Source organism: Varroa jacobsoni, unplaced genomic scaffold (assembly GCF_002532875.2).
Source record: "Varroa jacobsoni isolate VJ856 unplaced genomic scaffold, vjacob_1.0 scaffold_30, whole genome shotgun sequence".
Taxonomy (NCBI): Eukaryota; Metazoa; Arthropoda; class Arachnida; order Mesostigmata; family Varroidae; genus Varroa; species Varroa jacobsoni.
Window position 1 is genome coordinate 205,803 of NW_019212932.1, and position 117,517 is coordinate 323,319.

General features: G+C 39.9%; 9 protein-coding genes and 3 long non-coding RNA genes across 32 annotated transcripts in view; 8 read left to right on the plus strand and 4 right to left on the minus strand.

Annotated features, from left to right (window-relative positions):
- Positions 1-829: 829 nt before the first annotated feature.
- LOC147754000 (uncharacterized) lies at positions 830-11,732 on the plus strand. The gene is made up of 3 exons (XM_086967733.1): positions 830-1,037; positions 3,680-4,558; positions 11,344-11,732. The coding sequence occupies exons 2-3, from the start codon at positions 4,165-4,167 to the stop codon at positions 11,409-11,411; spliced, it is 462 nt and encodes a 153-aa protein (XP_086823859.1). The 5' UTR covers positions 830-1,037; positions 3,680-4,164; the 3' UTR covers positions 11,412-11,732.
- Positions 11,733-14,028: 2,296 nt separating this feature from the next.
- Positions 14,029-19,424, minus strand: LOC147754001 (uncharacterized). The gene is made up of 2 exons (XR_015310448.1): positions 18,987-19,424; positions 14,029-14,254 (listed from the first exon to the last, which is right to left on the minus strand). It is a non-coding gene; the product is annotated as an uncharacterized LOC147754001 (long non-coding RNA).
- Positions 15,894-29,484, plus strand: lace (serine palmitoyltransferase long chain base subunit). 3 transcript variants are annotated; one of them, XM_022830774.2, is made up of 3 exons: positions 15,894-16,291; positions 24,114-25,373; positions 27,262-29,484. In XM_022830774.2, exons 2-3 carry the CDS (start codon positions 24,351-24,353, stop codon positions 28,039-28,041), a joined length of 1,803 nt encoding a protein of 600 aa, XP_022686509.1. In that variant the 5' UTR covers positions 15,894-16,291; positions 24,114-24,350; the 3' UTR covers positions 28,042-29,484. The 3 variants fall into 3 exon arrangements, with proteins under 3 accessions (XP_022686509.1, XP_022686517.1, XP_022686499.1); XM_022830782.2 differs by lacking the exon at positions 15,894-16,291 and adding an exon at positions 16,351-16,452; XM_022830764.2 differs by lacking the exon at positions 15,894-16,291 and adding an exon at positions 21,499-21,981.
- Positions 29,485-36,081: 6,597 nt separating this feature from the next.
- LOC111259090 (uncharacterized) lies at positions 36,082-37,756 on the minus strand. The gene is made up of 3 exons (XR_002679417.2): positions 37,131-37,756; positions 36,575-36,740; positions 36,082-36,263 (listed from the first exon to the last, which is right to left on the minus strand). It is a non-coding gene; the product is annotated as an uncharacterized LOC111259090 (long non-coding RNA).
- Positions 37,757-40,732: 2,976 nt separating this feature from the next.
- Positions 40,733-53,963, plus strand: LOC147754002 (sodium-dependent dopamine transporter-like). The gene is made up of 3 exons (XM_086967728.1): positions 40,733-41,006; positions 45,267-45,492; positions 53,805-53,963. Exons 1-3 carry the CDS (start codon positions 40,853-40,855, stop codon positions 53,956-53,958), a joined length of 534 nt encoding a protein of 177 aa, XP_086823854.1. The 5' UTR covers positions 40,733-40,852; the 3' UTR covers positions 53,959-53,963.
- A 486-nt stretch (positions 53,964-54,449) lies between these two features.
- Positions 54,450-57,312, plus strand: LOC111259064 (sodium-dependent dopamine transporter). Its single transcript, XM_086967705.1, has 5 exons — positions 54,450-54,476; positions 55,276-55,434; positions 55,787-55,956; positions 56,544-56,694; positions 57,151-57,312. Exons 1-5 carry the CDS (start codon positions 54,450-54,452, stop codon positions 57,310-57,312), a joined length of 669 nt encoding a protein of 222 aa, XP_086823831.1.
- A 7,617-nt stretch (positions 57,313-64,929) lies between these two features.
- On the plus strand, positions 64,930-68,108 carry LOC111259088 (uncharacterized). Its single transcript, XR_002679409.2, has 3 exons — positions 64,930-65,205; positions 66,758-66,958; positions 67,820-68,108. It is a non-coding gene; the product is annotated as an uncharacterized LOC111259088 (long non-coding RNA).
- A 2,884-nt stretch (positions 68,109-70,992) lies between these two features.
- LOC111259098 (neuferricin) lies at positions 70,993-86,456 on the plus strand. 5 transcript variants are annotated; one of them, XR_002679423.2, is made up of 9 exons: positions 70,997-71,111; positions 78,382-78,550; positions 83,283-83,401; positions 83,656-83,719; positions 84,269-84,425; positions 84,592-84,762; positions 84,974-85,065; positions 85,301-85,595; positions 85,882-86,456. XR_002679423.2 is itself a non-coding variant. In XM_022830851.2 (8 exons), exons 2-8 carry the CDS (start codon positions 78,505-78,507, stop codon positions 85,411-85,413), a joined length of 762 nt encoding a protein of 253 aa, XP_022686586.1. In that variant the 5' UTR covers positions 70,993-71,111; positions 78,487-78,504; the 3' UTR covers positions 85,414-86,456. The 5 variants fall into 5 exon arrangements, 4 of the variants coding, with proteins under 4 accessions (XP_022686586.1, XP_022686539.1, XP_086823868.1 ...); XM_022830851.2 differs by having other exon boundaries at positions 70,993-71,111; positions 78,487-78,550; positions 85,301-86,456; XM_022830804.2 differs by having other exon boundaries at positions 85,301-86,456.
- Positions 86,457-88,289: 1,833 nt separating this feature from the next.
- Positions 88,290-100,813, plus strand: Top3alpha (topoisomerase 3-alpha). Of its 3 annotated transcripts, XM_022830885.2 has the most exons (18): positions 88,290-88,417; positions 88,582-88,879; positions 89,609-89,776; positions 90,072-90,201; positions 90,426-90,631; positions 91,483-91,608; positions 93,462-93,579; positions 93,824-93,974; positions 94,313-94,469; positions 94,725-94,847; positions 95,393-95,484; positions 95,760-95,996; positions 96,448-96,597; positions 96,848-97,087; positions 98,161-98,304; positions 98,550-98,662; positions 99,048-99,197; positions 100,375-100,813. In XM_022830885.2, the coding sequence occupies exons 3-18, from the start codon at positions 89,689-89,691 to the stop codon at positions 100,505-100,507; spliced, it is 2,358 nt and encodes a 785-aa protein (XP_022686620.1). In that variant the 5' UTR covers positions 88,290-88,417; positions 88,582-88,879; positions 89,609-89,688; the 3' UTR covers positions 100,508-100,813. The 3 variants fall into 3 exon arrangements, with proteins under 3 accessions (XP_022686620.1, XP_022686623.1, XP_022686631.1); XM_022830888.2 differs by lacking the exon at positions 88,582-88,879; XM_022830896.2 differs by lacking the exons at positions 88,290-88,417; positions 88,582-88,879; positions 89,609-89,776 and having other exon boundaries at positions 90,112-90,201; positions 93,485-93,579.
- An 832-nt stretch (positions 100,814-101,645) lies between these two features.
- Positions 101,646-108,668, minus strand: Drep4 (DNA fragmentation factor-related protein 4). 2 transcript variants are annotated; one of them, XM_022830921.2, is made up of 9 exons: positions 108,130-108,591; positions 106,103-106,176; positions 105,668-105,731; positions 105,341-105,467; positions 104,656-104,849; positions 104,452-104,568; positions 104,129-104,251; positions 103,623-103,759; positions 101,646-103,329 (listed from the first exon to the last, which is right to left on the minus strand). In XM_022830921.2, the coding sequence occupies exons 2-9, from the start codon at positions 106,165-106,167 to the stop codon at positions 102,963-102,965; spliced, it is 1,194 nt and encodes a 397-aa protein (XP_022686656.1). In that variant the 5' UTR covers positions 106,168-106,176; positions 108,130-108,591; the 3' UTR covers positions 101,646-102,962. The 2 variants fall into 2 exon arrangements, with proteins under 2 accessions (XP_022686656.1, XP_022686665.1); XM_022830930.2 differs by lacking the exon at positions 104,452-104,568 and having other exon boundaries at positions 108,130-108,668.
- LOC111259173 (protein YIPF6) overlaps positions 107,164-117,517 on the plus strand; it is a 10,848-nt gene continuing 494 nt past the window's right edge. The window contains exons 1-6 of one of the 12 annotated variants that reach the window (XM_022830982.2): positions 107,164-107,431; positions 109,435-109,844; positions 109,981-110,115; positions 110,422-110,550; positions 110,765-110,976; positions 111,508-113,373. In XM_022830982.2, coding sequence (XP_022686717.1) covers positions 109,749-109,844; positions 109,981-110,115; positions 110,422-110,550; positions 110,765-110,976; positions 111,508-111,577 — 642 coding nt within the window. In that variant the 5' untranslated portion in view covers positions 107,164-107,431; positions 109,435-109,748 and the 3' untranslated portion in view covers positions 111,578-113,373. Of the gene's footprint in view, positions 107,432-108,836; positions 109,315-109,434; positions 109,845-109,980; positions 110,116-110,421; positions 110,551-110,764; positions 110,977-111,507; positions 113,374-117,517 lie in introns of those variants that run through there. The other 11 variants (XM_022830993.2, XM_022831004.2, XM_022830943.2 and 8 more) reach the window with 11 other exon arrangements.
- ND-75 (NADH dehydrogenase (ubiquinone) 75 kDa subunit) overlaps positions 114,429-117,517 on the minus strand; it is a 5,346-nt gene continuing 2,257 nt past the window's right edge. The window contains exons 3-6 of the mRNA XM_022830910.2: positions 117,345-117,460; positions 116,991-117,148; positions 115,704-116,735; positions 114,429-115,558 (exon numbers count right to left, since the gene is read on the minus strand). Of these exons, the coding sequence (XP_022686645.1) occupies positions 114,920-115,558; positions 115,704-116,735; positions 116,991-117,148; positions 117,345-117,460 (1,945 nt within the window). The 3' untranslated portion in view covers positions 114,429-114,919. The remainder of the gene's footprint in view (positions 115,559-115,703; positions 116,736-116,990; positions 117,149-117,344; positions 117,461-117,517) is intronic.

The following is a 117,517-nucleotide window of genomic DNA, read 5'->3' on the forward strand; positions in this document are numbered from 1 at the left end:
TATTTAGATACGCTTGCTGGCACCTGCTTTATACCTATAGCCATCAAGCACTGCTTCGGATGGCTGGCCCCTGTCAGTATAAAACGTCCGAACGTACAAATACAAAACATTTACGCCTAACACTCACAGATACGTTCTCTACTCCATCAGCATGACCATTTACGCTTCTCTAATTTTTAAAACAATAAAAAAGGCTAATTTTTTATTCATGTTTTTCATTAACCAATACAGACGATGGATTTCGTTATGCAACCGACTTGCCCTTTCTTAACTAGGCTTTTCCTCCATGACTTTATGACTTGCCAAGCATCTTCCGTATCGCTCAGCTACCCCAAAGAAAGCAAAACTATGGCTGCCCGTTTAACCTAGATATATGTTAGGCGCTAATATTATTCAGGTGCTCCTTTTAAAACACTGGTTCATTCAACTGCAACTGATGTTATATTTTGTTGATACATATCGAGGGAGGATCTAGGTACATCGAGCTTCGACAGGATAGAGACCGCTTCACAAGTATTCCGATCGGTTATCTATGTTGCTGCTGCCCGAGGACAAGACGTAGCTTGCCCATGCCTCACGCACTCCATGCGTGGAGTAATGACCGTCACACAGGATACTAGGACGGGATAATAGAATGGTAAGAACTCTTGAGTCTCGTTTGGTAAGTAGGAGAGCTGCTTGTTTGCGTAGCGGAAGGATATGCACCAGCGTCGACGCGTTCATTGACGTCATGCTCACGATGGTCCCGCTGCTGTTTTTGCCTTCTATCCGTAACGAGCAAAAACAAGGGAATTGTGCGATTTCTTTTACGTTGAGCGTTACCGGATCCCGGGTGCCGTCTGTTTAATACCAAAAACATAGCAGCATTCGTCGACGCACGATCGTTACCAGTATAGATTGGAGTTGCCATCCTCATCGCGACTAACGTAATTGTGTACCATATGTATAACTATGCTAAACAGCCATGTTGTTGGTTTCGTACGTGTTCAACGTGTGCTTTGCGAAGTTTGTTAGCGCGGTAAATCTGGTAGAGAGAGGTGAGCGTAGGTCTGTTAGTATCCTCTGTTTTTCTTCAAATGACTTGCAATTGTTCGCCGCCTTCGCAGGCAATGTAAAACATGATATAAATGGTTATAGTTAACAAATAACTATCCCATATGTTTGACGGTTTGCAACCAGTTGTTACGTACAGTGAGCTTCCAAGTGTCATTTGTACTGAGTTGGCCTATTTTAATAACTTACCTAGTCTAAACCTAACGATTTCGACGTTGCTGGCATTTTACGTTGTTCTCTGACACTCCATCTGGAAATGTGTGAGCAAGAGTTACCATCATCGTTTAATAGGGTCCTACATACTGTCAAAATGGAGCTTCAGTTTTTTAATTGAGCGCCGAATTAGTATTCAAGTAAAAATTCTATATAATCCAAATATTTCACAAAACTGTGTTTATTTTGTTTGCGAAGATCTTGCTAACTTTTGCCTGCTTCTTCCGTTAGATATATATTATAGGCACTTATTTATAGATATCTTAAATACGATTCCTTTAAATGTTAATGTAACTCTCGCAAGTCTATGCTGTTTTCTGTTAACTATTACTCTAAAAGCTATATTCCTTCATACTCTTATATTCCTGTATTAACACACTGTATACCTATCAACTGTGGTATCGCTGTTCTTTCAGTCGCCTTATTTGCTTCTTTTATCGCTATTTTAATTCTGGTCGTTTTCTCTGTCTTTGTCGTATTATACTCAAGTTGCTTCCATATTGGCAGTGATTGGCTCTAGGTCGAAACGTTTTTTTAGCCGTCCTGTGCGACTGCCGCGGCGCGCATCTGCTCGAGACTTCGTTCATTCTCCTGGGAGATGGATTTGTTGGTCCTTGTTGCTGCTGTTTACTGTTACTCCTTAAAGGACATTGAGTTTAGCCGAGTACACTAGGTACCAGCGAAGTCAGGTCCTTTTTTCGCTGCAACTTCCTGCTCTGCAGAGTTCGGTGACTCTGTCTAAGGCTGGCAAGGTTCTTCGTTCCCTGTTCTTAGTTCTTCATACTTCAGAGGAATCTCTCGGCCTCTTTCTTTCAAGCAAGACCAGTTCTTTCTCCTCTTGTACCGCTGCTAATGCTTCTGCTGAACATCGCCCTCGGCAAGAGCTGGTGGGAGCGAAGTCGAGTAGAAGCAACACTAATGGCATTGATGCTGGGCATCGAAGGACCAGCTTTAGATTAGGGCACCCGGACCTTGGGTCCAGGACCAAGCTTTCGGAAAAAGTATCTCAACGTGGTCTGCCTCTTAGCCAGATCAGTCACAGCAGCGAACCCACTCACTCTCTTCAGGAGGCCTTCCTGCCTGCCGACCAATAACTCGTTCTCGGTCACTGGCCACGCTGAAAGAAGTGCAACTTAACGAACGGTGAGACGACCTGAAGGTGAGCGGCCATTGGCGGGTTATGAGGTCCCGCGGGTCACGTGGTCGCTAGGACCTCCCCCGAACGCCCCTTGGCGTGCTTCCATCGCTCCAACGGTGGCTAGAAGCTTTGCTAGCAATTCCTAGCAGAGCTTACGAGTGGTAGCGGCAGCAGCAGGTTTTCTCCCGTCCCTCGCCTGTGTGGTACACACGTGCGCAAAGTCTGTCAGCCACCTACAGCTGCAGTAGCTCCTGCATTTCTACCTGTCGGCTTGCGTGTGCTCCGTTATGTTGGTAGTGTTACGCACCGCAATATAAGCTTGTTCTAAGGGCTCAGCCCGCCATTGTGCGTGAACCGACCACGACGGCGGCGCCGGCGGCAGCAGTATCTCTTCTCCAAGAAGAAGACTCGCCCAAAAGGTGGAAGCAGCAGCAGCCAACCTTACCGACCCAGTGAGCAACCGAGCGAGCGACCAAGTGTTGCCACCGCATGACAGCTTTGCCCAAGCTTCCCTTTCCCTTCAAGAGAAGACTTGTCTTGCAGCATTTCATAGCTGTATCAACGAGGCTCCGAGCGAACTCTTTCGGCTTTCGTCTTTGGGCGGGCTCCTCCTCATCCTCCCCCTTAAAACTGTTTGCGACGTCGACAACGTCCCCCCCACGAAGAAGAATCGAGCTCTTACTCTTCCCTCGAAGAACAGGGTCTTGAACTCTTTCAATGAAGTTGTGATCCGCCCACGAAGTTCGCGAACCGACCTATAACAGTTGTCAACCAACCAACAAGTGGTCCAGAGGTAGTGACCGCAAAGGTGAAAGTAGCTGACTGCCAACAGCCACAAAAATTCAAGGAAACAGGGTAAAAAATGAAAAAAAAATATCTTCGATGAAATCCATCTGGTGTGGGCTGAAAAAGCTGAGGTACAGTAGACATTATAAATCATTATTAAATGCCTCAGATGCTTCCAATCATGTCCTTCAATAGAATTTGAATGTTCGTCGTAAATGTCCAACTGTATAATCCACGACGTTTTCCTTGTTTATGACACATTCGTTGATATATATGAAACTACCGCTAAAAGTTTTTATGACTTATCCAGTAAACGTACGTATAATTACATGTCTGTAGCATGCGCGTATGTTCGTTTTGGCCTGTTTGATCGAATAATAATAGGGGAACTACATTTAAATGAAAATGGGGGACGGCCAACGTAGCAACGACATATGCCTTGTTAAATGTAGTCACTCCTAACGTCGCCATACGAACATTGCTGTGCAGGTCCCTTGTCGACTCTTTCAACTTAGTGAAGTATTCCCAGTGCTGTGAAGTGTAACTAAGCGACAATACTTCGTCTGGTGAATAGTACTCTGGCACGTTCGTATCTAGTCGAAAGAAGCTAATACGGTGCATAGTGCGCGAATGCCTGTCATCTGTGACAGGGCTATGAGTGGGTGATAAGTTAAGCCAGTAAAACTGTCGAATACATATGGCACTTTGCTACTCAACGAAAAGTGAACACTACGAATAGACCGCATATTTGAAATACGACTATATCATACTAACAACTTACCGAATTAGTAACTTTAAAAGCTGTTCGATAAGTAAATAAAGGTTACTGTTCTTCGGAAATTATTACAAAACGGCGTGCCAATCGAGTCCTCCACTAGTCCGTGGACAATTCTGTGACATCGAAGTGCGCCAACAGCGGAGAGCGCTTATTATCACGAAGCAGCCGGAACAAAACGAAGTTCAGTATTAGAATCATGTGTGACACGAGAACGACAACGGCATCCCGCCATGCCGGGATGCCGTTGCCGAATCCACCAGCGTCCGAGTGCGAACACCATAGGAAAGGTAATCAAACCTGCGACTGTCGTTCGGCTTCCACCCGACGATCTCCGCCATTTTTGTTGAAAGTATCGGCCACGTCGAAACCTTACGCCGCTACCTTTCTGTCTAAAGGATCGCAAACTACAGTCCTACAAGAAGTTAAAGCGTCCCTAACGAGTGATGACGGCGCTAACGGTGGTGTAAACGACGATGAGCCTCGTGAAACCTGGGGAAAAAAAGCCGATTTCTTGTTGTCCGTTATCGGTTTTGCCGTTGACCTCTCCAATGTGTGGCGTTTTCCATACTTATGTTACAAGTACGGCGGAGGTAAGTAGCACCTTACAATATCGTTTACACGGCTAGGGTAGTCACCAGTGCGTGATTATAGAAGCTTAGGTAGAAAATAGGCTAAGATGATTTAAAGAACAAGCGGTAAAACTAAGCAACATAAAGGACTGAAAATTGGTAGGGCCATACGATCCAGTGGTGATCATCATGGTGATGGTGAACGTTTTTGGAAACATGTCAGTGAATTACAAACTTCTATAAATACCTTTATTTATTGCGTATAATAAATCACTGTACCCTAAAAAGCAGGAAAATTAAAAAAAAAGTTGTAAAACTATTTAAATAAGTAACGTATTTGTACGCTTGCGCTCTTCGCGAAGCACTCAAGAATATATGACACAACAGTCGACGAAAGCGTTTGCACCCATAGAAGTGCAATGAAGTAACCCTTGTAACTTTATAGGAATGAATTTATCCTCGAATATGAAATATGGACGTGCTTTTGAATAAGTACACATTAAAAAAAAGCGTGCCTCAGATTTATTGCACAGCGAATCGCCTAGGAAATGAGCCAAGTTAACGTCGTTAGCCATATATTTCTCTGGATCCTGTAAAAATCAGTGAATCCTTTTGTTTTTCCAATGGCGGTGCTAGTATCGCTCATAACATTACACCCATCGGTTCATCGGTCGAGGAGAGCATGAATTATTACAGTTCGAAGTTTGAACGAGAGAATTTGGAGTAAAGTTCGTATTCCTTCTTAGCGTATCATTGGAACGGGAATTACGGTAGCCTTACAGGACAAGTAGAACCGGAAACGTTTGTATAAGCGAAAATTTGAAGCGAAGCTTTTCAATGTTGTTGTATAATACAGTCATAACGTTGTCTAAACAGGCAAAATCGCCTTCTAATTTTATGCCGTTTACGTGAAAAGCGGCTCAATGTTTCAGCTAAAACAACTATAACTGGAGGCGCATCTTTTCTAAATCTGTATATACATTGTTTCCAAGTGTTTCTATCCAGTAGAACCTGTCTAAATTTCGATCATCTTGTAGACTTAGACCTATAACCTGCGATCCTACGAAAAATGCTATATAACAACTGCTTTTGAAACCTACATTGCTGTGAGCGAAGCTGTGATAGTCCTACAAACTATTTGAGATTTAGCCTTTCGTCCATATCCCCTGTAAGTTCATGTATTGCTTTCCGTGAAAATGTCTTAACGGATATACGTTTCACACTTCTTATCGAGCGCAACGTTTTTGACCTTTTTCCTATTATACAGAAATAGTTAGATACGTTGCTACTTCTATCCCACAACGAAAAGCGCGCCATTAGCAAAGCGGTCTATCTCCAGTGAACGGATCAGTACAACTTCACTGAACATAGTGCAGTAGACCGTTGCAAAAAGGCCGGCTTAGCCACAAGCGAGGCCAAATTTTTAATAGTGAGAAGATGACTGACGGTAATTACCTTGACAAAGGCCACCCATAGTTATAATAGAAGTTGTCCTGACCAGTCGGCCACGAACCAGGGATAGGTATTCGAGTAGGCTTGTTTGTCGCGCTAGAACAACTGACTTATATAGTTCAACACCCAGCTTAGATGGTTCACACGAATGACTGAGGCTAGATATTAAGCCCTTCAAGTGGCATCAACATTTCTCGTCGACTGACGCTAAAGCTTCGACGTCCTAGCTTGCTTCAGATGAATGTGTCCCTAGAACCTCTATGTAAGCAATGATTTCCGGTTAATAAATGTCACACTTAATGTCAGATGGTCGGACACGATATCCTGATACGAATGCTTGCTCGTAGAGCAAATAGTACTCGTCTAAAAAAAGTTGTGGGTAAAGTAAACTTGGCACGTCAATCTCTGAGTAAAAAACGTTTGCAGATCATTGACTATTTGCAGTAAAAGTGACACGATTTGAACTTTAAACATTTACGAATGAGGACATAAAAATCGATCCTGTGTTGATGTAGAGCTGCGTGCTCTGTGTAAAATAATACTATTATTTCTATTAAAAAGAACAACAAACCGAAATGAAGATCATGTATTATAGGGACACAACGAGTGGCGAGGTATCGACTATATCAACATCAGATTGCAAATAGCTTATTAAGGACGGTCAAGCTTAGGACTATCGATCCATTGCCATTGACCTGAGAGAACGGAATGCATTAATAACAACCAACGCACGATTCTTCTTCTTCTTCTTCTGTTTTGTCGTTTACATTCGCAATGTACAACGTTCCCCGTAGATGTGGTAGGAATACTTCCTGTGATAGGCACCGCTCTATGAAGCCAGGACCAGCTGTCAGGGTATAAATATGCAAATTTAGCTCAGTTTAAGCAATTGACATCTCTAAAAATCAAGCATAAGTAGCCGGGTCATTAGTTCAAATACGAATAGTAGATAGTTCTATCGGCGAAGTTATTTTTTTCGATCTGAAAGTTGATGGATGAATAAATATAAAGCATGCGGTATCAACTCTATTTCCCCATGTTTAGTTAGTCGCAAAATCCCGAGTCAAACAATTATTAGCGATTGAACAAACAGTCTTCCTTATCGCTCAGCCCTCACGGAATTCAACGTGTTATAAAGTATTGTGTCCTCCACGTGATATATCAATCAGTTCTATTTAATTAATACGCTTATCGTGTACCAAATACGAAGAGATGTAAACACATCTCGATCAGGTAAGGTCTTTGATCAAGTAAAAGCAATCTCACGAGACTGAGTGAATTCTATCGTATAGTAGATTAAGTTGTCCCAAAAAAAGTCTGGTCACACAACAACGACGAGGCAGGCGCTTGGTAACCGGCCACGATGCAGTGTTATAAAGATACTATGCACGTGTAGGTACCGAAAAGGCCGCGCTACTTTAAACTGTGGGATGGAATTCGAATCGATCTAAAACTTAGCTACTTTGTTTTTGAAATCTGTTCCTTATTTCACAACTTCGCTATCTGCCATCACATGAGCTGAACTAAAATTAAAACCGTAATGATAACGGTTGAGTAAAAGTTGATATCTAACTTGAACATCACTGTCCTTCGTACCCATATAGGCTTTTGGCTTAGTTACTTTTGAGTAATGTCAGATTCTCAAGCTTTTGCATTCCGCTTGAACAGACGGTCTGCAAAGATTCAGCATTTTTAACTAATTAGCCGCCTCAAGCCGTTGCGGGAACGTTCTTAGAGCTAATAGAAATGATGCCTCATCTGCATCCAATGAACTGAGCTTTTTCTGCCTGTAATTTCAGTTTATCATGCGTTTTTCTTTTTTTTACCTACAGTTGACTTGGGTCTCCACTGTACACACAAGTGATATGTTTATTCATTCAAATTACGCGCCCTTTTCTTCACACTATGCGTAGCATAAGGTGTTCGGCGTCTCTACTGTAGCAGATCAGAGTCCGTTTACACAAATTAATAACCGCAAAACCTTCAACAAACTGCCTCACCGACCATTCAGGTGAATCTTCACGGGTTTTTTGCACTGCAGCCGATGATAACGTTCTCCAGTTATCTACTGATAGTATCTATGTACGAATTTTGTTTCAAATTTACTTGAACGAAGTAAACCATGTTGATTTCAGTTAACATATACTGGGTATCTTTTTTTGACACTTCAGGAAACCTGTATTTTTAAGTACGGCCACTGCATATTCATAACTGATTTGCATAGTCCAGATTATTCTCTTAGTTCGATACTTATTTATAGGTACATTTCGTTACTAATGTATTTGTTGTTTTTCCCGCATTAGAAAGGGTAATATCGATAGGCAGAAGGCCTTACTGCTTACAAAGTGGTCCTTGTTTTTAATTTTAAGAGAAAGTCCGATGCTTTCAAATATTCGATACGCAAATCTGCTGGATTCGCATATTAAACAGAGACATTACAGAACCCTACGTAGCTGCGAGTCTTCAGTGGACCGCGCAATACTTTTACCCAGCCATTTGGTGTTGTCTTTTGAAAAAAGCCCGAACGTTGTATTATATAAGTAAGCAAGCTACGAGCAGCAAGTACTACAAAGCTCCGTAACAATCCTGATAACAGAGTGTTTTTTTTACAAAATGTTAGACGTTGAGGTGCGATCATCTGACACTGAAAACTAACGATCGTATCGAGAGTAGCCGGTTAGCACGTGAACTTGGTGATGGCTCAGAGATGTTCTTTCAACCAGAACCCTTTTGAACATGACAAACGAAGGCTAGCTTATGCTTTTAGTCCTTCTACAAGCGAGAACAGATAAAAGTGCTATGAAAACCTCGTTTCCGGAATGTCCTCCGGGTAATTCGAATGTGCCATATGACGCAGTCGATCACCGCGATGTTCTGCTTGCAATCAACGTAACGCACACACTTTTTCCGTAAAGCGTAACTTTTCCGACACACATAATAAACAATCAATAAACTCTACAGTACGTCTAATGTCGCACTTTTATATGTAGCATCAAAAACGACGGAAAACATTGTAAATTCATTGGAAATATCGAGTGGAAACCTCGTCGAACGCCCCCTAGACCCTAGTGTATTCATCAGCATCTGAAATACGGTAAAGGATCAAAGCAACAATCTAGACACGCATGTTCAAGACGGCGTTTTTCGGTCTGAGTTCTCGATGAACGTAGTGTATCTTATTTAATAATCTATCTAGTAAACAAGCTAGAGCTATTAACAATAACAGATATGAGTTGACTTTTCTAAAGACATAAATTCACTGTGAAAACTACAAGAGTACGTCAATCAGCACTGGCTCTATAGTGCTTCATCAACGTGACGTCGTATTGTTCACTCGGTAACCACCGTGGCCCTATAATATCCTATTATAACAATTACGTATCATAGGGAAATGTTCCAATGTTTATTGGGCGCACCATGAGGGTCACCGAACACCCTCAGTAATCATTTGCTTCTGCTGATGGCATGCGATCTCGGGGGGATGGTAATGCTTGGGGTGAGATCCTGTCAACCGTAGCACAGTAACGCGTATTCGACTATCGGTTCGAACATATCAATGACGCAATGAGCTCTATTTTAAGACCGATTACAAAGCTGCTATAAACTCTTAGGCGATCAGCTAGTTGCTCGTTTACTCTTCCTATGAGAAGAAGGGACTATTGTAGATGTCAAGGCTAACAAAAGAAGTAAATATTTCAACTAAATTATATGGTTAATACGATAATAAAGTTGAACTTTCTATATGGGAAATAATAGAATTTAATGGGCCCTCCTTTATTATATATTCTATTCAAGCTTATAGGTGAGTCACTCAACTTTTTTGTGAGACCAAACGGCAAGTCGCTATTGTAAAGAAGTGGATTCTGTAATGTTTATGAGGCCTAATTGAATACAAACAATTCTAGTTGTATAAACAAACAACAATGTGACAAATAAGTAATGAACGGCCTAAGTTACCTGATTGATGAAAGAATAAAACTGAATATTTTTAATTTATCTAAAAACGACAAACTGAGACTACCGTCGCTTTTCGTATTGCCCAGCTATAATAAATGCCAACTGCTCTAGGGCAGTGCTAGTAATTGAAAAGAGAGCATAATTCAGGTTTCCGCGAAGCTGATTGGGTTGAAGGAGATTAAAGTTAAGTGTAAAAAAATCCTATGTACAAATTTGTGTCCTTTTTTAGATTCGTCGCACTGTCAAATTACTCTTCTAACAGCTGTAATTGTAGTTATTTATAATTTGTTACGGCTCACGATATTATAGTTGGTACCTGAACTATATTAGTGCATGCTGACATTAACTAACAACAGTCTATGTCTCTGCTACAGGATACATGTACCGAGTTTAGTAATTTTTGGCTAAGACATAAACTAAATGTAGCTAACAACTAGAAGATTACCGAAAAAAAAAATCAGTATAACTTTGAAACTATCCCTTTCATTCATAAAGCAATCGCCTTAATCTTGAAATTATTACTTCTACGTTGAATGAGAAAAGCTTGTTCACTACTGTGTTTTTTTTCATTGATTTCGAAACGGTCAATAAAAGATCTGTTTTCACAAAATGTTCATATTGGTCTTATTTTTAACGTTGCAAAATTTCCGTTTCAATCAACCGGTGAAACGGAACAGATTGAAAAATGCTTTCCCGAAAAATCAAACCACAATCAGACCCGCCGGTAAAACTTTGCCAGAATGCCCAAAAAATAATGCGATAGTTTTGGTCCTACTAATAAAATCATTCAACGGCTATATCGGCAATATTTATACCGGATGTGACTACTACAATACCGAAATAAACCCCATTACATTAGAATTACGTGAACTGTATTACATCAAGGAGAAAATAGTGCTTTTGATGTTTGTGCTCCATTGGGGTTTTAGTCAGGTAAGCTAAAATCGCGATGATATACAGGCGAGAAGTGTAAAAAGAAAATTAATTAACTCCGCCGTAGAAATAACTAGCATGATCTGCATAAGTGAATGAAGTAAATCCTCTGTCTTATATAATACTGGACTAAAAAAATTGCTCTCTAAAGCTAGAAGCGCGTTGTCATTATAGTGGCCGCGTCTTGCGGCCAGGGGACAATTTTTTCTAATGAGGATTTTTCTAATGCGAGTTATCGGACCAAAGTTTTGTCCATAGGGCCGTCACACTTGTAGATTACGTACACATATTTTTAGATGGTCTATGTATTAAAGTCAAAATACAAGACTCAAGACGAAATTTACTAAACCTAAAATGACACTATAATTTTAAGGCAACACCAACAGCAGCAGCGCAAATTTCCCATTGTGTCCTGCCACAGGCTGTTATAAGTTGGCACTCACTATCGCTCTCGTTTATTCCAGCGTTATACCAGTACAAAATTTTGGCCCACCAACAAAACCTATTATGTCCACGTATATGCACATATTAGGGCTTCAAGAGAGAAACACGTGAGGAAGCGAAGACAGGTAAAATCACCGGCAAGTAAAAGCTATCGTCTTCACCCAACGAGCTTCTCGGAAGCGAAGAAGAACCGAATCTTTCGCGCGGGGAACGAAGAGGAGGTAAAAGTTGCAGCCATTTCTCCGTCTGCGTCCTCTTCCATCCCTATGATAGGATCCTCCTTGTTCCGTTGGCATAAACAAATAAGCCAAAATGTCATCTTGTTCTCTTTGTGACATCAGTAGCTCTCAGTAAACAATACTAATAAATCTGTGTAGGCTATGCCACGCAAACATATGCGATTCTCGTCTGTGAATGATTAACTTTCTTTTTTTTTTCTCAAAAAAAGCCGTTACAACTATTTTAATTTAGTGGTAAACATTTTTTCACATTATTGTTCTTAAAATTATGTCCTGATAACAGAAACAGTGTTCAGAAACGTAAAAAATGTAATTCTAGGTAACAGTTGAAATAGAAGGCACTACGCGATACACGTCCGTTGCTATTAGCACCTGTTCCCTAAAGTTGTCATTTGCCTTATGTGTGGCGTATAATGCGTAAAAGGTAATCAGGTATTTTTACAAACCAAAAAAACAGTGGCACGTAAATAATTGATCGGTATTTTGAATGTATACTCTGTAAGCACGATTTCTTATATAACACACAGGGGATGGTTTACATAAATAACGCTCATACGTCGGCAATACAGTATTTATATATGTACTAAACCTCATCTTTTCATACCGCAGCACTCCGTAAAAATGGTGCAACTGTCCTCAGATATTGGATGTGCCTTGCGCTGAAAGGACGCGGGTCATAATTGAAAAAGAATTTAATTGGACACGATCATATTGCGACAATGTACGACAATCTTGTTCAAATACGAACAAGGTTCAACACCCTGGACCATGTTGCATCCTTAATATCCGTATATCAATTTGATGAATGCCAATAGAGTCCTGTAAGGTGACAGATGCGTTTCGAATACTGGATCTCTATTACTCTTACGCTATGTTATAGCGTAGGCAGTAGTCGAACTTTTTGTTACTACTGTATAATATTTTTGTGCAGAAATGTGGCAACTTTGCCATTGGTAACTATGATGGCCTTGGGGGATTAAACAGCTAAAAGTTCCCTTCGTAAGCGAAAGGCAACGGCCACTCACATATGACGTGGAGCAGCGAAGTGGGCAGCTAAATGGCTAAGCACCAACGACAGCGCACAGCTGGGCCTGGTCTATTGGGTCATTTTTCATGTGATAAAATAAGGCGAAAAAGCAAAAGTGGACGCAGCTTTTGTCATGCTTCAGAGGAATCCGGCCCTCTCATTTTAAATCGACCTTGGAAAATTTTTGGTGCGTTTGGTACGCTGCCATGTAATACTACTGCGTGAACATTTACAACGACTGCGCCATCCTAAGGCACAATTTTAACCTGTTTGTGCATGGCGAAGCATCAGTGCGGCTACCATCGCTTCGACCTTACAAAGCTAAACTCTGGATCCTAGATTCTTTTAATATAGTATAAATTTCTCAACTGTTTTAATTTTTTCATTAGATAGGTGAGCTGACGATCGCAATGCCCCGCATTAGTTCTGCGCACAAAATAAAAGTCGGCAATTGCATAATAATTGCAGAGTTTCGCGTCCAGTGACCGCTATCGGAAATGGTCAGCCTCTCAGGCCAATCGTCGATTTGTAAGCAATAAACTTCATATTTTGAGAGAAGTCAATATCTTAAGTATTGGAAAGGCATTCAACGAAACACCGGAAATAACGCTGTTTTCTCAAGAACTAAAATGCCTCAGCACCCTTATTTCGTTTAAACGCGTTGCTTGCGTCTGGAGTATGGAATTTCAGTTACGCTTCCCTGAACGGAGTTAATAATGGAATAAATTGTTTGTAAAGATGGCATGAAGCTCGTCGATTAATATTTTTTTGTATACGTTTTCGTGGATGTACGCGTATCTAATTTGAAAATGTACTTACGAATCGTATCTTTATCATTCTTTAGAATCACTCGAGGATGAGGGGTATATCGTTTTTTTTTTTGGATAAAGATTTGCGAACTATCAAGCAAGAAGCTCTAGGTTTGTTAAGGGAGAAATTTGTTAGATATTCGTTATATTATTGTGTATACGTTCCCGTGCGTACGTGCAGAAGATACAACATGGCGCTCTTTTGGGTTCGTCCGAGCCAATTCGACAGGTGGTAGACGTGGCTTTGGACGAGGATAAATAGTTATTCTCATCGTTACGTTATAATAGAGTTAATATATTATATAATAATAGTATAATAAGGTTTTTCATCACGTTCAACTTTGTTCTAGCTTTGCATATGGATACAACCAATCAATTGGCTGTATCCCAGCAGCGCATCCGTCATGCGCATAAGTTGTAACAACGATTGTTTATTCTAGCGTGCTGAATAGCTCAGAAGGAAACAGATGAACACTGAACTTTAACAATTAAGTTGAGGACAATATATCAAAGACTTGAAAGCATGCGCTTCTAAAGTGCATTTCTCGAAACGTTGGTAACTGTTTTAGAAACGATCCTCGGTGTTTCAGAATTCAATTGCCATTGCAATCATAGAAAAGAGAACTCAACTTTGGACTGCTTTACGTAGAACGTATTCCGCACAAAGTCGCAATAAACACCTTTTTATTTATTATTAAACAATTCTTTATTAGCAGTACTCTATTAGTAGACTCCAGGTGGATTACAGTTTATCTGCGCAGTTTTCCCAGTATACTGTAATCGTCGAGCAGAAGCAGAATCCTCCATTGGCATTACGAACCGCCCTGGCTCCCTCCTGGCAAGACAACTTCACTGCCTGTAAGAGATAGGATCTATATATCTGAGTTACGTCAAATAGAAAAAACTCACCAGTAGCCATAAAAAAGGGCGAACTTTATTTAGTTATTTATTGAAATACGAAGCAGCATGGTAAATTTCGCTATTTTAGATCTACTGCACCAAATGGGAACATGGTGGCTTAAGAGCGAAACGAAAGGCCGTTACATATTTTAGTGACAGTTTAGAGACAAATATAACAGGTTTTTCAAATAGCTAAAAAATGTGCGTAAGAAAATTGTAAAAAAAATGGCCAAAGAATATATTATCATCTAGCCATTTTATACAGCGTCCTTCTGGTGTACATCGAGTTCTTTCGATACCCGAGCGAGTAAATTTTCTGCAAGCAAATGATGCGTATATCTTTTATGACCACGAAACTGCGGTCTATTTGGTTTCAAAATACTTTACCCCCCAGCTCATAAAATACTAGTAGGCTTGGTTACAATCGCAGGGTGCTCACATTCGTTTGTGTTTTTTAATTGCATCGGCTTATTACATGTTAAGTTTTACGGGCCATTGTTACGCGATCACCAAGCGTAGAGTGATTCGCGCAACAACGGCCCAGTGTAGTTATTCTGAGATTACGCTCGTTTCGCATAGATGACTCCATGATGAAGTATCCAGAATGGATGTACATCGTAGAATTAAATCAAAGGAAAAAAGTCATGCGAGCTCAATTTCACATAGAACCTTGACCCTATGAAAAGTAACAGAAAGACATATTCCTGTTGTGTCGAAAACATCTTGTCCTAACATGCTCTGCACTAATTGTTCCTGCTGTGCTTCGATGGACGTCTATTCAATCGTGCCTTTGATAGGGCAACATTGATAGGGACACAACAGTCGTATGTAACTGTACGGTTAGCAGACAAAAAAGGATGTCTTCGTTTATTAGCAATATATTTTTATGGCGGGATTTACTAGCCCGTCTGTTTATATATAAATATCATCGGATGACCGTCTGTTGATTTTTGACGCAAGACCCGTCATGCACTTCACCTTAAAAACCCATATTTTTTTTCTAAATGATCACTACTTTGGTTTCAAATGCAGCTGTTTCCTATCATTTGTTGTCTATTTAGCTCGCTATTGACACGGCTTTGTAAGATTTTTTGGCGTCACTTACATGATCCGTGGTAAAGTATTTTGGAAATTTGCGTAAAAATGTTAGCTATTATGAGCGAAGACTAAATATATTGTTAACAATCATGAACCAGATAAGACGAAAGAAGAAGTTACGCTCATGTGTTTGCGGCATATTATAATAATACCGAAGAAGAACATAGAGGCGTTTTGATACATACTTAATTCAATCGCGTCATTACGATATCGTTTCCTGCTGCCGTTGCACTCCAGTCAGCAGAGACACATCATTACTTGAACAGAATAGTTAACGCTTCTTAGGTGTTCATATCTGTTGGGGGTAATTTAAAATGAACGTTTCGGCGTCATTTTATAGAAATCCTTTGGTTTAAGTGAACGTTTGTTGTTTGCTTTCAGCAAAGCCAGTTGGGCTAGATACCATTCAACGTTCTATTCGAGCCAGCTAACACGGGTCTGAATGGCACAGGATGGTAAATACTACCTGAAACAGTCATAGAGTGGCAGTGCAGCAATCTGCTTTACGACGTTTAGCTAAGGATACGTATCGCGCGGGTTCCCTCCTACAAGTTGCATTTCTAATGCCACTTTTCTCTATTGAAATTTGGGAAGGGTTGAAGTAGGCGTGGATCATCGTTAAAGACTGCCGACGGAGAAAAGTTACACCCTTCCACTGTAGAATAGCCACTAGAAACAAGATATCCAAATAGCTGCTAAATCCACTTCCAGGACTAAACAATAGTTTTCAGAAGAGTAGCAAGTATTTGGTGTACCCTGTACAAATGTATGAAGCTGTTACGTTTTTGTAAATACGTTGAAGAAATCTTATATGCAGAATGTTTGTATTAAGCCTTTTAAAGGTACAGGCAAACCTTCATGAAAGGTTTTTGTGACGAAAATCTTTATAAAAATTGTAAGTACCTTCTGTTTTTGGGGACATGTGTAAAATCTATTCTATTCGTTACTAAACTAGAATATCATAAATGTAATCGCGACATCTACAATAACGAAGCCAACCTGTCAGGTACAGGACAAATCTTTAGGTTCAGACAAGATTTTCATCTGCATTAATTGGTAAGCTGTACCTTGCTGACATGTATTATCTGACCCCCAATGCCCTTGAAGGTTACGTTGCGGTAAGGTAACAGGTTTAGCAGACTGCCTAATAATTAAAAATGAAAAATCATTCACAGTGGCTAGCTTCTATCGAGAAATATATACATGGTTTGAAGTAGCACTGGTATTACGTACCTTTTAACGAGCAAAACTCCACCTAACTTCGGTTACTTCACTTTTGTTAGCTAATCATAAAATCACTTATACTGGGAATCATTGAAAAATCAGTTGATATATTTTTTGTTTATATTTTTTTGTGTAGATTATAGTAGGTATTAGATTTACTACGTGAAATTTGTATATCTGGTAAACAGTTTACTTTTGAAAATATGCAGTTTTGGAACACTGAATATATCTAATCTTAGATACATTTTATGCTTGCTTATTCCTGAAAAAGTATCGTATGAATATCGTTATAGATGACAAATTGTTGACCACTTTATGAGTCGTAGCCGTAGTGTCCCATGAAAGTCTCCAAATGGAAATTTCACCGAAAGACATCCATGGCTTTCGGTAGAATTTCCATTTGGAAAAAAAAAGCGAAGAACATATACGAGCTCGTTGTGCCATTGTGAATTATGTTAAAATGTCCGAGGTGAACAGGATTTTATAAAAAAAAAAAAAAGAATTACAGTAGATGGGGTTTTATCATTCGGCTGGCATTTTCAATAGCTACGCCATTTGCCAAAAAGTACAATTACGAACAGGCGGTAGCGGAGTGTTGTTGATATAGGTCGCTTTCGAAATGAGGAAGGATCGGTTCATATGACTTGTTTTCCAAATGGGCATATGTACGGTCCTGCAGAAATCAGTACACCGCGAGCATGCGACCTATAAAATCTGTCCTACACCGACCTGCCAACCTTAAGCAACTAAAATATTAGACGAGCACGCATGTGATTCTAGCAATGACATTGAAGAGGTAACCAGGAGTTCTACCTGTACCCAGTTTCGCTGCCGTTTAATAACATTATTATGATATAAGATTATAATTATTTCAAATGACAATTACTAAAATTAACGATAGATTTAAATGATTTCGACCTAGTTAAAATAAGTTGTCAATTGTTCAAGCACAATACATTGCTATACGAGTTCGTAGGGCCAACTTTATTCAATTTGTATTGCGGACTTGCTATTTCCCGTCCACTTATTATTTTTGCCGTTCCCAAACGGGTCGGTGAAAATTCTCAGGCACTACTTCTCTGATTCATTTACAACATTAAATCTCAGAACTGTTTTTTATGGCGACACAATCGCTCGTGATGATGACTGTGAGCTGATGCTTCGATATATAATAACTAGTAATATTTTGATGAATATTGTTCCTTCTAGCAATAGCTATTGGAATCATTTTTTTTTAGCACGAAATCGTTCGTTACTTGGCCATTGCTTCTCCATTTTTCGGAAACGTGTTATTACCCCGCTTCATTTAGCTTTTAATGGAGTGATGTCGAAGAATAGAACAACAATAACTATCTTTATTCTGTATATGACAGCTGAACTCTTGGACTTAAAAACCATGCTGACTGTGTTTGAAGTCTGTGCCGGCCAAAGTAAACGCACAAAATTTAAGGTACAACCTCTAATTAACATACATGGCTGGAATATATTTACGAGGTATAATTAATAGCACTACCGCACTTAAGAGAGACTTCAACGAATCGCTTGATAAGCTTAGTTCTGTGTAAGAAGCTCGGCCGCATTTACTGTTCAGGGAAGCTTCCTGAATATTGCATTTAGATCGTGTACAACATAGGATTTATAACAAAGGTGTCCGAGATTCGTTATCGCTTGGCCGCTTGATGAAGCTTTCGCGTTTCTGATGAATGCAATTACATACCTTATGCCTAGCCACACGAAAAACGAGCGTGTGAATATAAACATATGCATTTCAGGCTTGTGTCGATCAGTTTCCTCAAATCAAATATTACAACACGTTTATGGAAACGACGGTAGTCGAATGAAGAAACAGCTGTTGGGGGGCGCATTCAATTGTAAAAATCTACATAAACATTTTCGAAAGCGAGCTCACTTCGATTCTGCATAGGTAAAATGTTTGTCAATAGTTGCTAGGCGACGCTAGGTGCTAGAAAAGGAAGCTTAAGGGAGTGCTACAGACAGCGCTATTTTTTTTTTTGTAGAAGCCGATGGTGAGCGAAGATGATACACGATCGTAAATCGTTTATGAAGATACACAACCATAGATTAGTTAAAACAATTACTTTCTATTAACGATGATATGCATGTAAACCTATCGATGAAGTTAATTGTCGTAGTGCGTAGTTAGCACGCTAAAGAGAGATGCTGCATGTTTATGCGACCCCTGTTGACAAATAAGAACAACTGAGACTGAGTAACCCTTTTCTGAATTGTAAGACTCGATACTTTAGTTTTAAATTGCTAATGTCAGGAAATTTGCCTTTACAAAAATTGATATATTTTTTCTTGGCGAGCTATTAAAGAAAATGCTTAAAGTACGAGGTACCTACTTAAAATAGAAATTGCGAGCACAGGCACAATGTGTCGTACGATTTCCAAGGAATGGTCAACACTGCTAAATAAATACGTTCTTTCCCACTATTTATCACGACTTTATCTGCCACCACGACCTTACGTGCCACTAGTACATTATAAAATTGTGCACTGGCCATTTCGTTGACACCCAGGTAGCATCTTTATACGACTGACCACGAAACGGCTCACCATACGTTGATTGTTTCTTATCACCGAACCATATCTACCAGAACCTGGAACTGCATGCATACACACCTTGACATTTATCCCTATTCACATCGAATAGCATATTACCTAAAAGTCCAGATAGGGCTATTATAATAATAACTTAAAAAGTGGAGCCTTTCATAAAAGATCAGAAGAGCGCCAGTCTGATACAATGGTACATGCACGTAAGCGTCACAATCTGAAGGCTCACACTTTTGATCTTTATGAAAATGTTAATCTCTATGATAAATTGAACCAAGAAATTTCTTGATATACAAATCAGTGTTTAAAGCAGCTATCTAAATCCAGTTTTTAGGATATAATAAGAAAATGCTCTACATCACCAAATCAAAACGTGTGTTTACTTATCCAGATGAAAGACAATCACAATGGTTATACATTAAAATGGATATATCACGTTAATTGACTTAGTTAATCTTACTTGAGTTTACAAAAAAGACTTTTAGCAAAAAGGATTTTTTTTCTAACAACAAACAATAATAAAAACATTTTTGCTACGAGAACTCAGCATGAGTCTAACTTAACGAACAGATCAGGTGCAACTAGCTTCCACCTAAGTGAAACGAGTTCATATATATTAACTGTCGTAGTTGTTGGACCATTAGAGCGTAAAGTCCTGTGGCATTAAGCTCGCTCGGTCTCGTTATGTCGACCTATGCCATCGAATCCTATACGGCCGTATGGCTGCCTTGTGAAGACCTAAGAAATGGAGAGAGTAGCTCAGTAAATGTGTGCTCCGTTGTGTGTGCTTATCTCGTTCTGTATGGTCGTCTGCCTCCGCGGCGGCCCCGGCCGTCGTTGTTGACCATCGGTACGGCGCGCGATTCAAACTTTCGGAACGCCCCAGCTGTTATAGCCACAACTGGATATAACATGGCCAAATGTGTGCTACTGTCGATTAGCGAAGCCGACCCAATTTCACCTGGTCAAGCAGCAGGTCAGGATAGAGTCATGGGAGAAGGCCTAATTTGCGCTAGAAAATGGATACGACGCTCTTGCAGTAGTCACTTTCGAACTACCACTAGACACACCGCGATAGTCCGGAGGTGAACTGTGGCTACCAACAATACAACATATATCTCCGATCGAGCTGCCAGATCCGCAGGCCCTTACTGGCTTCCGGCTGTCGGACGGACTTATTCCGCTCTCCCGTTGATGCTGTGACTTCGGCGAGTCGTTGTGGCGTTAGCTGCTAACGGTAACTGAACACGAAAGAAAACACAACGTCCGGTCAGTTAGACACTAAGCCAGGTTGAATTGCTACTATTATGGCAGCGATCGCGTGCGCTTATCGAGGCATGCAGAGTCGTGAGAAAACGCTGAGCAAGCTCTCCAGACTTTTGTGGCTCGTACGGTTGTCATAGTTACACTACGGCATCTAACGTTGTTCTCCGTTAGATTGAGCTGCCGTTAATGCTGTTACTATGGCTGCTTGTGCCGCCCACCGGTGCATAGAGCAAACCGTAGGGCGCTGGCTTGTAAACGCCGCCTACAGAGTAGTCAACGCACAGAACAAGCCAAAGCCGGCAGATCGACGTTGACCGCACCACGAGACCAACAAACAAGGCAGCGCTACGGCACTTGATCGCACCTGCAAGTGGAAGTGGGTATTTGTCAGTGGAGCTGTGGCAATGATAGAGTTCAGTGCCCCTCGTCTCGAACTGGATGAGCTTGGTCGGCTGAGGAGACCAGCATAGAAAGGCAACCGTGTCGCTCGCAATATCGCGCCGCTTTATTTGGCGCTACGTGTTGCACCCGCCCTGCGACTTCTCTGCAAGCGTATACTTCCATCCGTCGTTCGTTTGTTGTGTACGAATACGGCAGGACGACCGTGGAATAGAACCCTCCGTCATGAGTCGAGCTGATATTGTGATCGCCGCCGCAGGGAGACAGTCAACGTTCTTTGCCGGCCGATTCTCTGTTCGACGCGCACGGCGGTGTGGTCGTCGCGGTGGTAATGGCAGCGTGTGAGCACGGAGCTAGCGCTGATGATGAGCAGACCGCCGTAGAAGCAAACGGAACCAGTAGGAACCCTGATCTAAAGCATTCCCGCTACTCGAAGAGACAAAGAACAAAACAGCCGTCGCCGGCGACGACAGTGGAGGCCGGTACAACAAGACGTTGACTTGCTGCCGACGTGTCTTGTCGTTGCTAAGCTCTCCCCTTCGGGATAGCGGTCGTGGCGCCGCGCTTTCGGAAAGACCAAGCAGACTTCCAATATTCGAATCAACGAACGATCCAGGAGCATTCCGGCAACTCACGTTCCGGTGGCTGACGGTGCGGCACATTTTGCGGGCTGTAGAGTTCGAGCGCGTCTCAGCCCTTCTGTGGAAGGGTGACGGCAGCAGCGGCGTCAGTGACGTTAAACACAATTGACGAGCGCGACGTTTCAGGAACGTGGCCCGTCAAACTTAACGCCTGGCGGGAGAGAGAAAGAGAAGGAGAGGTTCCAATAGCACAACCGAACCCAACTGTTGGTGTTAAGTGGCTCTCTCGTACCGTGACAAAGGCACAGTTTATGCCGGTCTTTTTGGGGTCAAACAGTGCTATACAGCAAACCGCTAGGATAGATTGTCCCTATATATATGTATACATATATACATAACTAAAGTATATGTGTGTGTGTATATATATAGATGTATGCAAAGTTAAACATGCATCGTGTAACATTCGCGTAACGCGACGGCTCGACGAGAGGCGACGGCTAGCTGGGCTAGACTGGGCAGCATATTCGACATAATAGTAAGTACGGTGACCCGACGTGGTAAGCGATGCAGAGTACACATATAGTACATAATGGAGTGAAGTGTTATGTCGGTGCTACGACGGTGCTACCTAGTAAAGCAATCGTTAATGGAGTCAGGTGATCGTGATTTATTTGTAAGCGCCGAATAGTTTCAGCGAAGTCTGAATAGCACAGTTTGATGAGAAACGCTAATTTGTATTTTAGAATTAGCGAAATCTTCCAAATGAAGGGGTGCAATCAACCGTGAACTATTAAATAGCCCCTATATTACAATATCAACTGACGTTAGTTATGGTTATATATCCCTTATTATACGTTCTAGCGGCTAAATCGAGTGGTCACAAAAAATCATATCCGCCGGAGCGGCACGTGATGTCTGCCAACTAGGGTAACAGTACCGAAGGGGTTGGGGGGAAGCAAGTACATCGAATAGCATGCATGTTCATGAGTGACAGCCTGATCTTTATACATCTACCTACTAGTATATTAAATCTAATAGATCAGCACAGTTGCGATGACGTTTCAAAAGCATAAATACGCTCTTCGTAGATCTGTGGACTTTCCTAGCCAGTGTTTTGTTGTTCCAAAAATTTTCCTTATTTGTCCTCTGAACATGTTTACGACGCCACTCATACTGTCCGGCATGCACAGTTGTGCCCCTTCATTTTGGCACTTCCACTCCTTACAAACCAGATCAGCCGCGCGCGAAATGTCATCACGCGGCATTCGTACCATAAGCGTTCAGTACGGAGATTGCCTCGTTGCCTTCGACGATTTTGTCCCGCCTTCTCTTCCCCATTTTGCGCGGGCGCACGTTTGCTGTTCGGACGCCCTCTAACAGCGGCTGCTAACTGAGGAGGGCCTTCGGCTAACCAGCATCCCCGACGAACGGCTGGACTAACGGTAGCCAGTCAAGCAGTTAACTCATGAGAGCTGAAAGCAGCAGGTTAAGGCAAACAAAAGGCTATGGGAAAATCAGCTGCGTTTGATAAATAACGGCAATGGAGATAATAGTAACAGGATATTGCCGACAAGCACGAGCACAGCATCGGCCTTGAAAAAACGACACGTCGATTTCGGATTGAGCGTTTGCCCGGATTGCGATAGTTGAATATGGAACTGCGGGTGTGACTACTCTGTGACAGCGAGCGTATGGATGAATTTCATAACTGCGCTCTATGAATTCAAGTTACGAATAGCCCATGGGGCCGGTAAATAGGCGCTGTTTGTCGCCCGAACAACAGTTTTTGTTTAGCGGAACGGTCAATACCATTGCAATATTTCATCATGACCAGCTTAGAAGTAACGTGTTTATAGAGGATCATAAAGAGACCACAGAGCACGAGAGTGCAGTCGGAAACTGTTTAAATTGTTATTTAGATGCGACACGTAGTCGTGTGGCGTTTGTGATTTCTGAGTGGCGGGCAAATACAGAAGTGATTAGCGTGAGCAAATCATTGTGGTTTGCTAATAGGACGGCAGAACCTGAAAAGGGCTGACGGTCTTCAGTACGTGGGGCAGAAAGACTGTTTGTCATTGCTTTTGCAGCCCGATACTGTTCGGTATCTCACTGAACCTCCTGTTAGCACTGTTACATTTTGAAACCGATAAAAGGACACTATAATCTTAAATTAATTAGTATAATAAAATGATAGGGAGCCACTAGTGTGTCCGAAGAGTGTTATTTGTGATTTAGTAGATGGTAATCTATCAGGTCACGTCGCCGTTGGCATGTCAGTAGAAAGCTAAGCGATAGAACTGTCAAGAAGTGTCGTTAAAGCCATCATACGATCTCTAAGTTTGCTTTATCTTAGAACTAGCATTGGATTTGTACTGAATAGCGATTACTGCACACCGAATCACATCTAAAGATAAACTTTCAACGTATTTCAACATTAGATAGCATAGCCCCATTTCATGCGTAATTCTTTTTGTAATTGTTCCCAATGATCCGCCAATGCATTACCTAAAAGTTCCATTTGTTTAGAATTTGCTCAAATCCTATGTGCGCCAAGTGCCCTTCAGTGCCTACCACTGCGTGTATGTAGTTGTACATTTGGTGATGCTCTTCCTGACGATCTCTTATTTTTTACTTGTGTATGTTATATTATACATGAACAAACAAAAGTTCTACAGTGCCACGTGTGCTCAGATAGTGTTCAAGCTTCGTTCACAAGGCGGCGATTGTGGATTCGGCGATCATTTACTGGAAAGGAGCCAGCGATACAGAAGCAGACACGCAAAGGATCCTTCATTAAAACACCACGGTGTCACGGAACACTGCGTAATTGCAACGAATATTATTAACTCGTGATCGAGATTCTAGTAACCTTCTGGTTAGTTTCAACGAGTGGCCATATTCACCATGGGTCTTGACAACAATTTGGGCGAAGCATGTGCCACGCAGCCGACTGGAATATCTGACGATGTAAAGAAACAGGGGAAAATGTTCAACAACTCTCCACCGGATGAAGATTTGAAACCGGTAGGTCGACACGACAAACCCAGTCAACTACGTCGGCGTCCCGAACAACCTTCACGGTCGTCTCTGCAATGGCCATCAGCGCAAGAGAGTCAAACCGCGCCCGAGTTGCAGACACAGCAGCAAAAGCACGCCTCTTCTGAAGACAGCTTACCTTTGCCAACATATGATGAGACAGTTACCGAATTTCGCAAGTATCTACACGAAGGCCACCGACCGGAAGATGACTTCGAGCCTACCCCGTGGATTATGTATTACACAACGGTGTTTAGTTACTTTGTGCTGTACATATTTGGTGTGATGCGGGACTTCCTTCGGGGCATCGGCATCGAGAAAGTCAACTCACAAATCGAGAAAAATCGTATAGGCTACCCACCTCTCTACCGTTCGTTTGACGCTTTCTACACGCGTAACATCTATAGACCAATCCGTGACTGTTGGAACCTACCGTTACTATCGGTGCCTGGCGCCATGATTACGCTTCGCGACCGTACATCCGATAACTATAACTGGACGTTCAGGTACCTTGACACGGAAACAACGTACATCAATCTCGGCTCCTATAACTACCTCGGTTTTGCCGAGAACAGAGGCGACTGTGCGAACCAAGTTCAACAGTGTCTTATCGAGAACGGGTATTCGCTTTGCAGTACGCGACATGAACTGGGCACGCACGAATTGCATGTTGAGCTAGAAAATTTGCTGGCTGAATTTCTTGGTGTTGACGCAGCCATTGTGGTAGGGATGGGTTTTGCAACTAATTCCACAAACATTCCCATTCTTGTTGGTCCTGGCAGTCTTATTGTCTCCGATGAACTGAATCATGCTTCGCTTTGCCTCGGATGCAAATTATCTGGTGCGACGACACGGACGTTCAAGCACAACGACATGAACAATCTAGAAAAGGTAGGCTATAAGGTTTAGGGATAATCTTGTTAGGCGCTCAAGGTATAATTTGTGTTGTGTATATTTCGTTAATAGGATCTTTTGAGGCGCTTTCGCAATCCCTTCGTACCTTGATACGTTTGCTAGTTTGTAATAATTACAAATCCAATATTGTCATATTAGGTTTTAGTAGAATACGGTTAAATAGAGCCATCTTGAAACATTTCCCTTGTAGTTTGCATTACTGGTAGTGGTAATTAAGCTAGTTTGCAAGGCGCTGTTGATGTCCTTGAGTTTTCGGCCTTGACTCCGACACAACGTAGCCTCCGATGCGCTCGCTAGCCAGCGCACGTTTATGGCCGAATCTGAAACCATGGAAACCAAACTGTTTGTTCCGACACTTAGTTGATAAATTCGCATAAAGATTACTCGTCGAGCGTAAACGTAAACGCAAAATACGGACTACAAATTATAGGAAAGGCATGTCACTGAGCCTTCAATATGTGCAGGTGCAGGTTCAACTGCCAGTGCATTATTCCTTAAAATAGAGATAAAATTGGTCAATTTTGAACCAATGCGTAGATACATCTTGCCTAAACATATACAAATATGTTTAGGCAAGGTGCAGAGGCACTTCTTATTGCAGTATATCTCGCCGTACTAGCAACGTTTTTACCACTACCAAAGATGACATCGCTTGCGACCTATAACGAGCAGAATAACGATTTAAAGAAAATAATAGTAATAAAAAAGATAACACGTGTTACATGTTGTTGATATAGAATGTCAATAGGTTTCCACTTGACAATCTTCATGAGTCTCGATTGACGGTTAGTGTTCTTCGTAGATAGATCTCACGTTTCTGCTTGTAGTCAATCGACTTCCATCTAGCTCAATGGTGATACGAGATAATCATTTCACTTTCTATTTCTTCCATGGGACAATTTAGTCTTAGTCATGTTTCAATCGTGTCTACATATATCGTGCGGCTAGTATTTGTTTATCTTGTCAATCAGATCCACTCCTTCGCTAGATCATTGATAACCGCAAAACGATCACGTGACAACACAAACTACCTAGGACCAATTCATTTGCGAATAAACACGGGCGAGGCAGATAGATTCATGCTTGCTTACACACGTAAACAACACGATGAAATCGGCCGTCGTTTCACTAGGCCAATTGGAAAATCAGTAATGATGATGTAAAGATGAGTTACCAACAAACGATGGTTACAGGCACGCAGGTAACAGGAATAGAAGAATTAACACAAACAACACAGGTAATACGCTGAAGACGGAAGTGAAACTATGCCTGTATAAGCAACTCCTACTACGATCCAAACGAGTGACAAAAATAATTTTTAGTTCGTTCTAGAGAGGAGACATGCGAGGGTTCAAATCGCAGTAAGTGAATATGACGGTTTTAGTGGCATTGATTACTTCGACTTCTCTCATTTACTATTAAATCTATCAAGTATAATTGATAAAATGAGTACAAAACTAGTTTTCGAAGTAAAGGGGTACACGTGCCGTCTGCGAGCCAGCTTGGTAATAGAAATTTCTAACTTGCATGAGTCTACGGTGTCGTTAGCAGTAACGCGCTTCATCGAAGTTAACAATCGTTTTGCGAGAAGTTAACTACGAATAGGCTTGTCGTGATCGACATTTTTAACAACACAAACAACTAGGCAATGTCCTTAGCCCGGTCAATATGATCGTTGACTAGGTGACACTATATATAGGCCGTCGTCAGATATCCCATTAGAAACAAATGATGTGCTTTTTTTTTTTATTTTTTTTTTTATTATAGAACTTCGTTAGTGCGAGCTAGTAGCATACGGGCACAATTCAGGTATTCTAAACTTTATTGATCTTGCTTGTGCACGCTTGGCGTGTTTCCGCTACAGGTACTGCAGAACGCTGTCTACTATGGACAGCCAAAGACCGGCGAACCTTGGAAAAAAATCCTCATCATCGTAGAAGGCATCTACTCCATGGAAGGAACAATTATTGATCTACCGAAAGTTATCGAGCTCAAGAAACGTTACAAGGCGTACCTTTACCTGGACGAAGCGCACTCTATCGGCGCATTGGGTGAACGAGGCCGGGGTGTTGTTGACTACTACGGGGCTGAAGCTAAAGACGTGGACATACTCATGGGCACCTTTACTAAGAGCTTCGGCGCTGCCGGTGGTTACATAGGTGGGCGAAAAGAACTTATCGACTATATACGAGCAATGTCATACAGTTTCGCCTACGCAACCTCGATGGCCCCACCAGTAACAAAGCAGATCATTGCTTCTTGTCGACAAATTATGAGTACGGAGGCCGGCGCCAGTCGTCTAAAACAGCTTGCTAGAAACACAAGGTATTTCCGGCGTCGACTTAAGCAAATGGGCTTCATCATTTATGGTAACGATGATTCGCCCGTCGTCCCGTTAATGCTCTATTTACCCTCAAAAATAGCAGCGTTTGTCCGCGATCTTATGGAGGAGAAGGTGGCAACGGTTGGCGTCGGCTATCCAGCCACTGCTCTGACGGAGTCGCGCGTTAGATTCTGTCTGAGTGCTGCTCATACGAAGGAAATGCTGGACAGATCACTTGAATGCATTGACCGCGTCGGAGATCGACTCAATCTTAAATTAAGCAGACGCAATCGAAATACAAGTGAAGTGGTGGTATATTAGTACGCGATGTATCTAATACTACTACAACTATATACATTTACAAATCACTATTATATTATGACAATTCTAACCAAGGCTGTGAGACTTAAAAGTTTTTGTCGAACCATTCTCGATACCTACATTTGCACACGCCCGAATAGAGAGAGACCCTTCAGATGATATATATAATTTTCTTCTCTAGATATATTAATGAAAGTGAGGCTTATTTATCTTCTGGACACACGAACACACGTACACATAAAAGAGGTGCCGCTCTAGCAAGATGGAATTGTTATGAGTAAGCTTGTATGCAGCTCATACGAGATCGAGGTGTCTTCTCTTCTGACGACGCAGAAAAGTGACACGATGGAAGCGATACAACAGCTAAAACCTGTACAAGGTCACATGGGTCCTCACCGCAATCGCTCACACCAACAGAAGACGTTTACAAGTTTATGCTGCTGGGTTTAGCGCGCTGCGTTTGCTACATCATTTTTTTGTGAATCGAAAGGTTATAAAATTCCTATTGAAATGCATCGTAACACATTGTTATCTTCTAGCCCACTTTTCTCTTCGTCGTATTCAAAATAAAGTTACCCACTGTTTGCTGTTGCCGCGAAGCATGTGATAGAATAGTAGTCAATAGAACTGATAAGAGTAAACCTAAGTGACGAAGCAAAAGATTGGCTGCTGAAGGCAGAACATTGGGCATCTTTATTCTACTTTTTATCAGGCAATACACAAGGCTCTGAATGTCAGACGTGTTTTGCAACTGGCTATTAGCGCAACGTTTCAAATAAAATATATCAATGAACTATTCAAAAAAAAAAAAACAAAAAGCTTGTAGCTGCAACAACAGCAGGAAACGACGGCGATCTACAAAAGCAATTCTGTCGAATTAATCAAGATTTATAGGAAGCGATGCTGTCTTTGAGTAAAAAATAATAATTCCTCTTTCCCGGCTCGTTCCATACTTTGTAAGCATGTTCCGATGAATCGATCTCTACTGGTTCGGTGCGACGATCCTATTCTTAGTGGGTAAATCCTAGCGTTGGGTTGAACATGACAACAACTGCCAGAAGTGTTACTTACGTATGCCAGTCTAAATCTGTGAGCAAATGTTTATCATTGAATAAACCTGTTTTTCTGTGCTTATATGAAAAGGGCAGAGGTTTTTGACTAGGTGCCCCTTCCCCGCTTTAGCGCCTGAGAAAGACTAATAGACAAAAAGGTAAGAATGCAACGTCTGTACATTTTGTATGAATATATATAATAATTATAAAGATACTAAGTAATAACACGCAAGTCATTACAGGGTAAGACATCTTGCCCGTTGTTGCAAACGTAACGATCTTAGTGAACGTATAGTGTAATGATAATCGTATACACAAGGGAACAAAAAATCGCAGCAATGATAAAATGATTATAATAAACAATGTGTTAATGCTACGAGTGCTGAAAGACGATGAAGCTATTTAATGATAAGTTCAGTTCCAGCTGTAGTAGCGTACGTGAAGGCGTGTTTGTATGTGATTCACTTGTGGTCTGAAAGGATCGCGTGGAACAACCACGTGGAAGAGTAATATGGCAGGGAGTAACAGGTAACGAATCACAGAAGCTGTAACCTGACAGGAAAGCAGAAGCTGCAAGAAATCTAGGGCGTAAAGGACGACCTGATCAATGCCAATATACATCGTCATTGTAGTATCTCAGCGCCGTTTGAGTGCCTTAGGGTCTAGGTTGCGTTTGCTCTTCTCGGCTAACTCTTCCAGATCAATTAATGAACTAGAGTACGTTCCGGTTCAGATGAATAGTGCTTGTATAAATCACACCATGCAAATTTCGACCAGAGCGTTTACCGGTCGTAGAAACAAAATATGCTGCTAACTTCCGTCTCCTTAGCCGTGGCGGTACGTAATATGTGGTACGTTTTAGCGAACATAGATAATACACAGAATAATTCAGGGTAACTGACAGCTCGTAGAAGCTCGAATAGTACTGTAGGTATTAGATATTTAAGCGTAATTTGAATATTAAAATTTAAGCCCGGTGGGCAATAGCGGGGTCACGTACAGGTAGACACGGACGATCCAAATGTTTATCACTTGATCACACAACTTGAAACTTAAACAACAGGAAACGATAACAAAATAACCGATACTGTCGTCTGTGTTGATTATGAACGAGGAAGTCATATGCGAGTAAAGGACGGGCAACCTACCCTCGTTTTACTCCCAATAGCTACGGCAATGGATCCGGTCCGACAATCGCAAAGCATGCTGCCATACTTAGTTATGCAACCAATTCGACTAGTTGCAAACTTTAGTAGATGAGTTTCAGTGAATGAAGGAAGGAAGGAAAAGTTTAGCACTGTTCACTAACCTGAATCAGGTAACCTGTCAGATTCAAAGTCCGCGCAGACGGAAAGTTGTACCCGATTGGTACTTACCGATTGGCATTACGATTGCGTACGAACGTTGATACTTCTATGAAGTTAAAATCGTATATATATATATATATATATATATATATGATGGAGTAGTCGACAAGTTGTTATGAAAACATCCATCAGTAGAATTTTGCTAAGCTATAACATTGCCAGTATAAGGCCGCAGTTGTTGTCGCTCGATGTACATATAGCCCATTGGGTCGTTTGATCTGGGCCGATCGGCTTTACTATCGGTTCCACTACTGTACATAACTTATTTTTAAGTTAACAAAGAAACTACATTCAACTGAACTATGTGCTGCCAGGCAGTTTCTGGTGTTATAAGGAAGCACGGCGAGCATTAGATGTTGACAAATGAACAAATGCTTCGCACACAAGGCTGCTTAACGCACCATGGCGTGCCATACTGCTACTGTATATAGGTATGTGTGTGCGTAATTTTCCCCACTCGGAAGAAAGCTGACCCTGTCAAATTTATAAAGAATGAAAAAAGCGTCTCCGCCGTAATATGTTTTGCTTTAGATTAATTCTTACAGCTTAACATAAATCTGTTTCCGTTCTAGAGCTGGTATCATGGTTTAGCCCAAGCATTATATTTCGGATCGATCAACAAGACAGTTTGTCTGAAAAAAAAATGAAATTCCCATCGATCTCTTCCCTTCTGAGTGTCTCTATTGTAACGGGTACCTCCCCGGCATGGGCGGCCTGTCTAGCTTCCACTGTTAGGCTCATTGGTTTCGAAAGATGTAATAGCAGGAATTACTAAACCAGTAAACGCTCGTCTGAAACACGTTGGTAACTGCATTACGCACCGACACATCGAACAACACGCGGTACGTGCTCACGCAAGAGCTATCATGATTGCAATACGACTGCCATACTTAAACAACACGTAGAAATATACATTTCTATATAAATATAGTTGTGTGCCATGGTCATGACGAGGTAATTGCAATGCAGAAATGAATGCAATATCTAATAAAAACGAGAGCAAAATCAATTGGATTGTATCGAGAGTAGACTTTCTCTTTTTTTTTTTTTTTTTTTTTTGTTGTTCTTTACTCTCTAACGAGACTTGAACAAGTAACTAATTGAACTCTCTTGAGTAATTATTTTAACTTTAACTGCGGAACTTATGGTATCCACAGAGTTCAACGCAATATTTCTAATGAGATAAAATAGTGCTAGTTCACTTGGGCAGCCACAGAGGGCATCAAAAAGTTCCTTAGTTTTTATTTCATATCTCGCAAATAATAATTGGTTCGAACATCTGCGAACTGGGCTAAAATGAACATATTAAACGCATAGCCTTTAGATGGTACATGCAAAATAATAGTATGCTTTAGACGGTATCTAAGTTCTTCTAATAGCTCCTATTGAGACCTTCGAAAAGCGACTACTGAAATAATGTGCGGCACAGGAATCAAACCGGGCAAATTTCGCTCGATGTTTGTCGTGACAGGCGTGCGTCTATCCCCCATTAGTCATGCCGAGACCAAAAACGATTCTTTTCAAAACAAAATAACAGGGTCGTCACAGCAGAAGACAATGCGTCATTTCTCAGTGTTAAATAAAGATCAGCTGATATCGTTACTTGCTTTACTAACAAAAATCGACGGCGTATTTTCGGTTCTCAGGCCGTTTCTGAAAAATCCGAAAAGCATTTCCATGAGGCAAACTGGCAGACGCTTAGATTTGAAGGGCCCAAAAATTTACCGAAAGGGTTAAATAGGCCATCTTTGATATATCCGGACCTTTTATAGAAAAATTAACAGCCGTTTCGGGGGATGGTGTTTTCCAAGTAATTTCCAACGAATAATTCTTGCAAGACTTTCTCGCGCCTTGTTAGACCTTTTAGATTTTTTTTAGCGATACTGATTCAATTTTTTGGGAGCTTTCACTTAGTGTCAGCCGACGATTAAGTTACGCTGAAATTTTTTTGTGTAGCGTATTCGAGCGACCCACAGTTAGCGCTAAAGAATCGCAAATGGCCAATGAGTAGCTTTGCCCAAATCGAAGCCTTAATTGCGGTAGATGGTAATAATGTCGAATAATAATGACTCTCATGCAAAAATTTCGTTAAATTATCTGCTGGTCTTCAGACAGAGTCTTAGACAAGGAACGTAAAAAAAATTCAGGATTCAGGCAGACATGTATCCTGTATCTATAAAAAAAAAAAAAGGAATCTCTAATCAACCAAGTTCATTCAGTCAAGTCTTTAGAAAAAAATACGTTATCTGTGATGAAATTTTCCGACAGCACTTGTATAACATTCCAGATTCCATCTAAAAACATACAACTGCTTGCAATAAAACAGCCGTCCCCTGTGTCGCTATTGCGACCCTACGTTGGAAGTCAAATGTAGCTCCGCTCCGTTTATAATAAGAGAAGCACGCCTGCATACACATTTGATCAGAAGCATTTCCAAACGTTCAATTTGCACGTTACTACCCTTTGGTCGGCTTTAGTTGTCAGGTATGTCTAGCGACGGCTGAAACACTTTGAAACTCTCAAGACAAACAAAAGTCATGGCTAGTGATTCGGCAGTAGAGGCAGTCTTATGCATCAATTCTATATTTGCAACTAGTTCTAGTTCATGCTGATTACTTAAGACTCTACTCCTCGTTCATTGTTTAGGTGAATCTGAATCGAGCAGCTGCTGCGGATTACGGTGTTGTACCTTTAGCGTGAGCCCTTAGAAGGACACGCTAAACTGCGTTTTACCAGCGTAAGCCTACGTGTTGTATGAGCCTGTGGCGGATGCGACCAGGGGCGCAGCGCTATATAAACGGCAGAAATAGATAACGCCCCGTTACTTTTTAAGTAGTGGTCGGTCGCGCGATGTTTACAAATGCAGTTTAGATTATCCTAAAGATGAATCTGGTCCTTACTGGTAGTAAATAAAAATAGTAAAAGTAAATAAAGAAATATATAATATTAAGAAGATTATGTTCAAAATGTATTTCTTCATTACGAAGGCGACCGTGATATGCCGTGTTTGCTAATTAGCCTTAGAACTTTCTGCCAAGGTCCTTTAAAGGCAGATATCACGTTGCCACAGCGTAGACTAAATTATTCAAAGTTCTGACAAAACCTTTTCAAATGAATGTTCATGAATGGAAAATGTGTATAAACTTGATGTTGATAAATTACAATTAATTCCATTGACATTATAATTCCACGCTTTGGAAGAGATCGATCGCCCGTGAGCTTTGACACAACATAGCAGAGTGCTTAGTAGAAGGCTTACACTATTAGCGTATAATAAAATAAGCTACAATGCTCAAGCAGACTCATTGTGGAGCAAACATTTATAGAATGGGCGCCATTTTTCTTTTCAACGTAGAAATAATTTGTTCATGTACATTGTGCTCATCGCTAAGATACTCCTAGGCAACTCTTCTATTCACACTCCCGCTAAGAAACATGGCGACGCATCGATAGGATAGTGCTTCGGTGGTGCGTATCGATGCAGTACGTGGCACCCGGTGTTGTTTCAGCGTATATTTCCAAGCTAACATAGTTAGTCTTATCGATTACTGTCTGTCTATAGATATCTAGAACTACGATAGAGTACTCTTCTTTGGTAATGATCTTCTGATTCTTTGATAACGCGTAACGATCCTACGGTCGCGATTTGAAATGTTTGTTTCATTCGTTTCCGAAATGACCAGATATTCTTAGGCTCGGTATTCTTAAAGCGCTGATGCAACTTTTTCTCTGCGTCCACAATATTAGGAAGGTCCAAATTCACTATTTGAGGAGTCGAAATGATTCGTCCTACTCCTCTAAGTCTTGCTACCAACGTGCCTTTGTACACATATACCTTATAATAATTAAAATAAACATTGCACATTTTTTTCGGCTTTCCCAACCCCCCTATAGGTCAGTAAAATAGGATAGGTTCCTAAGCACACAAGCAAATTGGACCCTACCTGATTTGGTCGTCTAGCAAATCTGGGCTGTCATAACATACATGTTTACTGCCATATTGCATTTCCTGTCGTCTGCGTCCCAGCCGTACGGGTCATTACAGAATAACGTCAAATTTATATTCTAATGTAGACTGAGATGTAGCAGTTGTTTTACCACTTCCTCTATCGACGCTCTACGATTAAGTAGCGGCAAGACAAGATCGTAATTCTTTCTATCTGTCTGACGCATGGTGCCGTCCCTAACACTGGCGATATAGCTTCCATACTGAGAAAAACGTCAGCTTTCATAATGCTGCCCTAGTAATTGTACTGCAATATAAATCGAGCTATATTCAATATAACGATCACTTTCGAATCGAGCATCGACCGAAAGATAACTGTTAACCGTTTTGTTCTATATAGCATGACGTAAACTTGTCTGATTATGATCAGGAAAGATAAATACTGCTATTAGTCACAATGCTTTTGTTACATTGGGGAGTGTCTATAGGGAATGGCTATATATTTGTGCCGTTTAATAACGTCTGTTTCCTAGTTCAGAAGGTAATTGCAGGGCGAATTCTGGCTTGTTGGGTCCGATTATGACCCTTGTTGATGCCTAACGGCGTAGAATAGGCCCTATTATGAGCATGTGTATGTATCACGTGTCCTGTAAGCTAAGTATGGGTTAACCGGGCGCAAAATTTATTTACTTTATATTAAAGGATGTTCCTGTTATATTCTATAACTTCGAGCACCCCTATTCGAATATAGGGAGAATCTATAGGAGTAAAAATTATTTTAAAGTGATTGTGTTTTCGATATAAGTCAACTTAGTGAATGTAACAGGGTCACTTGTAATGGGTCTGCTCCATTTTTCAGAGTAAATATTTTTGGGTAGTTCAAAAAATAACACTCTAGACAACGTTCTATTTAAATTTACATAGTCACTAAAACGACTTCTAACCATTTACTCAGTAAACGCGATTACTATAGATAATTTAACACCAATCAGACTCGTATACGAAATTTATAGCGCCGTAGCGCAATACGTTTGAACTTTGAACATATTGAAAATGATGCATTGGCCCTTTGTTAAGATATTGTTGACGAATTTAGCTTTACAAATAACGAAAGGTCAATCTGAAGGCAAGAATAGGACCTTATCGTAGTAATAACGTATCCTTATTGCTATGACTGCATACGACACCACACTCTAACCGTCTAGACAACAAAATAGGCGAAAAAAAAAACGTCTAACTAAGATTAAAAACGAGTGAAACTAACTTAATGATACTCTACTAGTTCAATGATACACTGCAAGTGAAATAATAAAAACTCAATAGTGACATCAAACATAGTCAAGATGATAAACTGTCGCAACGATTGCCTTCCAGACTCATATTAAGACTGGGAAAAATCAGTTTGAAAACAACCTGAAGTACAAGACGAAGAACCGCCTGCGTCCCGGGTACATTTGTTGTCGTTTCCCGTGACTACTATCCACGCTCCGGAAGGTTGCCAGCTTGTCGTAGCATACCTGATGCTTATACTAATTATAATTAGCTAAGTAAATTCATTACAAGTACAGATTTAACGTATCATTTATATCAGAGATTTTCTAGCCTCCTAACAATCTTCCAGTTGTGGTTTATGAGGGTAGCGGCTAAGAGCATAAGTTACAAGATGTAATTGTCTTTCAACTTGCTCAACTTCGAGCTAGGCAAATTCAAATGTAGAGGTCAATCATTATATTGTGGATTGCAAATTTTATTCGAATTTGGTACTTTGAGCCATTTCGTCATCGTCGACTGTCACATGGTCGTAACGGCACTCCCGTAATGGCCCGATCTCGCAGTTTCCTATTTGGCGGAACTGATCTACGAGAGGCATGTAGATGGAAACAGCAGAATAGTTGCGACGGTCATACGACTTAATGGGTCTAATATCTGATTAAAAGAGGGAGCGGCCGAAATGTCCTAGGATGAAACTTATCTTCTATTTCTGGATTTTTCAGATAAATCGAACAAAACCTTTATTAATCCTATTGGCATTGTTAATTTAATTGATAATGAAGGCACACATAAGTTGTTTAATGTCTTAGATTCAGGGATTACAATATTTCTAGTACACCTAAACGACATAGTTCATTTTATATCCGGTAGTACTATAAGTATTCGTTAATACTTACCCAGTCACCCAGATTGCAGTTTAACTTAGATGCACAGAAGCTAAATGCAAAACCTCTTAATGCTGGGTAGCAGGAACCGCAAAAATTAGCGGCGATAAGCCTATTTTAGCTCAAGAGTAATGCAGCCGGCAGAGGCTTATCTGACCTTTGAATCACGATCGCTCACCTGTATTACATGTCAATATAAAGTTTGACCGTACCTGTTCTGACAAGGAACGAAAATTAACGCACTATTAATGTACCACAAGTTCAATATAGCAATATAGACAAACTACTATAATCAGTTATACGGCTTCCGTCTAGCCCTATACGTTTATATACGGAAGTGTTGGTGCTATGAAATTTCGGCCTGAAGAAGAACCTTCACCACCTGAAAGTTTATTACTGCAAAGTAGAACATATCATAGTGAACTATTTAACACCCAATGTCATTCGAATAATCTGAATCATCAAAGCCGTAGGCGCTTTTGTAAAGGTTTCAATCTTTATACAAGCAACAATGAAAATAGCAACAACAACTTAATGGTTGCTATCCCAAAGCAATCGATCCGCGTACCTCGTTGCATCACTAAGGCGTACGTTAAATGTTGGTTTACCGTCATTAGCATCACAGCCTAATAGAATCCGTCTTCCGTTCCTTAATTTCGAAGCGGCCGTGTCCCTCGTCAGAGGTCCCCGACATTCATTAGTAGTGTCACGGATTCTTCTATTCAAACAAGCATCGCCAGATGTTCGAACGGCAGCGCGGACACAGCTTGTGCCACTGTGGCCCCTCAAAAGTCATCCTGGGACTACGAGTGGCGATGCTGTTACTCAAAAAGGCCCTGCCAGTAAGGAGACAAGTGAGCGAGCTGGCCGGTCAGCCGGCATGCGCAATGAAATCGATTCGAGATCCCGATCAACGCGGGCCTTGAAGACAGCGTTAGGTATGCGATAGAAGCACGTCGCAGTGGTGGAAGTCTGAAACAGGCGGGTCGAAGTCATTATTTAGCTCAGAAAATACACTGAAGCAATGAAGTATCACGGCACAGTATCACGCCTGCTTCAATTCGAGATTTAAGACCGAAGTGGCGCCAGACAAAGTCTAGGCTATGTACACATACACGTTTGTTTGTCTATTCGTATAGATGATATCGGCCAAGTGTGTAGACTAAGTACATAACTGACTAATAAGCTTGCGTCATTTAAACAAAAAAAAAAAAGATGACTCATCTACCTATGTTGTTTGTGACATCTACGTTGTTTGATGCGAATTCAATGACGTTATAGTCACAGTCAGAGTTACCTTGAAGATTAGTTAATAATGATTTAGAAAAATAACATCCCATACATAATAATTAGGCATTTTTTTTATATGAAAAAGTTATATGCAATATAACTATCTTTTACTATAGATACTACCACAGTAAATTACAGATATGCTATAGTGAGATAGCGGTAGCATTGAAGTGTTGGCGAGACCGTGAATTTTTTCCCGCACATTGTCCGCCTTGTCTAAACTTAGCGTCAGTACATAGCATTTTCCGTATTTGCCGATGAAGTTTACGGCTGCAAGAGTCGTGCGTTGAAATGTTCCAATGCAAAGTCAATGGACTGCGTTAGAGTGAGTGCACCGATACGAGCGACAAGATATTTCGGAAAACTCATAAAATATATGATATGTAAATTGACCCTTTGATTGAGGAAATTTTAAATCTTCCTTAGGTTTATGTTTAGTAATATAGAGCTTATCTATTTTTTTTTTTAGCTGGACATTTTTTCTTCTTTTAGCTGGATTGTTTTTTTTTCTCTTATGTTTCTTACATTATCCAAGGTACCGCCTAACGCCTCGTTGCCGGACCTAACGTGTTGTATTCACAATCTATTATTTTCCCATTTAATTAATGTTTCGTACCGATAATGTCTAGGATATCGCCGCTGCATGGAGTATAGCTTATATGGCTATGTGTTTAGGTATGAGAATCTGCGACTGAGCAATACAATATAGTTGAAGGTACATGCAGTTTGTGGTGAATAAATAACTTTACATTAAATAATAACACTTATTTGCTTTTAAAAGAGGACAAGAGCAAAAAATAATAATATATTTAGAGGCAATATATTTATTTTTTGGCCTGCCCCTAAGGCAACATGAATTACGCAATGCACATTGTCTCTTGCATTAGCATTAGTTGCAGGCTAAATGAAGCCTCACGATGGTGGTCTCTTCTTAACCGTCACGCCAGTAGTTTTAGCAGAAGTAGGCATCGAGAAATTCTTCGAAGATCAAAGTTCGACGCTCAACTAATTGGCCAGTTCCCCAACTAAAGCAAGCTGTCTATATTCTTGAAAGAATCCACGCACCATTCGTACCGGTGGAGCTCCTTTTTCAAATGATCAAATTGGATAGAATCGATAGGGCTACAGACACGGTAGCAAGGACGATAAAATTCGCTTGCCCCGCAACAATGATAGAGCGGTCGCAGGAGTTGATGGGAGCAGCCGAGCGCCGGTACGATCTGCACGCGCTGGCAAAAGCTACTATTTGACGGCCGCCGTATTCCGTTTAATTTGTCTACATTGATGTTTGTCAGTGGCTTCGAGGCGTATGAGACGCAACGCCGTCAACTGACGTATTGCTGGTCCAACAAAGCAGGTACTGAGAATGCTAGCGATCAGCAAAAATGGTCGCTAAAAATCTGCAAAACTCCTTTGGTCCTAAACGGCTTTACCTAACCTGAGCAAGTAACTTGAATTGAAGGGGCTAATTCTAGTGCTAGTTCATCTACTGTTAAACTCGATGTTACATCTTTAAAATCCATAAAGCGAAACGAATTTTCGGCTCTAGCGAAAAGCCGTTGAACATAGCATTGTCTTTTATGATATCTACGGTTAGAATTGTCCTCGTGCTTTGTCGCTGGCTATCTGGTTAGTTTACGGTGAGTGCAGTACTCCTATTAAGCAGTCCCATTAGGAACATCGATTGTGGTTCACAGTAGAACACTAAAAGAAGCAGGACAGCCCAGGACAGAGTTTGCCTGATTATTCCTATACCTGAACCACCATACGTTGCTTCTTCTTGACCCTTAACTCACTGTAGAAATTACGAGATTTTTAACCGATCCAAAATATCGATGTCGTCCAGATGGATAACACACGATCGTCGGTGAAGAACCTAGACGCTACCTAGACGCAATAAAAAGTACATACAAATGTTGTATTGATATAGTGAATTGCTTGCACTACAAACGTTTGATGATGGACCTCATTAGCTTTTATTGGTTGTAGTTATCGCATGGATAGGGTCACACACGCAATGTTCTATAGCCACTAGTTGAAGCAAATTGTGAACACCTTCGTCGAATATCGTTCTGTCCAATAGAAGAACGTATGGTAAAAAAGGGAGCCACTTTTAGATCTTCAGGTTGAGCGGAACATGGGTCCTTGACAATCGTTAAAAAGTAAGGTTTTACATACAGATGTCTGCTAGCCGAGAGGCTAGCAAAGTCCAAGTTCCGAAAGGGTTGACATCGCGGCATGATACAGTGTTACGTTGTTTACCGCACAGTTTTCTTTATTGGTAATAAAATCGAATGTAATATGGATATGACGCATAGCACACGATCTACAATCTACGATACGATCAACATTCGAAAAGGTCGAAAGACAATTAAACATGGGCAAGCATCATACAGATACTCAAATCTTTAGCAAGCATATAGGCCGTCTACACTTCATCGCAGGACAGATACAAAATTCTAACAGGAAAAATGCCTCTTTAGGCTTAACAAGGATTACTCTGGTGACTACTGTGCAGGCGCTAGATTCCAGCAACAAACATTTTCTAGTTCAGCGTTTAACGACGCTTTGTGTGATTTTGTATTACCGTCCTTGATTACCAGCCTCCCTTTATCTGTTACGAATAATGATGCTTCTGGTGCAGGTTCGCTGAACAATGTAGTTCACGCATTAGGTGCTAAAAATTTAGTGTTTCTTTTCTGTAATAGGCACTACGACTATATAAGGATCCGGATTGAAATTTCACGGCTCGTATGAGAGAAAAAAAAATCTTTTAGAGGCCTCCTACATCATGAGACAGTGCAGTCATGCTAAATGTTTCTCTAGTCAGTGAAATCTAACAACAACAACAGTTTCTACTAATTCAGTAGGAAGGAGCAGTTACCGGTCCTCGTTTTGGGTAGCCAGGACGTGAATAGTCCCACTTACTACGTAGATTACGTTTCAGTGCATAGAGAGCATTCGTGATAAGCCTGACCCATTAGGGCTATTATAACCCTCATGAATCTTTTGATTACAGGAGCGTTTTTAATTCCATATTGTATCATGCTGGCCGTTGGGGGTATCCCGCTGTTCTTTATGGAGCTCGTGCTGGGCCAGTTTCACAGGAAAGGCGCAATTACCTGTTGGGGTCGTCTCGTGCCACTGCTTAAAGGTAATAATTTACGCAACCGCAGTAATTCAAAAATAAGAAAAAGCTAAATAGAAAATACAAACACTAAAATGTGGTTGAATAAATCGTACACAGAAAAAACTATAATCACTGTCACATCATCAATATGTGCATAGATCAATTGTAAATCGGCCAAAATGTCGATATATATAGAATAAACATGTTAAAAACGGAACAGGCCTTGATAGGGAGCACGATGAGCGAACTTGGAGAAGTCCACGTTGGTTCAGGATACTAACTTACATACTGACTCCCATCTCTGCCCTCTTACCGTTGGTCAGCCCTTCTGATCCTGGTCCAGCCGCTGGCGTAATAGCTTCATTCTGACCGCGTTCACTACTTCCCCTACCTCTTCTTTAGAACGACATCATCATCCTTAATCCTGATCCGTTCCCTGACCCTTTATTCGCCTGTAGTTCCGGCAGGCACTGCCGCCCCCCTCTCCTCGCTTTATACCTTTTCCATCCGTCCCTGGCGCTCTGCTCCCCCGATTCAAGCAGCAGTAAGCTTATCTCAAATAAAAACCGTCTATGAGCCCGCTGCCGCTATTGCTATCCATGTTCAGCTTGCTTTCATTGTATTGTCATTGTCGTCGATCAAAGCGAGCAGCTTTGGGCTTAGCCCACGTTAAACCATCCTAGTTCAGCGTGCAGAAAATCTACGAAGTTTTTTTGTGCTTTTGGGTCGGCTACTGCCGCTGATAAGGGTGTCACCCATAGTATCACGTATCTGTCACCTCTCAAATAGTTCTTGGACCGGATCCGGAATTGAAACCGTGATCATCTGAGCTATCAAAAACCATTTGATGAAACGGAACATTTCTTTTTAATGTGCAGTGGTCGTGTTATCACACGAGATAACTTATTCCCCATCGATTTTTGACCTGGGCAGTACAAATATAAGTGTGGTGCCACGCTATTCAAAAGGTGTGTGAGCTAAGCCAGATCAAAAGAAGTGAATATACTTAGATTAGATATAAGCAAAACTTGATAGCGCATACAATTTGCGAGTCCAAGGATATCTAAAAAAACATAACTTGAAACTTTTTAAACCGATAGAAGCTTAGATTAGGATTTTGACGCATTAGGAGGAAGTGTATTTATATTTTCTAAATTAGTTTATACGGCATGCAAATAGGACCCTTTGTAATTGGCCAGAAACTTTATAGCGTGTAGGTGTTATCAGCTCTTCATAAGGTCAAAGCAGAGTATGAATCTAAACGATTTCCTCTTCGGCAGTAGTGACAGCGGTCAATTTTTTTTCTAAAACCAACAGCATTAAAGCGATAGCCACAACTATGAATGACGAAAATCATTTGAAAACAAACGAAAGTTAAAAACAAGTGAATAGTTTATTCTGTCCCATCGTAAGATATTTTTTACTGCGCTTTCTTCGCATTATATATTAACATATTTAAAAAAAACGTACATATTCAGCCGAATTGGACTGGACCCTGCCGAGGAGTCTAAGGGGGACTCGTCGAAGGAAACAATGGGCAGGCATCATTGTCTGGTACTATGATCGTCTCACTATGCAGCTGGCGCGTCTTTCATCTTGTGTTATTGCTTTATCTGGCTAGAGATTGTTGTTCTGGCTAGAGAACAGAAGTATCGTCCGGACTGGTTAATCAAAGAGAAAGCTTTGACGTTAAAGACAACTCCCAGCGATGGTAAGCTTAAGGATATTCAAATGTAAGCGCCTCTAGTTCTATATTGATCGCCACGGACAACGCGAGATAGTAGATTATCGTTTTTATCGATACAAATAGCAGTCTCATGCTTGCAATGAAACACCTGCTCTTATACTACTCTACTGTAAAAGATGAGGGTACGACTCGCCTATATTCTGTGATGTACGTATTTATCTAAAACAATTGAGGCTAGTATGCCCCCAAGTCGGGAATAAATAGTCGAACCTAAAGTTGTTTTGACGAATTCCAAAGTCGAAGGTCGCTGCTTTGTGTACCGCGGGACAACAAATACCCCTGCCGAATTTCAAGCTCATGGGCTTAATATTAATAATATGTAAATTTTTATACATTTGAGAAAACAAAAAACATTTTTACCTTTAGGCCATTGTTGTTTTCCGAAAAGCCAAACATTTTACATTTTAGTAGCATTTTTTGCACGGTGAAACTGATGTAATTACCGCCCTGGCGCAAGTGAGTTCCTTCATCATCTCGGTGAAATATTTTGGCTGTATCTGTAGTCTGTCTTTCGTCCTAAAGAGATAAACATCGTAAGTGTGTCTTGAAGCGGCTGCTGTCCCATCGTGTCCTAATACTGTCGCACAGTGAATCGTTATTGTTACTATTGGGGTTCTAATAGTACATTTTAGTCATCTTGTACTGGTGGAACAGCTATATTCATCCCACTGGCTGAGGCTAACCTCTCTGAGATGTCCCTACCGGCAGCACACAAGGACATCGGTGAAGGTTCTTCTTGTGCGAATATTTCGACTTTATTCACCGAAGACGTTAGCCGTTGTGTCTCATAAATACTAATTATTTGCAATTAGACTGACGCTTGAACAGCGAACAAGATCCTTGCAGGGCACTCAAGTTATTCAACCATAGTAAAGAAAAGGCTTTGGGAAGCGGCAAAGAACGTTAGTTATAGATGAGCGGCTGATAATTAGATCTGCGTGAACATACTCCAACGTTTACAGTCAGCACATCGCTGCCTTTAGATGAAGAGCGGGGATCGGAAGGGAAACATGTAACAAAAGTCACATGCAACAAAGTATATAACAGTGTTAAGCTGTTTTATCTTAGTTAGGCTAGCTCTTATCATTGAGGCCGATTGGGAGAAACATTTTTTCCTTGAGGGATCTTCGCATTTCCGAACGTCTCTCGTAATGAGAGCTTTATCATTGTACTTTTGTTATATGTAGGTCAAAAATCAGTCATCGAAGGCGAACCTTTTTCCGAGGTCGGATCATGTGCGTCACGATGAAACAGCGACAAGGTCGTATATATTTAGATTTTCACTGGTATAAGCTACTTCTGTGGCATTTGATTTTTATAGGCTCTAATCTTGTATACTGGATCTCATTAAATTCACAGCGTATCTTCTCTTAGCATCGAAACTTCAAGTTGAACCTTATCGGGTGATAAATCTCAGTAAGGATAGTACTATTCTTAATAGGACTATGCTAAAGGTGGAAATTTATGAAAATGTAAAGTGAGCGATTGTGTAAAGAAAGCTACCTTGATTGGGAACAAATAATGCTCATTGCCCTATCTTTTATATTCATTTGAAGACGACTAAATAAAAATTATTAACAGTGTTCCATTAAGCAAGGAAAAAGTTTACTGAACACGGTTTAACTTATAAACTTACAGCGGTTGCAATTATGGGCAGGGATTAAGGGGAAGAATCTACGTAGAGATTTGACCCGGCTTTTTCATTTGCCTTCATTAAAATGTCACCAGCCAATATAGCGTAATATATTCCACCAGTCGATAAGCGAATCCTCTAGCAATATTTTTCCCTATACAGAGTGGATTAGAGACTACTTTCGCAATTAATTCACTGAATTAGTTCAATTAAAGCTGTCAACTCAAGTTATTTACGGATGGATATTTACTTGAACGCGGGGGTTGAGGATCGTTTGATTGGGTTCAGAAAAGCTGTTACTTCACCATTGCCGACGTTCGGCTTAGCGTCTTCTATTTATAAGCACAGAGCATGTGTACGGAACATTTTCATACGCCGAGGAAATTTTCATCGGCCGGAAATATTCGCTACCTAAGAAAAATGTCCATAACATCTTATTCTTCTTCAGCGACATCACAATGCGTTGTATCACTGCGACTGATTATTTTTGATTAATTGACTTTGAGTGAATGATAACGAAAAAAATCAGACCTTCGATTAGATGCGTATTTCCTGACAAGGTTTTCGATCAACACAGTACTTCGTACATAACGGAGTACTGTACCAGATAAAACTATTTAGTCGCATTTTTAAATTTTTGGCGCCAAAATAATGGAGGACATTGGAGGATACTTTATTTACGAAATTCTATCACCCTTCCCTGAAGTTTGTTGGGCGCCTTTACACGGGTCCACGATACTAGACCCAACTGAGGAAAAGTTTTATATTGTATCAACGAAAAGATTTCACGTAGATGATTACAATCAAGTTGCAGACCGACAGAAAAAGCGAAAGTGAAGCAAAGAAAATAAAAACTTATCGAAAATTTTTATTTCTGATGCTTTTTCGCAATTTCCTTTTTCAGGCGTAGGTTATACAGTCGTGCTGATTGCTCTCTACGTCGATTTTTATTATAACGTGATCATTGCATGGGCATTGCACTATTTCCTAGTATCATTCATGTCGCTCACAGCAACCGGTGGGGATCTGCCCTGGACGAGGTGTGGCCAAAGGTGGAATACAGCCAATTGTTCATCGCAAGCTCGTAGCAGTGAGGATGGCTATACTAGTCCAGCCAACGAGTACTTCAAGTAAGTCGAAGTGTGTTTAATTTAAACACACATTTCCAAGTGTTGTAACCAACTTATGCGTGTTGCACCTTTTTCAGGATGCAAACGGTTATCGTCAACATAGATAATGGCTTCATTTTATCTGTTTTGCTAAAAGTTTAAGAATTTTGCTACACGACTATTTGACTTCACAGTCAATAGAAAGTGGTAATATATGCAAAAGAAAGCTCACTCACAATTGAAATATTCACTTATTAATGGAAAAAAAAAAAAATAAATAAAGCGTACCGGCATTAGAGCTTCCATTTATCAACAGTAATAAACAGAAGTTTTAGCATAATTGGGTGATTCTGTGAGCAGGGTCTGCTTATGAAGGGCTTAATGCATCTTCGAATTGTACATAGTTAGTTTTTCATGTACGATTCCATACGTTAATGATGGTGGAAGTTAACAATGCAATCCGATGTACGACATTTTTTTTAAATAAAGGAAAAGGTACTAGTAGTGACCATGTAGCTGTTTATCACTTTCGATTTTCTCTGTTTCCTATAATGCAATTGATGCAGTAGCGCTCTGCCGAGCGGAGCCCATAGCTTCAAGTACCAATTACTTCTGTCGCCATTCTACACTGTAAACCTAATTGCAGGTAGAAAACCTTAGAAGCGATTTAGCCAGAACGACTTTTCTCGTATTATCTCAAACACAACTCCTTACGCACATATCATTCTCTTGAAGATATAAATGTCGAAAGAGAAATCTGAGTATCATTGAGGATTGTTACGAGGCAAATGTATGGTAACTTGGACGTGACAACACGACCATCTGTTGAGCTGTTAGATCTCGTGACATAGACTAAAATGAAGCTGGGGCAAACTTAACCTATTTTCTTGGCAGCGTATTAAATTCAGCTTTGCAGCTTGGGAAGGCGTTTCCTCTGTGGGGCCCACGCAGCCCCATTTTCGACACAAGTAGAAGTAACCTCATATACCTAGTGTGCTTAGCGAAGATGGTAAGATAAGATGGCCAATTGCTTGTAGTAGGCCTGCATAAAATGTATTGCAGTTAGTAATGTGTGCTGCTAAAAATTTAGTGCCATAGCTGATGACTCGAAGTCTCGAACATCCACGGCTTCCTATGCCAAAACTGCAATAAAGGTTACACGTATGCCTCATTTTGATGCCTCGGCCAGCCTGAGGAAAAATGTCTGTTACGTAAACTGAGCAGAGATTCCGCAGACCTGCTGGGACTATAGCGAATCATGGCTAAACGCAAAGGTTAGAGGTACCTATAGCATACCAATGTTATATGTATTCATGCGTGTTAGAAGCAAAAAAAAAAATGTCCCTTTCATTGTACTTATCACAGATCCGAACTTCGCTAAATCAAACTTTATTTACCCTATTACCCACGGTCATCGTATCTCTGCGCTCATATGCTTATGTGTAGTTCTTCCACCTATTGTGAATCTAGCCTATGAAATGCTATAAATATATTGCCATGAATTTTGTTGACGTCCTGTATACAGAGAGTTGTCAGCCATCTCATAATCTGTAGGAACCTAATCATGTAGAAGTAAAGGAGAAACGATAAGAAGCAGTCCTGCCTACTGACGTGACTTGATTAAACAATGCCCAAAGTATCGTCAAATGTATAATTTGATCAAAATCCTTTCTAGACCTAGACATAATTAAGGCTGAACAGACATCATTGCTTTCTTACAACTCGATTCGAAAATAATGTTTCAGTGAAACCAATAGAAAGTGCGTTGAAAGTATATGTATTCTATTTAGAGCTAGAGATGTTCGTGGTTCCAAGATGGCGTGCGTGGTCTATGCTCAATATCGATCGTAAGGCGTCATGTCGAGGTGCATTCTCTTTGAAACTTTAAGAGTTACTGTCACTCGGATCGCAGCAGACGAGGGATATTCTTTTTGCGTCAGATCATACTTGAAGAGCTTCTATGTTCAAAACGGGATTTTTGTTTACAAAATTGACCATAGAGCCTTGATGTCACAATACGCATTGGCAAAGTAAATGATGTTTTGCCCTCGACAAAGGACAAGGATCAGCCCCTACGAGTCTACAAAGCCAATATATGTCGTAGTATTAAATAAGTCACGTATCGTTGTTTGACGTCCTGCAAGTTTAAGTGTATTCTATTACGACTATCTCATTTTGACGGCGTTTCCGTATAGGTGTCACGCACGAACGCACGTTTATTTATAAAGTTGATGCATAAGTAATAGACGTGCTTCAATGGCTGCCTATTCTCAGAAAATCATTTGCTGTACAAACTTGCTCTCGTCAGCCTCATTAGAAATTTTTCAGATTATAAATTTTTGTTTGCGTCCGAACTTCAAAGATGGATATGTTTTATAACGCAACGCAGGATATTCGACAACTTCTATCCTTTTTTTTAGCGAGATAAGGGACTTGCTAAAACGACCTGGGACTAGTGTGATGTAGACGACGGGAACTCTACAGCTGAGGATACCGCTCAAAATTAAGTTTGCAAGTCTAAATATGGTATTTTCGACCCAAAGAACCCACTCTATTTGAGTTGTTTAATTTTTTGTGGAAAACTTTGAGCCACTATTAAAGAAGGATTATTGTTAGTTAGATTAGTTTTTCCACGAGACGAATATTCGAAATTTCTTTCACAGCCTATTAGCGGCCTTGGAAGAAAATTTTAAATAAATCAGCTGTCGAAAATGTTGTTCCTTGCTACTCGACGTAACCAGCTTGTTCAAGGTATCGATAAAACGTTGTAACTTGATAAAAGCGGTAGCCGTATGTAGGACACAGGAAAACTTTTGCAACCATATATAATGTTTGCATATAAGGAAATGCAAGTTAGGATAAAACAAGTAAGAAACAGTAACAAACGTTACCTGCATATAAACTCGCCAAATTGAGAGCTTTTTTTTTGCTGCAGAAAAATAATTTTGAATATTTTGGAGCAGAACTCAGATTTCCAGCATTCCTGATCATACTGTAATCCTTATTGAGTTTTCCATCAGACGCCTAAGACTTTACTCCAATGCAGGCAATTATACACGAGAGCTCCGAATGACGTAATAGCTATACTAGTTTGGAAAAGTAACTCCTGGATTATAATTATATCGGTAGATAGGCCCAGAAGGCCAAGCTACCAGTCTAATCTTACTCATTAATCGACATTGCGAACCAATTGAGCTCATGATCGAAGATCTTAGAAGGCAGGAGGAAGAATGATACCGTATTGAAGAACTCCGGTTCGTTACGACAGTCAGTTGTTTTTTTCCCCAGTTATAATTGTCATAGAGAAATGTACCGGATATCTTCATCAGCGCCGACGTGGCTTAAGTAATCTTGAAGCCGCTAGTAGGAACGGATCGATCGAGGCACATGATGATCGCTTAAGCTCTAGTACTACTTGCTTTGGTCTATGCACAGCACATCTTTAACTTTTGCCTTCCAATAACTTACATCTAACGAACGCCCCCATTGGCAGTTGCTCGAGTTCTATTATAGCGGTAAACCGTTTCAGGTATTAATCGTGTAGTAAGCGATTGGATGCGTCAGGTGGCGCGTAAACCAGTCGTTGTGAGGTGACTTGCAGGTAACTGTTGCACCACCGGATGTTTTACGCGTCTTTAACATTAGAAGCCAATTTCGAAATTTTTGCAATATTTTTTGCTAGTGACTTTAGTAGGAGGGGGTATTTAGAGTGTAAGCCAAACATACAGACGCCTACATCTGTATTGGGTGTAAATATTTTAAATACAAATATGTTTCGCGCATCGAGCTAGGTCGTCTGAAATTTTCATCTGAATTATGGCCTGTCTATAAAATCTGCTGGGACACAGTTCTTGAGATTCAGCTTTGTTTGTTTCAGTACATAATGTATGTGCTACAAAAATGGCTGCTTTCATATGGAAAATATCTACACACATTCCTGAAACGCTTCATTAGGCTACACACCTAACCTTAGGTTTTTTTGGATGTTAAGGTCGAGATTAATTCAAATTTGTTCAAGTGGATTGCGTTTACGAATTCTAAGCAATGCGGCAAATAACATACGATTTTCGCCTAGATTCCCGTGTGGCAAAGCCTCACTGTAATAGAACAAAAAGGTACATTGACATGTAATAGCATTGCCGGAGTTTAATTTTAGGTGAATCTTCCCCATTGGTGATCGTGTCGCTGATCACGCCTGTAATCTACTCTTGCTTTTGCAATCGAGAGCTATTCGAAATGCCACCTAATTCTTTGTAGCAATTGCCCCAATGTCGTTTTGCCTACCTAGCTATGTACTTAAGATCAGAAGCAAGGACTACGAATGGTTGTCCTTTTCTGCTGCTACAGCCACTCGGTAATGCCACGTGCAGCCAGAGGACCCAGTACCAATGGGTGATTGGCACGGTTGGGACGATGGGCTCCTCATCTCTCTTCCTTGTTGGCGTTGTTAACTTGTTTGCTAGCTTCAACTGACTACTGCAGAAAAAGGGTGCCCGGGACGCGCATGCCCGGCTTCAAAGTGCTCTTTGAAGCTGCTCTTTTACATCCTGTTGCTAATTGAAAGGGAACACTGGGTTGATCATTTAAATTGGCTTTGCCTTAACGTAATGTTAAGCCCCAGACAAAGGTGTCCCGCAAGACTACCTAATCTAACTTAGTCGAGGTCGTGGCGTCGGGGCAAAACCAGCTGAAAGTCAGCCGATCAAATGGAGATCCGTTAAAATACTTGGGTGAGAGTGGAAAGTTACTGTGTCTCGTGTGTAGCTAATGGCAAAAATAGGCCGAATTGGAAACAACAGAGTCTAGAAGCAATCATGGATAGTAAGCGAAACAGAATTGTTGTAGAAGCGGCCCTGTTTATCTAGGTGAATGCATGTGGCTTGGACCGTCCTCACACCGTCGTTGCTTACCAGCCAGGTCCTGGTCGGTGCTCAGTTGGCCTGCGAGAATAATTCATTTTTAAAGGCAACAGGATATTGTATTGAGGTTAGCACCGGAGCAAAGAAAAAGTGGCGCCTCAATGATACTAGAGTTGCTTCTGAAATATTAATACTTCAACAGGCACTTTTCAGCTTAAATGAGAAATTCCCAAAGCTTTGTGTAATATATTCTTATTTTATCACTTTATTATTATATAGCATAGTATTATAGCACTTACTTCACTCAAACATTATAACAGTTAATCCTTCCTTTTGGTCTACCGTTTGTCGCGTATCCATAGGACAGATTTCCCCCACATAACTCCGCTACAGGTAATAACAATACATATGCATCACATGTCATACGAGTCATACGTCTATCGCTACCCTTCTCTTCGGTTGATACAATTAAATCATTTTGTGAGATCGGATTCAATCTCTATCTGGTTTGTCTATTGTGAAAGTGCCTCTTAGAGCTGATAGCGTGTACCTGTCGACGCATGTATCGGGTACAAAGAAGCACCGAACACCCGAGTGATGTCACAACAACCTGTTCGTCCTATTTACTTCGTTAGCGGGTTATGGCATGTTAGGCCGGCCTTCCGTCGGTCGCACAATGAGAGGGCCTTTGGACTACACCTGGCCGAAGATCTTAATAGGTAAATATAGTCAGTCACCGAAAACGGGCTATGGCGAGATCAGGAGAAGAGGCAAGTCTGTCAACACGTACTGCCAAACACACTCAGTCTAGTAGGTCGTAATAACTGCAGCTGTTTTCTATTACGGCCGTACTGCTTACTGTAATATTAGGGCTTTACTCGAAGTTTTCTGAAGAAAATATTTTGTACTTTTTCCACTATTACATGCGAAACCTATTCGACTGAAATTGTATGTCAAAGGGAACCATATTTACGTGGTAAATCTCGCAGTGTTTCACAATAACAATCATTGTGAGGATCACTTCAAGAGGAGATACCTTCATCTCTCTTTCCCATCTGCCCAACTTTCCGCGAGAACACTGTTTAATACAAAGTACTATATATATACATGCATCTCGAAAGATTCTGGGATTTAAATTAAATAAAATTTCATACGCGTGTGTGTGTGTCCATATGTCGATAATGTCATGTGTTTCATATATATAATTAACTAACTAATGAATAAAAACTCCGATTCGTTGTTCCAACGAAATAGTTTGCTATAATATACATAACTCATCTTTGTCTGTGAAGAAATAAGTTTTGAATCAAGCTTTACTAACCTACTTTGCCACTCATGCGTCTCCTCACCATAGGTTTTTTACCAGCCCAATGCGATTTTACAGTACCTTTATATTCGTAGCGACTTTCTCTTAAAAAGCTATAAAATGCTGTGAAATCTTGCTGCCATGTAGGTAAACTGAAATTAAAGTAGACTAGTTAAAAAAAAAAAAAAAAAACTTTTTTTTTTAAACCGTGGAAAAAGTCTGCGAATTTAATATGTAGTGGCAGTTGATCACGGATGACCCAAAAACTATCGAAAACAATCCGAAGTACTTCAATGAACGCTATCTTCTGTCGCCTAGTCATATTTCTTAGTCGCCGTGCAGTACATGACGAATCTGCCTGTCAAACCTGCGGACACGTGGTGGTCTAAGTTCGAATTCGAGCGTAGACACGTTTTATCTCGTCCTGAAAGCAGACAGTCGCCTAAAATAATGTCGAACCGTTTGACCGAACACAAACACGAGAGATATTAGTTATGTCTCCTACGTCCATTTATTCGAGAACTTTTGATTTACGATTTGTGGTTGGACGCTGTTGGATTCTTGAAACCCCTTACGTGAAGGCCGCGTTGTTACGAAGAGTCTGTGACTACATGGACGACTTCGCCTGCGGCTATTGGCTTCAGCACATGTAGCAGAACATGCACGGCAGGCTTCGTCGGACAAAGACGCCTACCATCCTTAGATTTTACTATAAATACAAATAGCCCTCACGTTGGTATTAAGCATCTCGAGTAGACAGGTGCAAGTATAGCACAGAGAACGTGTGGCACATAACTATGTGCTCCAGTGTATTTCTTAGAACGCTAGTCTTTAACACAATACGCCCGAGACTATTTATTCTGGCTAACTGACTGAAACTTTCGCCCTTAGCGAGATCCTACCTTTTTCGCTCTGACTAAGCGATCAATTACGTCGAACTCTTTCAGTGGACCACTGTGATGCTAGGATCTCGAAAGAGATCTGTTTGCACGGATCTGCTGTTTGGCTGGCTCGCCGCCTTGCCACCCAACAGTCCATTATAAGCGGCTTTACTCTTCCGCCATTTTGGGCCTAGTGATAGCTAATTGACGTGAACTAATGAGTTATTGCAGCAATGCTTCACCTCTTACTGGGGCAAAGCTCACTGATAAGACACGTACTAAGTTAGATAAGAGATTTGATTTGGCCCCAGGACAGACCCGTCATCTCTCAGAGGGTTTTATAAGCATCGTGGTGCATGTGGGTGTAGCAAAATAGGTCAATGGTACATAAATTGAGCAAGTGACAGTTTACCTGCATTTGGTGTTTTTTTTCGATTTTTTGCTGATCCGAATGGTTCGCTCTGTATGAAATGGTGCTAAAATTGAGTTAAAACGAAAACAGACAGACATTAGCCTGTCTGTCTATTCAATTTCGTTTTAGCTATTCGCCTCTCGATTGGTCTTTGTGGCAATCTATAGGCTTTTAACGGCTGATATTAAGGAGAATACGACTTAAAAATCATAGAAACGTACAATAATATCTTCTGATAGGAAATTCGAATGCTAGAATAAGTATTTCAAATACTGATGTTCACAACTTGAACTTTTTCTAAACTTGTAATATGCCACATTTACATTGTCGATAAACGTAATGTGATAGAAGCACCCATTAACACCTTAAAAAACACAAATTTATTATTTAAAACACAAAAAATTATAACCTCAATAAGTATACACCGTTACGCTCATTAGTAACCAGTGCCGAACTTCAATGAACGTACGATGTTATTTAGTTACTTCATTTCGATTAATACACGACATAGACCTTCTGCAAATGTGTAAATTTAAAAATTAACCTAAATAGTGTGAAAATTAATTAAGAGAAACTCTTGAAACAGTAGAAATAAAAAAGTAAATGCGTTACATTTTCTTTAGGCTTAAGTGTTTGGCGCTGCGCTGTATGGAGCCCCGGTCCACTCTAACTGTGCGGGTGTTCGAATAGAAAAAAAAAACATTTGTGGTATTAGACCCCAAAATTGCTGCTGTTGTTTAATTCGGATTACCAGTAAATGAATCACGGTGTCTTGAATTTTTCGGATAACACAAACGCTTATTCTATACATATGATTTATAGAATATCTATATATGTACACACAAATTTCCTGACGATGTTGAATTTTTTTCTAGGCACGAGCTCTACCACCTGGATGAGGGCATTGGATTGGATCATCTTGGATCAATAAAATGGAACAACGCATTGTGCCTCCTTGCCGTCTATCTAATCTGCTATTTCTCACTCTGGAAGGGAATATCTACCTCAGGAAAGGTATACTCTAGGTAGCTAGTAAAGCTCGGACAGTCCTCAAAAAATCCGATGATAATAATAATAATCTGATAAGAACGTAAGGTCATTGATTCTAGAATCAGCAACGTGATATCCTAATAAGGCGTATGATACATCTTACAACAGAAATGATAAGTTTAAATGGTTACTTTTTATTGGTGATGAACGACAATTAGTGTTGGCATTAAGACGCTATCACTGTTGGTAGATTTAAGGAAAAATGGCTGTTGTTGACATGTGACGGAATTCGACAGTGTTTGCGTTCACGATCGCCTCATTTGTTCAATCATAACGCTTATGCCTTAATCTCGAAGACCTCTAATAACTGTGAGTAGCTACCAGTTTTTGTACGCGAGTCGATAGACACTGAGCTCCGCTCCGTCAAGTGCCACCTGGCTGGGTGATTGTAGTTTGAAAAAGATAGACCCATCGCTACTTCCAACAATTCCAGCGAACATAGCATCCAATGGCCAGACAAGTTCCAGCGAATGTTGCGTTACGGAGAACTCGAAACAGTATGTCAGTGACTTTTCGGCAGCGGAAGTACCCAAAGCCCATATCTTCTCCGAATAAGCTATTGGCAGATGGGCGATGTGGTCGGCTACGGGTCTTCCGAGGCCCTATGATATGGCATAGATTTGGCTCGCGCTCGCATCATGTCGCTGACTGCGGGATGGCTCGAATAAGCCAAGAAGTCAAATAACACAAAAGAACCTAAGCGATATTCGGGTGCGGGACACCAGGATTTGCCGAGGCCGATTCTTGGACAGACGGCGAAAAATTATATTACACGCGAGTGGAGAGAAGCGTAGATGAACGTCATCGCTTCGATGATGATTTCGTTAAACCAGATGATCTGCCGTGGCCTGCTGGAGAACAACAGTAGGTCTAGGGGATTCTTAGCGGGTGTCCTACTGTGTCCTGAGTAACTCGCATGACGGAAGTACTCCAGCGGTTCCACTTCCGACACTGGCATGGTTTTTTCTTCGGCGGCAAACGCTGCTTCTGGCTAACACCGCTGGCCGGGAGGACATGTGTGAATATAGAGCCGATCAGTATTGTTCTTGAGAACACGCAGACAGAGAGGGCTCTTGACCTGTAAAAAATATCACTCGACAAATTGACTCAGGTTTTATTTGAGAAGGTGCAAACGTCTCCCGGAACTTTTATGAATGTTCCTGTCCGAAGGTTCTAATACAACAAAGTTATTGCAACTTAGTTGCAAGTTATTGCAACAAGAAGCAAAACAATGTTTTGCTTCTTTTCACATAAGTACTAAAATCCTAGTTTCTATTTAATGTTTATCTATTACAGGTGGTATGGTTTACGGCGTTATTTCCCTACGTGGTGCTCTTCGTTCTATTCATTCGAGGCGTGACGCTGCCCGGGGCCTATGAAGGGATTATGTTTTACCTGACGCCAAGGTTTGCAGTTTTAAAAACCTCAGAGGTTTGGGTGGACGCCGCTACTCAGGTAGGTAATTAAGGACCTAGTCTCTATTCAGTCCCTCCTGAGTCGATGACAAAGCAAAAGTTTAAAGCTAAGGATTAATTGTAATATTCATTTAGCTACCTATATATACCTCTGGCCTCTAGCTTTGTAAAAAGTTTTACGCCAGAATACAAATATTATCCGGTTTTTCACTGAATCTTTGAATTAGCCTTAAATTAAAATGACCCCTTATTATAAAAATGTTCTGACTTGAAAGTGGTATCAGTGTGTACGCTACGGTCGTACGCTGTTTCTAAGGCAGAACGTGTACTAAAAATTCTGTACCTATTGCAAGACATAGAAATAAAAACGAGTTAATGTGTATACTTAACAGGTATTTTTCTCTCTGGGTCCCGGTTTCGGAGTTCTGTTGGCGTTCTCATCCTATAACAAGTTTCATAATAATGTGCTACGTGATGCCATTGTTACTTCGGCGATCAACTCAACAACTTCATTCCTAGCTGGATTCGTCATTTTTGCTGTTCTTGGCTTTATGGCCCGTCGGTTCGTAAGCCTTTGATTTTAATTTATCCGAATGGCGCTATTCGTTTTATAGCAAGCATTTACGCTGACTAATCTGTTCGAACGATAGAGAGTGAGAGTGTTTGTGTTTTTGTGTGGAAGAGGGGAGGGCGTTACAGGTGGCGCGGAGCTGTTAAGTTTGCATCCACCGGCAAACATTACAGGTTGCCACTGCACTACAAAAAGCTAAAAAAAAAAAGCTATGAAGCAGACTGACTCATTAAATCAACTAACTATTAGAGTAATGTTCTCTCTGGCGTAAGAAAATTTTGAATGATTTTTTGTCTGATATTTTGTCTCTTAAAATGCCTAGTTGACCCACTGGGAGAAACTTGAATGGGTTCATTGGCCGCAATATATCTAACCATTTCTAGTAACTTAAAGCCTAATCCAGCAAAAAGAATGACAGGTTGATCTGAGTTTTCGCAGGATTCTACGCATTTGTTTTTAGACGCGTGTCTATGTCTGACCTACGAGCTGCGCCTGTAAGGAATGCGTTGCTACAACTATTTGCAAAAAAATCTGCTCATCGTATATATGTACACTTGCTATCTGCTGTGGGTTTTCAGGGCCGGTGTGGATATTAAAGACGTTGCGACCGAGGGACCAGGCCTCGTCTTTGTAGTTTATCCAGAAGCAATTGCCGCTATGCCCGGTTCACCAGCATTTTTCTCTTTGATATTTTTCCTGATGCTGCTCACTATTGGGCTTGACAGTTCTGTAAGTTGTAGTCTTTCACGATATAGGTTAGCGAGGACGTGCAATATAGCGAATACGTAGTTGTGACATAGTTTTTACGCTACAAACAAGAATCAGATGCACTAATGCGTTACCGTAACCTAAAGTACTGCGAAAGAAAAAATTAAGTTCTATTCTTTCACGCGTTCCGTGAAGTCCGACCGCTTGGATACTTCGCACATTGAGCGGCATTTTCACGTAGACACTCCATTTTCTATAATGCATCTTTTATATAATTTTCTAGTTATAATTAAATATATCTCTCTGCATTAAGGCAATAGTTAAGCGGTTCAAAAAAAAAATCCTAAAAACACCATAAATGCGTTGCACGCACGTATGAATATCATTATCCTGCTAGCATGACTTTTCATCAAAAACACTAGCGCTCGCCTATCATTTTGAGGAATTTCTCGATTTTTCTTTGACGAACATTTTCAGTTTGGCGGCAGCGAGGCAGTTATAACGGGTATTGGAGACGAGTTTCCGCTCCTGAAGAAACATCGCGAGCTGTTTGTTGCAGTGCTCTTTTCATTCTATTATTGTATTGGGCTTCTCAGTTGTACCGAGGTATATCTTCTGAAGATCTGTTTTTTTTCGTAACCGTTTACTGTAACGAATGAATGTACGGTTAAATCAAATCTTCTACCAAAGCGTAAGACCAGCTTTCTGTGAGCTTCATAATTTTTGAGCTAGAAAAAAACGAATGTAAGACAATTATCCATAAAAGGAAAAGTATTAATTCGAATTTATTACGGTTTATTAAGTGGACGGTCAGCGTTTTTTGAGTGTGAGCTCAAAGGTCGCAAAAAACCCAAAAAAAAAGAACACTGTTTTAGGTCTATAGCCGGAAAAAGGTTTTCTTCTCATAATAATGATGATAACTACACGCCTTAGTTAAACGTACAAGAAATACGCTAGTCATTCCAAGAATAGATTAAATAATTTAATAACTAACGCTATTATTATCTGTACACTGATACCACTTCAGGGGGGTCTATACGTCGTAAATCTATTGGACCAATTTGCTGCAACATACTCAATTTTAATTGCTGTTTTCTTCGAAGCGGTTGCCGTATCTTGGATATATGGTAAGAATCATTGTGGGACCTTTATGTAATATTTGGAGATAAAATAGGTTTTTGAGGAAGATATGGCTACAAATTTGGAGTAAATCAGTGAGCCGTCAATTCGATTTCAACTCCCGATCATAAAAGTTGTGACTCGGAAACGCTGAGCCATGACTTTTCTCAGTATGTGTATATATATACATATATAATCCGAATTATTGTTTGTATTTCGGTAAGCCAATTTCAGAAATAGTTCTATTCAAACGGAGACTCTTCTTAAAGATTTCATAAGTTCAGTATGAAACGCCAGAGTGTGATCATTGTTACCGTTTATCTACGTAGTTCCATTTCGCAACTTCCGAACTATTTACAAACTGAACTCGGCAAAAAGGTCCAGAAAAGAATGTTTTAGTTGAGCGTCGCCGTCGCCTACATGAGCCAAATGGTCACTAGTTTTTATTGCAACTTAGATCTCGCCTATTTCAATTGAGTAAACCAAACTAACCTTAAAATGCTTTCTGCTAAAACCTATTTCATATTCTTTTTGCTCACGTTCCTTCTGCTTGCAGGTATCCGGAGATTCTCAGAAGATATTCGAGAGATGCTCGGCCGCGATGTAGGGCTATACTGGAAATTTTGTTGGATGTTTATGGCACCCATATTTATTTTGGTATGACACAAGGAACCGAACAACTACTCCAGTCGGTTGATGTATTTAATCTATCTGCTTCTGTTATAAACGTACATTAGGTCTATACCAAAGGCAGTATCCACGTTTTGCATTTGTGCAAATCCTTGTGTACCACACGGAGACATATTAGGAATCGAGGTACGCTGTACAGGCTGCACATTTCAGGTACACTGTCTCTAACAGCGCACATTTTTGTGGCAGATTATTGTGGTCTCCTCGTTTGCCGGCTACTCAGGAATTGCCGATCAGGAACAATATAGCTATCCGCAATGGGCTGAAACCGTGGGCTTTCTTCTGGCCGGTTCTTCGGTATTGTGCATACCAATCCTCGCTATCAAAGGTCTTTTAACAACGAGGGGTACCCTACAACAGGTGAACGAAGGAACGCGCTTTTCATACATTTTTGATATTTTGATTTACTTTTACGCCGAATATATGGTTTTGACACTTACTTCGTTGATTAACTCTTCCTCTATGAGAACAGTCTATACTAAATTGTCATCTACTGAATGGAGCAAAAGTTTCTCGAGAGTTTAAAACTGCCACTTGCAGCTGTAGGGCCATCACAAAATATAAGTCCACTCACAAATTTGTTCTCTAGAGCCAAAATTTGCCCCTCCTTTGCTATAATCGATCAACAAATGAAACATGAAGTTTATTTCTTCTCTAATTTTTGAGCGATTTTTATCCCATTTTGTAGAAAATATTCGACTCTACAATATGTTCTACGTTCATTGATCCGTTTTCTAGCGTCTTCAAGCACTGACAACCCCCTGGCGAGATCTGCAATATCCGCAACAGCATCAGGCGTCAGGGACTAGCATTAACTGTGGTAACAATCGAGGTAAAACGACTACCTCAGCGACTACAGTGAATGCTATCCTGCCTACTCCGATCACAACCACTGGGCACGATCCTCAGGATAACCAAGAGTTTAACTGAATCGGATGGATCGGCCAATGTGCCATCAGTTGTTTTACGACAATATAGTATCATAGGCCGAATCTTCACCGAGAGCAGCACAAGCCTAAATGAAAGTGATATTTAGATTACCGCCGACAGCAAACATTGTCATTGAAATTATTATCATTAATTAATATAAATTATTAGATTTATACATTGCAACTATTACATATTTGTCGATTCGAAATGACCCAGCGATCAACCCAGTAATTGTTAATTAATGCAAAAATATTTAGCATCTTAGTTGTGTATGTATTTGCCGGAAATAACAAGTCATCATCAAGAATCTAGAGGAATATGGCATGGGTGGCCAGGTATTTTGTGTTTACGAAGATAGCTAGCCAGATGCGTGCGCCATGCAAATAAGTGCCACAAGTAAAATGGAGTGACCATTATGTCTGTGTCACACGGATAAGTTATAGCAAACTTATATTAGTGCAGCAGTTAGTATTATTAATATTAGACGCTCTTTTATATTGGCACACTGTTCATGCTACAGCCAGCGTTCTTAACGCAGAAGAATGGATCAGCACAACACTTAGTGTCACTATAACGGTTACTCAACATGAGGCAATTGATTGAAATATACACATAAACTTAATCTATATAACAAGTTATAGACGAATTATAATCGTCTAGGAATAGCGTCGTCGGCAACTTATAACTGAGCGGATATTGTACTGTCGGACCATATCATTTAGCCTTGTTCAGTAATAGAATTTTGTTCCCTCAAAGCATATGGATGAGACCAATCATCTGGGGAAGAAAAATGCTATATGGATCCGAGTGTCGCTAATGGCTAGAATGGATCTTTGTTAATTGCTATGCTCATTTGATAAGCAGCTTATCACCGAGGTAATCAAATCTGTCGATTATCGGCATCTGCCGCGTAGATATGGAGTATTGTGCAAAAGCGCTTTACCCGGAATGAGATTACAAGTGTGTTTTTTCTTTTTTTTTTTCTTTTTTTTTTTTTTTTTGACTAACCGTGATTGAATTGAACCGACAAAGAAAAACTGCGAATTGATCTAATGAAACTCCAATTCCTGTATAGGTTCTTCGATGGGAATGTTCAAGCAGACCGCATGAATATCTTAGGCGTTATCTAATCGTCATGAGCAGCTGGCTTACATAGCTGATTTTTTGCAAATTTAAATTGGACATACTGTTATACCTTAGGACGACCTGATCCGCCAATGGCTGACGTCTTTGGGGAAACAAAAAGGAGGGCAATACGATCAGAAGTTACACGAAGTTGAATGGTGCCAAATCTTAAGATAAATTTACCTCCTATCCCTCATACATAATGTCCCCATAAAGTGCAGTAGTCGGAGATACGAATTTGAACTATACAGGAAATATATGTGCAGTAGAACATTGACTGTAAATATTGAGTAGGCGATCTGCGGAACGCTTTATTAAATTAAATGATCAAATTTTAAATCAGATGAATGCGTCCGTTATCAACAAGTATTTACGAGTTTCAATTTTGCCGCATTATGCCGTTTCAATACTATGTACAATAGTGTAAATCTATGTATAATATTTAATTCATTCACTAGCGTGAAATTGGTGCCATAATACAGTTAGACGTGCAATAGAATAATATATATATATATATATATAAAGTAGGCCAATCCGGCGGACTTACAAATTGAGTATCTTTCGAACTAGGCATCGTTAGCAGACGAGATTTAGCCTGTAAATACTCCAGTCTCATAGAACCTGTCGAGGACTGGTGGAAACATTGGACAAAAACACCTTAAGCAAAAGCACAATATCAGAATGGCGTAAACGTTTCACAAACGAATTGGACTGTTGAAGACCAGCGAGAAAGTGACTAGATGTCGGAATCCGAAGGATAAGAACGCGTTGAGCAATCGAGGAGGCTTTGAGAAGTCTGAAATTTACAAGTTCTCTCAGTCAAAACTGGTGTGTCACATGTAATAGGTTACAGAATGATAAGCCAAATGCTGAAAACGCGCAAACTGAGTAAAAAATGACTTCTCCGTAAATTGACCCCAGATCAGCTGGAAATGTGTGTAGCATATTCTACGTGCAATTTGAAGTACTTAAATCAGTAAAAAAAAAAAAAAGCTTGCCCGGAGCATACAGTCGCTACGTGTCGTCCTATAGATGTATCGAGTTCATTGGCAGTGTCGACTACGTTCGGACGAAGATGATAGTACTACTTGTAATTGACAGTAGGAACCATGAAATATTTGCCGAAAATGAAGCAATGAATACAATTTGCTGTCTCGAGAGACTCATGGATTGCTAGCACGTCTATCGAAGGCATGCAGTCCTCGGACCAGTCGCCGAATCTCATCGCTATGACTCAACTATTTCCTGGATTGAGCAAAGCAATCTAGAACGTTGACTTCAACCCGCTTGTTCTTCGGATCTAGGCTTATGTGGTTACAAGGCTTCCCTTCCCTAAAACAAGGAACTGTCCGATAAGCATATCACACTATTGATTTACTTTAAAAATCCATCGATAGAGAGATTACGTATGAAAACGCAGATGTAGATTTGTAGCTTGCTAGAAACCGCTAACACTCCAAGACAATTACGAAGAAATTGAAAGAATAGAAACCATGATTCTAGCTGATTTAGTTCAAAAGCTACTAAGTTTCAAAGCCCGCCGGATCCGCTTGCAACGACTATATACAAATATATGTAAGGGTTGGTAAGTAAAAACAACTGCCCTCGTATAGGTGAAATCTGGCAAAAGCTATTCTGTCTCTAAAAATGTATCTCGTCACGAAGCAGCTAACTGCATTTATGCTCATTCACCCTTCCCGAACAAAAAGACACGTGTAGGAAATTAGATATCTAATGTATAACTTTGTCTTTTACTTTATATGAAAGATACAGCCCTTGGTCGATTCTTATCACTACCATATATCCCTGCGCGAGTTTCACCTTGCCCAGTCCAATTAGTATATTAAGGAAAAGTCGATACAGGGCGCTGCATCTAGTACGTGATAAAAAAAATACTGGATTAGGCATTAGGACAAAGAGATAACTAAACGTTAATGGAATGAGTGAACCAAGAAGTGCGCTATAACAAGCCGCCAAATGAGACTGCCATACGCCAACCATTAGGTTACCGTATGAAACAGGTCTGTAGCATCCCCATCAATCGCGTGACCGATCGTGCTCGAATAGCTGTTTTTTTTTCTCTCCTCTAATCCATTGTATCTATTTGAGTAAGTGCCAACTGGAAATTTTCTAAACAATTGCTTCCTACAATTCACTGATAAGTAAATAAGCATCATATCATCCTAGTAAATGAGATAGGATCGTAGATAGGTAATTGCGTCCTGTTCGGAGCGCGCATAGAAGACTGTTGTGAGACTTGAAAAAGAAACACGCTACTACCTAGCAAGACTGGGGTGATTTAGTTACGGCGTAAATACACTATTTTGCACTGATAGATAATAATATAATCTATAATCAATAGTTTTGTTATTATTGTCATGAATATATCACATTTGATTTGACTAATTGTCGATAGAGCGTACCCATATGAATTTGGTGATGTTATCGATAGTGGGTCGGCTACTACCGCTATCACCCTCCCACCTTGTTCGATTTCTAGCGATCTCTTCTTGAAATGACACATCGTGTGTATAAGTTTGTCCCTACGTGCGGACATTCAAATATCCCTATTGCTGTTGTACGTACGGGTTGGCTACGACGCTCAACGAGTTGAAGGTGTTCCCACATGAACATTACTAGCATACGGATACGCAAAGTGTACCTATTACCGTACGATTGTTATCTATTTGTCGATGCTCGATGTCAGCGGTATTCGTTCGAGTACCATTAAAAAGATTGCTATGACAAGTATCCGGGCATATGTATATATATATATACGTACGTCATAAACATTAATTTTTATATATAATGAAATAATAAGCAATGGAACGGCGAAGAAATTCTGGCTGACACAAATATTGTCACGTGTTTCGTGCTTATCGTGGTATAACTCCTACACATAGATATTGAAAGTCGCTAATAACGGCAAAATGATGATATCAATTGAAGACTGTTTTAAAATATATCCAGTGCGTGAAAAACGTGACCGTCAAAGATAATATTAGGGTTATACCGATACCATGACATAGATAATAATAGTATTATTATTACTAATAATAGTATTAAATATGTTCTATAATAAGCTTGATGTTTTGGCAGTAGAAAATATTATAGGCAGTTAAACGGTTGTTTTTTTACTGCCAACTCCTGAATCTTAGTGTTTCAATCACTCTGCAGAGCCGCTCAGTGGGTCATACGCATTTGCATGTTCTATTGACAGCGTAGCGAAAGTGGACAGTCGGTAGTAAAAGTGAAATTCATAGAAGGAAACCTAAAGGATACCTAAACCTACCTAAGAGATACATAACTAACACGGCTTAACATACGTATTATGCTTAACAAAAACAACATCTTTTTTTTTGTTTGTTTTTTCTTCCTAGCTTCGTTCTCTTTAATAAAATTCCAGTGTTCATAGGATTATCCCATGCGTGTTATCTTAGGGCATAGCTTGTATCGAATCCTGCATTCATTCGTCTCGTATTAGCGGAAAATTGTCCAAATACGTAGGTTTGATATTATTATACGATTGTTCAGATATGTGAACTGTTGACAACGTCCAGCTATAAGAAATGAGAAAAGGCTAGCCCAGTCGGGCCTTCTGGGTCGGTGGCCTAGTTCTCACCTGGAAAACGACCTTTAGAGAGCTAGTAGCGAAGTACTTTTGCAAGAACTAGATCTGGGTGTGTCGAGCACTGGGCCAAACCGTGTAGAGGAACTAGCTCTATCCTTATGTTCAGGCAAGAAAGGCGTTGGCGTCTCGTAGCACTACCCTATGACCCAAAGGCATCCACTCACAGCCTGAGGCGCCAGCGAGTCAAAAAACATGACCCAGAATTTGACATGTCTTGCTGAACACCCAATCTTTCCCGGAGGCACATCCCTAAGGGCTTTGGCAATCACTCCCCAGGCTTTGAATGAACTGTCCATTATGCATTCGGCAACAAATCATTTTCGATATACTTTGCTATTATAATACTTGTTATGTTTATTTAGCTCAGCACGTAAACGGTAGCATCTACATGACTTCATAGTGAAGTTATTACTCGTATATTTCTTAAACAGGTAAGCGGAACATTTAACACACAAAAAGAGAGTAAAGGATGTTTCTATACTGTGCTGTAACACAATGAGACTAATCAACTGAAGTCTTAGAATCAAATAGCCTTCTTTCGTTGATAAAGAACAAATTATAGGATCATCAACCAACAGAACAATGGCGATGTCTCATCATCACCTACATAAGCGTCAGAATAGTTTAACCAGTTCGAGGTCGAACGCCTTCTATCGCGAAGCGAGTGCAGTAGTAGGAAGCGAATAGCCAGCCTTAGCTCGCAAGGCCTTTCCTACCCCCTTTCCCAGCTTACCTAACGTCGAAAGCCTTAACGTCATATCAAGGACCAAAGCTGCTACTCTGCTAAGCTCGTCCACCCTGCTCCTTTTACGGCTATAGACGCAAAACAATCTGTAGGCAAACACAGCACAGTGGCCCTCACAGTGCAGCTGCTCTGAAAGAAAAGGTCACGGAACGGCGTATACCAGCCTACAGAAAAGAAAGATCTGGTGATACAAGTTAGCATAGGCATCGTGTTTCCGTGCGGTACGTTTTCACACACCGAAGTCGCCATCATCCATTGAAGTCTCGTCGAAAACAGGTCGTGAAAACAGAAGGTGCGTCGACAGAACATTTAGCGGACCTGTATTCCCATGCTGTGATATACATTATCTATTTATCATCTATTCAGAAATTTTGCTGTAAGTTCCGGCCATTGCTTTCACAATTATTGAAAAGAAATATGAACGGTGTATGTGTCCGAAATTTCGCAAGGCAATATTGATAATTCAATTAGGAGGACAAATTAATTAGGAGGGTTATGACTGAGTAGTTCGCGAACGAAGTAGAGGATATAGTCGATTTTTCAAAACGAAGGTTTACAGAAGGCAGTAATAAGCAATGATAGCGGCAATATCTATTGGCATCTTGTCGTGAGCTGCACATAAAGCAAGCTAGTTAAACGTGACAATCAAAACCCAACGTAAAAGCTTATATTGACCCTAGCCCGCTCCAAACAGCGTATTTAAATGTTCATGTACAATATATCAATGATCGGAAGCAGACAGCCTTTCTTTCTAAAATCAAGATAAAATGATTGACAAAAAAGCCGACCATAATGTTCATACTAATTCAGTAGTGTTCTTCAAGCACTCAGTGAAGGTCGATCAGTGGAACAGCACTAAAATACTGGAATACATAAAATCGCTAAAATAAACCAATATGAAAATTCATCAAGGCCTAACAAATTAATCGGTAAGTTGGAGGAAAACTTAAGAGAACATTTTTTTAAATCTTCAAATTAGACCCATCGGGCCAGTAACAGCTTCCTCCGCGGACAACTGGTTCTATACACGTGATTTGTAATGATACTAATATTAACAGATTTGTATCACAAGTGAGCATGTCCTTTACGAAATCTTGCAACTCTCAGCAATGGCCATTAATTTATGTTCAAGGTATTTAAGTATTCTGAAAAGTAGATCACACATCATTAAGCCCATTGCTCTATGCACGTATAACTTACTCGATGTATGAACGCAGTTTTTTATACCTTATACGCATACCTTATACATGTATGTCTACTATGAAATACAACTTGGAAAATCCTCAGTGGACTGCGTCTTCAACTGCCCTTTAACGCATCCATAGGCCTCCGTGCCTTAGTAGTTTTTGACAGAATAAAGAAGCTACCCATATACTGTAAACGACGGGCAGCTCACAACTGTGCTATGGCGTCAAGTCCAATCAAAGAAAGCCCAGAAATTTCCCCATATTTTAGAGATTTGCCTTGCCGCGTCGGCCATGAACGTCTATTCATTGAATTCATTTTCCGTAGAATGAGCAAACAAATATCCAAGCTGCCAACGTTAATCCACGACATAACCATATATTGGGCTTTCAGACCAGATATATATCGGACCTAGCCCTGAAGTAACTTTTGGGTTTTTCGTTAGCATTCAAATTTATGAGTCGAGAGACGATTGTTCAGAGGAAGCTTGTCCATTTAGTTCAAGTCTAATTAAGCTTTCGGCAATCGATTTTCATAGGTACATTCTACGTTAGCCATTGATAAATTCTCGTCTGCTAAATACTTCCATCCGACAACATTGGAAGAGCGGGTTTCATCATCATTCGATGTGCATAATTCGCAATTTGCTTTCTGTACAGATGTACTACTACGACGCAGCTCATCGACACGCTCTGTACGCGAAGGAGCTCCAATCAGACCGCGATCGCTGGAACTTGAGTCGGGCCACGCGCGACGCGGTCATTTCAGCTCATTGTCCTCCTTACCTTCAGATAGGCAGTGCCGCTCCCACGCTGCTCAATCGACTTACTGCGCCTGTTTACTATTCATCTTCGCAAAGGGTCAGTAGGGAACGCGCGTCAGAGAAGTGCCTATTCACAAGGATGATCCATACGTTCTGCCGTTGCGGGTCAAAATGTACTTTTCTTTATGACATGTTGGTTTAAACGAGCAATACTGTGTTACTTAAATGTGTCCATGTGACCTTTTACTCACCGAGGTTTTCAATAGGCTTGCTTGACGTATACAGAAATCAAATTGTGGCTAGAGAAAGACAACGAAAAACGCTTCGGCCTGCCCGTCCGTCTATCTACCTATTTAATATGAACAGGTAGATAGAGGGACAGGTCATCGGAACAACCTAGACGTTTCAACGCATTGTCCACGTGCTGTCGGGACCAAAGTCGAAGTCAGCTAATGTTGAAAATCATACATGATGCGACAGTGTCCTGGCAAGACCGATACCTTTTTCGTTAGATGGGCATATGGCCACGCCTATTGTACACTTTCGAATGCGATGAACCATCTTGTTCCCAGATGTATAGAAGAACACGTTAATGAGCATTGATTGAGTCTTACATGCATGTTAAGCGTTGCGTGCTGAACTCTATGTTGGCCATCACTAGTAGAACAAGGGTGTTTAAATTATAGGTATTTGTAGGCCTGAAAAAGAACAGCAAAAAGGTCATCGGTAATTGACTATCCATAGGGTATGATTCACAACTCCCTACAATGTATACTGTAACACAAGCTGTAGCAAAATTCAATAATAATTCAGACTTATGTGATTGGATAATGTTATTTAATAGAAGTTGAAAACCACTTAAGTATATGAACAAGGAATATGTTTATTCGAAGAACTTGCATATGTTCGTCAAGAAACTTTATTCAGTAGTTCTAATTGGTTGTATAAATCATTACAGATCCCATACCACAGGCGAAAGGTGACCACCTGGTACCGCTTTTAAGGCACTGTTTCTGGCTCCATATCACATGAAGCCTATGCGTTGTTTTGACATAGCGATATTTCTACTTACATCGAAATCTCAACTACTTCACTAGAGATGTTCATATTGTATCATCTGCAACTACAGTTGATTAACTTGCCTCGGTAAAGTGGCGAGGAGCTCTACAAGTTTACCAAAACAAGTTTTCTATATGTTCTATGAACAATAAGAACAGTGTATAATAAATGTTGTGTCATAAAAGTTATTAACTTTCGTTTTGTTTCGTAAGATGTTCAAGTGAACATCTAATAGACAATGATTAGGACGCAACCGCTGTTTATGCTCGTTGTTAATGGCTTACCACGACGTCGTAAACGGGGAAACCTTGAAGTCTGGCTGTACGCAGGCCATCTATGCTTAACACCTAGCGGCCCCGACGAAAAGGCCCCAATTGATAGCTATTAACTCAAAACAGCCAAAAAGTATGTTCTGAAGCTGCGCAAAGTAGCGCTTACGGGTTTCGTCAACTACTCAGTAAGTGTCTTATCTAGAACTTAACGTTCGCTGCAAAGCAAGGACTACAAGTTCTAAGCCTGTAGACAATGTCGCGAAGGGAAAGCACAGATTCTCCGTAGCAGCGAGGCTCCATGCCGTGACGGCATGAAAGACCCATCTGTGAGATCATTAGTGATTTTTTATTCAAAACTCACAGATTCCGATGTGTTGCACTAAGGCTTCATCTGTCAAATCGTCAAAATAAAGTACAGTCTTATAACGCCAGTTTATGACATGGGATGCAACCGTTCGAGTACGTTGCCCACCCACTTGATAAAAAAAAAGGTGCACCTTTTTATGCGAGGTGAAACATGCGTCCGCCATAAATGTGTAATAAAAATTTAGAAAAGATCGTGAAGACGATCTTCCATATGATGTTACGCGGAATGCTGCAGCATCTAGAGTTCCGTGGCACCGCTTCTATCATCTAATGTATAATACATGTATTTGAATTAATATATAGGTTACAAATGTATATAAAAATGTTGTGACAACTAGGTAGTCCCGATGCTAAATACCGGTATGCTCGATATTTACAGTTGTGGGTGTTTTGCAAGTAGGACTAACGCTAACAATACGATGAACAATATGCCCCATACAGCTAAGGTCTAAGCATCTGGTGTTGTTTAGAACTTTCTTGTTCGCGTAAATCTTGCAGGGGCATAAGCTCAGTTTCTCTCACACATCCTGTGCTGGAGCCTATCTAGAGAGCAATGTACGTGCAACATTATTAAAAAATACTAAGACCAAACGCAAAAAGTTTTTCGAAAAGGGTTTGCCTTATCGCTTTATGGACACGTATTTCTGTCTATCTTTTTTTAAAGATACTATCTTTACGAAGTCCATTCCATTCTAAAATACCTATTAATAAACCCAACATATGAGAGAGCCTACACATATGCAGAAGCCGGTATTACGTCGTATCTATTTTATATATTCATTACACCTACCTCACGTATAGAAACTTTAAGTGAGTAAAATTTTTTTATGAACAACAGCTAATGCTTCGGATAACACTTCGTAATGAGTCGAGTAATATGTTTAGTGTAACTGTACTTATTTTTGCGTCTTTTTATGAAAGAAATTATTTTGATTTCGCCCAGCACCCCCCTTTGACCCCCTTCGAATCATATGTTTTATTTATCAAGGTGAATATTCTGTTTTAATACTTTTTTCAGTAGCTAGTTAGATTATCTTTCATTTCTAATCTTTTTAGCTGGAGTTTTAGAACTGTCACTTGACTTCACAAGCATGAGCAAAGGGCTGATTCGTTGCCAGAAATCCCTTGGGCTAATTAAATTTGAATTTATGTAGCATCCGGAGAAATGTTATGTAAATTGTAACAAGCTTAGATCTAATGTCGATAATATGTTAGGCTTTATGTTGCTATCGACGGTCCAAGATTAGCATAGCTCTGCTGTAATAGACGATAGGAATATCGCAACCCTTCGTAAAAAGTAACCGACCGAGAGTGTAAAATTCACCTAGGATTCATTATCCAGAAAGTGAAATATAACACATGATATCTGATAAAGAATATAATGTTTTAGAGTAAATTACACTATGGCCTTTCTTGAGTTTCATTTTTTTCTGCATCTAACCGATGTTACGAAAGGCAAATTGGACAAGGGCCGATGCATACACAGAGCGTCGATAGCTTGATTATATCTACCGCGTTTGGGGGTATTGATAAAGGCTAAGCTGATCCCAAAATGTTGGTTAAGGTTGCGCAAAAGTCAGCTGTCAAAAAAATTGTGCACCAAAAAATCTAGAGGTTCTCTTTGTTGGAAGAATGCACGGTGAATGTTTAGATACCAATCAAACGTACAGAAGTTATTTCGTTTTTAAGGTTTTCTTTGAGGCCAACACACGAATCGATCTCAAACGACGGGCCTTACACCAGGTATTTGTCACGGTTGTGTGGGATTTTAGCCAGAATTTTCCAACTGCAATACTTACTGAACTCATACGTTTCTCAATTTGTGGCTATAGGCCTGTAGTCATTTTAATGTAATTTTGACCCAAGAGGCCCATTTTAGTCTAACTTCGATTAAATAAAATACGCCTATAGCGTTCTAAAACGACATTTGTACATCATTTCGCACCTCAGTTCGAGCTTTTCCCCATTTGCCCGCTGCTCGTCTATGCGTCTCATTGCTTTGGTACGTGTCTCGATGGTCAAGATTTCAGTTAGCGGCAAATGAAAGCTTTTATCGTAAACTACCGTCTACCGCCTTCTCGCTCCTGCTGAAAGGAGCACCTCTTCAGGCAACTTCACACTGACGTCACAGGCACAGCTGATTTCGGTTTTCGTTTGCCGGCCGTGGCCGTTCCTTATCTTGTTGCTGACGGCCCAGGACCTATCATCAGGCAACAACCCTAAGGCTAACTTACGACCTGCTCAGCGACGTTAACCATACCGCTTCTCTGCAACAAACGACACCAACAGCAGGTAACCTTCTCCCAAACTCGCAGTCATTCCCTTCATCTACCTGTCATTCTTCAGTCCCCCTTACTGCTACTACCTCACCCAGCCTCATCAGCGCGGCAGCGTCATGTGTTTCCCTCACCCATACAGACGAAATCGGCCGCTTTCGTCAACGTGGATTTTAACGTAGTGTGTGAGACGGCATTAGATGCCATTGAGTACGTAGCCGTGCGGCAGCAGTAACGTCAAGAGCATAGCAAACCTACGCACGTATAGAAACTTTAAGTGAGTAAAATTTGTTATGAACAACATGCCATTAACATCAATACTTCCTTTTGCAATACTTAACTAGATCGTGCGGAAGAAGTCACCCGCTGATAGAGATTACGTTACGCGATTTTGTTTTGCTGGATAATCGATTTCCTCTATAATTGATATCGCTTTTACTTATTGTGACACGAATCTGCTGACGTGTGCTAGAACTGCGTTGTCTCGTCGCAAAAAAGCTGTCATAGGATTTGTTATAAACCTGTGAGAACTAGGTGTAACCCTGTAATTGACGATTTAGGTAGTGTTATCCGTCATTGATTCATTGTTGTTCTGCTGACAGATGCACACAAACTTGGCAGTCAGAGTCAAATATGGTTTTGAGAAAAGGAAAATTCGGCCTATTGGCATATGCTAGCATGAGCACGGCAACGACCGATTCCGTTCCCTGCAACGATGTGCTGTGATTTTTTTTTAATATATGTAACTGACTTTATTCATAGGAACTTTGCAGTTTCGAATTATAATTTATTCTTTATTATTATTATTATAATTTATTTTTATTTAGAGGTAAAGAGAGTATGAAAAGTTTTTAAGAAAAGTTTAAGCAGTTGAAGTTTTCAACATTCACAGAAATAGAAAAAAAAAAACGAAGAACTTGTTGCATCGATGTATCTTTTATTGTTTGTGTTTATTTCATAATCTAATTAATGTATTTTGTACTTTTGGTTTTCACTTTTAATATATAAAGAAACTCAATATAGAAAGAAACTAAAAATAGAAATAGTTCATATTATTTTCAAAGAAGATGACCAAACAAGATGAGCTGTTTTATTCAAGACTATCGGCGTTAAAATCGGCCAGTTTTTAAATATTATGAAAAAATTGTGAAAGACCTATCTTTAAAATGGTCATAATTTTGCAGATTTAAATTATCAGCCAAGCACGATATCACTTACACATTTTGGATGGATAAAAATTTCTTGCTTTCGATCAAATAAATACACACCTTTATATTGAGTAGCCATCGGTAGAAAAAAACAATGTTCGAAGAACCATTTTGTAACAGATTGTTTTATGATGGATTTATAACTTCACTGGATTTACCATCCAAAAATCATAGTGAACGCGTGCAGCTGAGCGCGCTGATACTTCGGATAACACTTCGTAATGAGTCGAGTAATATGTTTAGTGTAACTGTACTTATTTTTGCGTCTTTTTATGAAAGAAATTATTTTGATTTCGCCCAACACCCCCCTTTGACCCCCTTCGAATCATATGTTTTATTTATCAAGGCGAATATTCTGTTTTAATACTTTTTTCAGTAGCTAGTTAGATTATCTTTCATTTCTAATCTTTTTAGCTGGAGTTTTAGAACTGTCACTTGACTTCACAAGCATGAGCAAAGGGCTGATTCGTTGCCAGAAATCCCTTGGGCTCATTGAATTTGAATTAACAGTAGTGTGTGCGATGGCATTAGATGCCATTGAGTAGGTAGCCGTGCGGCAGCAGTTACGTCAAGAGTATAGCAAACCTGCTGAGGTGTCTATTTGTTGATCCGGTATGATCTGCTCAGATTAGTTGAGTTTTGTTTCCTTGTCGACAGCGGAATCATTTGCTTCCAGAGCGTTCTTACTTTGAGTACTTCGACGGAGCCTATCTCCGAATCTACTGTCTATAAAAGTATCAGAAAAACAGCGACCCAAAAACAAATAGGTCTGATTTGATAACCTCCTGCTTACTAAGCCAGCTTATTGAGCTCTGTGTTCGCACTCTGTGTGAAACCATTGTGTTCCAGCGGGTCCGGTCGCTTGTGTCCAGTATCGTAAATATAGCAAAATAGTATGGACGAGTAACCGGCTGGCTGGAAAAATTCGTTTCGAACAGTGGAAATTACTTCATCACTTTGGTTTACCTTCATCTAATTAACTGAAGACACTGACTTATGTAATTCTGTGCGCTGCTTGTCAGCCATAAATACCTTTTCATTTATTGTACGATTTTGTATTAATTACATTCGTCAGCAGTCGCGAACATTTGGACACGGTGAAGTCGAACGTTCAAAGACCTCCGTAGCCGTACAAGGTGCTCATTAGTAAGCTTGCACTGGGCCCTCCCACAGAGTATCGGGCTATAGTAAAATTTCTTGAGGAACACAGTGTAAGAAAAGTAGCGTGGTCTCATTTTTGTTCTACGCTGTAATTTCTCCTGCTTCGAGTCTGCTTTAAAAAATCGCCCCACAAAGCTCACAGCGACAATTGATGCTGAACATTGTGCCGACGCCAACAGCAGCGGTATCTTCAGGAAAAGACCCAGGAAAACGACAGTGACCAGAATTGAAAGTCAGGAGATAAGACAGCTAACTGCGCCATTGTAGCACAATTAGTGACGTGACTGCGATTTGGAGCGAGAAAGAGAAACCACAGGCAATCTGTCAAAACTGTAAGCTTAAATGTAGCTTCTTAGATGTTATCGGAGAAAAAAACGGTAATCTACTACTTTTTCGGCAACAATTAGGCCCTGCATTGCTAAGCTTTAATTTTGGACTTGATAATTTCTAAGCTATTTATATAGGTAGCTATTTTTCCAACAATACCGCCTTCCGCATGAACCATTTGTACAACAGACGAAAGCATACAAGCTTGTTCTACCTCTTTCGCGAAAGCACCCTTTGCCGTGCCTTCGATATGAGGTGCAAAAATAGGCCACGGGGAAGGACAATCGATTTTTGTGCACAACAGAGTGACTCAGCGAAGCGTTTTTGATATTACCTAAAATGTTCCTTGGACGGAAGCGGCCTGTAAGGCAGTCCTTTCGTAAAATGACTCTATAGCAATAGAGAGCTGGTTACTGCTTTGAAACTAGCCTAAGTTAAGCTACATAGTACCTTTTTTTTTGGCTATTGCAAAACACCCCTAAAAAATAAGAAACCTAACTATATTGTAGTAAAACTTTTGAAAGATTTTGGAGAGGTTTCGATATTGTGAGAAGGTCTGATAAGACGTAATACAGTTAAGGCCATCCAATTTAGATAACTATATAGTCTCATATTTATATAGCTTAGATAGTAAATTTGATTTGTAGCTGTAGTTGGAATCATCAGTTTTCATTGTCAACAGTGTACGCTGAAGTGTGTTGATGTATTGAATCTATGTACACATGGAAAAGAGAAGGAACTTATTTGAAATACCTGTTTCTTTAGATTCGACGAAAACATTGAAATCTTATAGCTACTTTTATCCGGTATCAATACATCGTATCTATACTAAATTTAACGTAAGTTATTTTAATTCGCCTGCGAAGCACCGACTATTACCAAAATGTGCCTGTCAAATTTAGCGTCGTTCTGTAGAATCCCAACTGCACGCAAATAACGTCTACACCAATTATTTCTTAAATGAGTCATCTGCACGTATAGCCTCTATAGCGAATCACATCTGCTATCATGGAGTGGATATGTCTACACCCCACGCCTTCGACTTTAAAAATAAATGGGTTTTTTACATATCGTGTGGCTAGCAGATTGATTCGAATTCGTAATGTAAAAACGCGCCAGCAATTAATCTTCCAGACACACATATGTGTTAATCAAAATATTCTTTATGCTTTACTTGGAAAAGTATTATTTTTCTAAGTTCCGAACTTAGTTCCGAGTAAGTTCGAGTAAGCTGCTTTGTTCGTCGGACAAGCTGCTATCTATACCATTGCCTATACTAAACATTGCTTCTACATCCCTCACCGATAAAAATTTAAAGCTCATCAAGATGGGTAGTCTACCAGACGAGCTGCAGGGGGTACTGTTCTCAACAGTTGCAATCTGGAGGCAGTTAGCTCCCATCGGCTTCATGTTTTGCTCTTTCTTTCTTCGAAGTTGGGTCGACGGTCGACGCACAAAATGACCGAATTAGCATGTGCCGAGCGCTTGAGTTTGGAATGGGTGACCTGCCATCAGCAGACTTACCCCCTAAAACCGGCAAATGCAACGCGCGGTCGTACTACCAGTTTGCAACGCGTTTGGCAATCGTTGATGTCACGAGCACGAGACACTAGCGCTGGCAGACGTCGGTGGACGAAGACGCCGTTGGACTCAAGTGCAAAACTCGCGAGTCGCCGCTGAATGGGGCCACTGCCCGTACATCTGGGTCCGTCTTGCCTGGGCCACGTAAACGAGGCTCGATTAGCTCTATGTCGTGAATGGTTCCACATATAAAGCGTTGGGCTTCTCGTCGCCGCTGTTGTCGTTACCGTTATGGCTTTTGACGTTGCTGCCACGGTGAGTCTTCTTTTAGCTAAGCTATTAAAACTAAACGGCTTTAGTTTTCCATGCTCAATCATTTTGAAGGTAGAAGCCGCACTACACTTGACTCATCCTAGCTGGCAGCTTTACGTTAGTTTAGTATCGCCCAAGACTAACTAAGTTGCTCTGTTTACCTGACTACTGCTGTCGAAACTATCTGGTGCTGATATACGGAAGCGGAATTCTATGCACCAAAGCTTAGTGGTTAGATAATGAGACACTCCAGTAGGGCTAGAGTATGAGGTCTGGTCTTGAGCACTTTTCTGGGAATAGTTTCGAACGATTTTTCCTCCAAGATGTGAAAACCACGAATCTGTTAGCCTAACAATTTTTCTGCTATTAGAAAAATGTCGTACGTTCTATAAGTAACGAGATGAAATAAACCGAATAAGAATTAAAGACATTTTTATTCAAGCGCTGTTGTTTTGCATCAAAAGTAAACAACTTTTCTATAGGCATATGTGTATCTAAACTGGTTCGTTAGAGTCTCTACTTTGCTTTTGACAGCGCTAATATTCCCCCTCTCCTGTTTATTTTTTCTAGACAACTTTTATTTGCTTCGAAATCCTGACCCAAATGAATTTGACTTTTCGAACACTTGAAACATTGCGAGAGATCTTAGTATAGTGATCTTCAGTTTACATCTATGCTTTCTATCTATTCACTACTCGTACGTCAAATAATGCTGACTAAAAGTCTGCAGTGACACAAACGACAACCTCGTTTAACGAACTGTTTGTGAAAGCTACCAGGTCGGCTGTCTGTCAGAAGACAATTCGTTTCAACTTCAGTTGTATGAAACCTTTTCCCCTCACCAAACTCAGCAGACAACATCTGTGTCATAATGGTATCATGCCGCAGCCCTCTGACCATCAGTGTTCTGACAGTGTGTATTAGAAAATACCACGTCTCGCCCGTAAAGGTCTTCGTTCTATAGCACAATGACCGACAGATCTATATTGTGACGGTTGGGAGGGGTCACTTTGCTTTCCAGCTCCAGTTATTTCGTCACATCATGCTAGAATGGTTAAGTTATTATTATCTGCTTAATAAGAGAAATAATAATAGTTATGGTACCAACACAGAGTGATCTAAAAATGTGGTACGTTTTGCAAAAGCTCCGCAAATTGACCAGATATTTTCAAATTGAGTTTCATTATTCTTGCGCGTTACTGTGTAATGTCAAGGTCGCTTTGTCTAACCAGACTATATATTCGAAAATATACTATGCACGCAAGTGAAACGCTATGGACGAAATAACGTTAGTAGCAGAAAGGAAATACGACTTCCCAGCGATTTCCATAGTCGTTGCACGTGACACTTACGGCACATACATGTAGATCTATAAGAAACCCCGTGCATCTGAAGTCCGTATCCATGTTTTCCATTATATTGAACTGTTTTGGTTAGGACTGTGCGACGTTTGATGGTCACAATTCCTGAGCTAAACGAGTGACACTGAATACTTTTCAGTATAACTTTAAGTGAATATCGGACATTATACTTTGCGCGATAGGGCGTACGGTCGGAAAGCTTCTCAATGCTTGCACGCGCACCATTTGCGTTATGACGCTAAATTTCACTATTTAAAACTTCAAGAAAAATGGTGTGTAAAGTGTTCTTATTATACCGGAACGCCTAGATACGGATGAGTGTGAGATGAGAACAAAAGTCATTGGCGATATATCAAGACCCTCGATCCTGGGCACCACTGGCGCAAGCTCGTGGTCCTACGCTGTTGTCAAATGACACTATGTACTGGCGATTGCTGGATCGTCCATCCACTAGTTTCTTAAAAAATTGAATATCAGTAAAATTGATTTTTATTATTGACAAATACATTTTGTAAAGACTTATTTTAATACTTATAGCAATCTCTCATAGTTACACCGTACCCTGAGCAAAAATTTCTCCTTGGAAAAGCCACGGTCTGTCTAAGCCCTTTTCAAAGAATTTGCACAAACCCATTCAGATGTCGTTCATTCGTAACCGAATGTGTTGAACGAGTTCCCTGTTGAGTACGGTTTTGCTCGTTGTATGTATAACTGGTTATACATGCTTCAATTGGATCCGAACTAGAGGGTAAAAGGGACAAAATGGTAATCCTTGTCAGTGTAAAAGTACGATAAAAACTCTTCACACGCACCTTTGCTAATAACTATACTATGTAAGGGGTAATCCGAAAAACGTTAATTTTGCCCGACAAAGTTAACCGCATTTTATAAAAACTTTTAGTCTGATAAATGAGTCATAGCATCCGAGGTAGAATTTCCTTGTCGGTGTCTTTCGTTTTAAGATTGTATCTACTTAAATCTGACGCTAAAGACAAATAAATACAAACGTTTCAGCAAGTTTCAATGGACTTCCTTGTTGCAATCAAGTCGCCGCAAGTTAAAAAGAAAAACCCACCATTTATGTTGGACATATTAACGAGTGCACTATTGCAGAATACATGTTACTGATATTCAAATTCAATGTTTAAAGTGGCGTGCTTACAGTTTGGTCTACTTTCTATTTTCTGAGATTCAGCACAATTTAAAACCAATCCAGTTTAAGATCCCGCAACTTTAAATAGTCCATCCATTTTATGTAAACGGCTGTACAGTTTGACAGTATGGTGGTTTAGTAAATGTCGTACCCCTCAAATAGATATTGTTTTTGAAACCGATTCGCGTCTGTTGTACAGCCGGTGTTTGCTCTGCGTCTACCATAATCAAATGAATCTCATCACAGTAGCTATTATTAACAGAATTACAGAAACTACTTGACGTTAGGGTAACCAATATGTTCTAAATTAGAGTAGACTTTTTAGGCTAAAGGAAAAAAAATATGTAGAATGATTTTTCAGCTAGCTTTTTCAAGCTGAACTTTTCATGTTATGCGATCAATAGCAGGCCGTTTCACTAAGCTCTTCTCTGTAGTTTTATTACCTTGATGCCAGATAGGATGAGTACGACAAACACATAATGTGGTAATTATTGAGTCCTTCAGATGAGTCGAAAGGTGTGCGATACGTGGTTTTACGCGATTCTTATCTGCTCTGTTGGAGTTTCGCTTTATTACTATTATCCTGAAGTCCAGAATCGTTTCCCGCAGGCGACCGCCATCCTCGAAATGCACTACAAAAAAATCACGAGTCAATTCGTGTCTTCAATGCAACGTAAGTGGCACGTTCAGTTTTAAGTTCTAAATATTAAACAAATTACTTTGTGTTTGAATTATTCAAATATTACATATGTTTTAGACAAATTTTCTTCGAAGATATAGCATTACCAGTTTTCTATAGGTTCAGGGTTTGCTAAATGTCTTAGACAACGACCCAGCCTTCTATATAATGGAAATAGCGCAATATTTATCAAGAAGAGAATTCGTTCATGAGAAGAAGTTCATGCAGCATTAAAAAAAAATAGGTAATTTTATTTTAAATATTGCGTGAGGGCCATGCACTTTTTAACTGTCATAAGATACTTTTTAAGATACCCGATTAAGATTTGGGTTTATTGCGCACTTGGGCACTCGTTTGACCATCTGAAGAGGCATACACAGCCCTGATTAAACGACTGCTTTTTCGGTTAATGTTTATTTTAGTTCGCTTATGGTTAGCCTCGCTCTCTTGTACATATTAATCCTCACTTGCGCACGTTGATCGTAGGTTATGACAGTTCGAAAGCTGAGAGGTGGACGGGAGACCCGCGTGCTAAAAACCTGCCAAAATGATATACTTAAGGGAACTTTATATATATATATATATATATATATAAATTATATAAAAACTGTTTCCTTGGTATTTTGGCAAATAAGGCCTTATGTCATTTCAACTTGAATTCGATGATTTAAATGTTAATGCTGCAAATTCGCAGCTTCTCTTCGATAGTGTGTGTCTCGGACATGAACGGCCATCGCTGCAACTTGATGGAATCAATGGAAATATTTTATTAAAAGATCTTCTTACAATCGTCTAGTACCTGATGACCAAATATGCATTGCAGCGCTTCCGCTCGTCCGGTGTATTCGATAGCCAAGCCACAGCCTATCATAGAAGGCGCATTGCCAACGGTTGCGGTCTAGTGTTCGATACGCGTTAGCTATACTTCCCGACCTTGCAATAGCGGCGTGACACCATCGCGTTAATGCCGATCGTCAGTGAGACTGCTGCGGACGCCAGCTACGCGGCACCATTTCCGGCACGACTGCATGCCCTTTACATCGATTCGGTACCTGAAGTGCTTAATGATGTCTGGCGACAAAGCATGCTGCTGTTCCATTAGTTGATAGCAGGATAAAAGATACGATGAGGACTGGATAAGTCTGACTAGAAGAACGAGTTGACGATGCCTTGCTTCTGAAACGTTGCGCTATGTTGCTCACCCGAGTACCTTCACCGCTCCATCAGTCCAATAGACGGACAGGTAAATAATCTTCGTCGGCCTTTGGCCTTCAACGGCCGCTCGTATCCGAGATGCATTATCCATTTTAGACCACGCTTTTTAGTAATGAAAGTTCAACGGGCTCCAGAACTCGCTGTGCGGCCAGCTGACCGGCCTTATTTCTACTTAGGTCAGGTGTTAGCCAGTTCGACGTCGTCTTCTCTGTACATACAAAGAACGCTTTCATTTTAACATTTATCGACTGATTTTCGCCGCCGCATTTTATGAATGGCTCTGTATACTAAATGAAAGAGGGGAAAAAATTGATATATGAGTAATACACGTTTAGTGCAGCCTAAGATGTTCCTCTTCCGAAGAAGACTCCTGGCATCCGTGTCGCCGTTGTATGCAGAGATGACGATATGCTTCTACGGAACGCATAAATGAAGAGAATGGTCTGCCCGACGCGAACGACTAACCGTTAGTCACGATCTTCATTTCATTTCGTCTTAAATTATCTTCTAAACATTAAAACACTTTATTGTCGCATTTTGTGCCGTCGTTGCCAGCGTTGACGAAAGTAAATTTTTTACAACTTCACAGATCGACCGAGTTGCCGCATCCTGATCTCTGAAATGATGGCTCCTACGATCGTGCTGAGCATCGGACTTGAACCAATACAAATGCCGCGATTTTGCATGTTTAGTGAAACTGGAAAACATGAATACAGACAGGAAACTGACATGTGCAATCCACTGCAAAAAAATGCACAGTCATGAGTACGCGGCAGGGTCACATAGCAGTTAGTCATCAATACGCTTCTGGAATCCAATTCACGCTTTTTAATATAATGCTCATGCATATGTTGCTTATAATTTATATACTAACAAACAATATGTGCAATGTACCTGTGTACACAGTATATCAATGGGAGATGGCCTGAGGGCTCAAGTTTGAATTGGTCCATCTTCAGAACCTACAACCTGTAGGTTAAATTTTTTTCCATCGAAGCACATTATCATTACAGAAATAAACGTTCCTCGTGTATATATATACACATATATACTTCGGCTTACCTATCATATTTCAAATGATTTCTTTATTTATAGTTTTCTTTGTGTGAAGTGTGCGAGCCTTTCGCGGTCAAGTTCCAAGCTTGCTCGCTGCATGGCGCCAGCGTTTGCTTGTATATGGTATCGGTACAACTGTTTATAATTAGCGATTGTGAATATTGGAGTGATATCACAAACTGGATGCCCCACGAGTATAAGCTCGGAATCTTACAGTTAACCAAATAGCGTATATATGCCTACGCTGTTAATATGGGATTAACTTTTATCGAATGTTTCGAATCGTTTAGGATAGGTTGTCGTTAAAAGGGTATTATAAGGAAATGTATCGCAATTTAAAGGTCTGTTCAGAAGAAATATTATTTATTTAGTCTTTCAGAATAACACGAATGAATGGTTTTTTCACATGGCCTCATTGACACAATACGTTGCATTACTATACAGCTCCTTCGGGAAGATGCACGCAAACCATCCATAAGACAACAACAGACCCTGTTAGGTGTGTAAATTCACCGTAAATGCACCCTGTGACAACGACAGCTGAAAATGGCAGCAACGTGCAGGCCTGTGTAATAGCTAGAGTATTACTGAATTTGCCTGAATCGACAAAACGTATATTCTCATTACTTTCAGGCCAACTGCTGCCATTGCTATGGCCGTCGTGTTCACAAGCATTAAAGTATTATTGTCTGAATTTCTAGCAGCTTACCCATAATAGCCTTCTAATTATCCACTACCAATAATCCGTTGACGAACCGCCTGGTGATATACATATCTAAAGCTACGCAACCTAACAAACGTGTACGTTAAGCTATTTAAGCGTTAAGCGATGAAATATCAATAAACGCGCGAGTATTTCTTCGTTGATGAAAATTAAAGGAGCTTCGTGTGTTTGCGTCTTCAGGCTACTTTAGACCTATGCCCTTTTCGTGCAGCAACATAGACGCAAACGGCACAAACTGTGAGAGGCAATTAAGTACTGTTAGAATCTGACAGGTCGTCTGTTCAACCGAAGGGCTCTCCATTCAGGAGGTTCCCATCGTCATTTAGAATGCCTCCCAAAGAGGCTACGGTACACCTTATGTAAATGACCCAAGGCAAGATATCTGCAGTAGTAATTCGTGAAATTCGCTGGTTACTAACCAGTTCAGGGAATCATAAAAGATCTTAATGGGGGCGTACCTAGTTGGTTGTCTCATTAGAGCGAATTATACAGCACTTTTGTTTGATATGCCTGGGTCTTTACAGGGCCTCTCAGGATACTCAGTCCCAATGGTTCTCTGACACACATTGTGGTCCTACCATTCTTGTCGCTTGAAGGTCGATCAGGCATAACGATACGTCTGTCTTGTGGAATAAAGCCTACAATTAATTTTCGCATTATTAAATTAAATTATAAATAAAAATTTTAAAAGTTAAAATTCGCATCATCCCGAAAGTCTGTCCACCAACTTAATAATAGCCAGATTTGGGCCAGTCAAATATTCCTAATCGTCCTTAACCCTGCCTGAGTATTATTTATGGTCAGCTTGTACCTGAATTCTCACAATTATTAAACAACAACGCCCAGTAACCCACGCAGCTTTAGCTCACCAACTTCTTTGAGTTGGAAGTCATTCAAGCAGATCTCGGTTTCCTGCAGTTACAAAACGCAGTTTATGCCCACTCTTTACATTTACGTCCCATTTGTTGAGTTGCCATGTGTGCCTTATTGATTTCAGTGAAGCGAAGATGGGGTTCAGCCCACATCTAAGCTAAACACACCCGAAAGAAAAGCTCGAACGGTTGGTTAATGAAGGATACGGGATAAAGACGATCAGGAATTGCTTAGGTCGACTAACGTTAGAACTGTCAATGATGGTCATGACAAAATTTACTGTAGTCTTTCTTTAGTTATGTAAGAGATCATTCACCGACCATATTCTACCTTTTACAAAGCTATATAAGTCGGGCTTATTCAGGAAGGTTGTCGTTATTTTTAGAAGCATAGCTCTAGCTACAAAAGGAAGAATATCATTGGTATAACCAGCATGCTGTTTTAGTTGCGGTCATTGAAATACAAATTTTAAAAACATTATCGAAGTTTCGGTTAAACACTAGAATTAATGAACTGGCTCTCACTTAGCTCTATCTGATTAGCGAAATATTGCAATTAATTAGGTTATTATAAAACTTATAAAATAAACTCTGAGCGTACAACATGGTAGAGCTAGAGGCCATCCCTAAGTTATGCAGAGATAATTTTTCAATCACTTAAAAGCAAATCAATGGAATCAGATTTCTGTAAAAGCCGATATGCGACCATCATATGAAACTAGCTTAAATACTTCTGAACTGAAAAGTATAATATTTAGAATGAAAATGACAGTTTTTAGGGACTTGTATTTAGACACCGCAGAAAACCAATGTATAAGGCTGCAAAATAATGCTACATACGAGTATACGTGGTTTTCAGCGTATGTTCCACTCCTAAGATCAATCAGCCTGCCTCCAGGAATGTTCAACGCGGACACCTTGGCCCGCTATGACGGCAAAACGGGATCAAAGGGACTTTACCTAGCTCTTCTTGGGAAGGTAATTTAAGTATAAATAACGCGTAGCGACAAAACATCTGAAAAAAAGCAAGCTTCGTGTAATTTTGTCTTTTCTAAATACGTGAAGTTCGTACTAATTGTGCCTCTACAGCTTCTTTTTTTATCAGTCAACCCGTTTTACTTTAACGGTATCTTGTGAAACAGAACCGTCCTTTGTTCGGCAAGGACCTTTTATAAGCAAGTTTACCGTGATTTGTGGAAAAATATCCCAAAAAGGCAATCAAATTTTTCCAGGTGTACGACGTGGAGAAAGGCGCGAAGTACTACAGGGAAGGAGGCAGTTATTCGTTCTTTGCTGGTAACTACCGGGCTGCTATATTGTATCTCCTATTAAACACGCTATAATCAAGGCACTTCCAGCTTTTTCTCTTGCCGTTTCTATGTAACGTGGTGCTATTTTTCTTACTGAAAATGAATTCGTCCTACTTTTACAACCCTATTAACATTGAGCTTACCGACACATCTTGTATAGCTATTGCTACCGTGCTGAATCAAATTGACTAATAGTGCCAAGTCTAGTCTTAATATCTGTACCCTATACCTGTGGTCTGTCAGGTGTAGATACTAATAAAAACAGCTGACAAGTTTACAGGTACAAAGCCTCATCGGTTTCCCGTCGTTATTTGGTTGCCATCTTTATAGGCAAATAGGCACGGTTCAAAAATGCTAATTTCTAAGTTTGGAAATACAGGCAATGCATATAATTGTACGCTTCTCAGTACACAACATCGTATTTTAGTTAGTAACTATGTTTTTATTTAAGCTAGCCTGCTTGTTTCTGGTTGACCTAATTTTCATAACTATAGATACTCCGGCTATAAATAATAATCAACGTGCGTCATTACAGGCAAAGACGCTTCGCGGGCGTATATCACGGGTGACTTCTCTGACACTGGTCTGACAGATGACTTAACAGGTCTTTCGGAAGAGTCCGTGGCTGGCTTGGCAAACTGGATAGAGATGTATCATAAAGACTACCCCTATATGGGAAAGCTTGTTGGAAGGTGAACACAGCTTTCAGTTACCTATTTATTGTGATTATATGAAGGATTATTTATTCTAATTGCAACTTCTTTGCTAGTGGATGTCCTAGTAACGTCCCTAAAAATTGGTCAACCTTATAAACTTAGCAACAACCTTTAATATGGATTTATCGTGTGAGTTTTGTAGGTATTACACGATAACCGGCGAGAAAACCGCCGAACTGCGGCGAATTGAGGAACTGTTGTCTAGGGCTCAGGCCGTTAAGGACAAAGAAGATGAACAGAAAAAGATGTTCCCGCCCTGCAATTCAGAATTTAACACTAAAACAGGACATCGCGTCTGGTGCAGTAATCAAAGGTACCTCGTATACGCCATAACCACACCTCGTTAGCAGAAGACCTCGGCCACAAATATCTACTCATTCGGTTAGATATTGTTGACGAATTTTTGTCGTCATAAGCTAAGTGCTTTGTATTTTAACTTACACATAACGAACCGTGAACTGATACGCACCTTCTGATCTAACATATCTGTTTATAAATCCTGCCCGATTACTTCCCCCTCACAGCGGAGGTATTGAGCGATCGTGGGATGGAGTTCCCCGCAGATTTCATCCCCCTGGAATGAGTCAAGAAAGATGCGTCTGCGTCCGAACTACAGGTAAAAAATGTTTCAAAAAATTGCAAGTTGCACGAAATACAGCATTTCTTTTATGTTTGACGGTTTCTCAGAATCGAAATTATCTTATGTCAAAGCTCAGAAAGGGTATTGGGCACAGCGCTAGCGCCCAACGTTCAGTACTTAGCGCAGTTTTGGCGTATTTGAATCAACCAATCGTAATCACTGTAAAACATCTTCACATAGATCATACGTTTTATACATCCTTTTTGTGCAGGCGCTCCGTATGACAATCCGTCGGCTACAACGAATAATGGTGACCTGTCAAATCCTAACCTTAAGGAGTACCCCAATTGTGAACCGTCATCTAAAAGCTGCAAACTCAAGTAGTCTTCAACGTGGTGATATCCAGAGTGACCTCTGTACAGGGCAAAACGTTCATCAAGGCCGAAGGCATTCTTTTTCGAAGAAAAGAAAAAAACATTCGTAACACATTAAAACCGTACAACGCCAACCTCATCCCTACATATTAATGCGTCTTGTTGATACGGTATTGAAGATATATGAAATATGTGAGTTTAATTTGATTCATAATTGAAACCAACCGTATGCAATCAATGTGCGTCGCCTTTCCCATAGAATATATTTAAAAACCTATCTTACTAGAAACCTTCACAAACGTAAGGTTTATAACTGCGGTGATATAAGCAGTATGAAAGTGAAGATCGTTTGATAATTTATGCAAAGCATAGAGAAATAGTCGAAAGTTTTCTATGAGTTCCATTGTGCCACAGTGTATGCTTATATAATAGCAAAGCAAGAGTTCGTTTACCAAAACGTGTTTTTGTCTTTTGGCAGTAAGAAACATCGTCTTGATGAAAGTCAAACGACCGACTTGTTAAGCAGGTTGAACTTCAGCGTATGCCAATGGAATCTTGTTAAGAGATACTGCCCCAACGAAATTCTAAAGCTGAATGCAATTTTCTACTCTGATTGCGAATGCAAGTAACTCAGAATTGATAGCTATATAGTACATACAGCTATCAATTCAAGGATGAGATCATGAGCAAACCGGCACGACCATAGCGTCCTGCAACATTATGTACCCTACTAAGATGTTGAAAACTCTTTTGCTGAGGAAATATCACATGGCTAGCGTTTTTAATGACCAATTCTAAATTTAATGAGCCTGTTTATCGCAATTCCCTGAAAATCATACTGGGTCATTTCAGCCGAAATTAATTAAAATATTTAGATGACGGTTCTTTCAGTACACCGACCGGTTAAGTCGTTTTTTATATGCTTTCATTTTCGCCTCAAAAGGTAAATGATGAATGTGAACAAGATGCTAAATTTAACCTATGCAAATGACTATATAGATAGTAAAATAAACTCAAATATAATAAAATTGATATTTATTAAGTTAAACAAAATGGACAGGTGTTTTTTTTCAAGTGAGTTTTTCTACTTCCACGAATTTCACTTTCCTGCGAAGGCACCTGGTGGCACCTTACTTTGCAGTAATCTTCAGTAGCTTGGACCCAATAACAATAATAACAGCTGGAGAGTTGACCGGTAGCTCTTCCAAAAGTGTAGGGAATTTTTCTGGCGTTTTTTTACCAGTGTTTAAAAATATCTTCGAGTAGCACGTACTTAGCCTTTATTACAGTACCTCGGCAACGTTGATGATTGCCTGATGTAGATTCTACCATCTATATGGCGGATAAATGTGCAAGCAAGACATTTGCCTTTCTTTTATAACCTGCTTGCAAAGTATCATTTAGCCTTTTGGAACAACATGTTTATGCTTTACTTAAATCCTTTTCTACACACGGTTAAATTTATTTAAGAGACTCATACTGTACGATTTTATTTTCCCAGAGAGTTCTTTTATATCTTATAATTTCTATATAATTTGCAGTTTTATACGGGATATGTTACCGTAGACACGATCCGCTTTGAGTAAAGTTCCGAAGTTAACGCTCGAATGAACTAAAGTGATGTTTGCTTTACAGTGTTTATCACAAATAAAAAAAACTACCAAGGTGAATACATGACCAATATGATTCCTGCTGCAGTGAACGGCCGACATAGAAAAGATTCCACCTGGCTGACCGGAGTAGCGCAGAATTAATCCAAGGTTTATGAAGGTCGGCAAAGGCGTTAGATTATCTTTTCTGCTAAATTACAACCTATATGATGCTAACAATTATTGGTCACTAGATCTATAGGAAAGCAAGGGGACTCTAGGGCAGTCCACGAATGTTTAGAATTATTAAACGTAATCATCACCATTATTAAATCTGTGAGTGAAACAAAATTATGTGGTCATCGGAAGTGATTTGATTTCCGGATTATGTCTTGTTGAAAAGTAGTTGTAAAAGCTGCGGATAACGTATGAGCTATCCCGACGCGAGCGAACGCATTTAATCGGCTGCTTAAAACCGGGCTAAAGTCTTAAAAATAGTTCTATGCACTCAAGCAGGTATTGTTAGATTGTTCGGTCAACATCCTTGAAACACAGTCGAGCTTTTGACTCTAGAAAATCACCTCGTCTATCCCTAAACAACGGTCTTGTTAATTCGCACCTATCAACATTCATGTATGCAGAATAAGCATGTCAATAAGGCAAAATTGCAAAGCAACCTGCTTTGCAACAAACACGTGATTTTCAATAGCAGCGTTTTCATTAAGCGTGTTTAGTTCACGTTCAAATGTACGTAGATATAACAGCCTCATATACCTCAAATCTATTGGTCATGGATAAAACAATCATTAACGAACAAGTTTATATAAGATTTTTATAAGGTTTTTTTAACAAAATAAAATTTTACACAGAATCAGCGCATACATTATATTCAAAATCGGAGCAATTAACTTATCACCTTGATCCAATAGTGCTCTATTACACTGCCAAAAGAGCCTTGCCGAAGCTAAGAGAACAGGAATTGCGAGTGAAGTTCTAAAAGATAGCACATATGCTTGTCAACAAAGTCGTCATTATCAATTACATATTGTAATCATCAGCCTTTTATTTCAATCCGACTTCACGTTTCAGCCTTAGTGCGACTATCGGTGGCCATAATGTACTTGTATAGGCATATGGTAATCAGCAAAAATTGCTTTTTGTGTTTTTTAATGAACTATTTTCTTTTTTTTGAACACATACTTAATGGTTCAACCCTTCCTGACGTATTGTTTAACGTGTTCTCAATCTAAAGATTCGGAAACCATTCACTATGTTTATAAACAAATACAGACGAAAGCGTGTTTTCTATGTGATGCCACCTGGATACCAAATCAAGCATATGATATACAAGTTTCCGCCAGTTTGAACGAATTGGAAAAAGAAGCTAAACCCGAACATGTTCCTATGAGGTTGGCTACAAGGAAGGTAAACAATGCCATGCATAATTTTATCCATGGAAACATTGAGGAGGCTCTATCCACCATTGAATCGATTGACCGCCTAATTTTTGGTGCTTTCTAGGGTTGAGGTTCGCCTGTGTGCTCGAAATTGACGCTGAGTTAGAATGTGTATTTCTTTTGTTCGTGTAGCTCGTTAATTAAAAGCTTTTCAGTTTTACATCCGCCATTTAAGACATTAGGCATTACTTGCTTCGATCATCACGAAAGAGTGTGTGTGTACGCCCGGATTCGAACCTATACCACTACGTGTTCATAAATGTAGCAAGCAAATACGGGATTACGGAAATACCTACAGCTAACCAGTGCCGATGCAAGAATTCGTGCGATAGCTGGTGCCTGCCAAAAAACGCAACTCTCTAAATGATCGTGTTGTCGTTGAATTGTTCACGCACATGCGTATATCTCTATACATGCATACAACATATATGTAAATATCTGTTTAGAGACCCTCACTGTGATTTAGTTCGGTGGAGACAATATTTTTCACTTATTATTAAATATACATTATTATTTCAATATAATTAAAATACAAAAGTTTGAAAAAGAGAAAACGCATTGTCAATTAAAGGATATTAAATATGAAGTACCTATATGCAGTATGCTAGTTTTTAAGTCTTACATGGAATTCTATACATAGTCTGGTGAAAAATACTTTTAATATCAAATATTCTGGTTCAGTAAATTCAATCACCATATGATGCCAAAGGACAGCGTTGAAAAGCTTGTATATACATAACTTTTTGACCATAATAGCACTTCTCGTCTTGGGAGTGTACCCTGCGCTGGCACGTTTGTCGTGCCCTAGAAATGATATTCCCAAATTCTCCGTGCATGATCATTCCAAGCAAAGCACTTTTGAATACCCTCTGTACGTCTCACAAATAATATATTAGAAAATGGAAAAAAAATAAGCTTTATGTTTAGTTAATCAATATCTTTAATCTATATACAATTTATGAGTACTAATTAGGGCAGCAGTTTGGCTCGTTAGAAGCACTTATTGGTAGCACTCGTACTGAAAAAAATTATATTTAGTATCCAAAAGAATACCACGTTGAGGTATTCAAGTACCTGATTGTCACGAAACGGGCGTCATTGAAATTTGTTAGCTGGATTGGACATTAAAAACATATTCCATTTGCCGTTTTGTTTTAAGCGTCTAGTTTACTGCCATTGCCGTCCCATTAATAATTCAAGATCTACTGAAAAGTATAATTTACGTAACGAAGATCAATCATGCGGGTGCTGCATGTAGCTGAGAAGAATGATGCGGCAAAAAATATCGCTGCAATACTCTCTAATGGAACCCATCGCGTACGTGAAGGTACGTTTGAATTAAATAAAATATAAAGGCTTTCATGGGATGTATTCTTAAGTACAAATGTGTTCTTCAACTGGAAAATACTCTAACACTTGAGGTTATCTAAGTTCAAACATGGTAACAATTCTCCCTCCGGAAAGCCTACTAATCGGTACATAGTAGCTATTGTTATTGTGCTGGATGAAAGCTTTCCATTTAGCCTCCCGACATCGCATTATGGAGTAGAATTTATTAGAAACAAGATTTTAACACATTATCAAAATATATACTGCAATAATGATGCTTTGCTAATCATCAGGATTATCCGTGTACAACAAGATCTACGAGTTTACGGGACGCTTTCGTGATGTGCACAATGCTGATATGCGAATGACGTCTGCGTCTGGTCACATTGTCAATTTTGCCTTTCCGGAAAGCTACAAGCACTGGTAAATTAAATAAAAGTTAAAATCAATAGGTGATATTCATATGAAGGAATGTGTGTCGTTCCATCTTTAAAGATTTCTCTCGAATTCTTCTGGACCACCAAAATATATTTTAAATTATATTTAGACATATGCCAAATTATACCGTGGAATAAATTAGTCTTTGTTGAAGCACAAATTTTAGAAATAAGTCCGTTTGTGTTATATATCCATGCTTATTTTTGCAGGGAAAGTGTTGACCCAGTGGCGCTGTTCGATGCTCCGGTTGTGCAGCGCTGTGAAACGGAAACCGCAGAACAAATTAAGCGGACTCTTGAAAGGGAAGTTAGTGGGTGTGACCATCTCGTACTGTGGACCGACTGTGATCGCGAAGGAGAGGCGATTGGATTCGAAATTATCGACATCTGTCGTGCTATTAAACTACAAATTAAAGGTAACTTACATTCCTTGGAAGGGTGGCACTGTGTTAATCGGGCTTCCATTTACTTAATCAAGTGTGAATGCGTTAAAAGGAGGTGTTTTAGGTAGCGTGAGACGATGCGGTTTCTCATAAATGTAGCCAGATAATGTAACACTTAGACACCAGAAAACAGACAAACCATTTTGGTTTTATTATTTACCATATTTATTGCCGCTCCTGATGCTTGCTGGGCAATGCGGTCCGTTTTTCGTCCGTGTAGTTCTATTAGATATCGCCCCAAAAACGATTTGACTTACGTTCATCTTTTAGATGTCGCCTGGCTACCAACGTATGCCGCAGTGTCTCGGGAGGAAAGCCATCGGCTTTAGCCTCAATCCGGCCGATTCGAACCTAGGATAAAAAAAAAAAAAAAAAAAACATGTAGTTATATTGAATAGGTTTTTTTTAAAAAAAAAAATCATATTTTTCTGCACGCTGCATAAGCGCATCGTAGGTTTTATTCCTAGCCATCTTAGGCCACAGTATGTAATTGCCAATACCGCCTAACACTGGACAAAAATAAAACTTCGGTCCATAAATCTACTCATCTCACATTAGCGTATCACTATGACCTCTCCCATAATGACCGCTTCTAATAATGTTAGGTGCGGAACGTCGTCTTCTATACCTAGCGAACCGTAGTTTACCGGTTTTGGGCGTACTTTGCGTAATACCAACTGGATCGTATGTGTCCATAAACAGACGCCAATTTTTAAGCTCGTAAGCCTGATATTAACAAAAACAGATAAGTGTGAATAAAATTTATAAAATATTCAATAGCTTAATGAAAGTATGGTCTTTTGGGTTTGCGCTTATTGTACTAGTCTGGCGTGCTAAATTCTCTGAAATCACACGGCCTTCAATACAACGCGCAATGGCCACCTTGGGTCAACCCGACGCCAACCTTAACAACGCTGTCCTCGTCCGCGCAGAACTCGACCTTCGTATTGGTTAGTATAAGGCTAATGAAATAACCTAGCTTCTTTTTTAATTAATTTCGTACCGATATTCTGTTGTATAGAAACGCGTCTTAGCATGAAATGCCAAAAGGTTTTGCTTCGTATAGTCTGACTCATAACCCTGAAATTTAGCTCATGAAACTCAACCTTACAATTCAGTGCCCGTAATAATGGGCATAAGTCTTACGTTCTCTAGTTGGGCACTACGTAATTATGATATGTAAAGAATTAAGGATACTTTTTCAAATTTACTGTGTTTATGACCTCTTCAATCCATGTTGTATCTATAAAAAGGGAGCATTGCCTGTCGGCACTCTTAACGTGAACAAATTTTTCTGATTAGGTTAGATAGATAAAATATCTGTTTTCCTATTGAAATTCAACACAATGGTCTATCAAGGTCAGCACTGTTTTGTGCGACCAGTTATAAAACGAGAAACTTTCTTGCGTCATCCCTTAATTTCTGGTATTTGCATAATAATACACTCAGTGAGATCTAAACGCAGTTTGTTCGGACACACGAAGAGAAAGATTAATCTCAATGTGGCCAAGTATAACTACTTTCCCAGCTGATTTGATGATCTGACCCAACTTCGGGAGGCTTAGGAGGTACTTGAGTAACCTACCTGGGCGTGGATGACCGTTCCCTGATCTCCACCAGAACATCTTTGCGTGATGATGCCATCCGGGCATTAATCGATAGATACTTCAACATGACCTCACTGATGCTGTTTGTCAATAATTGGCTTTATAGGTGACACACTTGACACGGACACGACTAATCTCTAAATTCGACTACACTTCAGTACTACCGAAGTTGTTAACGAAATAGCTTAATCTTTGCTCAACATATCATCCCTATCAGTAGAATTAAACAGATGTTACTTTACGTATTACTTGGTGGCTAGCTTTGCTAAATGTTTCAAAATTGGCAGCAGCAATGGGCACTCAATCAAGAGAGACCTACTTCTTTTTCTATCATGTATATTCGCCTGGGCCTGGTAAAGAGAGACGCTTGTGTTTGGTTGATTGCGGATCATTTCCACGGCACTCGATACTTTATAGCACATTAGTTAGGGCACTTCACAATGCTCATATCATTACATACAAGGCCGAAAACCCACTACCTTGCATCAAGGTTACGGTCGCCCTTTGAATGGAATTATTTTGATGTGCTGTCACTGAGACGGCAACCTTGCTTCGGATGGTACTTCAATTAAATCTGATGTTTAATTCTATGTCACTCATAGCACTTTCTAATTAGATTATGTTGTTTCAACGGCGAAAAACAGATTACAAAATATGATGCCCGTCAACATGTTCCTACTAGCATATGGAATATCAGATACTCCGGAACTTCTAACTGTAGCTCCTCTAACGGATGCAACAGATTGTCTACGTGAAGAGTCTAATGATTCTAGAACCGAAGGTTACCCTCCTCAAACGCTCTTATTTTTGATATGGATGCGTGAAGCGGTTCCAAGGCGGAGAACATTAACAGCTGTTGATTGTAAAGAGCCCGACATTTTAGTTTTTTATTAGCCTGGGCATGAAGTATTAAATAGACATTTCAAACGACTGCAAAACAAGGTTTTATGAATAATTGTACTACACCACCAAACAATCACCAACTATCGCGTACCGATGGACCTAATGGCATTACCTGGTATCCCAACATCTTTGCAGCTTGGCATGCTCTGACTGTGGCGACAATTATCTATTTTGCATGAGTATTTGATGAAATGAAATAAATGTCTACATAACCTGTGTAAAATATAGAAAATTGATTTAGCTTTAGTATAGTTAAACGTGGATTTACTTTCTAAAAGCCTATTTTCTCTCAGGAGCGGCTTTTACCCGTTTACAGACCCTTCGTGTAGGCCGTCAGTATGTATCGACAAATGGCAAAGTCTTAAGCTACGGAAGTTGTCAATTTCCAACTCTTGGGTTCGTCGTTGAAAGGTAAATGAAATAAAGTACTTTTTTTCTACTTAAACTTCTTTATAGTCAAAATCGTTCTAATTAATTGATGACTGTTTCCTTATGAAATCTACAATTTGTAGTGATATTAATACTAATCTAATTTTTGTGTTTGGCACTCTTTGATGATCGTTTAAGACTTAGTGAAGTTGGAAAATATTAGGAAGTTATTACAGTAATTGTTGTATTTATTCTTAAATTTTCGTCGGTTATCTCTGCTGCACAGGTATAAGGAAATCGATCGTTTCGAAGCTGAAACATTTTATAAGATCGAGATGACTCACGAAAAAGATAACATTCACGCTGAGTTCAATTGGCGAAGGGGACGAATATTTAATCACGCCGTTTGTTTTGTGTTATACGAAAAAATGCAAGAGGTAAGGTTGTTTGCGGTAAACATTGAGCAGCATGGTCATGGTGAACTAATGAGCAATCTCTGGTAATAGGTCATTGCATTCACAATGATTTTACCTGTAGTGCAAAACATATTGATCAGTTCGATCGGTCTCCACCATTGTTAATCTACTCTATGCAAAGAAATTTTATTTTTTAATTGTTTTTCTTTGAAAATGACCAAAAATATTGTAACAGTCATTCAAATTCTAATGTACACGTATAGCAGTAATTTTATGGTGAATTCATTTCAATCTTCGATTTATTTATCTTCGTCTTCTTTAACAAGTTTTAGACTTCGAATTGGTAATTTATTTTCTAGCGACCGGAGGCTCGAGTTCAGAGGATTACATCAAAGCCTAAATCTAAATGTCGGCCTCAGCCAATGGATACTATCACCTTAGAAAAACTTGCCTCTCGCAAACTTCGGATAACGGCAAAAGAAGCCCTCAAACACGCCGAAGCTCTTTACACTGCTGGTACGTAGATGTGCGCACTGACAGGTGCCCGTACAGATAGGGTTTTCCATTGATCTTTAAGAGTTTACGTATACATAACTTTTTCAGATCTTTTGCTCTATCTTAGAAGATGCAGCTAAAATCTAAGAAATACATATTTTTTTTCCGAGACTGCTTTTTTTCAGCACCCCATACGTTGAAAATCATGTGAGTTCACATGCTAGCTAAATTATATTGCCTTATACTAATTGCCGTTCACAAATCTGTTGCTTCTAGGTCTCATCAGTTATCCTCGTACGGATACTAATAAATTTCCGCCTGAGTTTCAGCTTGCATCTCTTGTAGAAGCCCAAACCGCAAGTCCTCAGTGGGGCGATTTCGCCCAAAAAATTATGAACGGTATTGCTAGATATACTATTTCCTTTCGTTCTTACTTTACGAATAAATCTCTTAAACAGAATACATTTCCCAATAACCGATGCTTGCTAGTATTTCGCCATTGCCTTCAAGTATTATTAATCTGATTCCAGGCAGGAATCAGTGAAGCGTTGTAATCGACGGAAATGCGTCACTGTTTGAAATTGATGATGGTATCAGCTAAGTCTTTGGTTATATAGAACAGTTAATCGTTGAAGCCAAAGTATTTACATCCTGAGTGCGAGTTAAACCTGTGCCACATTCGTTTTGCTAGAGTTCTCACTTAGTCACGTTCTTGTTCTGCAATGGTAAACGATTTTGTTGATATTCAGGCTTATGATAACAAGTGATCCAGCTGCTTCAATCTCTCTATATTGATATAAAAAAAAAAACTGTATCAACGTTGTTGAGCTTCTTGCACCTCTAGTTACGACTGTGTCTAGCAACTTCAAAGTGATTATGAAAACTAATATTCGGATTATATATATCTTTTTTTTAATTGTGTTCAAATTATTTATTGTTCAAAGAGTGGGGTGGACCACACCCCCGCAACGGCAACAAATTCGACCAGGCTCATCCTCCTATCCATCCAACTAAATATGCCAACATCAACCTTCAGGTACATCAACTCACCAGATGCACAAGATTAAATTTATTAGGAAATTCATCGGTAAAATGACTTTAAATGTTCATCCAATAGGCACATAGCGTGTTCTCATAACCTCGTCATCTTAGTTCGAAAGAAAAGTTCTAATTAATTTACTAACTGTTTGCATAGCATATTTTTTCGTTATCTACAACTGTTAAGTTGCTCCTTTAATCAAAAATCATAGCACATTTGTATCGAAATCTATTGTGTATTACTTTGTGAATACTGGTCTATATTCTTGGCAGGATAATAAAGGCAAGGTATATGAACTGGTAGTTCGTCACTTTTTGGCTTGTGTATCGGAAGATGCACGAGGTCAGGAAACTCAGGTAGAAGTTACCGTCGACGAGGAGCATTTTTCACTCAACGGATTACAGGTTCTTCAACGAAATTACTTAGAAGTGTACCCTTACGAAAAATGGTCATCCAAGGAAATACCAGTGTACAATGAACAAGAGAGATTTCTACCTTCTGGTCTATTCGTAAGTATGGAAAATAATAATTTTTCTAGTAACACACACAACAGCGAGTATCAGTGATACAGTTATGGAAGGCTATGGAAGTAGTAACCTAGTAGCTTTTAGAGTAAATTTTTTTATTCATACAAAGTACAGCATAATTACATAGAATGAACTGCTCCTGCTACTGGTCAAGAAAGCAAATTGTCAGCAGTGTTAAGATTGGCTACTTCTGGATACTTGATTTGGAGAGAAATGTTGTAAAGATGCTGTGTTTTAACTGCCTATAATAATTTCCTATTGATTTTGTAACGAGCGTGAAGTAAATAGTCGCTAAGTTGCACAATTCAGCCTACATATGGTAGATTTGCATATACACAGAAGGCGGGCTCATCAGTAAACTTTCGTGGCTTGTTGATTTAATTGCTGGTCTGTAATAGTCGTTGTATTTGGTAATATAGTTTTCCGTCTTTAGATACGTGAGGGCCAGACAAGCGCCCCGAATCTTTTAACTGAAGCCGATCTCATTGCGCTAATGGAAAAACATGGCATCGGGACAGATGCAACACATGCTGAACATATCGAGAAGGTCAAAGATAGAGAATATATTGGACTCTGCGACGAGGTAGGCAAAGACGCGCATCATATACACGACATGAGCATTTATGACTGTATTACCAGGAATATAAATTCATTTTCGTCTAATATAATATGAATCTAACAGCAATATTAAAAAATCAGCCGCCTACCCTAAAACGTATTTTATTTGCTAAATACAGTAATAAGCATTTCATAAGATTAAGATGTGTTAACATAAAGTCGATGCTCGCTATTTTATGAGTAATAAACGTGGCGTTGATATGCTATGTATGCAGTCGCATCTTGTACCTGGCTTAATTGGAATGGGTTTGGTCGAAGGCTATGACAATATGGGTTTCGAGATGAGTAAACCGAAATTACGGGCAGCGCTCGAGCGAGACCTTCAGAGAATTTGCGATGGGACAATAGATCATCAGGTTGTTCTCCGCGGGCAAATTGAAGCTTATCGTCGAGTGTTTGTTAATGCCGTTCAGCAGCTTAACAAACTCAGCGAAGCATTCGCAAAATTTTTAGGGGTAAGTTTAATATGACGATTACGTTTGTTGGTCTTAGACACTCTCGGATGGTCCCACCTCAGTTTTTATATTTTGTTATTACGTTTCTTCGAGCAAACAAGTAAAATATCATCATAAGTCAGAAAATCATAGATCAAGTGTTAAATGATAAAAAAAATGTTAAATTAAAATACTCTAACTATCATAATAGTAATAATTATTTATCTTTTTAAAGAAATAAATATTTACTTTTTCACCCATGCCTCGTAAATTGAAAGGCTCATGGCAGCCGAGCATGCAAAGACCTTCCTTTTTTACCTTGGAGCGAATCACATTCACAGAAACGTTTTACAATAACAACCACTGACATGTCCAGACATTACCGAAACTAAAGTTTCGGTGGGTCGACTACTAACCTTAATAAACAATTTAGAATAACTTATGAAAGGATTTTAGGAAACTGGTTCGATGCATCCAAAAACTTCTGAATGTTGCTTGGGCTTAAAGGGGCGAAGGAGAAAAATGGAGAGCTTGTTCTGTCCAGAGGACGTGCTCTATTCTCTGGAAGTAGCATCATTGGGCTTCTTTTTTTTTCAGCAATAATTGGAACACAGTCTGGCTCTCGTGGCTGCCCCTCATTATCATAATATGTGCGGTTTGTAGTCCAAATGAGGTAATGGGGTCATACTTGACTGTTTGGCTTCACCAGAACAAAGTCAGATCCTACATAGTTTTCGGAGAGACCTCCCTTTCCCGCAATCGCTTCGCTGGCAGCTCGTTTTGGAATAGAGATGCTATTGTCCAGACTTAAACAACAATCAAGCCAATCGATTCTTTTATGTTTCAAGCTGCTACTGAAAATTTAGCTTGGCTTCATTCAAAAAGTTACCCGATACGTACCGTCAGTGAAATGAGGGATATGGTATTGCGCACATTAACCGAGGAAGCTTTCAGCATGCAAATTGATTCAAAAAGAGCTCAATATATTTGCTGGTTTTTACAAGTGCGTAGAGAACTGTGCTACCCACCATTATGTAAGCTAACGGCATTTTCATTTGTTACGAATTTTGTCGTATTGGGTGACGTCTTGTTAGGAGAATCCTTTGGAAGGGGTTCATCACGACGTGCCTACCATTCAGGACGCAATACCCTGTCCCCAGCTCTGCGTCAACGGGCGAATGGTTCTGAGGAGAAATCGAGCTCGCGATAAATGGTTCCTATTTGCAGCCTGCTGTCAGGTTTGTCACAATAAAGTATCTTGTGCTATTTCGATGGTAACTATTGCCATTTAAATCTAGCCAACAATGTTTCTCTCCGTACTTAGCCACAGATTAGAATAACGAGTAGTGAGACCTGGCAAGCTTCTATGTTATTCTATGTGCATTTTATTTAGTAAGTGATACTAGGAATCTAATTCGTGACTGATTTTGGTTTTTAGGACATTTATTAATATCGAATAAGCGTTCAACTATGATTATTTCAGACAATGATGTGGATGCCCAGCGAAAGCCTTCTTGGATGTGAGGTGTCTGAAGAATTGTGTGACTTGAGCTGTAATAATACCACGCACAAAATATGCTTTAAACTACAGCCGGGGTTAGTTAAATATTTTTTGCTACCACAGTTCTTCCTGTGTGAGCGTTATGAAATGGTACCTGTACCTGGTACAGCAGCTCAAAGCGCTTTTCGATCCACTGGCTGCTGACTTGAGTCGGTCAAAATATTTTAATTTGTTTATTTCGGGTGTGAATTGAAATGCTTTAGGAGAATTCTATTGACTTCGCGGCTCTATTTAAATGTTTTGGGTTTGTAGACTCTGAAATATTATAACAGAGCCGAATGCTATGTTATATATACTGAGTCGGCTGTGGATCGAAGTGGCTACCATTGGTAAGAGCGATATTAATCATCACAATTTCAACCAAACAGGATATCTACAAAGAAATTGATATATCTAAGTTGTTGATGGTTTCGACTTCAGTAAATTCACGCAACTACCTCGAATGTACGTCGCCTGCGTCGTCTGTGATCCAGACCCTCGGAACCTTTTCAATCTCCGTTTTGTTCAGGGAACTTCTCCTGGCACACATAGCAACAACGGCCGTCAAAATGGCGCTGCCAGCCATAACAGGTACTTGTTTATTCGGGAACTCTTTGTCTGCGTTTTAACTCAGTGCCATACTTGCGCTTTCATAGAATAGTACATGTTAAACATCACCAAGTAAATGTTATTTTTGGTTTACCTGCCAGACAATGTTAAAGACGCGACCTATGGCTATTACAACCAATGGTATGGGTATCCAGCGCAAGTAGTTCTGTAACGTATAATAGAGGAACTATGTTGCTTAGGTCTGCGAGAAGCTTTTTTTAAAAAAAGCAAACAAAGGAAATTGTTAGAAGTTTAATATTTTGAAAAACAGAAGGGCACTGGATTCCATCAGCACCCGGAAACCCGTTCAAGTGATACTACAGCTCTTCTCTCACTTAAGATCGACAAAATGTTTGCGCGCAGTATAATTAAACTGCACACGAAATAATCTGGCAGAAACTTTGTAGGTACATGAACCTAAATACGTTTTGGATATTATTAGCGTAGCCAGCGCAAACGATTTCTGCTCCCATATGCAGTTTTTTTAGACCTTATGCCATATGCTTTAGTATATGTGCACCAACACCTGACATGAGAAGGTCCGTCGTTGCTGTAGGCTGGTTTGAAGAAAGATGTTCTTCGACATTTATGGGTAAACAAATGTTTCAAGTTTTACCTACAGTACCTAAGCTACAAGCATTGCTTCAGACAGCTGTCTTCTATCACGAAACGAAGCGTGTATACGCCCAAATTCTAATCTAGACCACTATGTGCCCTTAGGTTTAATAGGTATTTAAGGGTAAAAAGAGGCGGATATTGTGTACGCGTGATGCTGCTTCTTACTACACAGATAGTAACAGCTACTTGGTCCTGATATTTACTTTGAAATAAATGCCTTGTTTACGTAAAGATCGCTTATGGTATATCAAATCCGAAAAATGTCCACGTTCTTGTACAGCTAACGCGAATTGAGGTTTTCACGCAAATGGGGTACCGCTGCGAAAACTCTTGTTGTTAATCGTGTTTGTATATCGTTGTCAATTGCGGCATATTTTTTGGACACTAAATATCAATTTCTCTCTCTTCAGTAATATGGCGGTGGATCAGTGGTCTGAACAAAAAATCGGCTCTACTGTAGCCGACTACTAGGAAATAACTTTTATTATCCATTAGTAATGAAACGACTAATAAAGTTTCCTTTTATGTTAACCTCCTCTAGGGGTAACCGTGTAGCCGGAAGTTCTGGTAGGGCTCGTGGAACCGGGAGAAGGGGCGCACCTCGAAATTGTGGAGCCTGTGGAAGGTCCGGACATCGTAGAACTACTTGCCCCAACAACGGTGGCAGAGCATAATGTACACTAGTGTTAAGCTGTTCTAAATAGTTTTAATGTCGCCGACTTTATTTTTATACGGTAGACACACGTTTTCCAAAAAGACTCAGCTACGTCTATTGAGACATGACATAATATAAGCGTACATACGTATATATATATAGACATGTAAGCGAACCTCATGTGGTCTCAATCATTAATTTCTTATTTACCTGAGATAGAATCAATTTAAGAAACTCTACATTGTTGCTCAACTGTTGTCCTGGCTGTACTATATTCTATACCGATATTTTAAATATACAGAAAGACCTTGTAGACATATTATTACGTTTATATAGTAATCTTGTACAACTCACCGATGTTAAGATCAATTGAAGTGACCCAATTAAAGGTGACAGGTCGTGGTACATTGTTCTCCATCTCACTACAAATACTAGAAAAAGTATATCCTTCTTAAAAAAAAGTTTCTTTTACGGCTGCGTATCAAATAAGAGTTCAAATTTTGGGTTGCGTTATGCTCCATACCGCTCCATATTCACTGGTATATACCTATTATTGTGAGAATCTTTTGTGAGATGGGTAGCATTATGTTCGATTTACACGCGCCCCGAGCATCGCGCCAGGATTAAATTAACTTCGTTCGTGAAGTCTAAATGGCAGCTCATACAGTGGTAATAACCTTATTGGTCGTGATTTAAGCTAAATCATGATCACCTTAAGAAATTGTTGAGTGTCTAACCTACGCCTGGAATATTCAGCATATTAATTTTTTGGGACCATATTCTAGATTGGACACAAGCATTTCTAGTGTTGCGTCAAGCAGGCCCAGTGCTTTGTAATATTCTCACATTATATGCGTAAAGTCTAAGAAATCGTTTAAGAGACGCAGTCAAATATCTTCTACTCAGAACCACTGCAGATTTTTCAGTGGTCCGTTATATTAAGGAATGTAACGGGTACTAAGTATTTTAACTTTTGTAAATGTTTTAAATGCACAATATACGAATCGTACAAATATAAATGTCCCTTTGTTAAAAAAAAAACAAACCAGAGTGTTTGTAGACTTTGTTAAATATTTTTTCGATTAACAAACTTCTTGGGCATCTTGGGCGAAAACGTTCAAATAATTGTTTTCTTCCGTCGAAATGATTATTCTGAATGGTTGTTTTCTATACGTTTTATTTCTTCTATGATAATCATTCCTTATGTCGCTTAACAGCGATTTATTTCAAAGAAAACGTGTTGGTTTTTCTAGACTTTGCCTTAGTATTCTGTTCCCATAAAGCCGATCCGACATGAAGGCAAACTTTATCGTCTCTTACATATATTTGCTCACATGTTTTCCATGCAGGAGTCATGTTCTTAAACTACCCACAGCTGATCGCTGTGACGTGGCATACCAAGGGTACTTGCCATTCTATACATCTGCACTGATTCCTTCAATGTTTATAAAAAAGTATCTAATCGAACATTCAAGAGCCAGAGTTAAATAATCGACCTTCACTAACCATTCCCATGAAAAGCAGAATATGCAAATATATACAGAACGAGGATGAATGGTACTCATAGCGAGCAACGCTGCACCCAATTGGCTTACGGTGAACACTATATGCACGGACGCAGCTGGCAATGCTTAGCTTCTTCTTGCGTAGGGATTGTACTACAATTTGTGCCCAACAAGTTTCCGACTAGACCCAATGCGTTCAACGTTTAGTTTTTTCGCGGCCTGTCTTCATTAATCGGAACCTGGCTGTACAGAGTGAAATATGTCAAAGACAGCTGAGAATTCGTGTATAACTCGACAAGTAACGACAAATAACGACTACACATCATTTGTTGTCTTCACGAATGATGTTCCAAAGGCCTGCAAAACCAGTCTTGGCTGTGCACTCAGATGAGAGATAGTTTCTATCCAGAAAGAAGATTGTAAACTTTAGCACGGATTAGAGAAATTGGACGTGGTTTTTGCTTAGATGTGTTCTAGTTTTAAAACCGGGTACAGACATACTTCATTTCGTGGAAACTAGCCCGCTTAGTGGCTGTGTCGGGCGTAAAACACAAAACATTAGTTTGGATCCGGATGCGGGCGTACTTTTCATATTGGAAGGATTCAGTCGTCTGAGGCAATGCTTAAAGGCAAAACATGAAGTAAAAACTCGAAAGTTTAGAGTGGTCTCTTCATCCTTGGACGTCCAAATCTCAAAAAAGGAGATCTTCTTGGGCGCTTCGCGTATAAGTGGTCAAACGGTACCACAACATCTTGCAACAACATTCCACTTAATGTTGCATGTTTTTTTACTTCCTTGCTCCAACAGAAAGAAATTCTGTTAAACACATAAGTAACGCAATATATGATACCTGACACATGAATCACATAGTTAAGCACACAGCGTCGGCCTCCAGCTTAACGACTTTGTATAGAAGCGCCTTTTGTCAGCTACATATTGCTTACTTTTCTTTAAATTGACCTGTATTCCTATGTCGACGCTTTGAAATTCGGAGCGCCTTGGCCTGTTTGACACTCGCCCAATTCACAAATCTCCTTTACTCTTCCCTGCCGTGATACGATTTGGCTAGATTTTTTGATTAGGCGCGGTCTTTTTTTCTGTCTGAGCCTTCCGATTATGTCCCTATTGGCAGACGCTTTCTTACTTTGAACAAACACAGCGTTAGGATCACATTCCATCCCAACGTGGGTAATTTTTAGATGGCAGATCACGTGTACCAGGCGAAGATTACTTCGTGTAAATAGAAGGTTGTAGAAGTAGGTTATGTTAATGTCATGTGGCCGTTCTTGGAGTGCACTACGCAATGATGGTACGACGCTTCGAGAGCGCTCCACCCTAAAACAAAAAAAAAAAACCAATTAGATGTTCACGGTCGGCTTAAGGTAGTTTGCCGTTTGTATAAGACGAGTGTTATCGCTGCGGAGGTTTAGGTGTCGGTCAGCGTGGCTCTCGAGTCGACCGTTACTGATTCAAACTATTTTCTTCTATCCAACATATATCCCTGAGGCTTATGGGTTTATAATGTAATATCTAAAAAAAAAAAGACATCATCGTTCTACACAACACTTTTTTGCTGTCGTTTTGTGCCATGCCGGATGAGGTATTGAATTCGTCGTATGTGGACTCACTGATGATCGAGGTTCCATGTGCTAAACATAAGGTAATCTTCAGGTCTAGCATAAGGGTTTATGCAATGGCTGTATGAACAACTTTCCTTATCAAATGCTCCTTGGCAGCCAAACCAGCCTTTCGAACAGCAGAGCGCCTGTGAATACATATCAGTTTATTTCACCTTTACATTTTTTTTGCCTTTAAAATGATTTTCACGCGTGGAAGCAAGATGAACTAAAATTATGCTTGTTTATCTGCGCGTCTGTTAAACACAACGTATGTCGATAGTTGGCGATAAAGGAGCGAATAGCAAATATGTAGTCTGTTCGAAAAAAAAACAGGCAAAATTATTGACTGGAGTAAACAGAAGACAAAAGCTATCATAAATTAGATAACTTCATCTGAAACCTTGCTTCGATAGAAATGACTTACGTGTCTGTATTCTCGATAGCTAACGAAACGAATGTTTCGTTAGCTATCGAGAATACAGACTTTATGCAGGCTTTAGGTATAATCATGGTACCTCGGTATGCTCTCGTTGAAAATATGACCCATTAAAATCTGCCTGTTGTAGTCGGCTCATGAACTCGTTAAACAGATATTCGACTCGAGGTTGGGCAACCGTTTTCAGTAAGTCTTCTTTCGTCTGCAAAATATATTACTGAAATTTCATAAATTGCTTCACATTGTGGTTCATAAAAGTAAATCAAGCTAAATTTTAATAAATCTCTCTCCAGTTTAACAAAATATATAGCTTCCGTTAACGAGATGTGTATAATGTACATAATTGTCCTTTACTATTAACAAGTAAGCTTGGAATAAGGCTATGGTTGCTTTTTATGGTACCTTATAATAATATCCTTTGATACGTCTCTTTGCGTTGTTACGAAGCACCTCTTTCTTCGATGTCGCTTTTAAAGCGCGAACTTTTTCAAACCAATGGGGATCTTCGGAGCTAGAGTCCTGTTTCCAATCGTTGTTGATAACACTGTTAGTATAAATTTAAACTTATTATTTAATCCCTTAAAGTAGAATTAAAATGTTTCTTACTAGAAGCGCCCTTTGATGTGTCCCTTCTTCAAGCGGATCGCTGACATTGGACAAAGCGGCACCTAATTTAGGCAACGAACATTGACTCCTCGTCGAGTCCAACCATGCGCGCGTTGACGATAGCAGCTTCTGTGACTCGTGGCTCAAATCGGTTTTCAACCTCGTTACGGCATGTAATAACGATGGAGAGATGACTGCTCAAGATATCGATACAACATTTGTTTGATAATTAAATGAACAAAAAATAGGCAACATTTAGATAGTAACCTTCTGCTGTGCGACTGTGCACCCTATAACTTTTAACTTACTAAATGTATATTGCTATTCGAGATTGTTTGCTCCGTAGGTGCCATTTCTAATTCTCACAGTTTTTATTGTAACCCCACGTGGCAAACCCTGAAATTGAATCAGGTATTTTTAATTTTCAATCGAACAAGTTATGTTGTCGCCACCTATGTTAAGTATACTATCATACATCTGCTTAGAGCGAGCTTTCAAATCCGAAACGACGGGTGCGGATGAGATTAGAAAGTGTAAAAACTTTAATGCTTAGAAAATCGAATAAACACTTTAGCACTCTCTCGCTACATTGATTAATTATTTGTGTTTGAAATAATTTCTTGCCCGCCACGCCCTCATATCTCCCCAACAAATTCTAAGATTGTTAAAATACTCGCATACGCACAAATTTCCTCTTCCCCTTTATAAAGCACGCTCAGAACTGTGTAGGGTTGCAGCGCTAAAAGGCATTCGGTGTCGTCAATCTGGGTGGCGTCCTCATCGTACACGCCGACTTCGCAGTCTTTTGGTACCTGAGAAGCCAGATACAAGAGATGTATTGTTTCGCTTTGATACAAGTTCTTGCACGAGTGATGTGGTACAGTATATCATTTGCCCTATAGGGGCTACAGCGTATGTAGAAAACAACTATTGCGACCGACGTTAATGACCCCTCGAGTATGCGATTTCTTTATACGCAGCCAAGCAAAGAAAGGGCGCAGGCTATACTTACCTTATATAAGCGTCGGTACTCAGATATTAGTTGATCAAACGAGCTGCATTTAATTAGGTTCCGTCTGCGTGTGTGATAAAAAACAGTTCAGAAAAAAAAACAAAAAAATGTCAACTGTAATATATTTCATGCCTGGATCGGCTTGCATGGGTAGAACATAGGCTTTTCTAAGAACAGTTTCGCAACAAATCGGATGTTCGACGACGATCAATGTCGTAGACATTTTGAAAAGAAATTGAATAAATAATTATATTGAGGCTATATTATCATGATCGATGATTAACAAAGTAAAAGGAAACATGATTTTGTGAAAAACTGTACTTGCCTAATAAATACATATCACTCGGCTACGTTTACGTAACTTATTTATATTGATATATTCTTACTTGTAAACAGTAGGTATTCAAAGGTTAAAAGATTGAACCGTATACTGACTTGTTTTGACAATTTCTAACGACGAACGGGGTAAGGACCTGTTTACTTTTACCAAAGCAACCCATCGTTCCACTCTGAAAAAGATGTTAATTGAAAACTGCTACAGTCCGCCAACTCCAATAATGACGTGAATTGCTTTACAGTACTGCAAATACTACTCAAAGGCACTACCTTAAAAAAAGAATCGGTAATTTTTGTACCGGCAGAAGGAGGGGCCAACATCGGTAAACACAGCACAACGTCATAAGTTAATGTCTTTTAAGTAGTTTTTCGTTCAGATGGTTTAGCATCCACTAACTGACCACCTTTTTTGAGCCTAAGAGCTATCCGTTGATGTAGGGCTTTTATTTTTTTGCCAAGCTTGCGAATAAAGATACGCTTACGCAACTTATATCACTTTAGCTATCTTAGTAGTACTTAGCTGTCGATTTGTCGTTCCAGCGTTTGGGATTATTCATCCTCTAAATAATTCCCACCTGACAAATAAATAATTAGATCCGTAATTGAAAAAACCACGATACACTAATTTGGAAAGATATAAGATGTAATTAATTTGTTCCGCTAGGTTATGTATGACGAGACCAGAGAAAACAATAAAAATTTAATGCGGATTTTTTTAGACGCTTTTTCCTGCTCCCGAATATCGTAAGGTTTTGTTGAAAAAGACACAACTAAGCTCTACGAGAGAAACGAGGAGAGAAACCTAAGCCCCACCTTATAAATCGATAAGTTCTATTTCATGACCAAAATCTACATACGCCTTACAGGTTCGCTTGAAGACGCCCAGTAAATCATCTCCGAAAGCATCTCATCTAAGGAGCCATCATCTCATCTATTTTCTGATTTTTTCGCAACCATAATTAACTACAGTGAATAATTGCAAATTCAAGTAACTTTCTATGTGTTATCTCGTAAAAAAAAAAAGAAAAAATAACTATGCCTTTTCAAACCTTACGTCTATTATCAATATGGTCTGAGGCTCTAGAATATATGGATTAAAATTTCGTCATTGATGCAAGTGAGTTTGACATATTAGATTGCATTTATTTTGTCTTACACAAATCACACATGTACGCTTTGGTAGAACTAAATACATGATCAAATCGTTGAAATCACAATTTATCGACACAATAGTCCTGTGGTAGAATTTTGGTGCAAAATAAGATTGTTGAGGATGTCTAAACTGGGACTTTTTTGAATCGGTTCCAGGAATGCGTTCATCCGAAACCGTTACTATAGCATAAAAGCGAATTACTGAAAAGAGTGTAAACAGATTTGCTGTTATGTCAAAAAACAGTGCTGGATTGTCAGGATTTTAACAAAAATCAGGTATTATTTATTCGCTTTATACGAAAACTAGAAACCACACTTGTTGTCCTGAAATCAGCTGCTAATTCCCACGCGGCTTTAAAAAATCTAAAGGTCTCAATGAGGTGAAATCAAGGGTACCCTATAGGGTTTGTATCTAAAGAGCTTGAAAAATCAAATAGCGTCGAAATTTGTTTCTAATAATCCACAATGTTTAACACAGAAATCAACAACAACCTTAAAGAGAAAAGTATCTCTGAAATGGGATTGTCCAGATAAGCTTCAACGGTTAGTCTTCGTGAAACTTTTTGCGTGTTCTTGCACTTTTTTGCCATTTTAGATTCTTGCATTTTTGAGACTTCTGGCTTTCTCCAAAGTTTTATTTTACTGGATTATTCGCGTAACGTATCTCTAGGCGACAGTTTAGCGAATCTACATTTATATCGTCAGGAGCACGATTATTATTAAAGGGTTAATTGCAGGTTACACGAACGATACTTTAAAATCGGTAGCTTATAACGTCCTGAACTGAAGCCGCAATTGACCTCAATGGAAATGAATAAGTACTACTAGCGCATGAAAAATAGTTTGTTGAGATATCTGTTTTGGTAAAGCCTTATAACAAACCACACGAACAAGTTTCAATCTGGACAGCGCATCCGGTACATGAATGTCCCACATGTTTTATAAAAACACGGCTCGTCATTTTTGACATTTACCTGCTAAGGCTTTTTAGAATAACCTTCAGCTCATTCTGCGGTCAAGTCGATATAATCCAATAATTATCCGAGCGAACTTTATACAATGGAAATATGCAATCACACGAATGCAATATCCAGCATCACAGATTAAGTTTTTAGTTCACATAGTTAACCTGCATCAAAAGTACTCTTACAATATTCGAACTACAAATGGTTTTATGAAAAATAGCTTTCATGTTTTCTTTTTTTTACTCGTTTAGCTGCTTAATCATAAATACGAAAAAATTGAAGTCTAATTGTCAACACAAAAATAAGTCGAGTTGAAGGAACAAATGTATAACGATACTACATCGATGAGGTTCTAGCATCGTTTGGCCTTTAGAGCAATTGCAGGTTAAGCTAGAGTGAAAATAACCAACTAAACAGAGGTAAATAGAGCTGCGAACGCCACTTGTATTCTGTCAAACATTCGTAGACAAATGACACCCGTGAGCGGTAACTACTGAGATCGACCGTCTTAGCACGTGCAGCTAGAGCAACTGGTAGTAGTGAAAAAACATCGCAATACTTTGATGTGAATTATGTAGCAGTCAAAGACTGAAACTGCCAAATCAAGCCATCAGGCAAACTTATTCATATTGTTGTTACCTCGACAGAGCGAGACATAGACAACGAGATAGATATAAGGGGCGCTCACGGGTGTCATTTTACGGAAACAATCCCTTCAACTTGAAAGATGCCTACACACATTATTAATATTTTCGGAGCTCCTGTCGCAGCTCGTCGTATTGCTGCGCATCGAGTCGTACGCTAGGGGATTTTGCGGCGTCATATGTTTAAAAACGTGTAATTGTGATTCAAGCAATAATGCGCGAATGTATTTATTAGCATTTTGAATCGAAAAGTGTGACGTGGACCTATACCAAAAACGTTAACTTCTGGGGAAGGATCAGAAACTGGTTTGACATTAGTGATAAAAACAAAAAAAATCGGCTTTCGCATTCGGAGCAAAAATACTTATAAGTTATATTCTTAACTTAATTACAACACGACGTGCACTATAGAACGAACAGGGCTGCCACTGCGGGAATCGGTAACAAAGTCCGAAGTGGTATCTGATGTGAGCTACTGAAAGGATTGTAGTGCGACAGATTCGATCTGAATTTCTTATTATACCAGTAATACTCATTCGAGTTTTCATAGGTACTCATGATGAAATTTTCGGGATATTAACATATTTTTCGATCGGTTCTTTTAATTCCGTACAATACAGGTGTTTTAGCCATATCTCGTCGTGTTTCATAGCTCTGCTTTGCGTTCCAGGCAACCAATGTTCGATAAAATTCGAAATCTGTTCACTCAGCTAGGAACGGCCTGTTGACATAATCGTGCGAGTCGGCAACTGTGCGATAGAAGTGCAAATATTTTCATAGAAGAAACCGTCAAATATAAACGAGCCAGTTAATGTAGCAATTAATGTCTATATATAATCATACAGTTACTTGGTAATCGTTAATTATGGGATGTATTTGTTTAATTGTTAGAACTTACCAGATTGCATAATCGCCAGCTTGTAAACGACAAATAACGGAATTCGAAGGACTTGCTTCAAGCACGAAAAAAGTCTCCAGCTTGCAATGGAGCCTCCACCTACAGTTGTGGAAGGTCTGCCCGATAGTGGAGACCAAGACTTAAAATCACTCAATACCCTTGACGAACCTATCATGACTACCGTGAGTTACTTTTTTAACCACGATTAAATTGCCAACTAGCCCTTCTAAACAGGTATTTTGGATCAGTGCAAAATGTACTTTAGGGTCAATTTTGAATCGTTACGTTGACTAGATGATTTCTGTTTGAACTGCTTAGGTGATGCGCGATGTACGAAACATCGTCGATAAGTTTGTACATGTCTATACACCGGGAAAACAGAAGAAACTTCTTAAAGACTGGGACCTCTGGGGACCCCTAATGATCTGTGTTTTCCTTGCCGTAATCCTTCAGGTAAGCATCGCATGTGTATGTGTGTAGCTGTTGCTCGCAAGCATTTAGACATAAGCAAGGAGTAGATGTGCCTATAATACTATACTCTCAGGAAAAAGGTTTCTGCATCTGTTTACTGCTTTTATAAGACGCTTTTCAGGATATGGTTGACACTAGTCTATAATTTTCAGCGAGGCACGCCCTGCATTAGATACGCTTTCGGATTTCTTGTGAGCTATCTTCGCTAGATGAATAAATCTGGTGAAAATAGCTCACTAGAAAAGTCACTCTGTATAAACTATTGACGTTCTCGAGTTACCGTTGCAGACTTCAGCAGGCAGCTCGAAATCCGAAGCCGTCCCACATTTTGCCGAGCTATTTATCCTCGTTTGGGGAGGAGCGGCACTTGTTACTCTAAACACAATGCTTCTTGGAGCCCAGCTTGCATTTTTACAGGTACATACGTATGATTGGTTTTCCTAATTATTTAACGACACCCGTCTTGAAACCATTATTACTTAACCATATTATATTTTTTTTTACAAAATGATTGTAGCGAATTGACCTTTATTTTGCATCTTAACGAGTACAGCTATTGGGGAACGACACAGACCGTGACAGACTGAAATTTCTCATGTTATAAGTACTCATATCATTGTTATTCCTGCAGGGCCTGTGTGTGCTGGGATATTGCCTCTGTGGACAATGTGTGGCGCTCGTCGCCTGCAAGTTACTTCCGCTGTTACCGTTCATATCAAGCCATGCATTGGTACTGTTTATATTCAGCGCAGTATTATCGCTGCTTGGATGTTGTTGGAGTATTCTGGCAGCTTCTGGCACTTTCGCTGGCCTATATGGCGACCATAAGAACACACTCATCAGGTGAGCATTTGTAATTGGTACAAAGCGAATCTTTCATATATTGAAAAACAATGAGAACTTACGCTTCTCAAGAAAACGGAGGAAAACTACACTTTAACATGTAACAAATTTCACAGATACATTATAATATAAGCTGGGGTACATTAAAAGAAACAACAGCCACTGAAGTGAACCACAACTTATCTTCGAAAAATTGCTAAAAATGCAGACTGATTCAAATTGAAATCATGTCGAGGGGAAGGAATAATGCTTCTGTAGAGAATGAAGTAATCCTTTATCACTTATCTATCGGCATATAAGACATCCGATGTAAATCCAAATAGTTTAGTTAATTAACCTTTTCGCTTATTATATATCACGGTAAACTCTATGAGGCTATCGAAACATTAACTAACATTAGCTCGCAAATTCAAAAGCAGTTTCTTATGAGGCAAATTACCGATGGCATATTTTTTTTACTTGCATTAGAAGCATATGTTTAATCACTCCTCGACACCTTCGCTGATACAGCTAATTCGTTTTTTATCTCAGGTATCCGATTCTTTTGTACTACTTACTCATATCGTGGCTCATCTTATCCTGGTCCAACTCTCACTGCTAAGAAAAGTCTACAAATGGTGATCATCGTCAAATCGATACTTAGAATATAACAAAATGTCTACTATTTATATATTTTGATGCAGCTGTGTACTTTGCCATACAAAAAATACAACTCTGTGTCTAAATCATAGGTTTAAAACAATGCGAGAGAACCGATAAAATTTGTTAGAGTAGGATTTTATGATTGAAACGTCTTCGTGGCAATCCCAAAAGTACTGGCGAAGTCAGTAAAATAAATAGATACTTATGTAACCTGTAAAGAAATTTGTGCGCGTCACCTGAGCCTAAGCTCTGCGAATTCTAAAAAAAGGATTGACGTGCTAAAAATATAAGAGCCTTATATTATTTAGTAGAAAATGAAACGAGGAAAGTTCTTGTTTAATAAGGCAAGCAAAAAGAAACGCTTCAGTGATGTTCCTTCACCGTCTCCATCGTTTTCCATGCCTCGGAAAATTACGAAAAAAAATTAAAAGCACCTTTATTGAATAATCTCTGATTCTGTTAAAATTTCTACTGCGCAAACGAAACCATGGTAGTCGTGCGACGCAAAAGAGCATCTATAATGAATAAGACACTAAACGAAGAGTTATGCCTTGACCAGAGCGCTGTGTGAGCCTCAACCTTCGGAAAGAATATAAGTTCAAGAAGGTAGGAGAAAAATATCGAAGTCGCTTCGAGCTCTCCGTAGTGGTTAAGGAGTCATATAAGTACATGACTGATTATATATTGTACATACGTAGGCTGCGTTAAATGAAGAATGACGCTGTCATGAAACTGCCGTCCGCGGGTGTAGAAAGAGGTATAGAAATGTAGGATGAAGGCCTAGCTAAGGGAGTCGGTTGTCAGTTTTTTTTCGCGCGCGCTTCTTTCACAGCGGTGCTTTGTTTTCTTTGTATTTTTTGTTTCTAATTTTGTTTGGTTTGGTATGCGTTAATAGGCCGTGGATTTGAAGATAAGTTTGTCCGTTTACATTGACTTCTATCACTGAATACAGGGCCTTTATACAGGACACTCGATGAAGAGGAAGCAGTCCGAATACGTCACACACCATCTAAGTGAGATAGCTAATTTCTGTTTGTTAAATTATTTATTTTGCGGGTTTGTTGTAATATTTTGGATTCAGTGGCGAACCTTAGCCGCTACTTGGCGAGCTTATATTGGTGTTGATCTGTAGCCAAACGTCGATTAGCGGACATACAACTTCAGTAAATGAGTGCTTCATCATGACCGCGCACCGTTGACGTTTCTCTATCGGGGAACTTCGACGAGAAAAGTGAAAGCTGGAATTTAGAAATCAAGTGTTTTCTTGACGCACCGCTCTGCCCTTGCGCTTACAGCGGGCGGCCAACAAAATGTCGATGTTTGCTTTCTTTCTAATTTATTTGGACTGTGTTATCAAAGAGCAGTTGCGTTAGCCGTTATTCAAGCGGTCGCTTTGGGACATGGCCACGTTAGAAGAAATAGCGATTTTAACACTAATTTTAGTATCTGTGAGATGTTAGGTGCGAAATCTAAGGAGTAAATGTTTAAGTAAAGTGGAGTGTAAACGTTTGAGCATTTTGGAAGACTGATAGTATATCAACAGTTGCGATAAAAATCCTGTGAGTGATAGATTCGCATATTTTATAATCGTTCACGTATTTACATTACATTATTGTAAGAATATAATTTATATATTAATAATGATTACTCAAAAGGAACGATGAAATAGATTTTGTCTAGAAAGCATTCGAAGACTTATGTAATAAAGAAGGTAATAAAGAAGCACATCTATGACGATGATTGACCGACACAGTCCACTGCACCTATTTTTTTACGCCACACTTGTTAAATCTAACCACTATAACTGTTATCATTACATAGCCACGTATGTCGGGTATCACTAGCCTCCAAAATAGCTTACACATATCTGCTCAGTAAGAAGCAATAGAAGTACTTGTATACGCTATTCAAGTTACTGGAAAAATTTGCAATTGGTGAAATTTTTCGCCATTAACTTGAAGATAAGGCAATACACTAAAAATTTCACTAGAATCATTTGAAAGATTTCTACTTTGGAGTCTACCAGCGGGTCTTTTTGTCGCCTGATTAGCTCCGTGACTGCTACCAATTTCTATTTACAAAATAGTTGTCATCATTTATAGACGATATTATACATATTATATAGATATACGATATCGTTGGGATCGGTTTAGGTCTTGAGAGGGATCAACAAAAAGTATGACAACACCTCAGCGAGTCAGAAATCAAGTGAACGAAAGAGCTACAACTAAATAAATCATATCATTTAATAACGAACCGACGTAATTTTCTACCAGTTTAACAATTCGAGGTTAGGTCCATGGGCAGCCAAAGATATAAATGGTCGCAGCCTAAGCAACTGTGTATGAAGCCGTCGTTTTTCATATAGTTACAGTGAGAAAAAAGCTATACAAGCCTTTGATAAGCCGTAAGTATACGAAGCAAAGCTACTGAGCATGGCGTTTAATCTCCTACTGTACATTTGAACCGACCCTTCTAGTCTATGTAGACTACATAGTCTATGTAGTCTACATAGACTAAAAGTCTATGTAGACTTTTAGCCGTGCCTAAGAACTGTGTGAAATCATTTCTCATTTTAGAACATGATGTAAAAAATCGTATTAGTCAAATATATTCTTTTCCTTGAAGTCCTCTTAATTAGTTAAATATATTCTTTTTCTTGGAGTTCTCGTAAGTTGTTAAGTTAAACTATTACTCGAGTTCAGGTCCAAACTACGATTTAATATTGAGCTGCGGCTCTACATCATTTAATCTACCGTAGTACCCATAATCATAGTGTTTGAGTTAATTTAAAAAAAAAAAAACAAAAATATGGTTTACTGAAGAAAGGCTTTCTTAACTTGTCTAGGCTTACAGATTCGTTCCCTATTGATACACTCTTCTGCTTTTATTTCTTGCTGTTTCTTCTCTTTTACTGTTTTCAAATCCATAGAAATAACGCTAGGATTTGTTGCTTTGTTGCGAGTTAACTGTTTCATCGTTAAGTTCACATTTTTTCTTTTCAACGTACACGGCCGACTGCTTCTGTTATTAGCATTTTTGTTACCTTGAGTCACTTTTACTGTTGTTGCTGTTTGTTTTTACTCACAATCGTAAAGATAACATTCGAGTTCTCTTAGTGTTCCGTCATCGAAGCTCAACTCGCGTCTCCCTCAAATTGCCGCCGGACGGCGAATTAAGAACTGCTACCATCTAATCCCAACCCATGACCAATCCCATTATGTTCACTGTACCTTGCTCACGAAACGTCCTTAATTATTCTACTAAACTGTTGAAACATGCTAGCACTACGCACGGCTTCTTAATGCGGGTTCTTCTTCTCTTTAACGGCAGCGTGTACGCACTTCGCCATAGTTGGACTGGCACGGCTAATCGAGTCTGTCATAAAGAAGTCCTCAAGCCCCTTAAAGCGCGAATCTACCTTCTCGCTGGACGTAATTGCTGTTGTCAGACGACTGAAAAGCAAACCAGCCTGTTTGAAGTAATTGGCGTGTTCTACTTTTGTGTATCTTGTTAGATGTGGCGAAATTTCGAGCATCCGCCCGCGAACCTCTTCGAGGGAATCGTAAGGAAGACTAATCCCGGCAAATTCAGATAGGGCTCGCACGATCTTCCAGTCTTCTCGGGCCAATCCGGGCGGGGTAACTGCTTGTAAAGTCTGCTGTGTTCGGCCTTCTGTGTTCACATACGTGGCCTGTTTCTCGGTGTAGGCGCTACCAGGCAAAATGACATCTGCGATTTCGGCCCCTTTATCTCCGTGATGTCCCTGGTAGACGATAAAGCAGCCACTTGGAAGGTCCTTGCGAGCTATCATACCCTCATCCGCGCCAAACATGTATAGCAATACGGGTTTCTGACTTAGAATGTCCTTAATGCCGGCACGATAGCCGAGGTCTAAAGCTGCGACTTGGCTGGCCACACGGTGGAGCACATTGAACACCTGCAACCATATATGATACAACGTTGAGTAGATAAGTGTACACTGAGTAAATGTGTCACGTTTCGTAAAAGGTAATGTGAAATCCACACTGGAAGTTTTCATAACCTGTACTAAACTTTTGGGTAACTTGCTTAAAGCAGTTTACCTTCCAATTTTCTCGGTCTTTTTGCAGGGATGTAGCCAGCTGATGTGCTATACTATAAAGGGCAACGCCATCAGTTCTTTGTAGAGCCTCACTTCCGACAATGATCATTGGATTCTTTGCGGCTTTCAGCTTAGCGGAGAAGGGATGACTTCCTTTAGCAATCTCAGGCAAGAGGTTGGGGTTGTCTCCGAGATGCTCATAGCTATAAGTGAGGTCGATTCTAGGACCGATAAGCGCCACCTCAAGGTCGCTCCCAATCCACGTTTTGCGAATACGCGCATTAAACACAGGCGATTCGAAGCGCGGATTACACCCGATGATCAAAAGTAAATCGGCGTTTTCAACTCCGGCCAGCGTTGAGTTCAGCAAGTAGTTAGATCGAATGTCGGTACCGGCTCCGTCCATCGGAAAGCTCTCTTCTGTGCAAAGTGTTTCGCAGTCGAGCTGGTTCATCATGTCCTTCAGGGCAGTCAACGCCTCGGCGTCGCACATGCTGCCAACGACAGCAGCCATCTTCTCACCAGGGGTGACCGCTACTCGATTAGCAACGGCTGTGAGAGCCTCTTGCCAATCACAGGGTTCAAGCTGGTCATTGATTCGAATCATGGGCGTTGTAAGCCGTTGACGTGTCAGGCCGTCATATGAAAAACGTGCCTTGTCCGAAATCCATTCTTCATTCACATCATCATTATTTCGCGGAATCACACGCATCACGTCTCCAGCACGAGTGCTCACCACGATGTTGCTGCCAAGCGCATCCGTTACGTCGATGCTCTCGACCTTACGAGTTTCCCAAGGACGTGCCGTGAATGCATATGGTTTCGATGTGAGCGCTCCAACCGGGCAGAGGTCGATTACGTTTCCAGATAATTCTGAAAGGAACATCTTCTCGACGTAGGTTCCGATTTGCATGTCTTGCCCACGACCTGTTGAGCCTAGCACAGGAATACCAGCTACTTCGGATGCAAAACGCACACACCGGGTACACTGGATGCAACGATTCATAACCGTTTTTACAAGAGGCCCAATATCCTACAATAAAGAAACACGAAAAAAATGAGTTTTAAATTATGAAACTTTTTTGAAAGATTTTTGTTGTAAATGTTGTGAAAAAACAATCCGTATGGAAGCTTTTCAACTATTGCATTTATAGCTACAATTGTGGTACCTTTGGTTATAAAAAAAAAAAGCTGATGATAAACGATCAACTCGCGGCATTCGGATGCAGGTCCGAAGGACTGATTGGAAATTTGAAAAAATTCTCTAAAGGCGCTTATCGTTGCTCACCTTATCTTCGACGGCCCTTTTGCCTTCATAATTAATATCCGTGAAACGGCTTCGATCCGATCCAAACGCCATTGATTGGTCCTGAAGGTCGCACTCTCCCCCCTGGTCGCAAATGGGACAGTCAAGAGGATGGTTGGCCAATAAAAACTCCATAACACCTGTAGGATTCGGTCTTTGTTACTCCTAAACTCTTTGTTCATGGTACCGCAAAACGTGCCTTACTTCCCGAAAATATTCAATTTTCGAATCGAACAGTTTACTAAATGCACACCGAAATACGTTAAAGGACTCAGACGATAAATTCTAGGTAAGCCAAACTTTTGGGAAATTAGCATAGAAGTGGTTGTGACCAACCTTCTCTAGCTTTCTTTGTCATGTCGGAGTTGGTCTTGATGCGCCACCCCTTCATTACAGGCATTGCACACGCAGCAACGGGCTTTGGCGACTTCTCCACCTCGACCAAACACATTCTGAAAGAAAGCCGTTATATATAGATATATATAATATATAAAGAAAGACTCAATACT

Coding starts and splice junctions, on each gene's coding strand:
- LOC147754000 (XM_086967733.1), top strand. CDS start 4,165: ATGTGTGACACGAGAACGACAACGGCATCCCGCCATGCCGGGATGCCG. Junction 4,559..11,343: donor ATGTTACAAGTACGGCGGAG/GTAAGTAGCACC, acceptor CGTTTATTCCAG/CGTTATACCAGTACAAAATT.
- lace (XM_022830774.2), top strand. CDS start 24,351: ATGGGTCTTGACAACAATTTGGGCGAAGCATGTGCCACGCAGCCGACT. Junction 25,374..27,261: donor ACATGAACAATCTAGAAAAG/GTAGGCTATAAG, acceptor TTTCCGCTACAG/GTACTGCAGAACGCTGTCTA.
- LOC147754002 (XM_086967728.1), top strand. CDS start 40,853: ATGAATCTTTTGATTACAGGAGCGTTTTTAATTCCATATTGTATCATG. Junction 41,007..45,266: donor TCTCGTGCCACTGCTTAAAG/GTAATAATTTAC, acceptor TTCCTTTTTCAG/GCGTAGGTTATACAGTCGTG. Junction 45,493..53,804: donor CCAGCCAACGAGTACTTCAA/GTAAGTCGAAGT, acceptor ATTTTTTTCTAG/GCACGAGCTCTACCACCTGG.
- LOC111259064 (XM_086967705.1), top strand. CDS start 54,450: ATGTTGCGTTACGGAGAACTCGAAACA. Junction 55,435..55,786: donor GGGTGGACGCCGCTACTCAG/GTAGGTAATTAA, acceptor TATACTTAACAG/GTATTTTTCTCTCTGGGTCC. Junction 55,957..56,543: donor CTTGGCTTTATGGCCCGTCG/GTTCGTAAGCCT, acceptor GTGGGTTTTCAG/GGCCGGTGTGGATATTAAAG.
- LOC111259098 (XM_022830804.2), top strand. CDS start 78,382: ATGAGTCGAAAGGTGTGCGATACGTGGTTTTACGCGATTCTTATCTGC. Junction 78,551..83,282: donor ATTCGTGTCTTCAATGCAAC/GTAAGTGGCACG, acceptor CGTGGTTTTCAG/CGTATGTTCCACTCCTAAGA. Junction 85,066..85,300: donor CGTCTGCGTCCGAACTACAG/GTAAAAAATGTT, acceptor CTTTTTGTGCAG/GCGCTCCGTATGACAATCCG.
- Top3alpha (XM_022830885.2), top strand. CDS start 89,689: ATGCGGGTGCTGCATGTAGCTGAGAAGAATGATGCGGCAAAAAATATC. Junction 90,632..91,482: donor TATTAAACTACAAATTAAAG/GTAACTTACATT, acceptor TTATTGTACTAG/TCTGGCGTGCTAAATTCTCT. Junction 94,470..94,724: donor CGAAGCTCTTTACACTGCTG/GTACGTAGATGT, acceptor TGTTGCTTCTAG/GTCTCATCAGTTATCCTCGT.
- Drep4 (XM_022830921.2), bottom strand. CDS start 106,167: ATGGGTTGCTTTGGTAAAAGTAAACAGGTCCTTACCCCGTTCGTCGTT. Junction 103,760..104,128: donor TTCAACGAGAGCATACCGAG/GTACCATGATTA, acceptor ATGTATTCACAG/GCGCTCTGCTGTTCGAAAGG. Junction 103,330..103,622: donor ACATGGAACCTCGATCATCA/GTGAGTCCACAT, acceptor TTTTTGTTTTAG/GGTGGAGCGCTCTCGAAGCG.